The sequence below is a fragment of the Zingiber officinale genome, chromosome 5A (assembly GCF_018446385.1).
Source record: "Zingiber officinale cultivar Zhangliang chromosome 5A, Zo_v1.1, whole genome shotgun sequence".
NCBI lineage: Eukaryota > Viridiplantae > Streptophyta > Magnoliopsida > Zingiberales > Zingiberaceae > Zingiber > Zingiber officinale.
Genome location: NC_055994.1, coordinates 68,596,884 through 68,741,062, shown reverse-complemented (window position 1 = coordinate 68,741,062; position 144,179 = coordinate 68,596,884). Strand labels below are relative to the sequence as shown.

Below are 144,179 nucleotides of genomic sequence, written 5' to 3'. Positions count from 1 at the left end.
CAGCAATTCTCAATATGCTTAACATCTCAGGTAATGGCTTGTCAATTTCATTCATGTTGTAGTTCATGACAAATTGACTATAGCTCTCAAGTAATGACTGCAGAATAAGATCAGTGACCAATTCTTTGTTGGAGCAATTCTGATGGTCCATGCGACCATGTGTTTTGGTGTTTCAGTAAATGGTTTAAGTTAGGTTTACCCTTGTATTTGATATATGTATTTGAGTTGTGCAGGTTTGCGGGATATACATATGACTCAGGTTGATGGCTTCGGGTCCGGTGAAGGATGGAGCATCCGAGGGACCGTAGACAAGGTAGCAAGGACAAGGGTTGAGGGAAGTGACTTCGAGGATACACAAAGGATGACATTGGGATGAGCCGCGGGCTTGGGTGCATCCAAGGGACAAGAGTCAAAGGAAGTACGCTTGAAGACAAAAGGTCAAGAGTGCAACGAAGAGTCAAGTGAGTCGTAAGGGTGAGGGTCCGAGTGCTAAGAGATTGTACTCGGGTACCAATCGATTGGTGGTTTCATCAGTTGACTGGTGTTGTAGACTGGGCAGTCGACTAGGAGCGAACAGAATGCTTCTGTTAGCTTGGCCAGTGTGGAGCAGTCGACTGGTATCGAGTCGTTCGGATATAACGGTCGAATCTCCACATAGGGCAGTCGACTGGTACTTTCACCAGTCGACTAGTAGGTGGGGTTTTCCAACCCATGGCTTATATAACCAAGCCTTGGGAGCTTGGTTAAGGTTGACAAAATTAGTGGTGGTTAACCCTAATTAGTAGTCAACTAGTGCCCTAGCAATTCGAGTGCTCTTGGTCGAGTAGTGGCGAGGTTTCTTCACTGACAAGGAGGATTGTCCTAGCCTGAGTTTTCAGGGATTAATCCACCGACGAATAGGGATCGTCCACCTCAAGGACAAGTCGTGGAGTAGGAGCTCTAATCTCTGAACCACGAAAATCATCGTGTTAGCTGTTTGCTTGTTTTTCTTTGTCTTTAGCCTCCTTTGTATTTATATTAGTTTGTATTTCCGCTGTGCAAACTAACAAGTGTAGGAAGCTATCGATTTAGGGGTGACGTCCATTCAACCCCCCTTCTAGCCGGCCAGCCGATCCTCTAATAAGTGGTATCAGAGCGAGGCCGCTCTCCGTCGAACTAACCGCCAAGGAAGCAAAGATGACCAGCTTGATAGATTCGCCAAAGTTTGAAGGAGGAAGTTTATGGGGCATCACCTTTTGGATGGTGAAGATGAAGAACTTCTTCGAGATGGATTGGGATACAATGATGGTGGTGGAAGAACCATTCGAAGTCCCTAAAGACAAGAAAGGGAAGAAGCTCCGACCATGATATTGGATGGAGGAGAAAAACACACGATCGGAGTCCAATTCAAAGGTAATATCAATTTTGGTAAATATTTTGCCTTCTAACGTGATAAGTTGTGTAGGAGAATACAAGAACACTCACAAGTTGTGGAGTAAAGTGAAAATGGTTCTAGGAAAAGAACTCATACCTACACAAGAAGAAGAAAAATCTGAATAAACGGATGAAGAAGATCAAGTAGAGAAGTAGCAACCGGAAGTTGAGCAATGTTCAACATCCGAGGAGGAGAAGGAAGTGTTGGTCCCCATGGGTGTTTTGATGTGATCAACCAAGTTGGTTAGGACCTGCTTTGTGTTTGATCCCTATGTCTGAGTGTGCAGGAGCTTAGAAGCGCAGGAAGTCGAGCGGAAGACACAGCTAGCGAGAAGGACGACACGGGAAGGGAGCTGACGGGCTCGGTGCGTCCAAAGGACGAGAGAGCTGCGGAAGAGTACTCCGGTGGACGAGAAGAACATGTGCGGCGTTCGAGGGACGAGAAGCCAGATGGAAGCCTACTCGAGGAGAAGGCTGGAAATTAGGTTCGGGTGAGCCCTATTTCGGTTGGTCGGAATCACCCAAAAGAACGAAACTTCGGAAGACGAAGCAAAGAAGCAAGCAAGATGGAAAAGCTTCCAGCCAGCTTGGAGGCACCTTCATCAGGCTTAGAGGCGCCTTCATCAGGCTTAGAGGCGCCTCCAGCTTGAGGGCGCCTTCAACCCCTGTTGAAGGCGCCTCGAACCTGGCAGAATTGAACGTTGAGCTGTTTGGATAAAGTTTTATCCCCTCTCTCGTTGGAGGCACCTTGGACCTTGTTGGAGGCGCCTTGGACCCTCGAGATAGACTTTCCAGGAGCTATATAAAGGCCCCTGGAGCTAGGAAATAAACAACAACTCAAGCAATCAACTCTGTAGTCATTCCTAGCAACTAGTGAGCGTTCTAAGTGTGTAAAAAGGCCTCTCCGCCTACAGTGAAGGAGACTCTGCTAGTGCGATCTTTGACTACCTTGCATTAACAATCGTCTTGGTTGTAACCAAGTTAAAATTTTGTCTCTTTTTATTTCTACTTTTAATTTTATTATAGTTTCTTTATTTTTGAGTTGAAAGATCCAAGGAGGGTAGTTTTATTTTTCAGAAGCAATTCACCCATCTCTTGCCGGCCTCCACTGCACCTACAATTTAAAAACTAATGCATGCTTAAATAGATTTCCAAAATCAAAAATTAGAATTTATGGAAAACTGAATTGGTACATTAGAAACCATCAGGGTCAACTTAGAAGAGTGCCCAAGAACTATGTACCCACTAAATTTTTGAATAACCCTGTAGGAAGGAACCTCTATTGGGTTCCGAAATCTGTGCTAAATTAATTTATTTAATTGAAATCTTACAGTGAGAAAATTAAACTTTGAGTTTCTTTATGGAAGTTTTGTCTAAGGAAGTGGTTGTTGCTCCAATAACCAAGAAGGCTTAGTGTCTCGCCACGACCTGGAAGCCGAAATATCGAAATAAAAATGTTTAATTAACTTTCTGATAAAGCATTCAAATTAAAATTAAATAATTCTTTGAAAAGTTGTTAAACATTTCCTTAAAAATTGATTTTTTAATTATCTAGAAAAATGTCTCTTGAAAGTTTTACTTAGAAATTTTTAAATTCTAAAAGTAAATTTTTTTTACTTAGAAATTATTTTGAAAAATTCAAACAAATCATTTTAGTTAGAATTCTTTTGTCACTTATAAATTTTACTTATATTTTTTTAAAAAAAAATTATTTTACTTAGAATTTTTTTTCTATTTTTGAGAATTCTATAAATTCAGTTTACTTAGACATTTTTTCATCTTAAATTAGAAATTTTTCTAACTTAAAAAAAATTTGCTAAAATGTTTTCTGTTACCCCGTTTTTGCTGTGATCAAAGGGGGAGAGAAAGGTACAAGTTTAGAGAAGTACATGTTTAGGGGGAGAGAATTTTTTAAAATTAAAAATATTTTTTCTGATTAACTCTTAATTTAGTAGTTGCAATTTTATTTATTGCAAACTGATGCTTAACATGTTAGTTTAGTAATTTTCTTTTAAAATTACTTTTCTGTCTATTTTAACCCTAACTTGAACTTGGGTCGATGCACATCAAAAAGAGAGAGATTGTTGGTCCCCGTGGGTGTTTTGATGTGATCAACCAAATTGGTTAGGTCCTGCTTTATGTTTGATCCCTGTGTCTGAGTGTGCAGGAGCTTAGAAGCGCAGGAAGTCGAGCGGAAGACGCAGCTAGCGAGAAGGATGACACGGGAAGGGAGCTGACGGGCTCGGTGCGTCCGAAGGACGAGAGAGCTGCGGAAGAGTACTCCGGTGGACTAGAAGAATGTGCGCGACATTCGAGGGACGAGAAGCCGAACCGAAGCCTTCTCGAGGAGAAGGCTGGAAATTGGGTCCGGGTGAGCCCTATTTCGGTTGGCCAGAATCACCCAAAAGAACGGAACTTCAAAAGACGAAGCAAAGAAGCAAGCAAGCTGGAAAAGCTGCCAGCCAGCTTGGAGGCGCCTACATCAGGCTTGGAGGCGCCTCCAGCTTGAGGGCACCTTCAACCCCTGTTGAAGGCGCCTCGGACCTGGCAGAAGTGAACGTTGAGCTGTTTGGATAAAGTTTTATCCCCTCTCTCATTGGAGGCGCCTTGACCTTGTTGGAGGTGCCTTGAACCCTTGGGATAGACTTTCCAAGAGCTATATAAAGACCCCTGGAGCTAGGAAATAAACAACAACTCAAGCAATCAACTCTGTAGTCATTCCTAGCAACTAGTGAGCATTCTAAGTGTGTAAAAAGGCTTCTCTGCCTACAGTAAAGGAGACTCTGCTAGTGCGATCTTCGACTGCCTTGGATTAACAATCGTCTTGGTTGTAACCAAGTTAAAATTCCGTCTCTTTTTATTTCTGCTTTTAATTTTATTATAGTTGCTTTATTTTTGAGTTTAAAGATCCGAGGAGGGCAGTTTTATTTTTCAGAAGCAATTCACCCTCCTCTTGTCAGCCTCCGCTACACCTACAGGAAGATGAGGTATCATCAACATCCTCAAAGGTTGAAGAAGAAGCCAAGACAGAAGAAGAAGTCTTGAAAGTCAACCTAGTGAGCACCTCCACTGAAGCAAAGTCAAAGGACCACATTGTGTGCTTCAGGTGCAATAAGAAGGGACACTACAAGAGTAGGTGTCCAATGGGCACAAAAGAGGTAAATCCTAAACCTACTCAAATTATTTAAACACTAACAAGAGTTGTAGGAATGAAGAAGCCCAAAGGAGGAGATTGTGCATCATATGCTTCATGTGTTGAGAGAAGTGCCACTACCATACCAAATATCCCAAGAAGGAAAAGATCAAGAAGTTAGCACAATTGAAGAAATGGGAGAAAGATAAGAAGAGGAGCTCAAGTCTAGGGGGAGCTTCAAGGATAAGGGAGGTATACCCTAACTTGAATTGTAATTCAAATTCTTATTCTCCCATACATGCTAGAAATAATTTCCATTATTTACCCATGCAAAATTTTAGATTTAGATATCATGATAGGAATAGGGTAAATGTAGATCATAACCTTAGGAGACTCATTCATGATAAATCTAGAAATTGTAGACCTATGGAGAACCAAGACATCAATCCCAAGAAGGGGAGACACATGCCTAGGAAGGGAAGGTCTAGCAATGTCCAATGTGGACAAGTCAATTCTAGGTTTAGGAACCTAGAAAGGAAAAAATCAAGCTTTAAATGCAAAGCTTGATAGTTTGGAGAAAACCCTAGCTAGATTCACTGTTGGATCTAGAGGGTTGAGCATGGTGTTGGGTAGTCAAAGACCCAATAATGATAGATCAAGTTTGGGATACCGATCTAATGTCTTCAATGCTAAGGGAAAGTCTTATGCTAGGGTTGCATATGACTATAGCAAGGAGAAGTCAATAAATGTTAAGGGAAAGTCATTTAATGGTAAAAAGAAATTATCCAAGGACAAGGTGTCCAAAATTAAGAAGGTTAGGTTTGTAGGCAAGTGTCACCGGAGGTGCACCGATGTGGCCTAGCAATTATAGATGAGTCACTTAGGGATGTGACCAAGGTTAAGAGCTCTAGGGGGAGCTCAAAGAGCCAATTTGGGATCCATGGCCAATGGATCTCAAGTGGGATTTACTTGGGAGTCTAGAGGAGCCATGGAGTGTGTCAAATGATTTGGAGACGGACTTGAGTCTCAAACCTAGAGAATTGACACACATGGGATGTGTTTCATGCTTAGAAATATGACATTGGGGTCATATAGTATGATAATTGGTTTTGGATGTATAGATGTCATATAAACCAAATGCTAGGAATGCATTGTGGTTTAGTATGAGCAAATATATCAAGAGGAAACCAAAACTAGGACTTTAGGTCAAGGTTCAATTGAACCATTTAGCTAGTTTTGGATTTTGTGTCAATCTTGGGATTGGTGATAGATATATTTTTTAATGTATTTTTTCTCAAGTAGACATGGGTAAAACAGATCTCTCCACAAAATTTGGAGATTTTTTGATGTCTGTGAAATTTTTTGTGCATTTTTAAAATTGGGTTCAAAATATTATTTGGGTTGAAAATAGTGTATCAGTCAATTGGTGCAGTTACCAGTCAACTGGTAACAGTATTTGTCAAACACAGAATGATTCTGTGAGTTTGTTTCGATAAGGGCAGTCGATTAGTACTTCTGTCAGTCAACTGATACCAACCTGAAACTATTTTTCAACGTTGGATTTGACCAAGTCAGCTCGTATATGTGTATGAGATCCATGAGGGATAAATACACAAGTTTAGGGACAGGTTGATGATCAAGTTTCAACAATTGGGATATTGTTGAAGCTTTTTAATGTTAGGCAAAGGGGGAGAAATAAGGTTTAGTTAGGAAAACCTAAAAATACCTTTGTGGTGGTGAAAATCCTAGCTTGGAAGCTTAGGTGTAGGGAGTCTTGTGATAGGTTCTTAAATAGCCCTGTGGGAAATTTCTAGCTCAATGGGGAGCATTGGTGTAGGGGGAGCCTTGTGATATGTTCCAATGCATGTTGTATTATTTTTGTTTCAGCAGTGTAAGTCTAAGTGTGTAGCCTAGGCGGTGTAAGTCCAAGTGTATAGCTTTGGCAACGTAAGTTCATTCGGCAGTGTAAGTCCAAGTGTGTAGCCTTGGCTACGTAAGTCCATTCGGCGGTGTAAGTCTAAGTGTGTAGCCTTGCCAACGTAAGTCTATTCGGCGGTGTAAGTCCAAGTGTGTAGCCTTAGCAATGTAAGTCCATTCGGCGGTGTAAGTCCAAGTGTGTAGCCTTGACATCATAAGTTCATTGTTTTTAGTATATTGTTTTGCTATTATGTTTTCCCTAACTTAAACGTATTGTCAAACATCAAAAAGAGAGAGATTGTTGGAGTAATCCCGATGGTCTGTGCGTCCATGTGTTTTGGTGTTTCGGCAATTGGTTTAAGTTAGGTTCACCCTTGTATTTGAGTTGTGCAGGTTTGTAGGATACACATATAACTCAGTTTGATAGCTTCGGGTCTGGTGAAGGATGGAGCATCCGAGGGACCGTGGACAAGGCAGCAAGGACAAGGGCTGAGGGAAGCGACTTCGAGGCATACGCAAAAGATGGCCTTGGAATGAGCAGCGGGCTTGGGTGCATCCAAGGGACGAGAGCCAAAGGAAGTAAGCTTGAAGGCAAGAGGTCAAGGTTATAATGAAGAGTCAAGTGAGTCGTAAGGGTGAGGGTCCGAGTGCTGAGAGATTGTACTCTGGTACCAGTCGACTGGTGGTTTCATCAATCGACTAGTGTAGTCGACTAGGCAATCAACTGGGAGCGAATAGAATTCTTCTGTTCATTTAGGCAGTGTAGAGCAATCGACTGCTACTTTCACCAGTCGACTGATTGTTATACTCCGCAAGTGTACGGAAATGTCGCAAGTAATATAAAAGATTATCGTATCCACAGGGACTGGAATAAGCACTAGAAATGTCTCAATGCGAATTAGCTAAACAACTATCCAATCGTTTCAAATGCAAAGTGAGGGTAAACAAATCTAATATTAAAGATCAACAAACAAGAGTTTAGTGTTTTGGGTTATGATAAAGGGAGATTCTAGGAGTTTCGGTTTCTTTGTAAGATTTCTTGAATGTAAATGGTTCACCAATTCTTTTCCCTCAATTGTCAAACACTTGTAGAAAGTTGTCGGTTCTCTCTTGCAATAGATAATCGGCTAAGGACTGAGAAATGTATCTAAATATGATCAATTAGATGTGAACCTACGTTGTCCTTACACAGAAGCGCACCTATTACTATGCCTTCCTCGGATATCAACATAGAAGCCCACAACTTATTAATCTATCAAGATACAAGGAACTAATCACAAAATCCATCCTACTCTCTTGAATATTCCTATTTCCTCTTCAAGATTATCTCTCAAACGTCCTTACACGGGCTTGCACCTGTCACGTGGATCCCTCGGATGATCGAGTGAGAGTTTATCTCTACAAAGTCCACAAGAAATCCAAACAATCAATCAAGAATGAGAATTAAGCACAAATCACCATTAATCATTCGAGATCTAATTGATACAAGCAAGACAATGTCATTGAAACAAGAAAATGGCAAATCCATAAGAAATTACATCAATCCATCATACAAATACTCCCTTAATCCTAGAATACAAGATCTACTCCATGAATCAAGGAAGAAAACCCGAAGAAATAAAGATTACAAGCATTTCTTAAATCCCCAATCCAAGAAACCAAGAAGAGGGGGAAAGAGCAAACTTATCTACGAAGAAGCCTCGTCTTCGGATCCAATCCTCGCTCCGGAGTCGAAATCGTTAAGATCTCCCTTAGAATCGCCCAGAAATCCTCCCAAGAATGGGAGGAAACCCCCAAATCTTGCCTTCTTCCAAAGGGGAAGAGATCCCCTTTCAATTCATGAAGGAAGGTTTAAATAGAGGTGGAAATCGGGCGCCACACGGCCCCACGACACGGCCGTGTGAGATTCACACGGCCATGTCCAATTCCTTCTCTACCAAAGTTGCACGGCCGTGTGACTCCTCACGGCCAGGACCCTTCTGCTCTCTGGAAATGCTACACGGGCGTGTGGTGCACACGGCCACCACCTGCTTGGTCTCTGGAAACTTCACACGGCAGTGTGATGCACACGACCACCACCTGCTTAGTCTCTGGAAACCTCACACGACCACCACCTGCTTGGCCTCTGGAAACCTCACATGGCCGTGTAGATGCACACGGCCATGTAAGGCATCTGCTCTGATTTCTTCAAATCAAGACACGGCCGTGTGAGATTCACACGGCCATGTCCTCTTCCCTTCCTGTTAAGACTACACGGCCATGTGTGGTACACGACCTGATGCTCTCTCCCTTCAATTACCTCCAAGCTTGCCCGAGGACGCATAATCTTCACCAATTTCGACTCCTGTGTACAGAAAATGCACAAAAAGTAAATCTCCGAACCAAAAGAGTAAATATGCTAAAAGGAAAGCTGGAAGTATAAAAATGCATAGATCAAGCATGCTCAAAGTATGTAAATGTGCGTAAAAACATGCATAAAAGAGTATATAATCTACGCACATCACACCCCCAGACTTAAACCTTTGCTTGTCCTCAAGCAAAATGCTGCAGTCTAAATGCATATGTTCTACAACACATTCATAAAACCTAGTGCACTTTCCTAATTCTATCAAAAAGTTTCATTAACAAGCATGATCATGGAAACAAGTAAAGTATGGTTCAAGCATAAGAATCTTGTGCACAGTGTAAAAGTAACTCAACACCCTTCAAGTTTCAATCCATGTCCTAGTCAAGTCGTCATCAAATTTGAATTCCTAATGTTTTCAGTGAAAGACAAGTAACCAGTGATAGGCACTTACTCACCATTCACTTGGTTCATATTTCTCAACTAACCCAAGGTCTCAAAGGTGTGCTCAATCTCAAGGGAAGCTAAGCAGTCATTTCCCCAGTAACCTAACTCGGTCTCAAAGGGGTGACTTGCTAGATTCCACTCATGACAACTGTTTTTTATATCCCTTTTTTTTTTTTTTATAAGTGTTTGCATTGTGCAAAACTTATTCACAAATGTACTTTTAACACACATGTTGGGATATTTTGATTTTTCCAAATGAGCTTTAATGATTTGAGCCTCATCCAGTAACCAAAATGAAAGTTGAGAAATCACCATGGAAACCAAGTACTAAGCAAACAAGATGAATCATGACTATTTCAATGACATCAACTATTCAAGCATCAAGCACAAGTGTAGTGAAGATAAAATCCTTAAGGTTGAACCAAAACTAAAACTCATCACCATAAGATTCTTAGCTTATTAATGCTTCCCAAGATAGAAAAAAGAACTACACAAAGTTTACTACTAGCATCATTCGAATATCATGAATCAAGACAATAATCGTGCTAACATTTTACTTGAATCCAAGAAAGCATATAAGTGAAGATTTGATGTTCTCAAAAAATTTTTTGCCATGATTATTTCAAAAACAAGCAAAATAAAGCAACAAGCAATGAAAATAAGAACCAACATGAAAAACTAACAAAAACTAAAAACTGAAAACCAAACTAAACAGTACATGACACCCCCCCAGACTTAAACTTTTCATCGTCCCGATGAAATCAATATGGTGGAGGAGGTGGAGGTGGACGAGGAAAAGGGGGTCTACGACGTGGTTGGCCAATAGGAAAACTAGGAAAACCTGGAATCTCACCCAAGGATCTATGATACTCATATAAAGCATCTACTTGTTGGCTAGTAAGTGTCATGCTCTGCATAAAATCTCTCATCCTAGCCTGATCAGTATCATAGTCTTGCACAAACTCAGCCACTTGACCTTGAAAATTCCTCGTAAACTGAAAATGATTTTGTACCTCCCTAAACTGATCATCAGATAAAGAGAAGCGACCCTCCAACATTTTTCGTTGGGCATCTTGCTTCTCATGAAGTGATTCTAGAGACGTACGAAAATCTGAAAAATCAAACCTAGACGATCCCGTGCCATATGCAAAAGAATGCCTAGCCGGCTCCATAAAACTAGAAGGTTGCGGGCGTCCAAATGACGAGGGCTCATGATGTGGCTCAGTGTCTCCAGGTATAGAAGGGTTATCCTCAAAATCTAACTCAGAAATTACCCAATTAGTTGGGTTACGAATAGTAGTTCGTTCAGGAAAAGGAAGGGGTAAAGGAGAACCACTCCTCCTAGGAAACGCGAAACCATTCTCATCCCGAACGATCATTTTCATAGCAAGACATGCATCAATGTCAATCATGTCATTACCATGAATTATTTCCAACCCATCAACATCAAGATCTAAATTATAAGCTATTCGAGTAATCAAACCATCAAAAACAATTGATCCCAATGATGCCCTAGCAGTTCTTAATAAGGTTTGAACAAAATGAAATCCAGAATCAAATTCAACCTTATAAAGCATAGCCCAAAAAGCATAAAGCTCTATCTTTTTAACTACCCCATCACTCTCTCCCCTACCAAAAATAGTTTTACTCATGACTCTATGTAGATACCTAAAGATGGGGTTTTGCATATTGGAAGCCTTAGCTCTTGAAGGCTCATAAGGTTGATCTAACCCAGTTATTGCATTCCAAAAATGATTCCAATTAAACCTTGGATCAAACCTACGAGGGCTCCCGGTGGTTAATCCAAAACAAGAATTAAAGTCACTAAATGTCCATAGAAATTCTTGATTCATTAGTCTAAATGAGATTTTTCCAAAATAATCATCTTCATTAGTAAAATGGACATCCAATGAACTTAAAAATTCTAAAACAAGACGAGGATATGTAGGCAAATGTGTGTACATAATATCACTCCACTCCAAAAACTCAATCATCAAATCTACATCTTCCCTAATTCCAAGCATATCAAGAACAGTTGGGTCCATATATCTAGTACACACTATCTTTCTATTGACAAGAATTGCAAATCTAGTTACTTGATCATCATTTCTAAACACAATATTGAATTCATTGTCATTACCTTCGTTGCGTGAAGTCCTTTTGCCTTTTCCTTTCACTGGTTGTTTTCCTTTGTCCCTTGATGGCTCTTCCTCTTTGTCCCCACTGGATCCACCACCTCTTTTGCGAAGTTTCTTCAAAATGTTGGACATCTTGATGAGTTTAGATAGGGGAAGAATTATCTAGGGTTGGAAGAATGAAACACAAAGACCAAAACTTCAAAGAGCAAAGATCTTAGGTTAGGAGAATGAAAAGTGAGAAGGAGAATCCGGATCTAAGAGATCTTGAGAGATTAGAGAGGAGTTTTTAAGAGATTGGGAGAGAAAAAGATGTTTTGGAGAGTTGGGGGTGTGCAGGACACGGCCAAGATCTGGTCGTGTGAGGTAGAAGGAAGACTTTAATAGCTCCCCTACACGGGCCGTGCAGATCCACACGGGCCTCCCCCTCTTCTTTCACTGGTTTCCTCGCACGGCTGTGTCTGGTACACGACCTCTCCATCTTTCTTCTCGGGACTCTTTGCACGGCCGTGTTTGAGACACGGCCTAGACCTTTTTCTCCTCGGGATATCCTACACGGCCGTGTCTGGATGACACGGCCCAAGCACTTCCCTTCTCTGCAACTTTTGCCCGGCCGTGTATAGCACACGGCCGAGCTCTGTTTTGCACCTAACCTGAAAACAAAATCAAAAGAATGTATCAAACTAAAAGAAATTAAAACATAAATCCAAACTAACTAAAAGAACCCTTGGGTTGCCTCCCAAGAAGCGCTTGTTTAAGGTCTTTAGCTCGACCAAACTTGATCATTCACTTCTTTTCCTCGCCCTTGGAGGACAGATATACTTTTCGTTTTTGTTGGGAGATCTTCTCCCAACATCTTCCACCACATTGTGTCCTTCATTTGGTGGCCTTCCATGAGGATGAAAATTCCATTCCTCAAGTTTATAAATGCTTGTCCTGCTACAAGCATTTAAAAGAGACGAGACATGGTTAGAGATATTAGATAAATCATATTCCAACCTTTCCTTACCAATTACCAAAGAAAGCTTATGATTTTTGACATCAATTATAGCTCCAGCTGTAGCAAGGAAAGGTCTTCATAATATGATAGGAATCCTAGGGTCCTCTTCCATGTCCAACACAACAAAATCTGTGGGAATAACATTCTCATCCACCTCTACTAGCACATCTTCTATAATACCTAAAGGGTACCTGCAGGAATGATCGACAAGTTGAAGTGCCATAGTAGTAAGTTTAATGTTTTTGAGACCTAATTTATTACAAATTGAATAGGGAATGAGGCTAACACTTGCCCCCAAATCACAAAAAGCTTTTTCAAAAAATTCTTTTCCTATGCTGCAAGGAATATAAAAGCTCCCTGGGTCCTTTAGTTTTGGGGAAGTGTTCTTCTCAAAAATAGCGCTACATTCCTCACTAAGCGCAATGGTCTCAACCTCTCCTCTTCTTCTCTTGTTTGACATGAGATCCTTCAGGAATTTGGCAAATCTAGGCATTTGAAGAATAGCATCAATAAGAGGTACCTCTACACAAATTTCCTTAACCTTTTCTAAAAACTTGCCAAATTCTTCATCTTTCTTGAGCATTGTAAGTCTCTAAGGAAAAGGGACAGCTTTGCTCTGATGGTTCAGTGGAAGAGTCTCTTCAACCTCAATGGTACTCTCCTCATTAACTTGAATCTGATTTGGTATAAGAGGAGAGAGCTCTTCTTCTTTTTGTATCCCTTTTGGAGCAGTTACTTGGAGGTCTCCCAAGGTCCGTCCGCTCCTAAGCTCAATTCTATTGCAATGCTCCATAGGATTCACATCAGGTTTTCCTGGAAGTTGTCCTGGTGCTCTGGATGATGAGGAGGCTAGTTGGGCAATTTGACTATCCTGGATCTTTTGATGTTTTTCAGAATTATCCATTCTCTGAATGAGCTTTGCTAAATCTTGCTTCATTTCATTCTGACTTGAGATAATTTCTTCAAGCATCTTTTCAATATTTGACTTTGGTAAGCCTTGAGAAGATAGATGTTGAAAATTTTGTTGCCCAGCTTGAAAATTTGGTCTTGCCTCCATAGATGGTACTTGATCTTGATTATTTCTGTAAGAAAAATTGGGATGGCTCTTCCATCCAGGGTTATAAGTATTTGAGTATGGGTTGTTCTGCCTTTGATTGTAACTCATGATTGCATCACATTGTTCCAGTTGATTGATTTGTGCAGTGATAGCTCCCAATGGACATGAGTCATTTGAATGCTCTGAACTCCCACATACTTCACAAGATGTACTAATAGCATTGACCATATTAGCACTAGTCCCCATATTCTCAAATTTCTTTGTAAGAGCGTCCAATTTTGCAGACAAAAGAGTGACTGCTTTCACATCAAACTTCCCTGATGCTTTAATTGTTGGGTTTACAGAGGAATAGCCACCACTTCTTTCATTTGCCCATTGATGATGATTTTGTTCTACACTTTCAATGATTTCTTCGGCTTCATCTAAGCTTTTGTTCATAAGTGCCCCTCCAGCAGCTGAATCAAGGGACACTTTGGTATGATAGTTGATACCATTATAAAAAGTGTGCAACACTAACCATCTTTCCAACCCATGATGTGGGCATTGTCTGAGCATACTATTATATCTATCACATGCTTCAAAAAGAGATTCTGAGTCAGTCTGCTTGAAGCTTGCAATTAAATTCCTCATATGAGCTGTTTTGCTTGGTGGATAGAATTTATCAAGAAATTGTTGCTCACACTGCTCCCAAGTGGTGATGCTATTAGGGGCTAAAGAATTCAGCCATTGCTTTGCCCTATCTCTTAGAGAAAACCCAAATAATAATAATCTAACTGCATCAGAAGGAACTCCATTCATTTTCATGGTACCACATATTTCATAAAAGACCTCTAAGTGTTGATTGGGGTCTTCATGAGGTCCTCCACCAAATTGGTTCTGCTGCACCATAGATATAATTACGGGTTTGATCTCAAAGTTATTAACTTCCACTGAAGGTCTTGAAATACTAGATCGAAAACCTCTTGCATAAGGTGCTGCATAATCCTTGAGTGGTCTATTCGCCATGTTCAAATGTTCCTGTTCTTCAATTTGCCTTTGCAGAATTCTTCTTTTATGGAAAGTTCTGTCAATCTCAGGGTCAAAAGGAAAGAATTCCCCTGCAAAGTTAGATCTTCGCATACACAAGAACAAGATGGCAAATGACAATTCAACAGAAAAAGAAAAATAAAAGAATCAAAAATGCAGAATTGAATTTGTAAAAAGAATTAACAAGAAGTAAAAGTTATACAAGAAAGTAAAAACAGAAATCTAATGATTAGTTACAACTATGCAATATGAAAGGAAAACAAATGTTATGTTTAGTCTAACTCAATTGATAATTCCTAATGTTATAGCGCAGTCCCCGGCAACGGCGCCAAAAACTTGTTACGCTCCGCAAGTGTACGGAAATGTCGCAAGTAATATAAAAGATTATCGTATCCACAGGGACTGGAATAAGCACTAGAAATGTCTCAATGCGAATTAGCTAAACAACTATCCAATCGTTTCAAATGCAAAGTGAGGGTAAACAAATCTAATATTAAAGATCAACAAACAAGAGTTTAGTGTTTTGGGTTATGATAAAGGGAGATTCTAGGAGTTTCGGTTTCTTTGTAAGATTTCTTGAATGTAAATGGTTCACCAATTCTTTTCCCTCAATTGTCAAACACTTGTAGAAAGTTGTCGGTTCTCTCTTGCAATAGATAACCGGCTAAGGACTGAGAAATGTATCTAAATATGATCAATTAGATATGAACCTACATTGTCCTTACACAGAAGCGCACCTATTACTATGCCTTCCTCGGATATCAACATAGAAGCCCACAACTTATTAATCTATCAAGATACAAGGAACTAATCACAAAATCCATCCTACTCTCTTGAATATTCCTATTTCCTCTTCAAGATTATCTCTCAAACGTCCTTACACGGGCTTGCACCTGTCACGTGGATCCCTCGGATGATCGAGTGAGAGTTTATCTCTACAAAGTCCACAAGAAATCCAAACAATCAATCAAGAATGAGAATTAAGCACAAATCACCATTAATCATTCGAGATCTAATTGATACAAGCAAGACAATGTCATTGAAACAAGAAAATGGCAAATCCATAAGAAATTACATCAATCCATCATACAAATACTCCCTTAATCCTAGAATACAAGATCTACTCCATGAATCGAGGAAGAAAACCCGAAGAAATAAAGATTACAAGCATTTCTTAAATCCCCAATCCAAGAAACCAAGAAGAGGGGGAAAGAAAAAACTTATCTACGAAGAAGCCTCGTCTTCGGATCCAATCCTCGCTCCGGAGTCGAAATCGTCAAGATCTCCCTTAGAATCGCCCAGAAATCCTCCCAAGAATGGGAGGAAACCCCCAAATCTTGCCTTCTCCCAAAGGGGGAGAGATCCCCTTTCAATTCATGAAGGAAGATTTAAATAGAGGAGGAAATCGGGCGCCACACGGCCCCACGACACGGCCGTGTGAGATTCACACGGCCATGTCCAGTTCCTTCTCTGCCAAAGCTGCACGGCCGTGTGACTCCTCACGGCCAGGACCCTTCTGCTCTCTGGAAATGCTACACGACCGTGTGGTGCACACGGCCACCACCTGCTTGGTCTCTAGAAACCTCACACGACCACCACCTGCTTGGCCTCTGGAAACCTCACATGGCCGTGTAGATGCACACGGCCATGTAAGGCATCTGCTCTGATTTTTTCAAATCAAGACACGGCCGTGTGAGATTCACATGGCCATGTCCTCTTCCCTTCCTGTTAAGACTACACGGCCATGTGTGGTACACGGCCTGATGCTCTCTCCCTTCAATTACCTCCAAGTTTGCCCGAGGACGCATAATCTTCACCAATTTCGACTCCTGTGTACAGAAAATGCACAAAAAGCAGATCTCCAAACCAAAAGAGTAAATATGCTAAAAGGAAAGCTGGAAGTATAAAAATGCATAGATCAAGCATGCTCAAAGTATGTTAATGTGCGTAAAAACATGCATAAAAGAGTATATAATCTACGCACATCACTGATATCGAGACGTTGGGATGTAACAGTCAAATCTCCACAGAGGGCAGTCGACTAGCACTTTCACCAGTTGATTGGTAAGCGGGATTTTCCAACTCGTGGCCTATATAACCAAGCCTTGGGGGTTTGGTTAAGGTTGATGAAATTAGTGGTGGTTAACCCTAATTAGTAGTCAACTAGTGCCCTAGCAATCCGAGTGCTCTTGGTCAAGTAGTGACGAGGTTTCTCCACCGTCAAGGAGGATTGTGCTAGCCAGAGTTTTCAGGGATTAATCCACCGACGGATAGGGATCATCCACCTAAAGGACAAGCCGTGGAGTAGGAGCCCTAATCTCCGAACCACGTAAATCATCGTGTAAGCAGTTTGCTTGTTTTTCTTTATCTTTAGCCTTCTTTTAGTTTGTATTTTTGCTGCACAAACTAACAAGTGTAGGAAGCTATCGATTTGGGGGTATCATCCATTCAACCCCCCTTCTAGCCAGCCGTCTGATCCTCCAATATTCTTGACCCAAAGAAAATCCTAATCTTTCAAAGTTCTCAACATACCCAATTATTTTAAATATATGAGTTCCTACGGGACTTCCCTCATGCATCTTGCATTGAAATAAGGCTATGGATATCTCAAACCTCTCATGCCTTACTTGCCCCTAATAATTTTGTCTAAGATGTTCAACCATATCATGAGCATCCATGTTCTCATATTGCTTCTGAATCTCAGAGTTCATGGTTGCATGCATAAGATATGACACATCTAATGTAAAATACCGAAAAATGATGAATAGTGATAAGGGAATTTTTCGAAATTTTTAGAAATTTTTTTGGAATTTTTCAGAGATCGTATGGACGAGATTACGGGGATAAAAATGGGGTCGGGGAAAACCTATTTAGGCTACCCCATTTAAGCGAGGAAAAGTTTATTTATTTTTATTCTTTTCCTTTTCTTTTCTTTCTCCCCAACGTCGTTTCCTTCTTCCTCCCCACGCGCCCGACGCCGAAGCCCTAACCGATGACAGTTTCCTTTCTGCTCACGATTAAAGCCGAAACCCGATCCTCTCCTTATCTCCCTCGTGCGCACGCCCTCAACCCTCTGCCGCCGGCGACGAGAGCCCGATTCCCCTCATCTGGCCGACGTGACACCGACCCCGATCTGCCGGCATCCGAGCCCTAGCCCCGGCCGACCCGCGACTCCCTCACCCTCCCGAGACATCGTCGGCCACAAGAACCCTAGCGTCGATCGCCCTTTTCCTTTGCGACGCCTCTGCCCTATCAACGCCGACACCGCAAGGGAGCTGATCACCGACGACTAATCATCCTTTCTCCTCCAGTGATTGCCTTTGTTCGTCTGATTGTCTTCTTCCCGAGTTGATGCCATGTGCGGGCAGACCTTCAAGCAAAGGAAAGGGGGGATTCGAAGCCCTAGCTCCGGTTCCTTATCACAAGCCATAGCGTTGATCCACATCTCGCAATAGGTACAAGCCGATGATCCTCCTCTGATCTGTGAATCTCTTGTGTTGACTCTCAGCTTGCGGATCCAAGAAGGGAAGTGGCTGCAGCACCTTCTATTTGGTCTCTAGCAAAGGGGAAAGCTGCCAGGACAGAATTGGGATTTGGCCATAGGATTCTGGCTACCATAGCACTGAATGCCTGGTTGTTTCCATGATATCCATCTTTGATCCGATCAGTGTAAGTGTTTTCAGCAAGTGAGCATCTGTTTTGTAGATCTGGTATATATATTGAATTAGGTATGAATTTGGATTATATGTTGGATGATGGAATTATCCTTGCTGTAGTATCACCTAAAATGGAATTTGGAATAATTAGGGTTCCTGGTAAATAAGGATTTTGGGTTAGCTATTTTATTTACAATAAAACTTAGCTAAACCATACGATTTATTACAGGATTTAGATTCAGGATGAGCACTTCGACATAGAGGTTGATTAGCTCGATCTACATTTGAGGCGGGTACCTTAACTTATCTTTGATAATGTCATGTAGATATGTTTAGTAGGTTATAACCTTTAGTAATGATTATGTTTTGTCTTTGCTTCGGTTGGTCACTACCTGATACCTGTTACATGCTTGTTTCGTTTACTTATTATGCACTTCATGATAGTACCTACTTGGTTATACATGCTTGTTGGGGTAGTGATATGATCATGTGTTTATTGTGTTCAGGATCTAGGTTTTTGATACCTTATCTGATCTATGTACCTTAGATTTGGTTTATTGTCCTATGATACACATTTTACATTTATATATGGATATTGCTATGTTGTTCAGGATATTGCCATGTTTATTGTCATGCATCATCTCGCATGATTGCATGCTATGCGATAGTCTGCTCCATTATCTGCATACACCACCACTCATGTGTTAGTGGTATATCAGACAGGTATGTGGCAGTTCTGCTGTTTGGCTCCGTTGGTATGGTGACTCAGCGTGGTAGCCAGCAGACAGTTCTGCTCTGTTTGGCTCTGCTAGATTAGTGTAGCAGCGTGGTAGCCGACAGGCGGTTGGACTTTATTTAGTTCTGTTGGTCCGCTCATGGGTAGTGTGACGCAGCGTGATATCTGGCAGAGATTCCTCCCCGTCATCGTGTACCGGGAGATGAGAGCATTGAGCTCCCCCATTATGATTTGGGGTAGGAGGATAGGTGTACTCCGACAGCATCCCGTCCACTCGGTCACTCATCAGGAGTAGTGACGGCAGAGTGCACGGTTGTCATAGCCCTACCCACTCGGTCTCACCATTGTGTGTGAGATGGCTGACTGGCGTTAGGGGTGACCATGTCATTGGCATCATATGCATTTATACATTTACTTATTGTGTTTGTTGCACGTATATGCTGCATTTGGATGGATGCATATGTTTGACATGCATATAGGATTTATGATACTCTCGGTCTGATGACCTGACTATTCTGATAGGAGGCCTTAGTGAATACAGTTCTCTTCAGTCCTTTTCTATTGTGCATTCTAGCTTTTGTTCAGGAGACTATACTCCATAGTTATTACTGTTTGTTATAGCTTACTATACATGTCAACTGGTATCTGCTGAGTTGTTGAACTGACCCCCGTGGACACTATTTTTTTCAGGTACCAGGTTGTTTATGGAGTCGCTTGAAGTATCCTACCTGTCGGTCCCCACGTCACGTTAGAAGAATAGTCTCCGTATTTTTGTTTATTTTTATCTTGGTATATGATATGTGTATATTTAGCTTTGTGTTCCGATTTTGTTTCCAGAGTGTTGTGTGGTGTAAGCCTAGACGGCTAGCAGTCTTGTATTTTGGTTTGTATTTGGTTTTCTATTGTATTCTGCTGTGTTTGGTTTGGTACATCCGAGTGGGCTGTTAGATCTACATATAACTGCGTGGTTGTGTTTTTATTGTATCAACCGAGTAGGCTGCATATAAACTGCGTGGTTATGTGTATGTTCCAGCCGCCTGTGGCTGATGTATACTATGTTTGTAGAAATGTTTCAGATTGTCACACGTACAGGGGGGTGCTGCCGAAATTTCTTCAGACAGGGACTTTCCCGGGGGCGTGACAATTTAGTGGTATCAGAGCAGGTATACGATACTTGCTATGTGTTCTGGATTTTTGAGATTTATCTGATACCAATTTATTTGGTATCAGAGCACGGTTTACGAGTCTTATACCCCGTGTTTCGAAGTTCATGTTTTAGTTTTCTCGATGTGACTTTTCGGATTTTGGGACTTGGCAGCGGCAGGACATCTCCAAGCTATAGGAGGTATGTTGGTATACTGTTATCCTACCTTTCTGTTAGTGTATGCATTGTTGGCTGTGATAGTTATGACATGTATTAGCACTTTTTATTTAGTACCTGTCTGGTTGTTGTAGCACTATTATATGTGATGGGTTAGCCACTGATCTTGGTCGACCTTAATAGAGATTAAGGGTTATAGTCTCTGGTGATTTTTTATATTATACCACCAGTAGTTTTAGCTTCTGTTATTACTAGTTGGTTAGGAGATGGAGGCACATACCAGCCTTTGTTATTATTAGCTGTGTAGTGGATGGTACCTACATATTCATGATGATTTAGCTAGTAGTGTACTATTTTATCTTAGTTAATTTCATCAGTAGAAAATTGATTTACTCTTGTTAGATCGGTCAATGGAAGATTGATTTACGTTTGTCGATTTGGGTAGTCGTGGATATCATACCTTAGTTGCTTGTGGAGGATTACTTGTGGGTTATTTGTTCTTAGTTAGGTATCTAGAGCACATTTGAGTGCATTGCTTGTACTGACGTGGAAAGGACTGAAATAACCATATATCATTGTCGGCTCGACTAGTTTTAGAGGATCGATGTATCCTATTCCATGAAGACTTTGACCATAGACTGTATGTACCGGGTTGGATAACTTAGAAGGTAGCATAAGGAATGTCAGGTTGGTTGGGTTAAATATGCTGATTATGCATATCTATGTGGTGTGTACATATGATTATTATGTGTTGTAGGAGTATTATGATGGACAGTCTAATTGCATGTAGTGAGTGTATACTTTTCCAATTATGATGGTTGTGGGTTTCTAGTAGATTATACCCGAGTGGTCTGATTGGTTTATTGGAGGTATTTTGTCGATTAAATCTATGTTGTGAAATGTGCACATGTGTTTGAGTGTTTTATTGGAGGTATCTTATCGATTTAATCTGAGTTGTGATATGTGCAGATGTGTTTGGTGTAATATTCGAGGTATCTTGTTCATTATATTTGTTATGTGTGTACACTCGTGTCGATTATGATTTGTTGAAAGTATTACGTTGATTATACTCTTGGCATAGGTGTATATATGTCATGTGAGTGTTGTTTGAGGTGTATTGTCAATTATACCTATGTTGATATATGCACACGGGTTCGGTATGCATTGTTGGAGGTATCACGATGATTTATACCTATGTTGTGAGTATGTTTGGTGTGTACTAATTGGAGGATTATGTCGATCATACATGTGTTGTGTGTGCACATATGTCAGGTGTATGGTTGGTAGCATCATGATGATTCTACCTATGTTGAATGTAGAATGTTGAGTGTCTACATTATGTTATTGGTTGTATTACCCTGTCAACTAATTCTCCTATTAGTGGGTGACCGACCCACTAGGATGATGATAGAGTTGACTATGGATTTGATTTGCTTACTAGGTTGTTATACCCTAGGCTAACCACAGTGATCTATGGTAGAGAGATCTTGTGCAGTCTCTAGCTGGATAGTTAGGTGCCTTGGGCACTTATGGATTGTTTGTGGTGGAGCGCTGCTCCCACATATCTTGGATTGTTGTGGTGGAGCGTTGCTCCCACATGTTATGGATCATTTGTGGTGGAGCGTTGCTTCCACATATTGCGGGTTGCTTGTAGCAGAGCATTGCTCCCATATTTATTGCAGATACATATTTCAGATTATTTGTGGTGGAGCGTTGCTCCCACATATGGAGGATTTCTTGTGGTAGAGCGTTGCTCCCATATATGTGGTATTTCGTATGATGGAGTGTTGTGTTGCTCTCACACTGGAGGATCTATTCTTTGGTGACTTATATCGTTGGTGATCAAATTCCTGACTTGTTGTCGGGGATCTTATGGTTAGGAATGTCTGTGATACGGACATTATGAGTTCTTGGTCTTACTATATAGGCTTACAGTGCCTTAGATGTTTTCAGGGACTCGATGATTTCTGGTATTTCTAGGATGTTTGGATCGATTTCCATTGTCTTTGTTGATGATGTTGTGATCTATTCCGGATCTGAGGTGAGTCGCATACACCATCTTCACATAGTTCTAGAGATGTTACGACGAGAACATCTATATGTGAAGATCAGTAGTACGTATTTTGGTTGTCTTCTGTGAGATGTTTGAGACACACGGTCACCAGTAGGAGTATACCGTGGTTCCACAGGAGATAGGGGTTGTTACCGTTGGGAGTAGACGGAGTCTATAGAGGAGGCTCGCAACTTCCTTTGTTTGGCTCGATATTTCCGGAGATACGTTGAGGGTTTCTCTCGGATTGCTATGCCACTTACACGCCTGACCAGGGAAGGCGTGAAGTTCACTTGGACTGAGGATTACGAGACTAGCTTCCAGGAGCTGAAGCGGAGACTAGTGTCGGCTCTGATTTTGGTTTTACCTTCTGGAGAGGACGGATTCATGCTCTATACCGACGCATCTCTACAGGGTTTGGGCATTGTTTTGATGCAGCACGGCAGGGTAGTCTCCTACTTCTTGGCAGTTGAAGGAGCATGAGGAGAACTACCCAGTACATGACTTGTGGCTGACCGCCATTATCTTTACTTTGAAGATTTGGCAGCATCATCTGTACGGTATTACATTTGAGATTCTCACTCATCATAAGAGTCTCAAATATATTTTTACTCAGAAGGAACTTAATATCCGACAGAGGAGATGGATGGAGTTCCTGAAGGATTGTGACTGCACCATTAGCTATCATCTGGGAAAAGCTAATGTGGTTGCCAATGCGCTCAGCAGGAAGTCCAAAGGGACTTTGGCTTGCCACCGAGTTTCAATCATAGACTTGATTGAGGGTTTCTCCAAGTTAGGCCTTGAGGAGCAGGGACGGACAGAGCAGGGTATTCTGGTTACCATGGTTGCTCAATCGTCGATCAGGATGAGGATTCAGGAGGCCCAGAATGGAGATCAGTATTTATAGTCCATAGGCCGCCAGATAGCTTTCGAGTAGAAGACCGAGTTTACTCTAGATGAAGCGAGTATTATATATTTTCGAGACAGATTATGCGTACCTTAGTCTCACCCGGACTTGCATGAGTTACTTCAGGAGGCTCATCGCTGACGATTTGCCATCCACCCAGGCGGGACCTGTATGTACCGAGATTTGAGGTGTTCCTATTGGTGGAACGGAAGGAAGAAAGACATCGCGGGTTTTGTAGCTAGATGTCTTGTCTGTCAGCAGTTGAAGGCTGAGCACTAGAGACCTGTCGAATTACTTCAGGGGATTCCTATTCCTGAGTGGAAATGAGAACATATTACCATGGACTTTGTGGTGGGTTTGCATGGGACACGTCGAGGCCATGACACGATTTGGGTAATCATTGATCGATTAACCAAATTGGTGCACTTCTTAGCGATCCGGAAGACTGATTCCCTGGATCGATTGGCAAATCTGTATTGCCAGGAGATCATCAGATTTCATGGTGTCCCTTTGGCTATTATTTCGGATAGAGACCCCCGGTTCACGTCTCGTTTCTAGCAGAGTCTACAATAGGCTTTGGGCACTCAGCTCCGTTTCAGTACAGCTTTCCATCCGCAGACAGATGGACAGTCATAGCGGACTATTCAGACTCTAGAGGACTTATTGAGGTAATGTGTATTGGATTTTGGAGACAGTTGGGAGGACCAATTGCCATTGGTAGAGTTCGCCTACAACAACAACTTTCATTCGGCTGTCCAGATGGCACCGTTTGAAGCATTGTATGTTAGGTCTTATCGGACACCCACCCTCTGAGAATAGGATTGGGGAGGCCCAGTTGTTGGGACCTCATAGAGCTCAGCATGAGGTAGAGTTGGTCCATACTATCAGACGGAGGATGTCAGAGGGGCAGGACCGCCAGAAGAGTTATGCTGAATGGAGTCGGTGACCCTTAGAGTTATCTATTAGCGACCATGCATTTCTGTGAGTCTCACCCACGAAAGGGGTGAAAAGATTTGGCCTCAGAGGTAAGCTAGCTCCGCGATACATTGGACCTTTCCAGATCTCGGAAAGGATTGGAGCGGTAGCTTACCGGATGGCACTACCACCGTCTCTGGCAGGCGTTCATGATGTATTCCACGTATCTATGCTCAGGAGATACATACCCGACCCGACACATGTGCTGACAGATATCTCAGTTTTCGTTCAGCCTGACGTCACTTATGAGGATGTTCCGGTATGGATTCTGGACCGGAAATAGCGTCAGTTGCGGAACAAGACTATCTGGCTGGTTAAAGTCGGATGGCAGTATCATATGGATGAGGAGGCTACCTGCGAATTCGTAGATACGATCCGAGCTCGATACCCCCATCTTTTCACTTGAGGTATGTGATTTAATTTACCGTTCAACATTTATACTCTTTACCTGTTGTTAGAATTTGCTGATGGTAGATAACAAAATTTGGGGACCAAATTTTTATTAGTGGAGGAGAATGTAAAATACCAAAAAATGACGAATAGTGATAAGGGAATTTCTGAAATTTTTAGAAATTTTTCTAGAATTTTTCAGAGATCGTATAGACGAGATTACGGGGATAAAAACGGGGCTGGGGAAAGCCTGTTTAGGCTACCCCATTTATGCGAGGAAAAGTTTATTTTTTTTATTCTTTTCCTTTTCTTTTCTTTCTCCCCAACGTCGTTTCCTTCTTCCTCCCCACGCGCCCGACACCGAAGCCCTAACCGACGACAGTTTCCCTTCTGCTCACGATTAAAGCCGAAACCTGATCCTCTCCTTATCTCCCTCGTGTGCACGCCCTCAACCCTCTGCCGCCGGCGACGAGAGCCCGATTCCCCTCATCTGGCCGACGTGACACCGATCCCGATCTGCCGGCATCCGAGCCCTAGCCCCGGCCGACCCGCGACTCCCTCACCCTCCCGAGACATCGTCGGCCACAAGAACCCTAGCGTCGATCGCCCTTTTCCTTTGCAACGCTTCTGCCCTATCAACGCCGACACCGCAAGGGAGCTGATCACCGACGACTAATCATTTTCCCTCTCCCATTGCCTGTTCGTTCTGTCTGATTGTCTTCTTCCCGAGTTGATGCCATGTGCGGGCAGACCTTCAAGCAAAGGAAAGGGGGGATTCAAAGCCCTAGCTTCGGGTCCTTGTCACAAGCCATAGCGTTGATCCACATCTCGCAGTAGGTACAAGCCGATGATCCTTCTCTGATCTGTCAATCTCTTGTGTTGACTCTCTAGCTTGCGGATCCAAGAAGGGAAGTGGCTGCAGCACCTTCTATTTGGTTTCTAGCAAAGGGGAAAGCTGCCAGGACAGAATTGGGATTTGGCCACAGGATTCTGGCTACCATAGTACTGAATGCCTGGTTGTTTCCATGATATCCATCTTTGATCCTATCAGTGTAAGTGTTTTTAGCAAGTGATCATCTGTTTTGTAGATCTGGTATATATATTGAATTAGGTATGAATTTGGATTATATGCTGGATGATGGAATTATCCTTGCTGTAGTATCACCTAAAATGGAATTTGGAATAATTAGGGTTCCTGGTAAATAAGGATTTTGGGTTAGCTATTTTATTTACAATAAAACTTAGCTAAACCGTACAATTTATTACAAGATTTGGATTCGGGACGAGCACTTCGACATAGAGGTTGATTAGCTCGATCTACATTTAAGGCGGGTACCTTGACTTATCTTTGATAATGTCATGTTGATATGTTTAGTAGGTTATAACCTTTAGTAATGATTATGTTTTGTCTTTGCTTCGGTTGGCCACTACCCGATACCTGTTACATGCTTGTTTCGTTTACTTATTATGCACTTCATGATAGTACCTACTTGGTTATACATGCTTGTTGGGGTAGTGACATGATCATGTGTTTATTGTGTTCAGGATCTAGGTTTTTGATACCTTATCTGATCTGTGTACCTTAGATTTGGTTTATTGTCCTATGGTACACATTTTACATTTATATATAGATATTGCTATGCTGTTCAGGATATCGTCATGTTTAGTATGCATCATCTCGCATGATTGCATGCTGTGCGATAGTCTGCTCCATTATTGTCGAGCACATCGCCAGTTACATATATCTGCACACACCACCACTCATGTGTTAGTGGTATATCAAACAAGTATGTGGCAGTTCTGCTGTTTGGCTCCGTTGGTATGGTGACTCAGCGTAGTAGCCAGCAGACAGTTCTGCTCTATTTGGCTCTGCTGGATTAGTGTAGCAGCGTGATAGCCGGCAGGCGGTTGGACTTTGTTTGGCTCCGTTGGTCCACTCATGGGTAGTGTGACGCAGCGTGGTAGCCAGCAAAGATTCCTCCCCGTCGTCGTGTATCGGGAGATGAGAGCAATGAGCTCCTCCATTTATGATTTGGGGTAAGAGGATAGGTGTACTCCGACAGCATCCCATCCACTCGGTCACTCATCAGGAGCAGTGACGGCAGAGTTCACGGTTGTCATAGCCCTACCTACTCAGTCTCACCATTGTGTGTGAGATGGCTGACTGGCGTCAAGGGTGACCATGTCATTGGCATCATATGCATTTATGCATTTACTGATTGTGTTTGCTGCACTTATATGTTGCATTTGGATGGATGCATATGTTTGACATGCATACAGGATTTATGATACTCTCGGTCTGATGACCTGACTATTCTGATAGGAGGCCCTGGTGAGTACAGTTCTCTTCAGCCCTTTTCTATTGTGCATTCCAGCTTTTGTTCAGGAGACTATACTCCATAGTTATTACTGTTTGTTATAGCTTACTATACATGTCAACTGGTATCTGCTGAGTTGTTGAACTCACCCCCGTGGACACTATTTTTTTCAGGTACCAGGTTATTTATGGAGTCGCTTGGAGTAACATACCTGCCGGTCCCCATGTCACGTTAGAAGACTAGTCTTCGTATTTTTGTTTATTTTTATCTTGGTATATGATATGTGTATATTTGGCTTTATGTTTCGGTTTTGTTTCCATAGTGTTGTGTTGTTGTGTGGTGTAAGCCTAGCCGGCTAGCAGTCTTATATTTTGGTTTGTATTTGGTTTTCTATTGTATTCCACTGTGTTTGGTTTGGTACAGCCGAGTGGGTTGTTAGATCTACATATAACTGCATGGTTGTGTTTTTATTGTATCAGCCGAGTAGGCTGCATATAAACTGCGTGGTTGTGTGTATGTTCCAGCCACCTGTGGCTGATGTATACTGTGTTTGTAGAAATGTTTCAGATTGTCACACGTACAGGGGAGGTGCTGCCGAAATTTCTTCGGACAGGGATTTTCCCGGGGCGTGACATCTAATGCATCATCTTGATGACTTGCTCAAGGGCGTACAGTTTTCATTCTTGTTTGAGGATAATTCTCAAGTTTCTATATCAATCCAAGAAATTAGCTTCATTGAACTTGTCTTTATCAAGAATAGATCAAAGAGAGAGAGAGTATTTAATGTACTAGATGACATGGTTATCTCAATAATAAAATATAGAAATAAGTATTATATTCAGATCATTTAATTAGGCCTTAAATTAAATGATTCTCCCACTGAATTGTAAAGCTTGGTAGGAGCAAGTCATGGATATGATTTTACCCACACTACTAGTTCCAAACCCAAAAGCAATGACATTCAAGTGGGACAAGATCCATATTATACCTAATCTTGAGTTAGCTTTGGCTAATCGCCCAAGACTTGTATAAGTTAGGTAGGCAACATGTACCAATTGAACAAGATCCATGTTATACCTCATCTTGAGTTAACTTTAACTAATTGCCCAAGACTTGTATAATTTAGGTAGACAATGTTTACCAATTATATCATATGTAACTCTTGTATAGTTAGGTGAACAAGACTATTTGTTTGTTTTTCCATCTCATGAAATATATATTATAACTCATCTTGAGTTACCTTTGGCTAATTGCCCAAGACTAGTATAATTAAATTACATCGTATGGGATATGCCTCTAAGTTCTCAATCCAATTAAGGTAACTTAGTTAAGTCATACCTAAAGTTCAATAGTCGGACACCACAATTATCCTATCACACTCTACCATGATAAATCGAGTCACTTTGCTTTGGCCAAATCTGACTATAATTAATCGAGCTAGTAGTAAGTACCAAACTTTGGTAGGCATATGAAAGAACCTAATTACGATTAAACTACACGTGCATTGCATACAATCATGGAATATCATGGCATACATCAACATATATGCTAAAATAAAATGTGACATGGTTATGGCCCCATCTATTATTATCTTCTCAAGCCAATGAAAAGATAGAAAGGTCAACCTAGGTAAAATCATCTCCTCCAAGTACTTCCTTGGTTGTCGTGTGTTGTTGTCCTTCTTCCTTTTTCACCATCGTCTAGTACACTAGCTCTTTTAAAATTTATACATTATAAAATCTAAAAAAACCTCAAGTTACATTCGAGGGTAATCTAAATTTATAATAGGAATGAAAAAGATGAAAAGCACAACACGTAAGTCATATTATGAATTACAACAAACACACATATATCCAATCACATTAGGGTAAAGGGTCATAACCATGCACTATGTCATATAACATTCACAATAGATCTATGGCATATACTTTACTATAATTTCAACAATGAAGTATGAGCTGCAACGTCCCCAAAGTAAACTTATTTTGCAAACTCATTTGAATGAATTGCTGCTATACCTAAAACCACCACATTCCTGAGACTAACAAAACTATTCACAACAGTTTGCGTGTTTTACACAATCTGTTCTCAACCTATGCCAACCCGAGATCATCCATAGCCATGTATGTTTCTATCGAAAGAAATCGGACTAGAGCACACGTTCATGAAGATGTTATATCCTTTAGTTTTCGTTCAACATAAAGAAAACACTCATAACATAATGCAAATTATAATAAAAGCTTCATGAAATTTTTATATCACATATCGAAATATTACTACAGCTTAATATACGTCTTCACAAGCGGCTCTGATACCACTATAAGGATCTTAAGTGCAAAACAACACAAGCACAGCGGAATAAATAATTTCAAGATCCTTTCCAGAAGATCAATGTGAAGGAAACCGTATATTAATTGCGATGAGAGTTATACCTTTGATATGTAAATACAAACTCCCGATAGTAACTTTGTCCTCAGTGGATCTTAGCACGATCAAGTGGTCGTGCCTCTACGGTATCTACACGAACACGTTTCGTCCATCTCACGAACTCACGATTTGGAGAAGAACCAACTTTTATGGTGTTAGCCACTTACAAGGTTCGACCAAAGAGGAAGGAGGAAGAAGATAAGAAGATCAAGAGTCTCTCATGAAAGAATAAACTCAAAAGGTCTTTTATATTCTTCAAAGAATACCAAGAGTCTGAAAGAATACCAAGATTCTTTGCCTTTTGGTATTCTTCCAATAATGATACTAATTAATCTTCATTAATCTATATTATCCTCTTAATGAGTTGGATTTAATATATTAGATTAATCATTAGTCCAATAAATTATTAACCTAATAAACTTAATTATCTCATAATTGATTCTTAAGGTTAATACTAATATTCACCCCATGTGATGACTATTCCAAGGAGCACCCTCTAGTGACCAGTTAAGGGAAATTAGAGAGCTACTTAAATGACAATGGTGACGACTATTTGTGGGGTCCCTTTTGAGGCTTACTAGATGGTTAATTAGAAAGTTCAAGTGTCGTTAAGTCATCTACCACACTGTGGTTCTATGCAATGACGTGATCAATAAGAAGGCGGCCAAATAAAGGAGGGATTCGAGTTTTTAACATTTTCTTTAATTAGCATGAGCTATTCAGCTTGTATCGACTAAGCTTAAGATAATTAATTTAATCCTATAAAAATTTTCTGCCCACTGTCAAAATAAATTGAAAAGTTCTCGTAATAAATGGCCTATCAATTTAATATTCTTAGGTCAATTATCTCCAGAAAAAATTATCCGTTTATTCGTTAAAAATAAGACTTGATACCCAAAAAAAATTAAAAATGTACTCTGCCACCGTACCATTGCCCCCAAGGGCATTTGAGTTTTTAACATGTGGCAAAAGACGATTCGCTCGCCCCCAGCACCCCCGCCAACCCATCCCTAGGTCAACACGGAGGAGGTAAATCACGGATAGCTACTAATCATTAGTGCAAATGATCAAGACATGGAGGAGGTCATTTGAGTTTTTAACATGTTACACATTGTGGTTGATTTACTAATGATTATTATCGAACGATGCCTATTTGTAATAGGTTAGTATCTTTGATCACCTTGGAGCATTGGCTGGCGATCTAATTTTGTAGCAACGCCACTTCATTAGATATTATGGCAAGGTTGTTGCACCGTTTGCATCTTCTTTATAAGTTCAATTGAAGGTGTCTATTTTAGCCTTTTAAGGCGAACATGGAACCAAAGGTATAAAGCTCTTTGAGAGCTTTTAGACACTTAGAACTCACTAAATAACTCTAAATTTCTATGCTCATTAAGATCAAATGCTCAAAGCTCTTGTTGAATTCTACATTTTGGTCCAAGTCATTAATAAAATTTAAGAGACTAATAATAGTTGTGTTGCACCACAACAAAAGTTCATAAAACAAATATTTTCGCAAGAGTTACTATCATCAAAAGGAAATACTATCTTTCACCATCGAGCAAATGCATCAAATGATAATTACAAAAGTGACTTGGATTTTCCCAAGAATAAAAAACTACATAAACAAGAAAGATCATCTGTAGAGAGTTTCTGCAAGATTTTACAATCCACGAAACTAAGAAATTACTATTTCCTTGCAGAATGGTAAAGCTCCAAGTAGTCCAGTGCAGGTCGATTCCACGACCAATCTTGCTCCATCACACGCTTGCATAATGAGGAGTACCACTCCCGGGCCTCAAACCAAGCAGAGAATGCTCTGGAACATCACATTATAAGATGCAATAATTTGGTTGTTAGTTGCAAAACATAGCGGTTTCTCTTTACCAATGGAAGAATAAATAAACTATCAGTATCAAGCACAAATTAAACAACAAACATACATTTTCTAAGACAAAAGTTGCTAGAACAGGTAGCACAACATCAGAATAATAGTATACAAATCAAACAAAAATGTCATAAATGTGAAATGTGATCTACCTGATTGCTTGGTAAACAAAATCAACAGCTCTGGCCCTACACTTAGCTTTGTAGTAATGATAATTTCAAGTTAGATAAAAATTTACTAAATTATAGTTGATCTGCTAAAATAGCATCTAGTTCCTTTTTCAAAGAAAGCACAGCATTTAGTTGAATCAAGCAAATCTTATCAATGTCACGGAACCTTAAGTATATACCAATCACACTTCTGGCTTGAGAAATAATCAATGGAAAATCAGGAAGCTGGACTAGTGTAACATGCCTGTTGAGAGCATAGTCGACTGCACCAGCATCAGTTCCATCAAAGCTGAATCCATTTGGTTCAAGGCCTTGTGCTTGAGCTCTCTCTTTATCATTGTCAACGTCAAAAACAGTATCATAAAGTCCTGTAGAAGACAATACCTTGACGTACAATATTTGAAGAATATAAACAGGTTTCCTTATCAAAAATAAATAGAAACAAACCACAGAAATTATAGCCAACCAATTTACAAGTCACACATTACGTTTGAACTATTCTGCTATTAGGAAATTGCATCAATGAAAAACACCAAACACTACAATCCCTTTTGGCCTTTTGGGATCCATGCAAGATTATTTATAACAAATAATCTACAATTTGACCAGATTAAGTTTCTATCTCTTGCCTATTTAACTCATTATCATAAAGCCACGTGTCTTCAAGGGGTCAGCTATCCTTGCCTCCATATTCAGTTGCTTGCTGAATTTTACCATTAAGCTCTTGCCTATTTAACTATCTATAAGTTTTATAGATCAACTATTCACATGTAATTGTGCAGTGTTAAAGCAAACACTAACATGGCCACTAGATTATTTTTTAGCTTCCATATTACTCTTATCTGGAATTCATGACTTAATACTGTTGTTTTAACAAAAATCAATAACTGGGACTTTTAGAGAACTAACCTCCTGTTTTGCGAACTACAGGAATGGAGCCATATCTCATAGCTATAAGTTGGGTCAATCCACAAGGTTCAAAAAGAGATGGAACGAGAATAAAGTCGGCACCAGCATAAATCTGAAGGACAATGCATTAGATCTCTTATATCAACGCGGGTGAGCACCTCCTAATAGCAGTTAAACATCTTACCAGATGTGAAAGAGGTTCATCATAGGTTAAGCAAAAGCGTGCACGATCAGCATGTGAACTGTGCAACTGGTTTGCCAAGTTAACAAAATCATCCTGAATACGAGGATCTGGAGCTGAACCAAGAAGAACAACCTGCAACAAGGTCACTAGACACAATAAGAGAATTAACTTGAATATATGGAAATATAAGATGTGGTGATAGGAAAACCATAAAAACATTGCTCTAAGCAGAGAAATCCCTGCCTGTCCATTTCTCTCAAGTGTTCGATGAACAGCATGTTTGATGAGGTGAATTCCCTTCTGAACTGTTAAGCGGGAAATAATACCTATTAAAGGAAGGTCCGATCTCTTCAATCCAAGTCTTTCCTGCAATGCATTTTTAGCAGCCTTCTTACCTTCCACCACATTCTCTGCTGTGTATGACACCTAAAATTCCATGAAATAAACAAAGATGTAGATATATTAGAAATTTTTTTTGACAGATCAGTAATTTTTAAAAAAAAAAAAAAGTGAAAGTTTTTGTATACTTCGACCAAGAGCTTCACAAGACAACGACTCTCCTAGCCCAACTGGAAATTAATGATATAACCATGTTCTAAGTTGGTAATACTAATTCTTCAGTCTTTTCAGTTCATTCATGGAAAGATAAATATGTTTCAAGGTACTTGTAAAAGAGACATTGCACAACAAGCCCTAGCATCCAAGGACATGAGAATCAAATGTTTTCAGAAGAATCTCTTCTATCATGAGTTTATGGCTGCTTCAGTCTGAAAGAATATAAAACTCCCTGCTCTAACTTGATACTCCCCAACCAAGCTTTAGAGAAGCAGTGAAACTAGTCATAATTGGCTCTTCGCTAGATATTGTTCTACAGCTAGAGCCAAAGTCCCAACAGACTATGCCAAAGGAATTAGCTGGTCATTTGGAACCAGATCATATGCATTAGCTGAACATTTAAAGTCAGCAGACTACCATTTAAAACCAGCAGTTTATATGCATTAGCTGGCCATTTAATGCCAGCAAATTGTATGCGTTAGCTGGTCATTTAAAGCCAGCAGATTTTATGCATTAGCTGCCATTTAAAGCCAGCAAATTATTGTACAACTTTTATTATTAATTAGGATATATAGGCTATCTTTTGCATATTTGTATACAATAGTTTAGCTATTTTATGGGCTAAAAATCAGGTATAATGGATGATCCGTCTGAAAGCGAAGAAGATGGCTGGCTGGGAAAGGTGGCTCGGATGTTGAGGAAAGACTTTGACTCAGCATGTTGACGAAAGACTTTGACTCAACAAAAGATGGCTCCAAGCGGTCCTGCGTGTCAAAAAAGCGTTAGCACCCGAGCCAGGGAAGCACTCCGACGCTTAAGTCAGTTACAGTCGAGTAGAGTGAACAATAATATGAATGAACAATGGCTATGAGCGTGTGTAATCACGTAGCATCGCATACTTGCACCTGTAGATGGAGACTTTTTTTATAGTGTTACTGTTTATGCATAAATCTCAAAGTGTTTCCAAAAAAGGACAAACCATGAAGATGCTCTGACACCTTTCCCAAAATGGACCCGCAATCCCTGCGATTGACAGGATCGAAGCTTCTAGTGTACAGCTTGCAAATAGAATATTCTCTATCCTCCATGGCATAAAATACCAAAAAGGAATATAAGACCATTGAGTTGAGGGGCCCACAATATGATTATATGACCAGCCGGACTACTCGACCGAGCTGGTTAGTCATGTTATCTTTGAGTGGCTAAGAAGTCTTGGCTCTAGAGAGTGTTGACTTGTCTTGAGTAATTCATCAATGTCGAGGGCCTCAACGTCCGACCAACCCAGCAATCCAGTCGGATGAACTCTTAGCTGTGATGATCAGCCATGCTGTCCTTGAACGTTGACCCTTCCTTGACTTTGACCGTCATGTCATCTAACCCTCTTGACTTTGACCTGACTCGGAGGCTCCACATCATCCGTCGTATCACAAGTCTCCCCCTCCAGTCTAGTCGGAAAAAGTTACAAGTGCGACTGACTAGACAATTGTGTTATTTGTGCTCCTTATCCTCTGATCATACGCTCATTCTTTGTCCCGCCACTCGGCTTACGTTGAGGCTACACTTAGTTTTTCCCGCTTTAAACGACCTCTGTTTCCCGTCCAAGCGCTCATTCTTTGTGCCGCCGCTCAGCTCGAGCAAACATCACTCTGATACCTTAAAAACAATGCACGTCACTTATCATTAATGCTTAACATAATGAGCACACATTTTTCATTATAAGCCTGCTATCATTATTACCTCTCGTCCCTCATAAATGTCGTCGGTGTCTGGTTGACACGTGTCACACACCTATACCAAAGAATATCCGATGTGATAGACAACTGTTAAGATTCGATGTGACCGCTAGCAATTTAAATTCAACGATCTAGATTAAATCTCTCTTTTCGATGTATTTAATTGCACGTCTCTCAGGGATCTTCAGTAGGGTTTTTAAGGTTTGCTCTTCCACCCCACTTCATCGTTTTCACGTTCCTATCTTCATCTTCTTCTTCCTCGTTTCCTGCTCACTGCCGCCGACGATTGTTCGCACCTCTTGTGTAAAATACCAGAAAATAGGCGAATATTAATAGGGGATTTTTCCGGAATTTTTGGAAATTTTTCGGGAATTTTTCGGAGCTAGTACGGACAAGTTAACGGGGATAAAAATGGGGTCCGGAAAAGCCTGTTTAGGCTACCCTATTTAAGCGAGGAAAAGTTGATTTTCCTTTTCCTTTTTATTTTTTTTATTTCTTTTCTTTATTCTCTTTTTCTCCTCCGTTTTCCTTTCCTCCTCGCGTGCCAGAGCCTCACCCGACGTTGCCGATTTGCCCTAACCGCAAGCAGCGGTTTTCCCTTCTCCTTCTCCACCTCGCGGCGACTCCTTGCATCGCCTTGCCTCTTCCTTTGCTGTCGCCGAAGGTATGCCTTTGCCGGATCCCTCTGCCGAAGCTTCTTCCTCTCCCTCTCACTCTCACAGCGAGGAGCGCCTCTCCCCTCTACCGATCTCTGGTTCTTCTCCGATTGACGACACCGTCGGTTATCGCCGGAGCTGCAGAGCCCCTCTATCGCGGAGGTCATGCCCTAGCCCCTCTGCTGTGATTTGACAGCACAACTGCCACCTTCCTTCCGTGCCCTAGCAGCGATTCTTGAAGGCAAGGTACATTTCGTGCCCTAGATTTCCTCTTGTTGCTGGACTAGGTATGATTCAGCCACCACTAGATTATGTTCTGCAGGATTGTGTACTGTGGAACAACAATCAAGGCTGTGAGGTAGAGGTATTTTGTTGCTGTGGTGTTGGAATTGAGATCGTGAGGTGAAGTAAGACTTGCTGTGGAGTTATTCTTAGTTTCCAGCAGCGATTTCTCTATCCGGCAGTATACTCCCTGCTGTGGATCAACAGTCACGGCTGTGAATTGAGGTGAGTTTTATTCAGTTTTAGGGTTGGTGCAGAGTGATGACATTTCAGTAGTTAAATTGTTCTAATTTGATGAGGAGAAGGGGATGTGTAAGGTGTTAGCATATGATTTTTGATAGAATGAAATCATATCTTATTGTATTGCGTTGGTAGGTCATTCATGATGGTTATATGATTTAATGATTGTTATTCGGATCATAGAAATGATTATCAGATGAGGGAGTTTGATTGAGGAGTTAGATAATCCAATTAGGGTTTATAATTGGATTTGGATTTATGTTAGCTTCTCGAGGATTTGATTTAGCTAATTTGTTTATATGTGATTAGCTAAATCTAGATATCATGTACTACAGGACTTTGACGTGAGACGAGCATCTCAACGTTGGATTTGACTGGACTGGACCTGCTATTTGAGGCGGGTACCTCTTGACTTATCTTTTATGATATCGTCATTTGGATATGCATAGTACTTTATAGCTGCAAGCAATGAACATGTTTGTCTTTGGTATGTCACTGTTTGATATCATAGCATGTTAGGTTTGTCGCTTGTTATGTATCCGTGCTTATATCTTGTGATTTGTTACCATGAGTATCTTATTGCCATGAGTACTTTATTACCATGAGTACCTTAGTTCCTAGAGTAAGTGACATACCATGCTCTACTGAGGTTAGGACTAGGTTCTGGATTTTATTTCTGGCAGGTATATCTAGATTATCTGATACCTAGGTTTTTATACCATACCTGACTTGTGTACCTCTATTTGTATTCGTGTATCTAGACTCCGATTCTTTGATCCGTGTATATTGTTGGTACATATGTTATGGAAGGAGGATATGTTTAGGATCTAGGTTGTAATACCATAGAGGATCCGTATACCCTAGATTCGTGGATTTGACTCACGTCTTGTGGTACCATATTATACGTATATGGATATGGTTATCTTGATCGGTTTATGACTATGCTTAGTGTCGTACATCGTGATTGCATCTTTATGATTGTCGGCTCACTGTAGTTGAAACGCCGCCCGATTACATATCTTCTGCACACCACCATCGTGGATTAGTGGTATATCGAGACGGATGTGTGGCGGTTATTTAGCTCCGTTAGTGCGAGGACTCGGCGTGGTGGCCGTGATCGATTCCGCTCTGTTTAGCTCGGTGGCATTTAGTGTAGCGGTGGTAGCCGGAGATGGTGGACTCTGTTTGGCTCCGTTGGTCGGGTGACTCGGTGATATTTGGCGAGATGTCCTCCGTCGTGATGTCTGGAGATGAGGCGTTGAGCTCCCCGTTTATGATTTGGGGTCACAGGACGATACAGCGTCCCGTCCACTCGGTCACTCATCAGGAGTAGTGGCGACAGAGTGTTAGCCCTACCCACTCGGTCTCACCATTTGTGTGTTAGATGATTGATTGGGGTCAGGGGCGCATTATTAGCATCATATGCGTTGATGCATTTATATTTTATGATTGTGTTTCTGCGTTTAGTTCTTTGCGTTTTGGTTGAATCATACTTTTGACTGCATCGGGATTATTGACACTTCGGTTTGTGACCCTTTTATGCGGATAGGGTTCTTTGCATTTTGGTTGGATCGTACTGACTGCATCTGAGGATTATTGACACTTTCGGTTTGTGACCCTTTTATGCGGATAGGGTTCTGGTGATCTGACTTCCTCGATTACCTTCGGTTTCGTATTCCTATATATGATTAGGAGTGTATTCCGTGTTTGTTGTTGTTAGATATATCTTACTACTCGTATCCATTGGTATTATTGAGTTGTTGAACTCACCCGTTGATTTATTATCTTTTCAGGTTGGTTTTGGTGTCGCTTAGAATATCATGTCTGCTGGTCCCCGTGTCATCGAAAACTTATCGGTTTCACGTATGTTTTGTTTGATTATGTATCGATTTGTTTAGCTCTGTACTCGGTTTTGTTTTGGAGTGTTGATGTTGTTATGTGGTATTTTGTATTTGTTGTTGGTTGTGTAAGCCTACCAACTAGCAGTTTTGTGTTTGGTTTGTATATGGTTTACATCGTTTTGTTGTGTTTTTATTGTATCGGTAGAGTAGGCTGTATCATACTCTTCGATGGTTGTGTGTATATTCCGGCCCTTTGTGGCTGATGTATATGTGTATGTAGAAAGTTTGATTGTCAGTCGTCTGGGGGGTCTTTGCAAATTTCTTGGACGGGCACTCCTCTGGGCGTGACAATTTAGTGGTATCGAGAGTTTGATATTTGTGTTACGGATTTTGAGATTTATCGATACCAATTTATGTATCAGAGATCGACTTACGAGTTTTATTTCTCGTGTTTGGATTTCGTGTTTTAGTCTTCTCGATGTGACTTTTTGGATTTTGGGACTTGGCAGAAGCAGGACATCTCCAAGTTATAGGAGGTATGTTGGTATATGTTATCCTACCTTTTTGATTAGTTTATGCCCTGTTCATTATTACAGTATATGACATGTATTAGCACTCTTTACTAGTACCTGTCTGGTTGTTGTAGCATATATTATATGTGATGGGTTAGCCACTGATCTTGATTGACCTTAATAGAGATTAAGGATTATAGGCTTTGGTGATTTTACATATCATACCCCTAATACCCCTAGTAGCTTTAGCTTCTGTTACTACTATTTGGTTAGCAAATTGAGGCACATACCAGCCTCTTTATTAGCTATGTAGTGGATAGTATTTACCTATTTATGTTGACCTAGCCAGTAGTATGTCATGTTATCTTAGTTAATTTCATCAGTAAATATTGATTTACTCTTGTTAGATCAGTCAGTAGGAGTCTGATTTACACTTATTGATTTGGGTAGTCGTATATTGATATACCTTAGTTGCTTGTGGAGGATTAAGGTATTCTTGATTAGTTAGAAGATGATTGATTTAGTTTTGTTGGTTTGATCAGTAGAGGACAATCATACTCTATTTTTAGAGGTTCGAATCTTTTGATTTTTCGTGCTTAGTTGGATATTATGAGCACATTGGAGTACATGTTTTGTACTGACGTGGAAAAGACTGAGTTGATCGTATATCATTGTCAATTTTGGTCAGTCTTTAGAGGATTGATTTATCCTATTCCGTGGGTACCTTAAATTTTGACGGTATGTATCTTGTAGGATAACTTAGAAGGTGGCGTAGGGTTTGTGTGGTAGATTGGGTTTAAAATATGTTGATTATGCATATTTATGTGGTGTGTAGATATGATTGTTATGAGTTGAAGGAATTCTATGATGGATAGTACATTTGCAGTTAGTGTGGGTATTCCCATCTTGATGTGGTTATTGTAGGTTCCTTGTGGATTATAGCTATTTAGTTAGCTGTACGTGCCTGATTGACATGTTGGAGGTATCTTATCGATTTAAATCTGTGTCGTGGTATGTGTACATGGGTGTGAGTGTCATGTTGGAAGTATCTTGTCGATTACATCGGTGTTGTGATATGTACATATGTGTTTGGTGTGGTATCTGAGGTATCTTGTTGATTATGTGTGATTTGTGAGTGCACCTGGGTTTAGTATGCCTTATTGGAAGTATATGTTGATTATACTCTTGGCATATGTGTATATTTGTCATGTGAGTGTTGTTTGAGGGTATTATTGATTTTACCTACGATGATATGTGCACACGGGTTCGGTATACATTGTTGGAGGTATCATGGTGAATTATACCTCTGATGTGAGTATTTTTTGTGTGTACTAATTGAAGGATTATGTCGATCATACATATGTTGTGTGTGCACGTGTGTCAGATGTATGGTTGGTAGCATCATGATGATTCTACCTATGTTAAAAGTAGAATGTTAAATGTCTACATTATGATATTGGTTGTTTTACCCTGTCAACTAATTCTTCCATTAGTGGGTGACCGACCCACTAGGAGGATGATAGAGTTGATTATGGATTTGATTTGCTTACTGGGTGGTTTTACCCTAGGCTACCCACAGTGATCTGTGGTAGAGAGATCTCGTGCAGTTTCTAGCTAGATAGTTAGGTGCTTTGGGCACTTATGTATTGTTGTGGTAGAGCGTAGCTCCCACATGTTATGGATCGTTTGTGGTAGAGCGTAGCTCCCACATATTCTGGATTGTTGGGGTAGAGCGTAGTTCCCACATATTTCGGATTATTTGTAGTGGAGTGTTACTCCTACATATTGAGGATTTCTGTTGCTCCCACATATGTGGTATTTTCTGTGATGGACCGTTGCTCTCACACTGAGGATCTATTCTTTAGTGATTTATATCGTTGGTGATCAGATCTAGGATCTATTCTTTGGCGATTTATATTGTTGGTGATTAGATTTCGGACTTATTATCAGAGATCTTATGGTTAGAAATGTCTGTGATACGGACATTTTGTGTCTTGATTTTACCATTAGGGCTTGGGAAGCCTTAGATGTTTTAGAGACTGGATGATTTTAGTATTCCCAGAATGTTTGGATCGGTTTCCATTGTCTTTGTTGTCGATGTTGTGATTTATTACGGATCTGAGTTGAGTCACGTACACTACCTTTGCATAGATCTAAAGATGTTTCGACGAGAACATGTATATGTGATTATCAGTAGTGCTGATTTGGATTGTCTGTTGTGATGATGTTTGGAACACACGGTCACTGGTAGGAGTATACCGTGGTTCCACAGGAGATCGAGGTTGTTACTGTGGGGAGTAGACGGAGTCTATAGAAGAGGCTCGCAACTTCCTTTGTTTGGCTCTATATTTCCGGAGATACGTTGAGGGTTTCTCACGGATTGTTATGTTACTTACACGTCTGACCAGGAAAGGCGTGAAGTTCACGTGGTTTGAGGATTACAAGACCAGCTTTCAGGAGCTGAAGCGGAGACTAGTATCGGCTCCGATTTTTGGTTTTATCTTTTAGGAAGGACGGATTCGTGCTCTATACCGACGCATCTCTATCGGGTTTGGACGCTGTTCTGATGCAGCACGATAGAGTAGTCTCTTATGCTTCTCGACAGTTGTAGGAGCATGAGTAGAACTACCCAGTATATGACTTGTGGCTGGCTGTCATTATTTTGTGTCTTGAAGATTTGGCAGCCTTATCTATACGGTGTTACATTTGAGATTCTCATGGACTAGAAGAGTCTCAAATATTTGTTCACTTAGAAAGGAATGAAATCTCCCACAGGGAAGATGGATGGAGTTCCTGAAGGATTTTGATTGTACCATTAGCTATCACCCAGGAAAAAGCTAATGTAGTTGTCGACGCACTTAGCCGGAAGTCTAGAGTGACTTTGGCTTGCCACTGAGTTGTGGCTACAGACAGAGCAGGGTATTCTTGTTACCATGGCTGCTTAGTCGTCGATCAGGACAAGGATCCGAGAACCCTAGGCTGCTGATCAGTATTTGCAGTTTATTTGCAGCTAGATAGCTTCCGGGCAGCAGACCGAGTTCACACGAGACGAGGAGGGTGTTATACACTTTCGAGACAGATTTGGCATATTTCAGTCTCATCCGGTCTTATAGAAGTTACTTCCGGAGGCTTATCGCTCATGATTTGCTGTCCACCTAGCCGTATGTACCAAATTTAAGATGTTTCTATTGGTGGAGCGACATGAAGGGAGACATCGCGGATTTTGTAGCTAGATGTCTTGTGCATCGTGACAAGTGAAGGTGAGCACTCGAGACTGATTACTTGCGATTCCTATTCCCGGTGAAAATTAGAACACATTACTATGGACTTTGTGGTGGATTTGCGAGACACGGCGAGGTCGTGGCGATTGGGTAATCGTTGATCGATTAACGATCCGCGCACTAGTTAGCGATTAAGACCGATTTCTGGATCGATTGGTAGATTTGTTTTGTCGGAGATCATCAGATCACGTGGTGCTCCGTTGACTATTATTTCGGATAGAGACCCGGATCACGTCTCATTTTGTGAGTGCGGCGGGCCTTGGCACGCGGCTGTTTCGATCTGACTTTCCATCCTCGAGACGGATGGGCGGTCGAAATGGACCATTCAGACTCTAGAGGATTTGCTGAGATCGTGTGTATTGGATTTTAGAGGCAGTTGGGAGGACCATCTGCCATTGGTAGAGAGTTCGCCTACAACAACGGTTTGCATTTGGCTATCCAGATGACACCGTTTGAAGCGTTGTATGGTAGGTCTTGTCGGACACCCACCCTCTGGGATGAGGTTGGGGAGGCCCAGTTGTTGGGACCTCATAGAGCTCAGCATGACGCAGAGTTGGTCCGTACTATCAGACGGAGAATGTTAGAGGCGCAGGACCGCCAAAAGAGTTATGCTGATCGGAGACGCAGACCCCTAGCGTTCTCTATTGGCGACCATGTATTTCTGTGAGTTTCACCCACGAAAAGGGGTGAAGAGATTTGGTTTCAGAGGTAAGCTAGCTCCGCGATACATTAGACTTTTCCAGATCTTGGAAAGGATTGGAGTAGTAGCTTACTGGCTAGCACTACCACCGTCCCTAGCAGGCGTTCATGACGTATCCATGCTTGAAGATATGTAACCGACCCAGCTCATGTACTATCTGATATACCAGTTCCCTTTCAGCCTGACGTTACCTACGAGGAGATTCCGGTACAGATTCTGGACTAGAAAGAGTGTCAGCTGCGGAACAAGACAACCCGACTAGTTAAAGTCGGATGACAGCATTATTCAGACAAGGAGGCTACCTGGGAGCTCGAGGATACGATCCGAGCTTGATACCCCATCTTTTCACTTGAGGTATGTGGGTTATCTTCCGTTCAACATTTATGCTCTATATCTATTGTTAGTACTTGCTGATGGTAGATAGCGAAATTTGGGGACCAAATTTTTATTAGTGGGTGAGAATGTGAAATACCAGAAAATAGGCGAATATTAATAGGGGATTTTTCCGGAATTTTTGGAAATTTTTCGGGAATTTTTCGGAGCTAGTACGGACAAGTTAACGGGGATAAAAATGGGACCCGGAAAAGCCTGTTTAGGCTACCCTATTTAAGCGAGGAAAAGTTGATTTTCCTTTTCCTTTTTATTTTTTTTATTTCTTTTCTTTATTCTCTTTTTCTCCTCCGTTTTCCTTTCCTCCTCGCGTGCCAGAGCCTCACCCGACGTTGCCGATTTGCCCTAACCGCAAGCAGCGGTTTTCCCTTCTCCTTCTCCACCTCGCGGCGACTCCTTGCATCGCCTTGCCTCTTCCTTTGCTGTCGCCGAAGGTGTGCCCTTGCCGGATCCCTCTGCCGAAGCTTCTTCCTCTCCCTCTCACTCTCACAGCGAGGAGCGCCTCTCCCCTCTACCGATCTCTGGTTCTTCTCCGATTGACGACGCCGTCGGCTATCGCCTGAGCTGCAGAGCCCCTCTATCGCGGAGGTCATGCCCTAGCCCCTCTGCTGTGATTTGGCAGCACAACTGCCACCTTCCTTCCGTGCCCTAGCAGCGATTCTTGAAGGTAAGGTACATTTCGTGCCCTAGATTTCCTCTTGTTGCTGGACTAGGTATGATTTAGCCACCACTAGATTATGTTCTGCAGGATTGTGTACTGTGGAACAGCAATCAAGGCTGTGAGGTAGAGGTATTTTGTTGCTGTGGTGTTGGAATTGAGATCGTGAGGTGAAGTAAGACTTGCTGTGGAGTTGTTCTTAGTTTCCAGCAGCGATTTCTCTGTCCGGCAGTATACTTCCCTGCTGTGGATCAACAGTCACAGTTGTGAATTGAGGTGAGTTTTATTCAGTTTTAGGGTTGGTGCAGAGTGATGACATTTCAGTAGTTAAATTGTTCTAATTTGATGAGGAGAAGGGGATGTGTAAGGTGTTAGCATATGATTTTTGATAGAATGAAATCATATCTTATTGTATTGCGTTGGTAGGTCATTCATGATGGTTATATGATTTAATGATTGTTATTCGGATCATAGAAATGATTATCAGATGAGGGAGTTTGATTGAGGAGTTAGATAATCCAATTAGGGTTTATAATTGGATTTGGATTTATGTTAGCTTCTCGAGGATTTGATTTAGCTAATTTGTTTATATGTGATTAGCTAAATCTAGATATCATGTACTACAGGACTTTGACGTGAGACGAGCATCTCAACGTTGGATTTGACTGGACTGGACCTGCTATTTGAGGCGGGTACCTCTTGACTTATCTTTTATGATATCGTCATTTGGATATGCATAGTACTTTATAGCTGCAAGCAATGAACATGTTTGTCTTTGGTATGTCACTGTTTGATATCATAGCATGTTAGGTTTGTCGCTTGTTATGTATCCGTGCTTATATCTTGTGATTTGTTACCATGAGTATCTTATTGCCATGAGTACTTTATTACCATGAGTACCTTAGTTCCTAGAGTAAGTGACATACCATGCTCTACTGAGGTTAGGACTAGGTTCTGGATTTTATTTCTGGCAGGTATATCTAGATTATCTGATACCTAGGTTTTTATACCATACCTGACTTGTGTACCTCTATTTGTATATCATATATGATTCGTGTATCTAGACTCTGATTCTTTGATCTGTGTATATTGTTGATACATATGTTATGGAAGGAGGATATGTTTAGGATCTAGGTTGTAATACCATAGAGGATCTGTATACCCTAGATTCGTGGATTTGACTCACTGATACTGTGGTACCCATATTATACATATATGGATATGGTTATGCTGATCAGTTTATGACTATGCTTAGTGTCATGCATCATGATTGCATCTTTCGTGATGATCGGCTCATCTGTAGTTGAGCACATCGCGATTCGTATCTGCACACACCACCACTCATGGATTAGTGGTATATCGAGACAGATGTGTGGCGGTTCTGTTGTTTAGCTCCGTTGGTCGAGGACTCGGCGTGGTAGCGTGATCGATTCGCTTCTGTTTAGCTCGTGCATTTAGTGTAGCGTGGTGGCCGGCGGATGGTGGACTCTGTTGGCTCCGTTGGTCGGTGACTCGGCGTGGTGGCCGTGAGAGATGTCCTCCGTCATCGTGTCTAGGGAGATGAGGCATTAGCTCCCCATTTATGATTTGGGGTCACAGGACAGGAGTACTCCGACAGCCATCCCGTCCACTCGGTCACTCATCGGGAGTAGTGACGACAGAGTGCACTGTCCTACCCACTCGGTCTCACCATTTGTGTGTGAGATGGTAGTGGCGTCGGGGGTGACGAGAGCGTCATTAGCATCGTATCATTGATGCATTTATATTTATGATTGTGTTTTTGCGTTTGGTTCTGCGTTTTAGTTGAATCATACTTGACTGCATACGATTATTGACACTTCGGTTTGGCGACCCTTTTGTAGATAGGGTTCTGGTGATCTGACTTCCTCGACCTTTCGGTTTCGTATTCCTATATATGATTAGGAAGCTGTATTCCATGTTTGTTGTTGTTAGATATATCTTACTACTCATGTCCATTGGTATTCGCTGAGTTGTTGAACTCACCCCCGTTGATACTATCTTTTTCAGGTACCAGGTTGGTTTTGGTGTCGCTTGGAATATCCTGTCTGCTGGTCTCCACGTCACATCAGAAAACTTATCGGTTTCACGTATGTTTTGTTTGATTATGTATCAGTTTTGTTTAGCTCTGTACTCCGGTTTTGTTTTTGGAGTGTTGATGTTGTTATGTGGTATTTTGTATTTGTTGTTGGTTGTGTAAGTCTAGCCGGCTAGCAGTTTTGTGTTTGGTTTGTATATGGTTTCTGTCGTTTTCTGTTGTGTTTTTTTATTGTATCAGCCGAGTAGGCTGTATCATATAACTGCGTGGTTGTGTGTATATTCCAGCCGCCTGTGGCTGATGTATATTGTGTATGTAGAAAGTTTCAGATTGTCCGTCGTACAGGGGAGGTGCTGCTGAAATTTCTTCGGACAGGCACTCCTCTGGGGCGTGACATCTTGCTCCTCTATTTTCTTGTAAGTTCCATTTCCTTCCTTCTCCCAATCGTCCTTGTGCTCCTTTCATAGCTTCCGGTCCTCCTATTGCCATCCACAGGCTCTAGTACACCTTTACTACTTCCGATTTTAATGGTGAGGAGGTGGACAAGATGCGTCTTTCGTATCACATTCCTCCCGACCATCGTATTGTCATCCCCTCTGGTTATGATCGCCCCCATCTTCCGCCGGCCAATTTCATTGCCTTTTTCAAAGACCGGTTTATGGTCGGCCTCCACTTTCCCAGCATCCTTTTCTTTCTGAAGTTTGTTCTTATTTCCACATCCCTGTTCAACAATTAGCACCTAATTCTAGTAGGTTGCTGTGCGGGGTTATAGTGTTATTCTGTTTGTACCGAGTCCCCTACATCTTCGCATCTTCCACTACTTCTACTATCCCAAAAAATCTAAGCCGGGCGTATTCATCTTTCAGGCCCGCGTGGGCACTGTATTTTTTGATAAAATGCCCTCTTATAATAAAGATTAGAAGTCTTATTACTTCTACCTCTGATCGACCCATCCAATAACCTTCCTGACTGGGTGACAAATGGAATTGCCCAACCCTCCCGAGTTAAGTATAAATGGTTGTTGGTCTACCTAACGGCCTCTGCTCAGCTAGCCGGTCTGAAGTAGCGCATTCACAAGTTGCTAACTGAGGGAGTGTTGTACATATTTAGCTTGAGTCCCATACAAACCCAACTACCCGATAGCTTTGGTGAGTCATTCATCCTCCTGTTGCTATTGCTGAGTGACTCCACCAAGTTAGCAGATGAAGAGATGTAGAGTTGGAGGGAAGCCGAGCTAGAGAGTCATGGGATTTTATGGATCGGACTATCCGAGGAGTCGACCGACGAAGAGGGAGCGAGCCAAGTCGCGTGGAGTGATGCGGTTGCCAACACCGAGGAGTTACCCCCTCCACAACCCTCCTTGTTATCGGTGGTTGTCTCCTTCGAGCCCACAACCTTAGTCGAACCCCTGATCCTTCGTCATCGCCGTAAAAGACACTGCTCGGCAACACCTACCCAATCGGCTGCATCTCTACCGCAAGCCTCCGCTGAAGCATCGACCTCACGAGCACCTTCTGAGCAAGGGGAGAGTTCTACATCCGCTGTTCATGAAGTGGCAGCCGGTCGACAAATTCCTGCTTCTTCCGATCGGACGCCATCACTCTCTAAACTACCGATCGGAGCCATTCCCGCACAACCTGTTGGTGCAATCGACCTATGCTTGATCGGTATGATCATGGTTTTGATGTGTGTGTCAAAAAGTTTAAGTTAGGCTTTCATATGTTTTTAATATGTGTGTTTAGGTCTTGCAGGACTTGGTGAAACACACATGAGAAGCTTGGTGCAGCTAAGCTTGGAAAGCTCATCCTAGGGCTCAGATCCTTGAGTCGGTGAAAGATGGTGTGGAAGACATCCGAGGGACCGTCGAACGAGGAGCAACGGAGTGGAGCAGAGGGAAGCGGACTTCAAGGCAACGTGAAGGATGGCAAGGAGAGGAGCCGCGGGCTCGGGTGCATCTGAGGGACGAAAGCCAAGGAAGAGGACTTCAAGGGCGACTCCGGAAAGGATGAGTGTGTGTGTAACAAGGTGTAGTCCAGTCGGTTGCAACTTTTAGCAGTCGATTGGTACAGTTGACTACATGTTTTAGCAATCGACTGCACCAGCCGATTACATGTTTTAAGAGTCGACTGGCAGCGAACAGAAGCGTTCTGTTCGCTCATTCGGCAGCGACCAGTCGACTGCTAAAACTAGCATGGTAAATGATCGTTGGTCAACCGTTGGTGCTACGAAGTAGCCGTTGGCTACCTCCAACGGTAACACCAGTCGACTGATGGTTTTGCCAATCGACTGGTGCCGAGATGAGTTGATATGATGATCAACTCTCTCCTCTTATTTATAGGAAGCTTTGGGGCTTGAAGGAGGTTACTCATGCTTGTTGAATAACTCCTTAGCAATTGTCCAAAGCTTCCAAGTCATTTTCTTCCTCCTAATCTAAGTCTTCATCTTGTAAAAGGAATAGAGCTTTGTGAGAGGTTGTACTCTACCGAGAAGGAGTAAGAGCTAGCCGAAGATTGTCGGGGATTGATCCACCGAAGGGTCAAGGGTTCGTCCACCTCAAGGACACGCCGTGGAGTAGGAGCAAGCAATCTCTGAACCACGTAAAGGAATCATGTTAGCGTTTGTATTCTTGTTTATATTCATTGTTTTAGTTTTCGTATTTCCGCTACGCACTAACGTCTTGTAGAGAAGAAAGGAATTGGGGGTGGCCTAGCTATCCAACCCCCCTTCAAGCCGGCCACCGATCCCTTACACAACCCATCTCCTTTATGCTACCACCCCCAACTACGCCGATGGCGCCTCATTCGACGATACACTCAGCTGCCCTCTCCAAATCAAAGACCAGATCCAAATCCAGTTCGGAGCCAAGTGATCAAGGTAAGCATAAGTGGATCAGGGCCACCCTCAGATTGCCATCTCATGAATGGCTCTGCACTCACCTGACCTCGACCTGGCTCCCAAGCATGTGATAAAGATACTAGGCCCTCTGGCCCAAACTTGGGCTGATTCCCATGCTCGAGCGACCTCGAGTTCACCTGAAGAGCTAGTCGACCATTTTAGTCAAGATATCATAGGGGTAAGCCTTCTTTGTACTTATACGTTCTTCTTTCTTGTACTTCAACTAACCTTCTCTTCGCTTTGATAGTTTTGGGAGGATGGCCTGGCTTTATGGCAAAAATTTGCTAAGTTGAGCTATGAGCACAAAATTTTGCAAAGCTCAGTCGGGGGAGCAAGCACATCACAAGGCTAGGCCAAACGTCTATCATCAAAGGTGACTCAACTAAAGAAAGAGTTGGATAGCCAGTCGGAGCTACTGTTGGGGGGCCGAGTGGACCCTCACCGTGGAAAAAGATAAGACTCATGACCAAGTTGTCCAACTCGAGAAGCTGTAAAAACAAGCTCAAACATTTGAGTCGTGCCTCCACTCGGCCAACGCTAGGAAGCTAAGGGTCATAAATGATTTGGATATCAAAAACAAAGAGGTTGGCTAGAAGAAATAGAAGCCACGCTCCTCTCAGAACAAGCCAGCCGAACGGCGGAGCAAGCAGTCCAGGAACTTCAGCTCAAGGAGAAACAACAAGCTATTAATGCCAAAGACGCCGAGCTGGAGGCCTCAAAGGCCGAATTTGCTAAATACAAGGAAGGAGAGTCTGGTCGGCTAGAGAGCCTTAGAGTAGAGTATCTGGGCTCTAAGCACTTCAACCAAATGCTTGCCGATTGGACTTACCAAAATGTTCAGCTATGGAGCGGAGGGGGCCATCAAACAACTAAGGGAGGAAGGCTATCTGATAGCCCATATCCCTAGAAATTTCATCAAGCGTCAAAAGATTATAGAGAACATCCTGGACGACGCTTTTCCTGATTTTGCATAATATTTTCTATAAAAATTTTCTATGGCTTTGTAAAAACTAACCACTATATGGCTCTGTATAAATTCTCTAGGGATATTTTCCTTGCCATCCAGGCTCTTAACGCTTTCTCTGCCTTAGCATTTTGCCGTGCCTTTTACTTTCCTTAGACTTTATCCTCTAATTTATTCAAATGCTATTTTTTAAACATTGCATAACGACTAATCCTTAAAAGTTATAACTATGTTGCCTTCAAGCATGTAAGCGAGTGTCTCTGTAATGTGGTTGAATAGCATGAGAATCAGAGATTTAGTCGTGAGAGCAAGCTCACTTATAACTCGATCGATCGGCGTGAGAGTCTGTGACTTAGTCGTGAGAATAAGCTCACTTATAACTCAGTCGAGCGGCGCGAAAGTCTGGGACTTGGGCATAAGAGCAAACTCACTTATAACTCGATCGAACAGCGCGAGAGTTTGGGACTTGGTTATGAGAGCAATCTCACTTATAACTCGGTCAAGTGGTACGAGAGTCTAGAACTTGGTCGTGAGAGCAAGCTCACTTATAACTCAGCCGAACGACTCGACAATCTGGGACTTGGTCGTAAGATAAAACTCACTTGTAACTCGGCTAAGCAGCGCGAGAGTCTGAGACTTAGTCGTGAGAGCAAACTTACTTACAACTCAGCCGAGTGATGCGAGTCTTAAGTTGGTTGTGTTAATTACATAAGTTTTTAAAAGCTACACCATTTAGTACAAACGTACTCTCAAGCCCGACAGGGCTGTAGATGATTTGCGCTCCAGGGTTGGTCTAAGTTTTTTCCATTCGAGTCTTGAAGGTATTAGGAATAGAGCCGAGCTTTTGCACCACCTTGTATGGTCCACCTCACTATGGCTTCAATTTGCTGACATCGTCGATCGGCTTAACTTTCTTCCATACTAGGTCGTCAACCTAAAAAAATCTTAGGATGACCCTCCGATTATAGTTCTGCTTTATTCGCTATCGATAGGCCATCAGCCGCGCGACCACTTTGTCTCTGATTTTTTCTATAAGATCAAGATCCATAAGACGCCGATTGGAATTATCTTTATCGTATAATTGCCTCTGATCAGACTCTATTCCAACCTCAACTGGTACAATTGCTTCTCCCTCGTACACCAGATAAAAAAGGCTTATACCCGTGGCTTTCCGAGGTGTAGTGCAGTAAGCCTACAATACACTGGATAATTCATCGACCCAACTCCCTCCAATATGATCAAGCTTGGTCTTGAGCCCTTTGATGATTTCTCTATTGGTGATTTCCGCCTGGCCGCTACTTTGAGAATAAGCTACGAAAGTACACGCTTGTAGAATGTCATAACTTGAACATCATTCTTGGATCTTTCGCCCTTGGAATTGCCTTCTATTATCCGAGGCAAGCTTTTAAGGAATGTCGAACCGTCAAATGATGTTTTGCCATAAGAACTAGATGACCATCTGCTTAGTTATCTTGGTGGCTCGACTTCCACCCATTTCGAAAAATAATCCACAACTACTAGGAGGAACTTTATCTGACCGAACGTCGTTAGAAAGGGCCCTATAATATTCATTCCCCATTGGTCGAATGGGCAAGAGACAATTGAGATCTTCAATAATTCCGTGGGTTGGTGTGAAATGTTCTGGTGTCTTTGACATGATAAACAAGTGGCTACAAGCCGAGCCGAGTCTGCTTGCAAAGTGGGTCAAAAATATCCAACTAATAGAATCTTCCGAACGAGTGACCAACCGCCCAGATGACTCGCGCATGAACCTTGATGCACTTGTAAAATATACTGTATATTGTCCGATCCAACACACTTGAGAAATGGACAAGAAAAAGCTCTCTTGTATAAATAATCTCCCACTAATATGAGTCGATCGACTCTCTTTTTTATCATGCGTGCTTGCTCCCAGTCGACAGACAAATTTCCCTATTGAAGGAACGAAACCAAAAGCACCCGTCAATCACTTTGTATTTATTCTACAGCTTGCCGCTCAATGTGAGCTATTAAAGTCTCCTCAACCGGCTTATCCAATGTTTAGGGGCTCAGGGAACTTGGTAACTTGACCAACTCGTCTATATACTGATTTTCTGAGCAGAGAATTTTCTATAGCACCGCCTCTTGAAATCCCGCTTTTAGCTTCTCAAATAACTCTGCATACAACTTCAACCGCTCATTATTTATTTCGAAATTACCAGATAGCTGCTCAGCTGTTAGTTGGGAATCCAAGTAAATCATAACCCGGGAAGCTCCCACATGTTTTGCCGCCTGCAAACCAACTATCAAAGCTTCATATTCTACTTTATTGTTTATAGCCCAATACTCGAACAATTGCATTCTATCTTCACGAGGCGAAATCATAAAATCCCGACTCCACTACATTGTCAAGTGGATGATCTGTCCACATAAATCCTCCAAGTTTCTTTCGGATCAAGACTTTGTATTTCAGTTACAAAATCAGCTAAGGCTTGAGTTTTGATAGTCGATCGGAGTTGATACTATATATCATATTCACTTAGCTCCGTGGTCCACTTGATCAACCTTCCCAACGCCTCTGGATTGATATGCACCCGACCCAAGCTACTATTAGTTAAAACAATTATAGGATGAGAAAGGAAGAACGTAATCTCCAGACCAGCCTGTACGTAAACTTCTCGAGAGCAGTGTAGCGGCATTTAACGTCTTTTAATAAATGACTTAAAAAATACATAGATTGTTGTTCATTATCATCTACCAACACTGATCTGATAGCCCTTTCATTGGCCAACAAGTATACCCAAAGCGGCTCACCAACTGTGAGCTTTGCAAGTATAGGTAAAGAAGATAAATAATCCTTAAGCTCTTTCAGCGCTTTGTCACACTCGGTATCCCACTGGAATTTTATGGTTCAGTAAAGAATCTTGAAGAACGGTAGACTCCGATCAAATGATCTCGAGATGAATCGAGATAACGCTGTGATTCGTCCGGTTTGACATTGTGCTTCCTTCAAATTGCGTGACGGGGGCATGTCTTAGAGAGACTTCACCTTACTCGATTAGCTTCAATTCCTCGCTCTGACATGATATAGTCGAGGAAGCATCCACTCTTGGCCCCAAATAAGCATTTATTAGGGTTCAGCTTGAGTCCGTACTTCCTCAGAGTCTGACACATCTCCTCTATATCTGCACAAGTCAGCAGCTCAGAGGGATTTGATTAATATATCATATACATATACCTCCATATTTCTGCCGATCTGCCTACGGTACACCTTGTTCATAAGCTGTTAGTATGTTTCTCCTGCATTCTTTACTCCGAACGGCATAACATTATAACAGTATGTTCCTTCAGTAGTGATAAAGCTAACATTTTCTTGATCTTCTTTTGCCCAGGGACTTGATGATAGCCCTAATATGCATCTAGCATGTATATTAACTCGTAGCTAGCGGTCGAGTCCATCACTTGATCAATGCGTGGTAGAGGGTAATAATCTTTTGGGCACGCTTTATTTAAGTCTCTGAAATCAATGTAGACTGGCCACTTGTTCCCGAGCTTGTACACCAACACTACATTTACTAGCCAGCTTGGGAATTGAACTTCACGAATATGCCCCGCTTCAAGTAATTTGTCCACCCTCGCTCAAATAATTTAATTCTGATCGGTTCTGAAATCTCTCTTCCGTTGTTTGACCGGCCGAGGGTCCGAGCGGGCGTGTAATGCATGCTCCATTACTGCTGGTGAGATACCCGTGAGTTCATGAGGCATCCAAGCAAAGACGTCCTTATTACACGTCAAGCAGGCAATCAACTCTACTTTATTCTTGGGGCTTAGATCGGTAACTATTTGGGTGATGGCCTTCGGTCAGGATAAATTCGCACTTCCTCTTTTTCTTCATAAATTAAAGTTGAGGCTTAAAGTTGGGGGAGCTTCCTGAGTAGCATTAACCTCCACCTATTAATTTTTCCGAGCGGCACAAGCTTCGGCCCTTATCACTTCTATATAGCACTTATGGTCCACTAACTAATCTCCTTTTTAGCTCGTCGACCGAGTCATCAATCGGGAATTTGATCTTTTGGCAGAATGTGGAGATGACTGCTCAGAACTCGTTCAACACCAGTCGACTCAAAATCACATTATAAGCCAAAAGTACGTCCACCACGATGAAGTTTGACCGACGAGTTCTCATGAGCGACTCTTCTCCAGAGAGATAGCCAATCAGACTTGTCTGATCGACTACACTTCATTTCTAGTAAACCCGTAAAAAGACATCGGTTGAAGCTCACTCTGATCTATCTGAAGTTGCTCCAATGTCTTCTTAAAACTGATGTTGACCGAGCTACCTGTCAATAAAAGTGCAATGAATATTATAATTAACTATCATGACTTTAATAATTAAAACATCATCATGGGGTATCCCCACCCCTTCCAAGTCTTTGGGATCAAAACTAATTTCTAACCCTTGTGCTTTCTCCTTGCTGTAACCGACCGTATGAATCTTTGATCAGCGTGCATGTGACTTTTTGGCCTGATTGGAATCACCATCAGTCGGGCTGCCCACTATCATACCAATGTCACCTCGAGCGGCATTGCTACTATTTTCTTCTTCTCAAGTTAACTAGTGAGGCTGTTCTGACCAAAACCGATGCTTGGTTGTTTCTTTGTTGGGGCCTTTGCTGGTTCCAATCGACCCTTGCAGGGCTCCGGCTTGGGGGTTCGTTCAATAGGTGATGACGCTGATGATTAGGAGAAGGGGATCGTTGGCGAAATCCTCGATCGGTCGATCTGTGCAACTCTTGATTATAATGGTAGCAAGTTTCTGTCTTATGAGTTCCCAATCGATGATAGGTACAAAACCTATGAGCCCACTATCGGGCTCATGGAACCGTGCCCGCTCGGATTCCACATCTTGAACTATATGCGGCCTTGGCTCATGGTGGTGCGGCGAATAACCCAATTGGGGCCCTTTAGGCGACAAAGCAGGAGGAGACATCAACGCTCGGGAGCGGCGACGAGAGCAGGAGTCACCTCTTTCTTCCCAGCGGACTAAGCTTCTGCAATGTTGATGTACTTTGTGGCTCGTCCGAGTAAATGATCGAAGTCCCTCGGAGGCTTCTTGATGAGGGATCGGAAAAAATCACTATTTGTGAGAAAAGACACTCACAATCTCTTGGGTGACCGAGGGGATGTCAATGGCCACTTGATTGAATTTTTTGGTGTAAGCCCTCAATGTCTTCTTCGGCCCTTGCTTGAACGAAAACAGACTCAACGTCGTCTTATGATAGCGACGACTGCTGACAAAATGATGAAAGAACACCTAGCGAAAATCTTTGAAACAACATATAGATTCGGATGAGAGTCTGTTAAACCAGCTCTGTGCCGAGCCAGAGAGGGTGGTGAGGAACACTCGGCACTTGACTCCGTCCGTGTATTGATGGAGGATCGATGCGTTCTCAAATTTAAGCAGGTGATCCACATGGTCAGTTGCCCCTCTATATTCCCCGATCGATAGGGGTTGAAAATGGGCCAATAATTTGTCTTCCAAGATCTCTTGGAAGAACGGCATGCTTGCCCGCTCAGGAAGATTGTTGATCACTGGGGCTTTACCTTTACACTGGTCACGAGCTGGTGCATTTTCAGAAGATGATCCTTGGGGCATTTCCGCTCGACCCATATCATCAAGGGGTGTTCAGAACAATGCCAGGTAACATGCAATCGGCGATGGAGGCATGGGCGTAAGGCTAGTCGACTGCACTGGTGATTGCGAGAAGGCGGTCGGGGAGGGTGTATATGTTGGAGCCTGGTCGAGTCCCGCGTTCGGTGTACTGGCTAGTCGTAGATACAGCCGGGTCGTTCGGCAAAGGGCACTCAATCGTCGCTTGTTGTTGCACCATTCTTGCTGCTCGAGCGGCTATCAATAGCTCTAAATCCTCTTGCAACATGGTGAATTGTCCGATCTTGTCTATCTTTACATTTTAAATGTAGGTGATGTTCTCACAGACGGCGTCAAATATGATCCTGTCTAAAAGTGGAGAAGATGACGGACTGGAAAAGGTGGCTCGGATGTTGACTGCGGGAAGATTGACTCAGCAAAAGATGGCTTCAAGTGGTCCTGCGTGTCAAAAAGAGTGTCAGCACCGGAGCCAGGGAAGAGGTCCCCGACGTAGGCACTCCAATGCTCAAGTCAGTGACCTAGTCGAGTAGAGTGAACAATAGTATGACTAAACAGTGACTAAGAGCATGTGTAATCACGTAGCATTGCATACCTGTGCCTGTAGATGAAGACTCCTTTTTATAGTGTTACTGTTTACGTATGAATCTCAAAGCGTTTCCTAAAGAGGACATATCATGAATATGTTCTGACACCTTTCCCAAAATGATGTTCTGACACCTTTCCCAAAATGGACCCGCAATCTTTGTGATTGACAAGGTGGAAGCTTCTAGTGTACAGTTTGCAGATAAAATATTCTCTGTCCTCTGTGGTATAAAATGTCAAAAAGGAATATAAGACCGTTAAGTTGAGGGGCCCACAATATGCTTACTGACCAACCGATCGAGTTCTTTCTATGACCTAATCGGCCATCGCTTGCATGGGCGGCCGATCGGATTTACAGAGTGTCGGAGACTCATCCCTCACTCAGCTTATCTATTTTAGCCAAAGAGCTCAATCTAACCGGGCGTCCAGTCTGTCCAATCGGACCATAGTTTCAATCGGCTGGACTACTCGACCGAGCTAGTTAGTTATGTCATCTTCGAGTGGCTAAGAAGTCTTGGCTCTAGAGAGTGCCAACTCATCTTGAGTAATTCATCAATGTCAAGGGCCTCGACGTCCGACCGACCCATCAATCTGGTTGGATGAACTCTCGACTGTGATGATCGACCGCACTGGCCTTGGATGTTGACCCTTCCTTGACTTGGACCGCTGTGTCATTTGGCCCTCTTGACTTTGACCCGACTCGAAGGCTCCACATCATCCACCATATCAATGGGGATACAAGGAGAGATTTTTTCTCCTAAAGCTCTCTAAGTTTTTCATCTGTTTCTGCTCAAAGCCGGCTAAATGTTTTCAGCCTAACCCAATACTAACAGCTAGAGCCAAAGTTATGCAACTTTTGGGCATTGTGTTGAACAAAGGCTGACTGAAATCACTGCACTTGCATATTTATAGTTATGCAAATTCTGCAAGCATCGTTCACGTAATGGGAGTCTAAATGTCAACTAAATGATTGCATGGTTGACTAAGGAAAGTTCTGATGAAAATTCACTTATCCAGTGGGTTAATTTATCATGCTGCCCTAGTTATACTACATTTCAGAGATGGAATCATTGACATCTACTAAGCAGTAACTAGTAACCACTATTACACTTTACATCTGGATATCCTAACTTTAATCATGTTCTCAATAAGAGTATTACAACCAAAATTAGAAAGAAATTGCACATATAGAAAGATAAATGTAGAAAAATTATGTAGCAGACACGTTGAAAGAGTCAAAGGTGTTACTGGGATGAAGTGATCATTGTATGGGTCCCAGATATCTGGATCAATGCCATTTACAATGCCATGGAACTTGAAGAGATGAGGAGATATTGCAGGATTTCCAGAAATCTCTCTCGAGTATGTTTGTGACACCTGCATTGACGTCCAACAAGGATAGGAAAAGAACAAATTGCAGTAAAACCTTATTTTTCTTATTCTATTCAAAGTAGAATTCATACAAGTGCAATTAAGTAAGATTTTGAATGTTTAAACCTGAATCCATAAATTAAAACCAAACATGTAACATAATAATAGAAGAACATCATTGTTTACATTATATAGTTTACATATATGATACCAAGATGCAATTAGTAGTGGTGTTCAGACCATCTAATTTAATAGGTATGGGTCCACAATGCAAGATATAATCTGAATTAATGAGGACATCAAAGATTGAAGCCAGAGATACTGAATATACCCAGTATCTTTGATCAGTCCCACATTGCTCATGGCGTTAATGAAAAAACAATTCAGTCATGCTTGAGTTTGAGGCCTACCCTTTTAAAGGCATAGGGGATTGTTTCTGGATTGAGTAATGACAATTTAAGTAATATTTGACATTTATCTATCATAATACACTTTGACAACCATTTCCCTAATATAAAAAAAAAGTATTCAAAAGAGCAGACAGATCCATCGATGAACTATCATATTGCAACAAACATCTGGAAGAAAATAAGATATAAACATGTTAAATGTACAATAAATTAACAAGACAATTTCCAGAATTAAAAGTGAAAAGGAAACTATAGGAAGGGTAACAAAAATTTTGTATAAAATTTTAAAACTATAGGGAAAAGGACAATTATGATAAATTCCATAAATACTATAACCAAGAGAGCTAGATACTAACAGTAGTAGCCTTGTCAGCAAATTTCATCGCTCTACCAATGTTCTGTATCCCAAACTCTAGATTATGAATTGTAAAGACAACTCGAGAATTACTCAGTCCACAGTGAATGTAGTGTTCTTTAAATAACCATGCTACAGGAGCACTGGACCAATCATGGCAATGTAAAATATCCTGTCCAAGCAACAAACAAAAGCTTAAGATTTGTAAAGTAAAAATAAGATCCCGCAAAGCATATAATATAGGATAAGATCAGTTCGAAAGTAAAGGAAGCTTACATGAGAGGTAAACTTGTAATATACCTGGATCATTGAGTCCCAGTTGACACAAGAAGTATAGCAGTCCAAAGAAAATCAGAATGTAAACTATTCTATGCAGTTGTTGTTGGATGAAATCTCTTGAAGTCGATCTAAGTGGTTTGGGTTTTGGTCAGTCAGCTCATTGGTACGTCAACAGCTCAAACTGGTGGGATGCTGGTATGACAATACAAACCATGTCCTTTTAAATAATCAACACACCTTTCCAATTGTCAACACACAGCTTTGGATGGATTGACATGATTTACATACCCTTAAGGCTAAAACCTTTCATCTCAAAAGTGTTACACATAGGCTAATACCTCTACATGAACAACCACGAGAACCTCATGTGGTACTAACAAGCTAACACACAAGCACCTACCGTGATTCTAACGAGTTTGATTGCATTTGTCTTGCAAGAAAGTTTTAACTTGAAAACTTCGTTGATTCACCACTCCCCCATCTCGTAATGTAACTCGTATTTGAATCGACTATCCGCTCCTGACAAAAGCCACCATACCAACCCCGATGCCAAAAAGGAAACTCTTGCAAATTTGCTCATTGATGCTCAAAACAAAAAACTCATAGACATGTCATATATTCTTTTTTTTTTTGGGTAATCAAGGTGTCTGGGCTCAAGTAATCCTAGATGTGGGTGGCCTTCCCCCCATTGGCACACCAGGTAAATCCAGAAGCACAAGCGGATCCATGCTAGTAGCCAACTTCCTAGAAAAATGCCCTGCAATGCGCCATTGTTGGAATTAGAACCATGAGTGATTAGGAGTCTGCTGAACGCTTTGCTACTACACCATGCCGGGGGGTTGTGTCATATATTCTTTCAAGAATAGGACTTGAAAGAATAGGACCAAAGGCTATTAGGAATAATCATTTTCCAATACTAATGTATAGAAACCTTTATCAACGCTACCCATTGGTGCATGGCCCTAGAAAGGAAGAGCTAGGGGGGACTGGTTGAAAATTCTTAATTTGTTGATGCCCAAGCTCTTGAACAATTACAAACCATGTCTAATGATTCTACATTGTACGAAGGGGAGAGCATACATATTTGTCATTGGCATGCCTTCTAATCTTATCCAACTCCTTCAAAACCCATGTGGAAAAAATACCAGAGGACAATATATCATTGATGAGAAGCTATCAAACCCCAGTAGATAGAAACACTTTTTGCCTTTGTTGAAGAGGTTTACCACTTGTGAGATAAGATTTCCAATATCCTTAATTTGGTGTTCCGTCCTCAGTTGAAACCCTAAGTACTTGATAGACATAGGTGTGATAGGGAAAGTAAGCATGCAATTAATTTTACATCTCAGTTGTTGCCAGTATTAGAAAGGTCGATTTTTATCAAGATCAATTTTGAGTTTTCTGAATGACAAGAAAGCTTCTAAGGTAATTCATAAATTGCAAACTGCTTGATGATTCACCAATGGAAACTGATACAATGTCATTGGTTAACTGAAGTATTAGAAACCTTAGCGTTTAACACTCCCAGAGAACCCACCAAGATAGTTAAGTGAGTGCTCACAGTTCAGGACTAAAATTAAATAAGGTGACAGTGAATCACCCTAACGAAGCCCCTTACCATAGGAAACCATTCATTTATTTGATAGCTGGTAGTCACTGCTCCCCCTGGTACTACAAACAATACCAAAATTTAAAAACTCCATTGTCGAAGGAATTTCATAATCTATCTCGACGACCACTATCACTTCATGTATTGTTTTGTGCTACTTGATAAGTTCTGAAGGATATATAACACAATCAACAAAGCCCCTCCCTTCTAAGAAAGAAAACTCATGCCCCCAGATTAAATTTGAGATGAAAGATTTTAGCCTAAGTGTAACACTTTGAGCAAATTTACATACTCTTTGGGTAGCATGTTCTGATGTTGACTCGCCCCTTTGGATATCAACATACCTAGGCTAAGTTTATTGGTTCAGATACGAGATTCATGGTCAAGGCAAGGATTATAGTCTCTCTCTCTAAGATATTGTTGCCACATCTAAATAATTATGATTTATCAGCATAGATTTTGATAGTGTCACACTATTCCCACAATTCCATTTGGCACCGTGCAAGTAAGCGTCCAACAACATTGCTTCGATGTGATTGGAACTAACATTCTTTTATGTGCAATTAATGCTCGTCTTAGAATTTTCTTGATTTTAGTCAAACACAAACAAACATTAATGCACACTCGAATTAATGTTCATGTGCCTGCAACCATAGACCACACTCGTGTACAAGTTCATGTCCTTGTCAAATCAAGCTAAACCAAAACAATGAATATTATAGTTTCCTCCATCACTGAATAGTTTGGGACATTAATTTCTCATTTACCCTAGCAATTGGTTTACAATAGTTTGCTCGCGAATTACCTATCCATGTCCCTATTCAACCAATTGATTACAAAAAATAATTATTTCCAACTGTTGTTATACCCAATGTTATGCGGAGCATATTTGTTAGATCACTTATTATTACTGATCAACACAAAATGGACATGAATGAAGGGGAGTATTGGCGCAACGGTAAAGTTGTTATTTTGTGACCAAAAGGTCACGGGTTCGAATCCTGAAAACAGTCTCTTGCAAAAAGCAGGATAAGGTTGCGTACAATGGATCCTTCCCCGAGACCCCGCATGGCAGGAGCTTCATGCACCGAGCTACCCTTTTACAAAATGGACATGAATGTTATAATCACACTAGCATTGCACAGGAAGGAGACATTGATGAAATGACTTGAATTCACCCCAATGGAGAAACACAAGAGAAGGTGTGATTTAACCACCAATATCTGAGCCAACACAATACCAAAAAAAAACAAGTGTGAGGCTTTTGAGCATATAATTTGAGACTGAATTTTGGAAATCTCAATGACATGCAGGCTCCCACGTCCCATGGATCAAGTGTCCTGATTTTCTCATCAGAGCTGCAAGATTTAGGCAAGTTACTGTGGCAGCAGATGCAAGTTACCACAATTCCTCAAAGAGTTACTTGAAGCTGATCAGTAACTGTCATATTTAACAAAGTCAATATTTGTCATGTTTTCTATTTGACTCACCGGGAAATCAAGTGCACTCTTGTATAGGGACAGTATGCTATTTCGCGTTATCAAAATTCTTAATTCCATGAAACTAATCATAAATGTTTACATTTGTAGACAGCTATTATAGAGGATGTGCTATCGTTCAAAATATCAAAAAGCGGAATAGAAATTTTCTATGCAAACATGATCTACAAGTGTCTAGGGTGCATTTTGTTTTTTTATAAAAAAAATGAAAATTTTGACTTTCAATCAATTCCCTGAGCTTTCTAGTTTCATATAAAGTGACAGTAATAATTGTCTGTCAGAACTGTTGGCTCATCAGTTACAAGCAGTAGTTTATGGAACTGCTGTTCGATTGCTAAAGCCATAAGTGTTCAATCTTACAAAAGCCTACTAAATAGCAGTTTGCCTTGTGACGCCATTTGATCCTTCATGAAACAGTGAATTATCTCCTAATTATATCCCCAGAGAATCTCTTGTGATGACATTTTTTTTGCATGGAGGAAGCATTAGAAAACAATTTGAGGCTTGGCACAGTGCAGTAGACATAGGTGGATAACTGATTTTGCTGAGTGCTCAATCCCTTTGTGGAGTTGATCTATGGCCAAGGGCTGTGTGTTTTTTGTACCAACAAGTTTTGCGTAGGGTAGCAACATCACTGGATATGAGGCACTCAATTAAAGAAGGGTGGCAGCCAGGAGGATGATATATTTGCTTAGTGGTCTAGGTGTTGAATAACTTAACCACGAAGTAGATGCATGCAAGTGATATGATGGCAGTATAACTTCCAATCAGGTATAAAATGCATACAGCAACATACATCAGAAAAAGATGCAGATTCATTAAGCTACCTTTAACCATCATTTCAAGTACGATATTTATGAGAAACTCTATATAGTTCTCTACTAAGAGATTCTTAATTTGGTCAGCTAAATTGATGTCTCTTATCTATGAATATAGCTATGACATGTGTTGAGTTTAATACTAATTGTTAAGAAATTTTAGAAAAAAAATTATATTATTAATTTTATTCATCAATCTCATACATATATAGAAAGTATCTAGACTTAATCAAATCCCTACAATTAAGATAAATCGTATCCCTATATTTCCTATTTTTATTTATATAATATGTAACACTCCCCCTCAAGCTGGGGCATAAATATTGATCATGCTCAGCTTGTTACAAAGATAATCGACCCGAACCTAGACCCGGCCTAGACACGTAACTGGGTCAACGGACCAGTTACCCATTGACCCGGTTAAACAGGCCAAAACCAGAAGCCGCCAGGCTAGGGCTGGGCTGATACCGGTTCAAGCATGAAAATAGCCATGAATTGGCAATTTGAACCACCGATTCAAACCGTGTGTGTACTTTTTCTAATTTTACCTAGGCAAAAATAAAAAGGAGAGTGAAATGGAGTAATAATTAATTCCGAGAAGAAGGGGAAGTAAAGAGAAGGGTGGGAAAGTTTTATTTATAGGAAAGAAATTTTTTTTAACTCCCCTTTTAAAAGGTGACAGCATGGAAGGGATGCTCCCATTTCATTCTTCATCATTAAAGACCATGGAAGCGATCCGAGCATTGAAAGGTGAGTGCTTTTATGATAATGAGCCTTTGACTTTTACAGGTTCATAATGATAAAACCAAATATCTTCCCACTTAGAACCGAAAGAATACTAGCAGAAGAAATTTTTATTTCTAATTTTGATAGCTCTACTGTAAGCATGAAAATTGGTGTATGAATTGTATCATCAAATTTAATTACATCGGTAATAGAGTAATAGAAGAAGACGTACTATTAAAAAATGAAGGCTATTTCAACGGTTGAAATTGCCGATTTCGATTGTTACAAAAAAAAAATTAAATAGGTGAGATTATTTGATTCCCAAGATAACGAGAGTTGAGAAGTAAGTCATAACACCACTTTCTAAGGTAATAAGGTAAAAAAATAAATAATGTGGGTTTTGATTTCTCTATATCCTGAAGAAGTACAAGCTCTTTTTTATATTTTAAATTTTTATAAATTTATATTTTTTTAATTAACAAATAATAATTTTAAATTGTCGTGAACCATGAATCGAATTATAATTGGTGGTTCCGAACTATGAATTATAACCGTCTTAAATGGTTAAGGTTAAGGGTCGACATTCCTAGAACTATTGAACCGTCGGTTCTGAACCATCTACCCAAACCTCATTTAAAACTTTTGTGAAAAATATCTCTGATCTTATATCTTCACATACCCTGTAAAGATCACACTTTGCTGAATTTTTTCACGGCCAAAATCATAATTAATTTCAACATCATGAAATAAGAGATTGGAAGCAATATGTAGAGTCGCTTGGCAATTACACCACAATTTAGTTGGTACTAAAATTTTAAGACCTACTTCAGTTAGAAGCTAATGTATCCATATTATCTCACACACATTTGTCATATCTCTATATCCTAATTCTGCAGTGAAATGTGAGACAGCATTCTATTTCTTACTTTTTCATGAAACTATATTTCTCCCAACCAAGATACAATAAGGAGATGTGGATCTCTGATCATCTTTGGATCTTGCCCAGTCAGCATTTGAAAAACACTCAACCTTAGTATGGTCATGATTGTCATACAAGACATCTCGTCCAAGTGCTCCTTTCTAATAAAACAAAATTTATTCTACAACTGCCCAATAATTAGTTGTTGGAGAAATCAAATATTGATTTATAATACTGGTTAAATATGCAATATCTAGACGAGTCACAATAAGATAATTTAACTTTCCAACCAATCTTTTATACCTCTCGGGATTCTCAAATAATTCACTATCTTTTGTGAGTTGTAGATTAGGAGTCATTGGAATACTACATGGTTTAGCCCTTAATCTTCCTATCTCATAGGATAAGTCAAGTATATATTTCTTCTGAGATAAGAAATTCATTTCTTCTTGTTACCTCAACACCCAAGAAGTACTTTAAAATCCCTATATCCTTCATATGAAATTGACTATAAAGAAAGGATTTAAGAAACAAAATATCTGCAATATCATTCCCAATAATAAAAATATCATCCACGTATACAACCAATAAGATGTGCGGGTGCCCACTGCACTATCTATAGAACACATAATGATCAAACATATATTTCTTCATTCCAAACTTCTCAATCGCCTAACTAAATTTGTCGACTAAATTTGTCAAACCAGACACAGTGACTTTGTTTTAAAATATATAAGGCTTTACAAAAACAGTAGTTACCATTCTCCCCCGAGCAATAAAGCCTAGCAATTGCTCCATATAGTCTTCCTCTTAAAGGTCACCATGAAGAAAAGTATTTTTGATGTCTAACTCATGTAAGATCCAATTAAGAGTGGCCGCCATGGAAATAAATAACCGAACAAAAGTAAGTTTAGCAAGGAGAAAAAGTATTAGAATAATCCACTCCATAAGTTTGAACATAGCCTTTAGCAATAAGACGAGCTTTCAGTCGAGCAATAGACCTATCAAGATTGACTTTAGCCATAAACACTCATTTGCATCCAATTGCCTTTTTTGCTGTAGGTAATTTGACTAAGGTTCGAGTGTCAATGTCATCCAAAGTATTTATCTCTTCGATCATAGTGTTACGCCAACCAAGATAAGATAGAGCTTCATGAACAATTTTAGGAAGGAATGTAGAATCGAGAGATGCAATAAAGGAACAAGTAGATGATGATAAGTGGTTATAAGACAGAAAAGAAGACATTGAATAAGTACATTAACATTTACCTTTACGAAGGACAATTGGTAGATCATCACTTGAAACTGGATTAGCTAATGAAGAAGCTAGAGCAAGATATGGATCAGGAGGAATATGTTGCCAAAATAAACCTCCTATATGAGAGGTTTAACAAGAATAGATTCAGTAGGATTAGAAATAGAAGATGTGACAAGGCGATCGGTAGAGGAAAAGAAAGGTGTGGTCTCAAGAAAAGCGATATTAGTGGACACTAAATACTTGTTAAGATTAGGAGAGTAACATCTACACCCTTTTTAAACCTAAGAATACCCAAGAAAAACACACTTCAAAGATTTGGAATAAGCAGTTACAATCAAATGTTCTAGGTTCAATACAATGACTTATTTAGAAAAAGAACATGATAAGGAGTTTCACAGAACAGACAATAGCATACGATTAATTAGAAAGAAAACTGCATGTGCCCAAAATTGTTTAGGAACTTGCAATTGAAATAATAAAGCTCTTGTAGTTTCAAGAAGGTGTCTATTCTTTGTAAAATACCAGAAAAATGACGAATAAAGATAAGGGAATTTTCCGGATTTTTTGAAATTTTTTTGGGAATTTTTCGGAGTTCGTATGGACGACTTAACGGGGATAAAAACGGGGCTCGGAAAAGCCTGTTTAGGTTACCCCGTTTTAGCGAGGAAATGTGGATTTTCTTTATTTCCTTTTCTTTTTATTTCTTCGTTTCTTCCCTTTCATCGCCGAACCCCCCCTCCCCCGCGCGCCTCCCTTCCTTTCCTAGCCGAAGCCCTCTCGAGCCCTAACCGTCGGCGGTTACTCCTCTCCCTCGCGTGCATAAGGTCGGGACCAAGAGAAGCCGACATTTTTCTTCTCCCTCTCCGCAGCAGAGCTACCTCGCGTGTGCCCTAGCACCGCCGGGTGCCGATCCTCCTAAGCCCTAGCGCCGACATTCAGTCCATCTTCGCTGCGAGCCACACACTCGACGCCTTCTTCTTCCTTTTCCCCCAAGCTCCGGCGATGAATCTGCCTCCGCCGACCCACTGTCGCCCTTGTGTGCCGACGCCACCGCCGACTCTTGACCCGAGTAACACCGACCACCTCCTCTCTGCCCTCTCCTGATCATGAGGGTTTCTGTCGTGCCGCCACAGTGAACCCTGCTCTGATTTCTACAGCCAACGCCCTCTCCACAATCCTCTGCCATTGTTGACCTAGGGTTCCGGCGGCCAGTATTGAGGTAGGTTTTTCTCTTAAACCTAGATTTAGGTTTGGGTGTGCTGATAAGGTGGCTAATCAAAAACAGATTAGGCAACGAGGTGTTTTCCAGATCAAAGCTTGGATCTTCTCCTCTGTTCTTGATTATTTCCTTCCTTGTGGTGGATTTAGGTCATGGTTGAGGTAAGTTTTGGATCTTCTATTCTTGATCCGAACGGTGTAGTTTGTTCCCAGCTATGAGTTGTTATTGTTTGTGATCTGGAATCTGTGCTTGTTTTCTAGCAGCAAAGCTTTAAACTCCAGCAGCAAAACTTTAATCAGTAGCTGCTCATACTCGGTCCAGCAGCAACGATCCTTGCTATTGAGCCACAGCGACTGGGGTTGAGGTATAGTGTAGGAATTGAACATCGTTGTAGATGATTGCTAGTTTTGTTAGCAATAGTTGTTAACTTAGATTTAGAATTAATCTAAGTGGTGTAAGTAGGGTTAATGAAGCTAACCCTAGATGGTTGGTGGATTAGGAAGTTGTTTAGCTATTTGTTTATAGTTAACTTAGCTAAACTGTACGATTTACTATAGGACTTTGACGCGAGACGAGTATCTCGACGTCAAATTTGGACCAGATTGGATCCTTTCTTATTGGAGGCGGGTACTTCTGACTTTATATCGTTTGATATGCATAGTAGTGAATTTAACAAATTGCAATAATTATGTTTCTTATCTGTTTCGGTTAATCATTACCCGATACTTGTTACATGCTTGGTTGATACTTGTTTTGCATATCATGTTATTTCTTACCTGCTTATACATGCTTATAGGGGGTAGTGATATATCATGCTTCACCATGTTCAGGACCTAGGTTTTTATACCTTATCTTATCTGTGTACCTTTGATTTGATTCATTGACTTAAGGTGCACTTTCTATATATATATATGGTTTAGCTTAGGATATTTACATGGTTAATGCCATGCACCATTCGCATGATTGCATGTTGTGCGATAGTCCGCTCCATTATTGTTGAGCACATCGCCAGTTACATGGATCTGCACACACCACCCGGGTTAAGGGTCGATTCAGCAGAGTGTTACGAGGACTCTGTTTCGCTTGGTCCGCCATGGGTAGTGACGCAATGCAGTGCCGGCAGATTCCCCCGCCATCGTATCGAGTCGAGATATCAAGCGCCTCCCATTTATGATTTGAGTAAGAGGATAGGTGTACTCCGACAAGATCCCGTTCACTCGGTCACCATCGTGAGCATGATGATAGAGTGCATTGTCACAATCTACCCACTGCTCACTACATTGTGTGTGATGGTTAACCGCGTCGGGGTGACCGGGACGATCATACGATTTATTTCTTGTGATTGTTTCACGATTTATTCTTCGCATTTGTTGGATGCCGCTATGCATATCATGATTTCTATACCTCTCGAATGCTTATCCTTGTACGAATCTCGTTAGTATGCTTTCTCCTATTTACTACAACAGATTTACCTTTATTACGTCGAGATCAGACGCATGATTAGTGCTAGATGTTATTTCCTTACTATGTATATCAGTTGTTACCCGCTGAGGAGTTGACTCACCCCGTGGATATTTACTATTGATGATGTCAGGAGAGAATTCCAGTTGCTAGTCCCCTGCAGTCCACGAGGATGAGCGTCGATCTTGTGGTTTTCTTTATTAGACTGTGTTTAGACTTGTTACGTTTTGATACTTGGATCTTGTGTATGGATTGTTTTACTTATCGATGGGTTTGAATTTGAATTTGTTTTACTACATGCCTGCTAGACGGCAGAAGAGGTAAGTTGATCTTATCATCGGATTTGAGTTTTATGAGTGTAGTTGAGTAGGGTGGCTTTTGAGTCATATTATCATTTGTTCAGTTTGTTTACTATTAAACTGCGTAGTTGTGTCAGCCAGAAGCTGAAATTGATATAAACTGCGTGGATGTCTATGTTATTGTTTTGTTTATTATTGTTATTAATCCAGCCGCATGTGGCTGAGGTATTTGGTGATGTAGTAAAGTTTCAGATTGTCCGCCGTACAGGGGAGATGCTGTCGAAATTTCTTCGGACAGGGACTCCTCTGGGGCGTGACATTCTTTCTCTTAGCAAACCCATGTTGAGATGGTGTGTTTATACAAGAGGTCTGACGGAGAATGACAAATTGAGTCATGTAAATTTGAAACTATTCCAATAAGTACTCGTTAGCATTATCACGTTAACATTAAATTGAGTTTTATTCTTAGCAAAAAATGCAGAGAAATGAAAGAATAACTCAGAACGAATTTTCATCAAATAAACCATGTCATACGAGAATAATCATCAACAAAAGTACCAAAACACTTAAACCTAAGTTGAGACATAATACGATAAGCTCTCTAAATATCTGAATGAACTAATTCAAAAGGAGCACTAGCTCGTTTATTGACTCTTGGACTTGAACTAAGACAATGATGTTTAGCAAATTGATATGACTCCTAATCTAATGAGGACAAACTATAAAATTGGTGACAATTTCTTCAATACTGGGAGAGAAGGCTAACTCAATCAACAATGTGCTTTGAATGGAATGATTATTCTAGAACAAGCAATGAACTTCAATACTTGTCCATCAAGGATGTAAAGGCCCCCAGCCTTTACTAATAATCTTCTTCGTCATAAGATCTTAAAAAAAACAATAATCAAGTAAAAATGAGACATGACAATCAAGAATACGAGTGAGTTTGCTTACAAAATTCAATTAAAAGACCACTAAGGTAAGCTTAAGATAGAGTGTAAGGAATTGGAGTAATTGTGTCCCAACAACAAAAGAGGCTGACTCCTCTACTAAAGTAATAGTAGAAGTAAAGGTATGTGACTGAAATGTAAAAAACAAAATAGAATTACCTATCATATAATATGAGGCATCTGAATCAATGACATATTCGAGGATGAGGAAATAAGACATGTATTTGCCTTACTAGACTTGGCAATGATAGTAATTGGTGTAGATGAAGACTTTTACGGTTCTTAGTAGATTGAGAGAATTTGACAGACAGACTTCTTCTCAGTTATATCTGTTGGACATGTGCAATGATTGCACACGTTAATGAGGGAATGGGTGTTACTTGCCCATTCCTTTTCCTCTATAATGAGCAATTATTGCACACGTTACGATCGCTCTTCCTATATAAGCGTCCAAGGCAATCAAAGGAAAGGTGTGCAAAGAGAACATAAAAAACGAAAGGGATTTGGTTTATGAACAGTGAAGGGTTGTTCGTTCGTTCATAATCGCTCTTCGACAGCAAGTTCTTCTCAGATTTCTTCTCCTAGAGCAGTCAGTTTTTGTTTCGTACAAATTCTCTTATAATAACAATGGTATCAGAGCGAGTAATGCTCGGCAAAGGAGAAATCCCTTCGGCGACCACAACAGAGCAAAGGTTGCATAGTCGTGCCGAGAAAAAGCAACAGTGTATCATTTTCTCCGTTGCCTGGACTGTCGCAATAGAAATTGACTGTTGCGGGCGTCGGTGACCATGCTAGGTGGCTGACAATCGACTTCCGTGGCTGGATAGAACCAGCGACCGCATTAGGAGGTCGGCGATTAGTGACCATGGCTAGCAACCGTGATTGTCGCGGATGTGAAAGGTTGTCGAGGCCGACGATTAGCGGCTGTGGTCGGCAACCACATCACGGCGTGGGTATGGGCGTTGTGCAGACAAGTGCGGCGAAGAAGTGAGAAAAAGTTTGATTTAAAAAAAATAAAAAAAAGTAAAAGAATCGATTTGGTTCATTTGAACCAAACCAGGTTGGTCCAATTGGATCCCGATCTGGTTCAAACCATTAGTTGATTTAACCAGATTAGTTTGGTCCAAACCAAAACCGGTCTGATTCAAATTGACTTGTTTATTCAGATCAGTTTGATCCAATCAGACCAGATTGAATCTAATTGGGATGGTATAATTAAATTGGTCTGGGCTAATTAAAATTAGGTCAGTTTGATTTATTGGGCTGGATCATTCCAGATTTGATCACATGAGCCAGATTTTTTCTAATGGGCCAGATTGTCCAATGAGCTAGAATTGATCAAATGAACCTCAATTTGATCAATATGTCTAAATTAAATGGGCTTAGGTCAATTAGATCAGTTCTAATAAGGACAAGGGACTAAGCTAATGCTTAAGATCCAATTTCCCAATCGACCGATCCAGTGTGTAGGTCAACTGAAGCTCCTCAAATAAAGAAAAATTATTTTTCATATTGCTTAATTATTCTGTGTATTGGATCCATGCATATGTGTGAATTAAATTTAATTGGTTTTGTTACTAGTTTGTCAGTTTTGTACTGACATTATTATTTTCAATTCTAGATGCCACGGATGATATATACGATGACTTGTCACAACGTACAACGAAATGAGCTGAGAGAGGCAATTCAGGAGATAGAGTATAACCCGATTTACGGAGTCAGAGGGTATATTGAACAACTCGATTGATTATTCTGAAAACTCAAGCGAGAAAAGTTTTCAATCCTGGACAATTATAGAATCTGGGCTTTGATTCAATCACTGTCGAGGCATCCTTGTATGGGGGAGCTATGAAGGTCGCATCTCATATTCAAAGTTGTGTATAGAGCTACTTCACATTGTGAATCAAGAGGATTCTGAAGAATTTGAAAAGGATTCAGAAGAAGATCCAAATATGGACTAACTTGAGAATCCTGAAGTTGGCCTACCTAAGATCGCTCCAATTGAGTCCAGGATAAAAAGGATAGTGTTGACCACTGCACTAGTATTTGTCTGAGAGTGGTATTCGCTTATCTAGCTTATTAGAGTTATGTTGTTATTACTGTCGTTATATACGAACAGTATTAGCTCATTTAGTTTATAAAAGTCATATAGTAGAAACTAGTGTTATGTTTGAACAATTATGTTTTATGAAAAAGTTATGTTATATGTTAAGAAACTTGAAATGATTAGTTCATGTTTTTTTGTAAATGATTAGTTCATTTGATGAGATGTGTGTAATACAATTGATCAATATTGATTAGATTGGATCATACAAATGATGAATGGAAACATAATTACCACTTAATTTTGCAAGCTAACTCAAATATACATTGAGTCAATCATAAATTATATACATATAAAATACACTAAATTACTGAATAATATATTTATTTATGTTAGATCATGGCTACTAAGAACATCATCGATGGACTCAATAAGGGAGAGAAATTATATGAGGATAACTATAAAATATAACATCTCAAGATACAATATGTTCTTGAGGAATAAAAAGCTCTAGAGGTTGTAAATCAGTTTATGAAAGAACCTGCTACCGTAAGGCATGATTCTACAATATAAACATAATCTTGATGCCTATAAAGTATGAAAGAAAAATGACTTCACTGCTAAGGAAAATATTGATTAGTTCAATGGTAGATGACCTAGTATTCGAGTATGAGCCACTACCATCAGCTCACACTATTTGGGTTGCCCTAAGAGAAAAATACAGTGGAGTTAGCTTAAGCAAGCTTCGTCAGCTGACAAGTTTGACAAATGTAAAAAGCGTCCGAATATATCCATGGCCCAACATATAAGGGAAATGGCGAATATAATTCGAGATTTAAAGGCTATTAATCATGAGTTGACTAATGAACAACAAGTTTAGGCAGTAATCCGATCCCTTATTAATTCTTAGGAAACGATGAAATAGAACCTTGCACACAGTGAAAGTATCAAGACTTTCATTGATGTCTCACGCCATGTTGACCTTAAGGCTGAGAGAATTGAATTCGTAAGAATACTTTCATTGATGTCTCACGCCATGTTGACCTTAAGGCTGAGAGAATTGAATTCGTAAGAATATTTGGACAAGTTTTTGTAGCTGAAGGTTTTGTTGGAGTATTTGGATCCAAGAATAAGAAAAAATGGTTCAAGAAAGGAAAGGGAAAGGGAAAAGAAGTGAGTGTTGCTGATGGGCAAGACTCAATTAAGAAGAAAAGAAAGAAGTGTTGGTGCAATATCTGACCAGTTTGACTAAGATTGAGTTGGCTCAAGTTTGAGTCTTAATGTTTGACAATATATGGAAATTGCAGGTGCAATTGTCCGTTTGGAGAAATTGTTGGTGTAATTCTCCTCTAGCCAATGTTTGACCAGTTTGAGGTAAAGAAGAGTCAAGCAGGTTAAGATTAACCGGATACTTAACTGGGAAGTCCTAACTGAAGGTTAGGCAAGGGCAAGACCAACAGGAGGGTTGGCAGAAGGTGAAAATCCAAGTGGGTCAATGTTGACCGAACACTTGTGTAAAAGTTTTGGTGAGTGAAACCAAACAGTTGAAACGGACACTTGACACGGGGAGAAAAGTCCAAGTGGATCAAAGGTTGATCAGACACTTGGCACGAGGAGAAAAGTCCAAGTGGGACAAAGTTTTAATCGAACACTTGGTGACGAAGTCCCAGCAGGCATAAAGAAGTCCCGACAGGTCACGGTTGACCAGATGTTGGGCAAGGGAACCTAGACTTAAATGGAGCAAGTTAGGGTTGCTCAATCGATCAAGTAATCGATTGAGCTAGAGTCCAATCGATCAGTGGATCAATTGGGCAGTACTTTTTGATGCAGGGAGCTCAATCGATCAGCCAATCAATTGAGAGGAAGTCGCGTGAGCACAAAAGGCTTCCCAATCGACCATCTAATCGATTGGGCTACTCCAATCGATCAGGCAATCGATTGTGGTTCGATTTCTCGCAGTAACGCGAGGAAAGCCGGAAACGATTGGTCAATCGATTCCGGGGATTTATGTGACAGCACAAAAGCATTCTGGATCGATCAGCCGATCGATCCAACAGCTCCCAATTGATCAACCGATCGATTGGGAGATGACCATTGCGCAAGTTGTAAGATTTGGACGGTTGGGATCACGCAGATCTTACGTGGCAATCGATTGGAAGCAGACTCAATCGATTGGGAACCCTAGAAGGACAGATATAAAGGCGACCGCGAGTTCAAACGCAGTATCTCTTCTCACATCTTCTTTCTGAGTCTCACCGCCAGTTCTTGAAGGTTCTTGGAGGAAAGTGCTGCTGCATTACCAAGCATCAAGAGGTGTTTCCAAACAAGAAGAGAGCAAGCTAGGGTTTCATTATTGTAAATCTTGTAAGATTTCATTTGTTTAGCTTCTCAGTTTCTTCTTATTGTGTTGAGAACTTGTACAAGGTTTCTCCACCTCCGGAGTGTTTCCGAGGAGTGTTTTGATAGTTGATGTGTGAAAGAGGGTCGGATCCTTGGATTAGTCACCTCAGTATTGAAGAAAATATCAAGTAAATTCACGTTAGCGTTTGCTTGAGTGTTTTCCGCTGCAACAACTCATCAACCAAGCGAACGGAGCTAATCACCCCCCCCCCCCTCTAGCTCCTGAAGTGTCCAGCAAATGGTATCAGAGCAAGGTCGCTCTTCACCAGACTCATCGCCGAAAAGGGCAAAGAGCTAGAGAAAGAAGAAGAAATTGAAGTCCCAAATTTTTACAAGTCAAAGATTATCATCAAAGGAGCTCAACTTGAAGATGGATTTCCGAGATGGACTCGGATATAACACAAGGATGCCTCCACCATTCACATCTACAAGCTTTGATTCTTGGAAATCAAAATCAAAAACTTCTTTATGATGGAGATAGAGTAATGATTTGCTCTAATGGAGGGATTTGAGGCTCTAACGGATAGCAAAGGAAAAATCCTTAAGAAAAGCAAATGGAGCAAAGAACAAATCAAAAAAGCAAGGTCAATGACAAAGTGACCAAATTGTTAGTCAATCTATTACCCAGCAACATTTTGATTCAAATTAGGGACTATCAAAATGCCAAGGAGCTTTGAAGCAAATTAGCAAGATCTATGAAGAATCCTCCACTACACGAAATCATAAAGAATCCAAAGAGGACAACTCATTGGATCAAGAGGAAGAGAATTCGGAGGTTAAGAGGTGCTCAACATCCAAGGAGGAAATTGAGGAAGAGCCATCCTCATTAGAGTGCCAAGACAAAGGTAAAGGGGTGTACTCTTTGTTTCATGTACATGAGGATGAAGATGAAGAGGTCTCTACATCTAGGATTGAGGGGGAGCGTCATTCATTGATACCGGAGCAAGAAGAGGCTTCTACTTCCGAGCCAAATGGAGAGGAAGATGATGTCATCTCTATAAGTCAAGCAAAATCAAATGGAGGATCAAGTGTCATCCCTACATGTGAAGGTATAAAAATTTAAAATTGTAATAATAAAAATCATATTATATGCTTTGAGTGTAGGGAAAATGGATATTACAAGAGCAAGTGTCCAAAATTGACCAAGAAGAAAGGTCAAGTGACACTAAAGGCTAAGGAGAAGCCAAGGAAAGTTGGCCTCATAGTACGTCAAGGCAAGGAACACATTGTGTGTTTCTTGTACAAGAAAAAGGGGCACTGTCGGAGTCAATGCCCAAGGGGGAAGATTCCGGTCAAGAGCCAAGGGGGAAGCTCAACTCAGGGGAGCTCTAAAGAGCAAACTCAAGGTATCATTTATTGATGCAATTCCCTTAAGTCATGATAAAAAGCATGCTAGAAGTAATCTTTATCATTTTAATGCAATTTATCATGAAAATAGGAAGCATGACAGAATTAAGGAAAAATATGTGACATATCATGCTAAAACCAGTACCTAAGGATAGGAAGGTAGAAAATGGTCTTTGCAAAAATTCTAAGAATTATATATATAAGCCTAGAAATAAAAATGCTGAAAGAGTTAATGAAATTAAGGATGTATGCCATAAATCATCATGCATTACTTTAAATTCTTTGTAATTAAGGACAATACATTAATCAACAAGTGACATCCTAGATATGCATGATATGCATAAACACTTAGATTAGGGAAAACCAATATCTACATCTCACAAAGACCACAAGTTAACTTATATGTGTTTTAGTGCACATTAGATACAAATGAGATGTTAGGAGGATGAACAAAACTCAAGATGTTGATTAAGTGTATATATTTGAGTTTTAGCTTCATCAAAACACATAGATTATGTGTTATCCAATCATTGGGAAAACTACTGTGCAAGTCATGTGCATTTAGCCCAAAAAATATGGTTGAAAATTGGTTTTGAAAATCATTTCAAAATACTCTTGGAAAACCTTAGTGAAGACTATCTTTTAATAGGAATCACCACTGTAGAGTTAGACATAAACTAGAGCAAAACATTAAAGTTTTCAATAGTTTCAAGTTTTGTATCAATCATTCTTAACCCTATGAACCTCATTTACAAACATTCCAGGGTAATTTTTATTTTATAATAACAAGAATGGAATGGTTAAGGAGACTAATTTGAAGTTTAGGATGAGGTTTGCATTCAATATTGATTCTTGAACCTCAAAACTTCAAATTTGGGATTTCCTAAAAATTTAGGAACTTAAGTCATTGTTGGTGCAATGACAGAAGTTTATAACATGTTTTAAGGGAGAGCTAGTCCTTAAAGACATGAATTTATTTTTAACAAAACCATGGAAGGTTGTAAATTTCATTGTTGTGAATGCTCAAGGTTGAGCATTGGATGGTGGAAATATGCTCTAGGATGAGTATATAAGTACAATGAAGGGAATGGACTTTCATTGTGATGTTGTGAATAACAAGTACGGTTGCGAATAACATGTAGATAACTCTTCAAGGGGAGAGTTTTTGATGTGTGTCAAAGGAGGAAAATGTAGGGTTTAAGTTATAAAACCTTTATTACCCAAAGGGGGAGGTTACCCTTTTGGAAAAAGGGAGAATAAAGGAAACCCTCATTCATGCTTTGGCATGAAAAAGAAGTTGAGGCAATGAGATTAGCCTAACTTAAACGTATTGTCAAACATCAAAAAGGGAGAGATTGTTAGTGCAATATCTCCTGGGTCAAGTTAACCAGTTTGACTAAGCTTAAGTTGGCTCAAGCTTGAGTCTTGATGTTTGAGTTTTGATATTTGATAATATAAAGAGATTGCAGGTGCAATTGTCCGTTTGGGGAGATTGATGGTGTAATTCTCCTCTGTTCAAGGTTTGACCAATTTGAGGTAAAGAAGAGTCAAGTAAGTCAAAGTTGACCAGATACTTGATTGGGAAGTCCTAACTGGAGGTTAGGCAAGGACAAGACTAACGGGAGGGTTGGCAGAAGGTGAAAATCCAAGTAGGTCGATGTTGACCGGACACTTGGTGTGAAAGTTCTAGTGAGTAAAGCAGACAGTTGAAAAACCTAGTGAATAAAGCTAGGCAGATGGAAAATCCTAGTGAGTGAAGCTAGGTGATGGAAAGTCCTAGTAAGTGAAGCTAGGTGGATGGAAGTCCTAGTAAGTAAAACCAGACAGTTGGAAAAGTCCTAGTGAGTGAAGCTAGACAATGAGAAAATCTTGGTGAGTGAAGCCAGATGAAAAGCCCTAGTGAGTGAAGTTAGGCAGAAGAAAAACTCTGGTGAGTGAAGCCAGGCGTGTGGAAATCTAAGTGGATCAAGGTGACCGGATACCTGGTGTGTGAAAGTCCAAATGGGATATGAAGGACCGAACACTCGGCATGAGACGGTAAGTCCAAATAGGTCAATGTTGACCAAACACTTGGCATGAGATAAAAGTCCAAGTGGCTCAAAAGTTGACCGAACATTAGGCATGAGGAGAAAAGTCCAAGTGGTTCAAAGGTTTGACCGGACACTTGGTAATGAAGTCTCAGCAAGTCAAAATTGACTGGATGCTAGCATAAAGAAGTCCCAACAGGTCACGGTTGATCGGATGTTGGGCAAGGGAACCCTAGACTTGAATGGAGCAAATTAGGGTTGCGCAATTGATCAGGTGATCTCAATTGAGCCAAAGTTCAATCGATCAGTGGATCGATTGGGCAGTGCTTTTTTGATGCAAGGAGTTCAATCGATCAGCCGATCGATTGAGAGGAAGTCGCATGAGCACATAAGGCTTCCTAATTGATCATCTGATCGATTGGGCTACTCCAATCGATTAGGCGATTGATTGGGGTTCGATTTCTCATAGTAATGCAAGAAAAGCCAGAATCGATTGGTCAATTGATTCCGAGCACTTCTGTGACAGCACAGAAGCATTTTGGATCGATCAGCTAATCGATCCAGCAGCTCCCAATCGATCAGCCGATCGATTGGGAGATGACCGTTGCGCAGGTTGTGAGGTTTATTGGGAACTCTAGAAGCGCAGATATAAAGGCGGTCGCAAGTTCAAATATAGTATCTCTTCTCACATCTTCTTTTCAAGTCTCACCGCTGGTTCTTGGAGGAAAGTGCTATCACATTTTTAAGCATCAAGAGGCATTTCCAAATAAGAAGAGAGCAAGCTAGGGTTTCATTGTTAGAAATCTTAAAAGATTTCATATGTTTAGCTTCTCAATTTCTTCTTATTGTGTTGAAAATTTATACGAGGTTTCTCCACCTCCAGAGTATTTCCGAGAAGGAGTGTTTTGATAATTAGATCCTTGAATTAATGACCTCATCTTGAGGTGAATACCAAGTAAATCTTCGCGTTAGCGTTTGCTTGAGTGTTTTCCATCGACCAAGCAAACAAAGCTAATCACCCCCCTCTAGCTCCCAAAATGTCCCAACAAGAAGTATGAAAAGAAATCTCAAAACAAGTTGACTTGTTATAACTGTAGGCCACTTTACTCGAAAATATACTTAGCCGAAAAAGGTAGATTCATGTTTATCTTCTTTCATGAGCATTATGTTGCTAGCGGATTCTTATCCTTTGTGAATTATACATTCAGGAGCAACGAAGCATGTAATTCGTGATTGAGCTACATATGTGGAGTACTGCCGGGAAACTGCCGGCAACAAATGGATATGTGGGAAACAATGCAAAGATTGTTAAAGGAGTTGGCACTTGCAAACTTAACCTACGTGGTGGACGTACCTTGTTTCTACATGATGTCTTATATGCTCCTGAGATTCGACGGAATTTTATTTTCATTACTAGTCTTCTTGTTTTGGGTTATTATATAAATTTTTACAGTCGTTGTGCGAAACTAAGTATTAACTCTGTGTTAATAGGATATGGTTATATATCAAATGGTTTCATAATTTTTAATGTAGAACCAGATATTAATTATAGCAATAATGGTTATTTTTCAAACATTGCTCTTACTAGCAATGTTGATATAAATGATGAAGTTTATGCTAGATTAAGACATATAGAACAAAAACGAATGAATATATTAGCTAAAGAGGGTCTGCTCGGCACTCATGCTAAAGTTAACTTATCTATATGTGAGCATTATCATGCTGGAAAAGCAACTAAGAAACCATTTGGTAAGGCTATTAGGGCTGAATCACCATTGCAATTAATTCATTCGGACATTTGTAGCCCAATGAATGTACACACTAGACATGGAAGTTCTTATTTCATTACATTTATTAATGACTTCACATGTTTTGGTCATGTGTATTTGATCTCTCATAAATTTGAAGCATTAGATTAATTCAATCGTTATTTGAACGAAATTGAGAATCAATTGGAACGTAAGGTTAAAACCTTATGTACTAACTGTAGAGGTGAATATTTATCTTATCAATTCAAGATAATATGTAATGAGAAAGAGATTATTAGACAGCTATCCCTAGAACTCCATAGCAAAATGGGGGTGCTGAACTAAGAAATCAAACTCTACTAGATATTGTTAGGTCTATGCTAGCTCAAGCTAATTTGCCAATTTTCTATTGAGGAGATGCGTTATTAGCTACAACCTATATATTTAACCGAGTGCCTTCTAAATCTACTCAATCTTCTCCATATAACCGTTAGACAGACAGAAAATCAGATTTGAGTAATCTTAGGCATTAGGGGTCAACTAACGCACAAATATGGAAAATTAAGAATCAAAGGTAAGAAGTGTATCTTTGTAAGGTATTATGATATTTCTAAGGATTATGTTTTCATTGATGAATAACAAGATGGAAACATCTCTGAAATAGAATCTAGAGATGCTACTTTTCTCGAAACTAAGTTCCAATAAGAGAGAATTTAATAAGATAATTCCTTTATTTACAATAGAAGAGAAGGATAGTGTTCCTTTATCAACAAATCAGGTATCACAAAAGATGTCTGAATCTAGTTAACCTAATGGGAGTGATTTACCGATGAATGAGTTATTTCTCAATAGTTCAACCTACGAAGTAGTCATCAAATTATTGCTTGAAGAAGGTTTGACATTAAAAAAGAGACATTACTAATTCTCCCAAGATGAGAAACCTCGGACAGTTGAGAAAGCATTGAGATGCTCAATTAGAGAAAAATGAAAAGTTGTAATGAATAAGGAAATAGAGCCTATGAGAAAGAATCAAGTTTGGGATTTAGAAACAATCAAAGTTTGGGATTTAGTCGATCTTCCTTTAGGCCGAAAGGCTATTAAGAATAAGTGAATTCTCAAAATTAAGAGGAAAATAGATAGATCAATTAATCAATACAAATCTCAACTAGTTGTAAAAGGATAGGTTCAAATGGAGGGTATTGATTTTGAAGGAACATTCTCTGTGAAATTTGTGTCAATACATGTCATCCTAGTTATAGTAGCACATTTTGACTTGGAAATACATCAAATGGATGTAAAAATAGTTTTCCTTAATAGTAATCTTGACGAGGAAATCTATATGGCATAACAAAAGGTTACATTTTGAAGGTCAAAAGAATAGAGTATGTAGACTTAAAAAGTCTATATATGGGCTAAAGCAAGCATCAAAATAATGAAACATAAGATATAATGAAATCATTTTATATTATAATTTCGAAATGATCAAGGATCATTGTATTTACCTAAGAAAAAAAAAAAGAAAAGTTTATCATCTTATCATTGTATGTTGATAATATGCTAATAGCTAGAAGTGATATAAAGTTTGTGATAGAAGTCAAATCATAACTTTCATCACAATTTGACATAATAGATATACGAGAAGTTGAGTACATCTTAGGAGTAAAGATCATAAGAGATCGATCAAAAAGACTTTAATTTCTCTGAAGAGGTTTATATCAATAAAATGCAACACCACATTAAACAAATACCTACAATAAAAGATACTATTATGAACAAAAGCATATATCTCAACTCCTGAAGAAATAGCCAAAATGAAGAGATAACCATATGTCAGCGTCATTGGTAGTTTAATGTACACTATGGTGTATACTCGCCCTGATATAAGTTATATTATTAGCTTAGTTAGCTGTTTCCGGTCAAACCCAGGATCGAGACACTGGAAAGCGGCGAAGAGGATATTTAGATATCTCAAAGGGACAACGGATTATCTCTGTTTCAAGGATCATATATGAGCCTAAAGGATTACAAATCTGGCTATACCTTCTTAATGGATGGAGGCGTCATCTCATGGAATAGCCAAAAACAGGCTTGTGTAGCACTGTTGACAATGGAAGATAAGTATGTGGCTTACGCAGCGGCTATGCAAGAAGCTGTCTGATTGAAAAGATTCCTAAAACATCTAATGATTGTTGAGGATAGTGGGAGTCTTGTTATAGTATACTATGACAATCAATGTGTTATAACTTTTTCCAAGGATCGCAAATATCTCAATAAACACAAGCATACAGAAATTAAGTATAATTTTATAAAGAAAATTGTTGACAAAAAAGATAGTTTTTAGTATATCCCCACACGTGTTATGCTTACAGATCATTTTACTAAACCATTGACTAAAGAGTCATTTTAAGGACATGTGAAGTTTTGGGACTTCGAAAAATATAACATATTGTAAAGACAATCAAATATATGAAAATATCATGATCTATTGTATATGTTGTTGTTACATTTTGAATAAAAGTCTCGATGAGCATGTTAGCAAGTTGAGATTGGTCCGCTTAACAAGGATAATCATCTTTATTTGTTAAGTATAAATAGAGGTAAGATCATTACTTATGAAACAACTTATGTACTTGTGAATAGAGATATACCCATAAGTTGGGGTCGCCTTGATAATTGTATCAAGATGAGATCATTTATGTATTAATAATAATAGAGTAAATGAACCCACTATTTACTAGATCTGCTAAAGGTCATATTTGAATTCATAAGTTGAATTTAGGATTAGACATTAGGTATGTCTATATCAAAATATATACGATATTAAATTTTGAGAAAAACATGCACTCTTTATTGGTAAAGAAAAAAATATATCGTAGTAAGTGATTCATACCACATGTGATATAGCGACAATAAGGGTAGTAGGAGAATGGATCTCTGCTTCTCTACTATATGAGACCTTTGAGATTATAAGTTAATCTTAATTTTACCCTAAGTGACTATTTAACTATTTACTTAAAGTTCTAATCAGTGTCTACTACTTTAGCATGTATCTATGGATGATTCGGTCTATGAAGCATAACTAGGAAAATGACTAATTAGAATAAATAGATTCTAACTAAAAAGGAAGATTAAAATAGATTTACATCTTTGCCATTTATTCACTGGTGGACCAATTATATTTTTTTTTTAGTACATAAAATATAATTGTGAATAATTATATTGAATAAAAATACTAAACTTGCTCTCGACATATTAGTCATTATGAGATATTAAAGATGTTCATATTAATGTAAATGATTTAATAGGCAAAGGCAAGATATTGATGTCTTTGATTTGTTTGACATAGTAGCTAAATTAAGTGTAACAACTTTCTTAATAGTAATTGTTGTGTTTGCTATCACACGAACCATTTTCCCTTAAGTATGAATTGAATGTTCTTACATGATCTTTGTGACTAGATGACCTTTATGGATTTAGTTGGACGAGTGGGAGATGTGTGCACGCGTTAATGAGAGAATGAGCATTAGTTGCTCATTCCTCGTCCTCTATAATGATCGATTATTACACACGTTATGATCGCTCTTCCTATATAAGCGTCCAAGGCAATCAGAGGAAAGGTGTGAGAAGAGAACATCAAGAAGACGAAGGGTATTTGGTTTGTGAACGGTGAAGGGTTGTTCGTTTATTTGTAGTCGCTCTTCGATGGCAAGTTCTTCTTCAATTTCTTCTCCTAGAGCACGGTAAGTTTTTGTTTTGTACAAATTCTTTAATAGTAATAATATCAATAAAAGCAGCAAGAACAAAAGAAAACATATAACTAAATCTAGAATATCAAAGAAACTCTTAATCGGTTGGCCAAAAAAGTCTCACACCCGAACAGATGCTCACTCAATCAAATATATGAAGATGCTGCATGGAGCAGGGCAAACAAAATAGTGACAACCAAAGAGATTTCCAATAACGAATGTGCTTTCACACAGCGACTCATGGGACTGGACCAGAAACTCAAAACGACACGTGCAGCTCACGCGTAGAGATTCCGATGACTAGAATTTGGGTGATGACATACCAGCGATTGATGATTCCTCCTATGCCAGCGGCAGCTAATGCAAGAGAATAGTTCTCGTCATCGATCAATAATGGAAGAGAAGAGGAGGCTAAGATTTGGACTGACGACTAGGGTTTGAGATGCGGCTAGGGTTTGCTCCGATACCACGTCAAAAAATTTGAGAAGAAAAAAAATGTTATTAATTTTATTCATCAATTTCATACATATACAAAGAGAGTATCTAGACTTAATCAAATCTCTATCATCAAGGTAAATCATATCCTACAATTAAGATAAATCATATCCATATATTCCCTATTTTTATTTATATAATCTATAACACTAGTAGAAATGACCCTTAAAGAGAAGGAATATTTTCTCAAAGAAAATGACCATATATGCAAAGTCAATAAAAGTGTGCAAGGTTATAACTTCTAGAAGAAAATAAAAGAAAAAGAAAGTGTGTCATCATTTTAACTCACAGGTTTAAATCCACTTTGAAGGAGAAACTCCAGGGCAGCATGACAAAAGAAACTAAATCTGTGTCCATCATCATTTCTACCATATATGCAGCCTACCGAGAACATCCTGCATAAGATTGTAACATAATGAACTACTACCACCCACCTTATCAATGAGAATGTATAAGAGAATACAACACTCCACAAATTATCAGTCAACAATAACGCATCCAAGAAATGGTACATTCAAGCAAGATCTATCAGAGAAAGTCAGCAAATGCAGTTATATCCGATTAACTAAAATCAATCTAATCCCATCACCTAATATTTAACATTGAGCTAGTTAGGTTAAATCAAAATCCTGATCCAACACTTAATTCCTTAACCCAAGTTCCCCAACCTGAGATCGCAATGGAATCTCTGTTACATTAACCAAGGAAGTATAAGCTAAACTGACATAGGGGTGACTAGGGATGTTGATAGATCGAATTAATCGCAAGCAAACTACATTCAGTCCGGATGCTTGAAGTAGCATATTATTTTTGAAGATTATTTATTCCAATTCTTCTAATAATCACAATTTCATAAAACTGTTGCAATTAGGTCCATCACCCTAGCATAGGGCCATAGGCAGATCAGCTTCAGAAATCAAGAAGCAGTTGTAGCTCAGATTAATGACTCGATAGCTTAAAAAGTCATAACCAGCTTGTCCTGGGCCATGAAGAACAAATGTGCAAGTTCACTGATTAGATACTTCTGCAATATTTTACAATAATTGCAATCCCTAGCTCCTAAGGAGGAGTAGATTTACTATTGAGTTGGACAGAATATGGGCAACAATTTGTTCTGTTGCTAACCAGCCAATTCCTTCCCTCTCCCATCGTTCCCACCAAAAAAAAAGAAGAAAAAATGAAAAAAAAAAAAAAAAGTCTGAGGATAGCATGTTGTTGGAAGGAAAACATAATATGAAGTTTCCACATCACATATATCATCAAAGGCCAGTATAACCATGGTAATGAACAATGGAATCCATAAGAAAGAATTACTACACACCCATTTTGTGGCTCTAAAAAATATACAGAAAGGCCCTCAACCTTTCCAACCATGACTTTTATTTCTGCCCCATCCCAAGCAAAGCTGTTATGGTAATGGAAGTCTTTCACCTGAATCATGATATAAATAATTAAATATCAAAGAAATTCAGGGAACTTAGGCAAATTTAAAATTCAAAAATGATGGTTAATACAGCCTATTGGAGGGGGGGAAATAAGCTTATGTTTGACAAATTTATAATTCAAACTTAAAAATCATGAGGACATAGCAAAACAAAACAAGAAACAATAAGCTTGCCAGTAGAGAATGAAAGAGAATGTCCTTTACAAAACAAGAAAGGAAACAGGATCTACAAAAACATCTGACAAAATATGAACTTGAACTGGACACTATTAAGCTGAGAGCTGCTCATAAATTTGTAATATTTAAAAAAAAACAATCCACAATATAAGAAAGAAAACTCCATGGGCAGCAAAACACCGGGTCAATTCAAAAACTAATGGTATTGGCACAAGAAACTTTCCTAGGAAAAAACAGAGGAAGTACTCTTCTTGTAAAATATCTATCCATGTATTCTTACTGGTTTCTACCTTGTTCTCCAATTTTACTTTACCTAGTGTAAGATATATAAGAATAAACCACCACTAACTTCTCCATGTTATTTCAAAGACTATTCCCACATTGTCAATTGAGATTTGAGACCTACGTAATCGACTTCTCTAGCACCAATACCATTCAGATGTGCTAAACCAACAAACTATGAAAAACAAAAACTAATTGCCACTTGTAAAAACATTTGAAACCTACAAAACAACACACAGAAAACCATCCTCCATCAGTTTCTGTATTTATTACCAAACTTTATAGCTAATGCAACTGCAATTCTTAAATCAATCAGATGGGATCAACATAGTAGAAAGGATCAGATGGAAAATATCAAGATAACCTTACATTGTTAAGCTTCATACAGTTATAATTTGGAAGAATAATATCAACTTTATGGCCCAAATCTTGGACTGCTCGAGAAAGACTGGTAACAACATCCCCAAGACCACCAACCTGCAAAAGGATAGCATATATATATATATATATAATTGACCATCAAGTAATATAGCCAAAAAAATTAGGTCTGCACATCCAAACTTAATCATGATGCAATAAACTGATAAACACCTAAAACACACCATAGTCACTTAAACAATGAAATAGAAAACCATGGTCACTCTAAATTATTTAACATCTACTCTTGAGCTTCAAAAGTAACATAAAAATGTATAAGACCTTAAACAAAGCATAAGCCACAAGGTCAACTACATTTTCTATGTATCAAAAAAGCATCTCATTACACAAAATAAAAGTCCTTGCAAGCATGGCTCAACAAGATAAATTTTGTTGGTTGTGAAAATAGAATCTTTGTAAAACATTTTTGTCATAGAATAGTCAGAATTTTAGGAGTTGTTTCTTGACTCTTTTTGTTGGTGCAATTATGCCCAAGTGGTTGAGTCCAATCAGCTTGTTTTCGGCAGTGTCGTTTATTTTTCTATTTCATAGTATTTCTCTTCGAATTAACAAATTGTAGAAGATTACTTCTGGTATTCATGCGCGAATCAATAGATTCAATAGCCCGCGGGATAATCTCTATCCCACTTAGCGTCAAAAGGAGTATAGGCAGTAGGACAACCTCTTCAAGATCATCCTCATTAGCATAGAACTCTACAATAGCTAAATCCAACTTGTTTTCTAGGTTTCACCATCAGAGTCGAGTTCCAAACCAAAACCTTCAACATGAACAGAATAAGTTTAGGACACCTATAGAGTAAGAGCCATTCAAGGCCAGCAACATCGCATATTATCATGGCACTGTCATGGATATGCTAAACTATGCTGCCAAAGGAGAATTCCACTAAGCGAGCTCGTGTTTGTGTGCAAGAACATAGTAGGCGCATTCAGTTTGTTCATAGCAACGCTGCCAATGGAGCAGATTAGAACAGTTTCTCATGTAATATTCACAAGTTAAAAAAGATAAGAAAGTAATTTTATTATGCAAACCAAAGCCTTTCCCTTTCTCCAACCCAGTTTTAGGCCGAAGAGATTACGCCCAAAAGGTCCATTCCTACAGAAGTGAGATGAAATAATTTGATTCCAAGTAAGCAGCAAAAGGAGCAAAAAACTCAACGCCTTCCACTCAGATTTCCTTTCTTGTGAACGCCCTTCTTTCCAAGTAGATAGGACATTAATATTAAAGCATACTAAACCTTAGGCACCATGAGATGTTGGAAAATGTTGTTTGCATGATGGTATAAGTACCATTAGCCTCACATGTGGCCTATTAAGGTTATTTCTATATTGAGCTAGATTTTAGGTCTACACGAGATAGAGCCATCAATTTGAGTTGGGTCGGTCAAGTTGGCCTGCCCTGCCAAACAATAAGTATGTTGGGTTGAAATTTTATCAACTAATTTAAAAGCGAGACTAGTCCGCGTGGATTGCGGATCCAGGTGGGCTCAAGTTGGCTCACGGGTTGAGAAGGAAAAAAAATTCCAAAACTTAAAATGGCCTTCAAGTCAAAGTCCTTGTTTTTCGCTTGGTTGTTCAATTATTCTTCTCTCAAGACTCAAATGCTCCAAGCCCTAATTCTTTTCTCTTCTCTGCAACTAGCCAATTCTATCTCTCTTCTCACTTCTCTACCGTCTGCACCACAGCACACCAGCCACCACATGTCGCCACTGCCCACTAGTGGTTGGTCTCAGCATCACCAGCTTACACTTTAATTCGATATGTATTATTCTGATTTTTGACCATCCCCTTCTACACTAGTTACCACCATGAATCTCAAATTTCAAGACAAGAGCCTTCCCTAAAACCCATAAAATTAAATGTAATGTTGCATCTTGAAGCATAAGAGAGTTCCAATAAAGCTAAAGTAAAAAGTATTTACAAGATTTATGTTATGGTCCTTTATTCAATAATTGGTATATGTGAAAGAGCAGCTCTTAATGTTGTCATTACTAGATGCATAACAAAACCTTTTGACATTTTTATGGTCCTTTATTCAATCATTGTTTGTGTTTGATTGATTTTGTCTGAAAGTGAAACCTATTTATTCTTTTTTTTATAACCGATTGATTTTGAAATGAACTCTGCTTCTCAAAATCAAGCCATTGATTTAAATGTTGATGAATTGGGTCAACTAAAAGGTCTAGAGAATCTTCTGATATTTGGATGTATATTAAGAAAATCAAAGAGATTGATAAACATAGTATAGATAAAGTTGAATGTAATGGAGGTAAAAAATAGTACAAATGTGGGGGTAAACATTATGGGACTTCTACGTTGTGGCGTAATCTTAAAACTTGCAACAATTGAAATTCATAATGTACGACAAATGATTCTTAATCAAGATAAGAAGTGAGGTCTAAGAAAATAAACCAAAAGATTTCACGTGAGTTACTAGCTTGTGCAATCATTAGACATGATTTATCATATTCATTTGTTCAGTACGATGGTATTAGAGCTTGGATGAAGGACGTAAATTGTAAAGTTGCTTGTATTTCTAAAAATACTCTTGTTGCAAATATTAACTAAATTTGCTTGAGGGAGAAAGAGAAACTTAAGTATGTTTTGGCTACTATTCAGAATAGAGTTTGTTTAACTCAAATTCATGAACAGCGTGCACTAGTGAGGGTTTTTGTAAAATACAGTACCCAAATAATATTTAAATAATAAGGTTATTTGACAAATAATTTTAACGGAACTTTTAGAAAATTTTAGGAATTTTTTGGGATTTAATTGGAGCTCGTATGACGTACTTAGAGGGGATGCACTAATGGGCCCGAGAAAAAGTCTGTTTGGAATACCTGGAAGTGGGAGTTGATTGAGAAACAGATCTAGGGTTTAATCAAAATTTCCCTAAGTTATAAAAACATCACTGTGCCCTAATCTCCTTCCCACGCCGACCTCTCCTTATTTCTTCCCCGACGCCGCCGATCCCTTCCTCGCGACACCGCCCTTCTCTGCTCTCCCGAAGCCTTAGCTCCTCTCCTTTTCCTTTCCGAGCCACACCGCTGAGCTTTCCATCTTCTCATTGCCGACTGTTTTCTTCCCTTCACATCCGACTCCTCTCAACCTTCCTCGCGTGTTCGTCGCCGCCACACGGAGCAGCCTGTCGTCTTCCCGGTGGTTGCCCCTCCTTCCCCGATTAGTCGGTCGAGCCTCTTCTCTCCTCTCCTGGTCGCGGACACTGGAGCTCGCCGGGAATTGAGCATCCAAGTCTCCACCGCACCTGTGCCCTAGCTTGTTCGACGCCACTGGAATCGAGCCAGGGATCCGAGGGCTTTAAATTGCTGTGGCAATCTTGCTTCAGCTGAGGTTTTGGAAGGAAGGTAGTTGTAAAGGTTAGTTTTCTTGTTAAGCATTGATTCCCAAACAATGAGAATTTAGGAGGTGATTTAGAATGTGTTTATCATGTAGGAAAGGTTAGTAATGAATTGTTCTTAATTTGATTTAAAGTTAGGTTTAAGTTTTAATCTAATTGATTAGTGGAACAATTAGGGTATAACGAAGTAAACCATAGTTGATCAATGGATTAGATTTTTGCTGGGGATTTGTTTTAGCTAATTACAGGGATTTGTTTTAGCTAATTAATTTATGTAATTAGCTAAATCTCTATATTATGCGTTACAGGACTTTGATTCGAGACGAGCGTCTCAACGGAGGATTTCTAGATTCGATTTTCTATTGAGGCAGGTACTTCTTACTTTGATTCTTTAGTTCTTTGAACTTAGTGCATGAGCTATTTTGGATAAGAACTACTTTGTTTTGACTTCACTCGTAATTTTTCCTATGCTTGATACTTCCACTCGAAACCTTTGAGATATTCATTTGTATATCCATACAGTCTCTTGTTGCTATCAATGATATTTAGCAAATACTATATACCAACTTTGTGTGTTTTGTTTGTTGTTTACTTATGTACCGTATTTAGCATGCTGGCTTCATGTAGCATACCTTATACCCGATTTTAGCTTATGTTTATATGATAACCGATGCATTGTACGCATCATGTCATTGCATGCATGCAAGCGACCACTTCTTCCTTGTGGGGGAGTAAGCCGTCGGGCCGCGCCGCACACTCGGCCACTCATGGGTAGTGGTAGCTGGAGGAGATATCGCTTGTCCTGTCATGCCGCACTCGGCCACTCATGGGTAGTGATAGCTGGAGTTGTGAGCAGCAGGGATCCCTTCGCTTGGTAGCTAGATAGCTACTTAACACATGTCCATCCGGTCACTCGAGAGGAGTGGCGGCCTTTGGGTGGTACAGTTGTCATCGATCCGGCCTCTCAATCATACAGGGGTCGTGGTGCAGAGAGGTGGGTGGGGTGACCATCCGTGCATATGCTGTTATTATACTTGTTTTGGCTGCTGCTGTTTACATATGTTGTTATTGCTTACTTATGCTGTTGTGGTATGTTTATGCTGTCGTTGCTTCTTGCTGTTGTTCACTTATGCTGATAGGCTGTCTTATGTTGAGATATGCTCTCGTTGTAGGTGATTAGACCTTGGTTTATTTGTTGGAAATGTTTATATACCTTACACATTACTTCTGTAGTTATGAGCAGTACTGTAGCAAATTAGTATCATTTCTGACCTTCTATACCTAGCCTAGGATATGGTTTCAGGTATAAGCATCTATTATGGTTCTGTTTTAGTATCTGCTATTTCTTTTATGAGACTGTATACTCTTGGCTCACTTTCTAGTGGTATGTTATGTTCATGCACTATCTTTCTTTACCCGCTGAGTTCCAATACTCACCACCCCATAAAATGGTTTTCTTTCGCCAGGTAACAGGTAGATGATTGAGAAGTTGCTTGGAGAGATGTCGGCTGCCAGTCCCACGTCATGCTCGAGGACAGTTACTTTTCGATCCTATTTCTATTTGATAGTATAGTGATTTTGCGCATTTTGTTTTTCAATAAGTCGATGTGGATTTTGGGGTCTAGTGTGGTGGTTGCATGTATTTTTGTTTGAGTCGTTGTTGGTCTTATGTTCGTATTATTTTGTGTTTTCCGCTGTGCATGTTTACCTCCAACCGAGTGGGCTGATAATATTAAACTGCGTAGTTGTGTTTATTTTGTTCCAGCAGTGTGGGTTGATGGTTATATAGATGTATTGTATGTATTTATTGCTTCATATTTTCACCGGTACAGGGGAGATGCTACCAGATTTTTGTCTGGCAGAGACTCCTCTGGGGCGTGACAATTTTATGGTATCAGAGCCAAGTTGCGAAGCCTATTTTTATGTTTCAAATTTTGCAATTTATTTTTCGTATTATGGATTTTCAAGTTAATCTGATACCAATTTAGTGGTATCAGGAATGGTTCGAGTCAAATGCTGTGTTTTGTGTTTTGAAATTTCGATCTTATTTCGATTTATGATTTTCAACGTTCCGATTGTTTTGTTCCCTCGATGTGACTCTCTAGTTATGGGACCAGGCAGCGGCAGGAATCTCCAAACTATAGGAGGTATGTGGTATACCGTTATCATACACTTTTGTTAGTACTTGGTTAGTTGTTTATACCATGTGTACTTGTTTAGTTGTTTGTACCATGTGTTTATACCATGTATGATTTGTGGGGGCAATCATTGGTTAGATCAGATATGGTGATATGTTGTCTTGTGATGATCTATTAGTGGATATTAGACTTGATGGTCTATTATTTAGCCTTTGATGTTGATAGTAACTTAAAGAGTATAATGCCTTGATATTTATGGAGTTGGGTGATTTTAGTTGAAGATTAGATTACAGACTTTGTGTCAGTGATCTTATTTTTGGGTATGTTTGTTGTACGGACATGAGGAGTCCTTGTTATTGCTATTTAGGTTTACAGTGCCTAGATATTTTTATGGACCCGATGTATAGAGTATCGATTTACTCGTGTTGGTTTGGTTGGTAGAGGACTGATTTACTCTTATTAGCTTGATCAGTAGGAGACCAATTTACTCTTTCATAGGTCTAAGGCTCCCTGTATATATAACAATTATAAAAAGGGGAAATGTAGAGGACGATATTGTGAACTTTGAAGTCTGATTCTCTGGGTGTCAACAAGTGAAGGCAGAATATCAGAGTGGCGCAGTGGAAGCAAGATGAGTCCATAACCCACAGAAGCATCCTTTTCGGTTAAGGATTTGATCATGACACTATGATGGACTAGTATATGAATATGTTGCTTGGTTATTACCTTTAGGTGAAGATCCCTTAGTTGAGCAGTAAATTTGGGGACTAAATTTTTATTAGTGGGGGAGAATGTAAAATACGGTACCCAAATAATATTTAAATAATAAGGTTATTTGACAAATAATTTTAACGAAATTTTTAGAAAATTTTAGGAATTTTTTGGAATTTAATTGGAGCTCGTATGACGCACTTAGAGGGGATGCACTAATGGGCCCGAGAAAAAGTCTTTTTGGAATACCCGAAAGTGGGAGTTGATTGAGAAATAGATCTAGGGTTTAATCAAAATTTCCCTAAGTTATAAAAACATCACCGTACCCTAATCTCCTTCCCACGCCGACCTCTCCTTATGTCTTCCTCGACGCCGCCAATCCCTTCCTCGCGACGCCGCCCTTCTCTGCTCTCCCGAAGCCTTAGCTCCTCTCCTTTTCCTTTCCGAGCCACACCGCTGAGCTTTCCCTCTTCTCATTGCCGACTGTTTTCTTCCCTTCACATCCGACTCCTCTCAACCTTCCTCGTGTGTTCGTCGCCGCCACACGGAGCAGCCTGTCGTCTTCCCGGTGGTTGCCCCTCCTTCCCCGATTAGTCGGCCGAGCCTCTTCTCTCCTCTCCTAGTCGCGGACACTGGAGCACGCCGGGAATTGAGCATCCAAGTCTCCACGGCACCTGTGCCCTAGCTTGTTCGGCGCCACTGGAATCGAGCCAAGGATATGAGGGCTTTGAATTGCTGTGGCGATCTTGCTTCAACTGAGGTTTTGGAAGGATGGTAGTTGTAAAGGTTAGTTTTCTTGTTAAGCATTGATTCCCAAACAATGAGAATTTAGGAGGTGATTTAGAATGTGTTTATCATGTAGGAAAGGTTAGTAATGAATTGTTCTTAATTTGATTTAAGGTTAGGTTTAAGTTTTAATCTAATTGATTAGTGGAACGATTAGGGTATAACGAAGTAAACCCTAGTTGATCAATGGATTAGATTTTTGCCGGGGATTTGTTTTAGCTAATTAATTTATGTAATTAGCTAAATCTCTATATTATGCGTTACAGGACTTTGATTCGAGACGAGCGTCTCGATGGAGGATTTCTAGATTCGATTTTCTATTGAGGCAGGTACTTCTTACTTTGATTCTTTAGTTCTTTGAACTTAGTGCATGAACTATTTTGGATAAGAACTACTTTGCCTTGACTCCACTCGTAATTTTTCCTATGCTTGATACTTCCACTCAAAACCTTTGAGATATTCATTTGTATATCCATACAGTCTCTTGTTGCTATCAATGATATTTAGCAGATACTATATACCAACTTTCTGTGTCTTGTTTGCTGTTTACTTATGTACCGTATTTAGCATGTTGGCTTCATGTAGCATACCTTATACCCGATTTTAGCTTATGTTTATATGATGACCGCTGCATTGTACACATCATGTCATTGCATGCATGCGGCGACCACTTCTTCCTTGTGAGGGAGTGAGCCGTCGGGCCGCGCCGCACACTTGGCCACTCATGGGTAGTGGTAGCTGGAGGAGATGCCGCTTGTCCTTTCGTGCCGCACTCGGCCACTCATGGGTAGTGGTAGCTGGAGTTGTGAGCAGCAGGGATCCCTTCGCTTGGTAGCTAGATAGCTACTTAGCACCTGTTCATCCGGTCACTCGAGAGGAGTGGCGGCCTTTGGGTGGTACAATTGTCATCGATCCGGCCTCTCGACGTTATTATACTTGCTTTGGCTGCTGTTGTTTACATATGTTGTTATTGCTTACTTATGCTGTTGTGGTATGTTTATGCTGTCGTTGCTTCTTGCTGTTGTTCACTTATGCTGATAGGCTGTCTTATGTTGAGATATGCTCTCGTTGTAGGTGATTAGACCTTGGTTTATTTGTTGGAAATGTTTATATACCTTACACATTACTTCTGTAGTTATGAGCAGTACTGTAGCAAATTAGTATCATTTCTGACCTTCTATACCTAGCCTAGGATATGGTTTCAGGTATAAGCATCTATTATGATTCTGTTTTAGTATCTGCTATTTCTTTTATGAGACTGTATACTCTTGGCTCACTTTCTAGTGGTATGTTATGTTCATGCACTATCTTTCTTTACCCGCTGAGTTCCAATACTCACCACCCCATAAAATGGTTTTCTTTCGCCAGGTAACAGGTAGATGATTGAGAAGTTGCTTGGAGAGATGTCGGCTGCCAGTCCCACGTCATGCTCGAGGACAGTTACTTTTCGATCCTATTTCTATTTGATAGTATAGTGATTTTGCGCATTTTGTTTTTCAATAAGTCGATGTGGATTTTGGGGTCTAGTGTGGTGGTTGCATGTATTTTTGTTTGTGTCGTTGTTGGTCTTATGTTCGTATTATTTTGTGTTTTCCGCTGTGCATGTTTACCTCCAGCCGAGTGGACTGATGATATTAAACTGCGTGGTTGTGTTTATTTTATTCCAGCCGTGTGGGTTGATGGTTATATAGATGTATTGTGTGTATTTATTGCTTCATATTGTCACCGGTACAGGGGAGATGCTGCCGGATTTTTGTCTGACAGAGACTCCTCTGGGGCGTGACAGTTATATTTACTTGACTGCCCATTTTGTTGAAAATGATTGGAAATTGAATAGTAAAAATACTTAGTTTTTCTTATATGCCTCCTTCACACTCAGGAGTTGAATTACATTTTTCAAGAAATGGGGGATTGAGAAAAAGGTTTGACATTGGATAATGTATCTAGTAATACGACAAGGAAGTTCATTTGAAAGCACAACTCTCTTTGCATTATAGTTTCTTGTGTGACGGTGAGTTTTTTCATGTTCATTGTTCTATTCATATTTTGAACATAATTGTCCAAGAAAGTTTGAAAGTCACTACTGTAGCTTCGAATAAAATTAAAGAATCAGTCAAGTATGTTAAAGGTTCAAAGACTAGGACGAAGAAGTTTGAAGAATGTATACAAGCAGTTGATAATATTGATATTAGTATTGACTTGCGATTGGATGTGTCTACTCATTTGAACTCAACATATTTAATACTAGATAGTGACATCAAATATAAAAAGTTTTTGTTTCTCTTCAATTCTGACAAGAATTATAAATATTGTCCTTTAAGTGGAGAGTGGAAAAGAGGAGAGAAAATATATGAGTTCCTTGAGCCATTTTATTACACTACCAATTTGATCTATGGTTTTTCCTATCCTACATCAAATTTGTATTTTTTTTTCAAGTCTGAAAGATTTTAAAGTTTTTTAAAGGAAAACTTATTGATTGAAGCTGAGGTGATAAGTTATATGTGTAAAAGAATGATGGAGAAGTTTAACAAGTACGGGACTCAATATAGCATGGTGCTTGTATTTGAGGCTATTCTTGACCCACGAATAAAGCTTTCGATGTTGGAGTTCTTTTATTCTAAGGTTGAGAGTAATTGTGTTAAATGCCAAGAGAAGATGAAACTTGTGAAGATAAAATTGTATAAGCTTGTTGACCAATATTCTAATACTAGTAAGACAAGTTCTTCACGACCACAATCTTCTTCTACCTCATACACCTCCACAAAGAGTAGGAGTTAAAGAAAAGAACAAAAGAATCGTTGATGTAAGTCCTCTATTTTTTTTCTTGTATTCTCTAATTGGTTTATATTTTCATGTCACTATTATTCCAATTAATGTAGGAAATGATGACATTTGAGATCTAAACAATTATAAGTGCTGAAAAATCTCAATTGGATCTCTATTTGGAGGAGCCAAAACATAAATTTGTATATTATCAAGATTTGGATGTTTCGGAGCATTGGAAGAATCAAAAGCATCAGTACCCAACCCTTGCACTAATGACATGTGATGTTTTGGTTATTCCTATAACTACTCTTGCATCTAAATTAGTTTTTTTTCACTGGTGCTCATGTGCTTACCAAGTATAGAAGTTGCACCCTTCCTGAAAAAGTGCAAGCTCTTATTTGCACTCACAATTGGTTAGTTACAAATGTTTAGTTATGTTCTTGACTTAGTTGATATATTAGGTTATTGTGGTTTTATTTTTAACTATCTTCATCTTTGTGTATTTTATATGTAGATAAAGTTAAAGAAGATAATGGAAGTATTAAAAAACGTTGTCCAAGTAGGGATCAAATGATGAAGAGAAAGAGAAAGAGAGAGAGAGAGAAAGGAGATGGAGGAAAAATTTTTGATATGGATGCCATGATTGATGAAATTTAAAAACCATTGTATTATTTGTTTATTTTCATATACTTATTGAACTTTCTGCTTTATGAATTCTTTTAAGTTTTTAATTATTTTGTTGAACTATTTGGTTATATAATAAATGATATATGTACTATTGGTGTGGATTATGATTGTGGTGATATATGTACTTTTGTAGTGAAAGTTGTGAATTTTTTGTGTTAATTGCTTTGGTTAATATGTGTAAGTGTGAAATCAAGAATTGGGGATTTTTCTAGAAATGTCTATTTATGAAATATTCAAATTCAATGAATTGTAGGATTTTTCTATATTTTTTAATTTTTTTGGTGAACTAACCCGCAATCCATCTTAGGTTGGATTGGGAGTTTCCCGGCCCGCCCCACCAGATGAAGGGTTTTTGGTGGGACGGTCCGTCCCGTCACATGCAGCTCGTCTGATAGTTCTAAACCAGCTTAAATGAATTAGCTATTAGTAAGTGGCTTTAAATTTTGAGTTAGTAGTTGGGCCTAACAAGTTACTAGTTAATAGGTTAATTTTCTCATCTAAGTGAGTCCTAACAAAATACACTTAAGCAAATTAACAGTAAGTTCTGAGCATAACAATGTTTTGTAACAGCATGCCAATATAGAATTAGTTAGAGTTTATCTGATTGAACCTGTTTCCCTGATTGATTTTCATGTTCTTGTATCTAGCTTCCCTAATTATATTCAAAACCTAGATTTAAGTCAACAAGCATTCAGCAAGTGACTTTACCTTCGCAATAGGTGCCATTTCAACAGCAATATGGACAATATGCATAGGTGGTTCCTTTGCAATGCTTCCAGTGACAGGGATATGATAATCCATCTGGTTTCTATTATCATAGAGTCCACCATCTTCCCTCTCCGAGAAAACAAAATCCATCATATACGCATCAATTGGGACCTTAACTGCAATAATAAACAATAAAAATTTAAATTTCAGAGGCTGTCAGCCATCAAACTTTAACATAAACACTACTACAAATCTACATGAATTAATGTACCATCATCATAGTAATCTAGAAATGATTAAATGAAGCACTTTAATGAGAGAATATTCACATTTTTTATTACAAATGTGACTTAGTACTTGAAAGGACTTGCAACTATAGGCTCTTTAACATACAGAATCAATAGCTAGCCTAAGATAGACTAGGTCAGACCAAACAAAGAAACATGGGCCAATGTAAACCAGATTGAATCCACCAGCGTATCAACATTCCTTGAGATAAACAGTGTAGCTATTGACTGGATACAATGAAATTAGGATGATTAATAGATTAAGGGTCTACTCTAATGCCCAAGTTAATCACCTGGTTAGACTCAAATAAGACTTCCTATCATTTACTCTTGTGGTTGGCTAGAATCCAACTTGGCTGCTTTGATGAATAAGCACAATATGGGTCGTAAGATGGAGATAGAGAGGTTGATGCAAATTGGGTTGGCCCCCTCAATTAACATAAAAGAAATTAAAATATTTTTTTATTAGAGTGCAAAGTTAGGGCATACATGGTTCTGTACTACTGCTTGTAACATAAATATTAGAAAAAGCAAGTGATAAGGATCACAAGGCCAATGTATAATGTCACACTGAATTGTTTGTCATTTGCATGGACCGACTGTGTTCATACAAGAGAACATCCACATTACATACCCAACTTGTGTTCTCTGCCTCAATCTGCATCAGGTTCAGATCAAGACAATCTCATTTATTATTTTTTTATGGCATGGCTGTGATATGGTGATCCTTGTTGAGGAAATTATTTTATCCCTCATGATCAGACTCTTCTGATGGACAAACTTAGTATCCATCGTTTCAAACAACCTATTTGCGGTATCTACTTGAACATGCCTATATGAGATTTGGCCATGTTTGTTTTTGTATGCCTTATATAACAGGGAACAAGGTAGTCTGTACTCGTGCTCAAAGTAAAGTGTGCTAATCCTAAAATTTCCTATGGAATGATAGCATCACATCAATAATTTAACCAAACAAATAAAAAGGGTGCGGTATCCCGGGAAAAGTTCACAAACCAATCATTAAAGAAATTTATCTTATCAATAAAGATCTAATTATTAAGCAAATAATGCAAAAAAAAAAAATTGAAAATAAATGAATTGAACTAAACTTCATTCGACAAGCTGAGAAAAGAATTTGATTCAACATAGATGAGAACGCATCAGAGATAAATAGCATGATGTCATAGTTCTTGTGTTAGCAGAAAGATGCGTACTAAAGCAAACATCAAATACTAGCAATTTTGAAGAAACATTGAGAAAGAATCCTTTAAGAGTATTTGATAGTATATTGACATTAAGGGATTAAAAATAGTAAAAAATAAAAGGATATTCAAGAAATTCTTTGAATGGAGAAATCTAACCAGTTGCTTTAAGGTGTGAACCGTTCTCTGCCAGAACCATTTTTTGAGGTGGTAGAGGACCATTAGGGTGAGTCCAACGATTGAATGAACATCTAAACCAAACTTCAGGTTTGCCATTTAGAATAGTGTTAGATGGATTATAAAAAATGGTGACCATGTTTCCAGCTCGCACGTCGATTGGTTCAGTGTATACTATATGCTTTTGAGACAACAAAAACATTTTCATTGTCCTTTCCTTTGTTTCAGCCTTCATATGTTCAGTTTTCTCAATCTGTAAAAATAAACATCATTCAAATTAAGCTAGGTCTTATTTTTATGTTGTCCAAGGATGTTAACAAAAAAAGGAACTGAAGACAACAAAGTTTCTTCGTTCACTCAGATATCAAATATAATTATTTACAGTAAGCATTTCTCATCTTCTTGCTAAAAACATAAATTAGCAATACTAAAATGATACCTAACCTTTTTACGAAGAGCCTCTTCCCTAGCTTTTCTGTCTTCTTGAACCTTTCTGAAGATTCGGTGCTCTTCTTCAACCCAGAAAAGTTCTTCAGGAATGCTCTTTGGCACAGTAGCATGAAAGTCCTTCAAGTTGTTGTTGTCATAACCAACTGCCTTTCCGGGTGGTCCATCAGCAAAAACCCAATCCAGAACCAATGCTCGACCAGGCACAACAACTGTGAAAAAAAAAATAATCACTAAGAATAATGGCATATGTAGTATTTTAATGTTCTACTAAGCAACAAGGAAAAATGGCTAAAGGTTTCGGCAAAAACTAAATCATTTTTTATCAGATAACAGTTGGCTATTATTGCTTATAGTCGTCAACAACAAATGAATTGCCAAGTAACCAAACAAACCACCAACCCTCCAAAATGAAGACAGCTAAGCATATACTAGATTGTGTCAACATCACAAGAGTTATTCTCCTAACTGGGAACAATTTAAGATATTATTTGTATGAGAGAAAGAACTTATTTTAGAACATAAATGTTTACAGAGATTCCACATCTTGACCAATTTAAAATAAACTCCTTTTTAACCTTTGATCCAAATAAGGATTGAAAGAAGCTTTTGGAATTGGAATTGGAATTGGAATTGCTCAAAATCACTACTTTATTTTTTGAAAAAATGATAGGCTCAAAAACACTGCTGATGACAGAATTTTCCATGATAAAAGACAGAGATGTTCAAAAATGATAGACATCCATGCACAATGTACATGCAAAGATAACAACAACTCAGCACTATCTTCAAAAACAAACTGTGATTAAGATGTGCAAACAATTTGTATTAGAGTGACTGGACCAGGCATCTGTGGAATGTAAAGATCTAAAAAACAATGCTCACTTCACATGAAGTTCTTGGTCATTCTTGCACTATGTCAAGCAAAATGGAAGCTGAAATAAATTGATATTGTATAAAGAATTAGGGAGAATGTCAAGGGTAGCAACAAATGGACTCCATGATCACAATATATGGGCTAACATGCAAACATAGTAAAAGCCTAACCTGATTATTTGGAAAAGGATAACTGGGGAATCAACGTGGAATCATGCTTATTTGGAAAAGGAAATTGTGTGTAGTTGCATAGTTAAAGAGGGTGCAAGAAGACCAAATATTCAGGACATAAAAGAATGCTAAAAGTGACTATGTATTATACCATCAGCACACCACCAATCACCATCAACTTTCTCGGAACGGGAAAGTTTCTCGACAATAGACAATCCTTCACTCCAGTTGTTGTGACCTCCATGAATCCAAATCTCTGAAGCATGAGCAAGTGGGCGTGAACTTCTGTTATAATAAAGTTTAATCCTGTCACCTCCTTCAAATAAAGTAGGCTCCATTTGCCATACATCATGAGCTGATTGTGAAGCCAATTTCATCACATGATGCAAACCCTGCCTCCTTTTTTCTACTTGTGCCTTTGCTTGTACTCTTTCAGCTTCAATTGCAGCTTTTTCTGCTTCCATCTGGCGTTGCTCTTCTGCCAACCTTTTCTTTTCATTTTCCTCAGCAGCGAGTCTTTCAAGTTCCTTCTTCTTTTCTTCAAGCAAGAATTCTTCAAATTTAGTTTCATCCATACCACCTTTCACAGATACAGAGAAATCTTTATAATCATTATTCTCATATATGTTGGTGCCATTGAAAAACACAAAATCCACTCTATATGCCTCCTTAGGCACATGGAGTTCACAGGACCACCAGTCTCCTTCAAGATTGGTTTTCTTCATTTTCTCTGTAAAAAATTTCCATCTCCAACCATTGTAAGCGCCCATGATTAAAACATCAGGTTCAGTTGCCAATGCAGATAAACTTCGGTTCAAGAAAACTTTGATAGCTTGGTCTGGGGTCACCACTTCTGGAATAACAAATATTTTATTACCTCTTGAAAAATTTTGATCAGCAAGATTCTCCAATCGTTTCCTTTGTTCCTGTGCATCAATTTCTTCTCTCTGTTTGAGTAATGAGTCCTCAGTTTCAATCATTGTGTTTTTTGCATTAAGAACTTCAACTGATTCATCAATGTCATCTTTATCCAGATTATTTTCAGTCGTACCTGAATTTTCCTCCTGTTCGCCAACTGTTGATGCCTTTTCTGCTATTGTCGTTCTGCCTATTTGATCATTACCAAAGGCCACTTGCCTTCCCACTTCATTGAACTGGTCAGTCTTTGCCACATTTTCTATAATTTCGTCACTATGATCAACTTTTACATGCTGAGATCTCAGATCGTGTTGATATTCTTCATTCCCAGTCCTCATTTCTTTTATATTGTATTCAGTGTCAACAGTAGTAGCAAAAGACATGCTTTCAGCTTCAGCCGTTTGTGATTCCGTAGTAAATATTTTAGCAGTTAATCTGCTTCTCGAAACTGTATCTTTGCCTGAGCTTGAAGTTTCCACTGCTTCTTTTTCTTTGGTGTCATTTTGATCTTCCTTTTCAGTGCTTATTCCAACTTCTTTTTCTTTGGTGTCACTTTGATCTTTCTTTTGAGTGCTTGTTCCAACCAGTGGTCTAGGAGCAAAGCCTCTTGGAGTAGAAGTCTTTGACTTTGGAATCAAGCTCTTTTTGTGGCGCCTCTTCAAATAGTCTGAAATGCAAATCAAAACCTGAAGAATGTAACATGATTGTGGAAAAAGTATTTGATTTCAAACAACATATGAATCGTTTACCTGAACTTGCCTGGATGCAAGGTACAAATTTGATTCTAACTTCTTGATGCCAAAGTGATGACTGTGGAAAGTACATGAAACGAGAGAGACGAAACATGAGATTTTTTTTTCACGGTATTAGGATTTTAGAAAATCATATGTAATCCTCATAGTAAACAAATAGTGTATAATGCAGCAACTTCTACTCAGGAGGAAAAAAAGAAAAGTTAGTATCTTCTTCAGGAACTGCAATCAAGATGTAGAAAAAATAAAATCCAAAATAATCAACTATATAAGAAAATAGCATCAAAATGAATTACAAGACTAAAAAGAAAGAACATCGAAAAGGATAGAGCTAATGAATAAAAATAGCAATTTGATCCAAAAATTGGATCAAAATCACTAGAAACCATTTTTTATTAAAAAAACAATTTTTCGAAGTGTAACCCAGCTCATAATTGCCACCAAAGGAGGCATTCTTACAAATACCCAAATCGGGCAACTACTGAAAATAGAGAGATCACTCCAACTCAATGAATCAAACCCCCAATGGCAGCACCTTTCAGACTCTCACCCATGAAAGCAAACCTCGTCAAAAAACCAAGCCACACTAAGAACTAAAAAAAGGAACGAGAGCTGGAAACTTACACGAGAGAAGAGCCCAAGATGCGGCTTTACCCTGAACTGGGTGTTCCGCAAGGTCGTTGTTCGACAACAAACCGGCCACTGCGGTTGTAGAGCCATAGCCACCGTCGCCGCCCCAAGATCGCCCACGCCGCCTCTTTGCAGACTCCAGAACCCAAATGAAGGTAGAACAGTCCCGTCGCAGGGAGTGATAAGGATTTACAATCACAGAGGCCCGTCGGGGGATGAGCCAAAACTGACGAATTCAAAAATGAAAAATAAATTTAAACAATGGAGCATGTTTCTGAATTTAGATTTGGAGCGGAATTTGAGGGAAGAAAATTTACGGTGTTTTTTCGAATTATCGGCGATCTGAAGATGTCGTGGACAACGTCGGCGAAGCATTTGCAGCCGTGAATAAATGTGCAAGAAAGCTCAGGATAGTATTTAAATTATTATCTAGACGTGTTTTCTGGGGGAATATTTCAATTCAAGAAATAGGGAAAAGGCAACGTCCTTTTCGGCAAAACAGGTGGCGATAGAATGGGCGATCGGGCGAGAAGGGTGAAGGGACCACGTTTGTCACGCGGTAATCCCGTGACATGTTTTCATGGACGTTTGCTTGCTCAAACGGACTCCGGTGAGACTAGCGAAAGTTTGGTTAAATTAATCCATCAATCAAATTTAAAATTTTAATTCAATTATTTTTAATTTTTTTAATTTTTTTAATATTAATTTTAGAATTTAAATCTTAAAATTTTTAATTCGATTGAACTAAATAACACGACACGGTGTCGTGCCAAGTAACATGACCTAATAGTTTTGTAGCTTGGGACACGATTATATTTAGGTAGGGATGTAAATGAATCAAACGGTTCGTGAATTATTCGAAGTTCGATTCGGTAAAAAGTTTATTTGAGTTCATTCGTTTATCTTATCGAGCCAAGCTCGAACTTGACTTCGAGCTCGACAGTTTTATCGAACCGAGCTCGAGCTTAAGGATATTCGGCTCGTGAGCTCACGAACATGTTCGTTTATAGGCTCGCGAGCTAAAAAAATGAGTCTTAAAACGAGCCAAAAAAACGAGCTCTAAAACAAGTCAAAAAAACGAGCCGTAAAACGAGCCTTAAAATGAATTTTAAAATGAATCAAAAAAATGAGCTCTAAAACGAGCCAAAAACGAGTCCAAAAATGAGCCCGAGCTCGTTTAACGAGTTAGACTCGTTAACTTTGATAATCGAACTAATAACGAGCCGAGCTCGAACTGTTCGCGAGCTTGATAATTCTAAAACAAGCCGAGCTCGAACCTTGTGATAAAAGTTCGAGCCGAGCTCGAACCTTGTGATAAAAGTTCGAGCCGAGCTCGAGTCGAATACTGTTCGACTCGGTTCGGCTCGTTTACATCCTTATGTTTAGGGACGAAATCAAGAATTTTATATCGACGGGATGAAATATATGTGTTTATGTTTAGTGAAAGTGATCATGTCGTTATTTCTTATTTGTCTCTCTTTCACTCTCTATTTGTGTACCTCGGACATTTTATATATTTAAAAATTAAGGGGATTAGCCGTCGCCATCACCTCCCCTTTGGCTCCGTCCTAAACTATGTCAAATGATATGACCCATCTATGTTCCTTGCTAGATCTCCAAGAATATCATTATTGAAAAGTTTGGTTTATTTAATTTTTAACTGTATTAATTAATATTTTATTAATTCTTTATTTAATTTTTATTTAAAAATTTAATCGATTTAATTAGTTTAAATTTTTTTGATTTATTTAATTTTAATTAAATAGGTTCGAATGGATTCGATTTTAAATCAGCCCTATTTTAAACGACTTCAAACTTCGTTGATGACCTCACCCAAATGCGTCAAAAATCTATATAATAAACAGCTCTAATTTAGTAATTTCCGGCTAATTAAGAAAGAAAAAACTTTCAGTGAATTAATGGTCAAATATTATGGTTAGAAACCAACAATTATATTGATAATTGTATTGATTGAATTATATTTTACTTCCAAATAGATGTTACGTACTCAAATAACTTTATTTTATTCCTGAACACTTGTATTTAATTGATTATACAATCAACTAATATTCACTTGATTTATAACCTTTATAAGCTTATAGAAATATCCAACACAAGCTAGTTGGTGAATTATAACGCAAAATAAATAATCCTTTGATCGAAGGTTTTGCAATCAAAACATAAGAATATCTGCACCTACCTAGCTATCACATTATTTATCATGTATAACTAGGGCTGTAAATGAATTAAATATTTGTGAATAAGTTTGGTATTCAATTTGGTAAGAGCTTGTTTATGTTCATTCAATATACATAAGATCAATTAAATAAACAAACTTGAACATGCATTTTGTTAAATTAAACAAACAAGATTAAACACACGTGTGTTCAAATTGTTAATATTCATGAACAATGTTCGTGAACAATGTTCACGAATAATGTTTATTAATAAAATTCTTATCAATATTCTAAATAAATAAAATAAACAAATAAGTTTGAATTATCAAGTTTAATAACTAATCAAACAAGTAAAAGTTTTAAACAATCAAATGAAATTAAAATGAGAGCTCGATAATATCTAAACGAATCAAACTCAAGCCAAACTGGAATTGAGAACTCGATAACATCTAAACAAGTCAAGCTTAAGCCAAGCTTAAAGCAAACTCAAGCTCATAAAAATTAAACCAAGTCAAGCTTGAACAATCATTTCAAAAGTTTAGTCCATTTTAAGCTCGACTTAGCTTGGTTCGATTATCTTATCAAAAAAGTTTGAATACCCTGAAGTTCGGCTTGACTTAACTTGTTTACAACCCTATGTGTAACCTAAAGACCAATAATAATAATAATAATAATAATAATAATACATTTGCTCTTATAATTTTTCATAGCTATCATGCTCACATGTCTTCAACTTCTCCATCTAGATCACTGAACCATCAAATGCACCAAATGTTCCCTCTTCTATTCACTTCGTATCGTATAATTAAGTCGACGAATCCACCTCATTCCAAGGTACTACTGGAATTTATTGAATGAATTAATGGTGTTGATTCAACAATTAGGTCTGGTCAATCAGCTCAATGATGAGTCATCAACTCAAATCGATGGAACTCATATGACGACATGGACATTATCTCTTTTATACTCTCGATACACCCTTTTGGTTATCAAGGTACCTCTTCAGTTAATAAATATATCCTTGGTTTCCCAAAGAAAGTGATCAACGATTGCTGGCCTTGGAGTAGGAGTCGTTACAAGCTCTGAACCAAGTAAATCCTTGGTGTCCTTATTCTTTGTTTCTTACTTTTCGCTGTCTATTCTATGTTTTGTGAAATGCGTAAAAAAACTACGAGCGCTATTCACCCCCCCCCCCAGCGCTTTCGATCCTACATGTTATGGATATAGGAGTCATTTTTATAGAAGAAAAACTCATCTAGTAGGAGTCTATATTTATTTTATTGCTCTGATTAATGAAGACAAACATTTATTTTGATTATTGTACATACTTAAAGTTCAAAATATTAATGTAAATTTATATGTTTGTTTGACACTCTAACTATGATATCATAATTTACTGCTGTTGTTTAGCATTTGGTATTTGTAAATATAATACAGGTTAAATTTAGAATCATAAAGTTTGGATCATGATTTGCTATTGTAGTTTAGTATAAAGTATTTTGCAAATATGATCAAACCTCTTTTGAGGTCATCTTAGGACAGTTGGAAATTGACATTTTGTGTAGTTTTCACTCTACATATCCACATCTTAATATATGTCATTAATGATATTAATATTGTGATTTATTGTTGGAGATTGTTATGATCATATACAATAGCTATGACATCTTTAATCATATACTAATTAAGTTAATATACCAGATTATTTATAGGGGTATCTTGTACCCATAAAGTTTGATATCAATTAAAGTTACATTCACGTAGTGTCTATAATCATATATAGCCCAAGTGAGAAATTGTTGGATTTAATATCCCTTAAGATGGGCTCACATATGATTTAAGAAACTTGTAATATCGAACCTCATTAAGTGGTCTAACTTAAGATTATTGGGTTTCAAGTTATTTGATGTGGATTTAATATGTAGAACCCTTCCCTTTAGCCTAATCTATTATTATCTATGAGCTAATAACGGATTGAATTCCTATATAAAGGGGAGGTCCCCAAGGGTTTACGTATCAAATCTTGACCTAGTTTGTTGTTTCCTATTGACAAGAAACTTTTCGGTGCCTTCATTCCCTAAGCTCCTTAGAAGATCCTCCTTATTTGCTTCCGCTTCTTCTTTCTTAGGATCTTCTAGATGACGCTAAAGGACAAAGACACGACTCTTCAATTAGGTTCTTTGTCTATTATGCTTATATATTTAATTCTTATGTCATATTCTCAATGAAAGGAAGATTCATGCTCATATGTTTTTGTCTTTTCTCTATTTGAGTTCTTATTTTTGTCCTAGAATTCATGAGGTCAAGAGAAAACACATGTTTTATTAGAAAAGACCTATCAATTCAATTAATCAATATACATTAATTAATTAAATTAATATTATAGTTATGATTAAACTATCATAAATAATAATAAATCAATTAATTAATATTATGATCAATCCATTAATTAAATGATAATCAATTAATTAATTTTATAACTACACCCCTTAATGGTTCCATACAGATTAACATTTATGCATATTCGAGTTAGCGTTCATGTAATTCATCTATGAGCACAACTCAACTGCTAGTCAAAATTTCCGTCCCATCATATTAAATCAACCCTTCATTAAATATTAATTTATCATTCTCTCAAGAAATTAGTTTACGATGGTCTATTTGTAAAATAGTTATTTTATCCCTATTCAATTAATTGGTTATAAAAACTAATTTTTTCAATAATCTGCCACATAAATGGAAATTATAGATAAGTTTCAAGCCTCAAATAAGAGTTTCAATGGAAGACTATCATATTTGGAGAGATAGCTTGTGGTTTTAAACCTTTTGTAATGAAATATAATCGGATTTACTTGGATATCTAATAAACTATGTCTTGAATTGTTTAGTTGTTGGTGTAAACTAAGATAATCATACCCACATAATAGCCCCTAGGCTTCTACTAGTTCTTTGTCGTATCTGTTTTAACCATGGACAACACTTGGGATTCATAAGTGTTTCATTGAAGTGGTCAATCTTTATAAAAATGTGGAATCGCCACATCAGTGCAGGTACACAGGTGGAAAGTGCATGGCGGAGACGTTAACCCCAGGCAGTGACACCCCGGGGATCGACCCCTGGACCTTTCAGCCACAAAACCATGCACTCCCCATCTATGCTACGCCCTGGGGACAAAGTGGTCAATCTTTATACTTATATAAGTGATCTCCTATTAAGAGTATCCTACAATGCCCATTATACCCTTTTGTCATAAAATATAGGAATTATTAAGAACTTTGATTATCCTTTACTCATTTTACAAGTTGCACTTTTTATTCCCAGGAATGAATTGGAGTGATTACTCCTAGGTGTCTCAAATCTTATAACTTAGTTGTCCCTTTCGAACCATAATCTTGGGATCTCCGGTTAGAATAGTTGGGTTACTACTACTTAATTCAAATTCTGGATTTTAGACTTATTCTCCTAGATATGCAGTATATTTGATCTCTCAATAAACTACAAATCCAGTGAGATAGAAATGAAAATTTCCTATAAGTCATTGAAAGGTCACGAACCTTCCAATGGAGCTAATAAATATAGGGGTGAACTAATGTGGGAATATTTGGGTAAGGTATAGTACCCAAATAGGGGGTCAATGACTTGACTACCGACAATATTAAGTCGGTAATGACGATACCAAGAAGGGTATATCTATTACTCGAAGGGGTGCCTCGATAACCGAAAGAGTATATCGGGAGTATAAAAGGGGCCAGACCCACAATGTTATACCGAGTTTCACTAGTTTGAGTTGATGACTCATCATTGAGCTAACTCATCAGACCCAATTGTTAGATCAACACTGCCAATCCATCCAATAAATTTCAACAATCTTAAGACTATATTGCCTTGCCCAGATGCTCATAATTTATCAATATTCGTCTCTCAAGATATAACAACTTATGTCTCAAAATATGAACACTCACAGATTTTGAGCCCTGGCATACTTTTAAAGTCTTAAAACTCTTAAGAGAGGAGAGAGAAGGTAGTTAAAAGGAGATTTTAAATTTGAAAATTGAGTGATTTTGATTCAAATTGAATTATTTGAATCAAAGAAGTGGAGTTCCTTATATAGGGATGAAAGGTTACTTCATAAGGGTCCAGAGTTTATTCCAAAAGATGAAAAGACATGAGGTGTAACTTTTCACTTAAATCATTATCAATTCAATTAATCAATATGTATTAATTAAATTAATATTATAACAATGATTAATCTATCATAAATATTAATTAATTAATTAATTAATACTATAGCCATCCATTAATCTTTTGATTAACCAATTAATCTTTATCAAGTAATTAATTCATTAATTAATTGATAATCAATTGATTAATTTTATAGCTACACTCCTCAATGGTTCCATATAGATTAACATTCGCAAATACTTGAGTTAGTGTTTATATAATCTCATTCATGAATTCAGCTCACGTTTAAGTCAAAACTTATGTTTGATCATAATGATTAACTTTTCATTAGATATTAATTTCTTATTCACTTAAGAAATTAATTTATGACGGTCTATTAATTGGTTAAGGAAACTAATTTTCCAACAAGTACTAGCCATTGAATGCATCAAGACTCAAGAACGCATCAAGCTCCTTGAGTTTGTTATTTGTCGTCTAATCCTCCGTGCTTATGAGTCACCACTCAATGTTTCATGCCACAAAGTCCTCCTAGCTCCTCTCAATTTTTGTCACTAGTTCCAAGCCGCCAAGTCATTGTGCAAAGTTTAATTCAATCTCGTCAAGTAAATAAGCTTCACAAGATTCATGTATAAACACACTTATGTACGTATTAAAAACATAGATAAAACTTAACTTAAACTATATTATCAACATATTAGAATAATATTGTCAAACTTGATGTTAAGAAAGTATTGAAATTTCCCATAACATGGGGTGGGAAAAAATATTGAATTTTAAGTATACCATACTTACCATACCGGAATATTCTAAAATATATTGATATTATCGGTATATCAAAAATTTGAGTATGATATTATACTATATCAAATTTTTTTGATATTGATATCGATATGAGATTTAGTATTTCGGTATGGTATATATCGTATCAATACCGAAATTTTAAGATAACTAGCACGAAATTTATACCATATCAAAATTTCAGTATATCAAAAATTCAATACGGTATCGGTATGAATTTTCTCATACCAATTTTTTTGGTGCAATATACGGTATACGATTTTGATATTGATATACTGTATCAAATCACCCTTAGTTATGTGCACAAGGTACTTGTTAGAAAATGGTTTCTTCTTGTGGTTAGAATTTAACCATGACATTTTGATAGTTTTGTAATAAGACTAAGGAGTGTATTTGATATTGGTGGGTACAAACTTTGTCATGTTAATTGAAGCCTAGGAATTTAGGTGATGATGTTAAGGGGAAGTAAGTAGATCAAGAAGGACATGGGAGTAGGTATATAGTTTGGATCAAGAGGATTAGACTAAAGGAAAAAATTATCAAGATTAAGAGAACTCAAGGGTAGGTAATTTAGAACAAAAAGATTGAACATGATGGCAAATAATCCAAATCAAGAGAATTGGATTCGATTAGAGGTAACTCGAATGATTAGATGAAGAAAATTTCAAGGTAAGTTGTCTAAATTGAGAAGACAAGACTTGAGCAAAGATAGATCAAATTGAGAAGATTAGAGTCAAAGGTAAATAACCCAAATTAAGATAACACAAGGGTAGTAGCTTTATGGAGGAGCTTAGATGATGGATATCACAGATTGAGTAGAGTACCAAAGTTAAGCTGAGGACTCAAGGATTGTCTTCAAGATTAGAGGAAGACCTAAGGAACATTAGAACCAATGTTGTGATAATGTGTTGTAATTTTGTGCTACTAATTCTAAGCATTATATGATGATATGGTTATGAATTATCTATTTTTGACCATATTGCTATAAAAAAAATCATGGGAGCAAAAATGTGATAATGCTCATCTCAGACAGTCTAGTATCGTTGACCCCCTGCTAGATATATGAAGGTAAATCACACGAATATTTTGCCCTAACACATTAACTCTTTATATAGGGGAGGTCATGCATCCAATGAGCTATTTTTAATCAATTGAAAATTAACTTCAAGATCTATTGGAGCAATCACCTAAAAAAAATGGCTCATATAATGTTTTATATGTAGTTCTTGCACACATGAGATATCTTAATGGATCTATATTACATTTGAAAATGAGTGCCAAAATTATAATTTTTCAAGGTTCTATCATATAAACCTATTTTTTATTTATTATGAATTAATTATTAACCATATTATTTTGAATTGACTATAGTACATAAGGAAATACACTAGTCATTCTTATTATTGCTCATGTTTGTATATTTTTTTATGAGCATAAATCAAAACAACACTCAAAATTAAGAAAAACATCAAATTAAAGCTTTTTTTAAAAAATAAAATAAAATAAAATGGGCATCTGATAAGATATGAATTGATACATTACTTTTGGGTCAATTTGTGATGATTTTTATATATTTGCACACTTTAATTTCCAATTTTGATCATATTTCCCAAACAAGGTTTTGTATGAGCTTTAGGATGTTTTTCTTGTTAATGCATGATTTATTCCTCATTATTTGAATTTGATTGTGTAGGGTACTAAAAGGGTTCATTATTCAAATGAAGACTTGGTCTATTTAACCAAATGAAGCTGTGCAAATTCACATGTGGGTTTAACCGAACCTAGACCTCAATTGAGCCAAACCCTAGGTATTTAATAAAAAATTTGGCACAGTGAACAGTGAGCTTGCGCTACTGTTCATCGTGTCATTTCCTCAACGCGCAGCCGCGGCTCCTCTCTACTCCCAGATCTCGGAATCAACTTGTTTTCATCATTGTGGAGGTTCGCAGCTTCCGGCGGCCAATTTCTGATCACCGTTCGTCTTCATCGAGTGGATTTGGAAGGCGGAGCACTATAGCTGTGGATCATGACTTTCTCCTCAATTCGGCAGCGTTACTCCGGTTTGAGCTTCCACCCCTCTATAGAATTATCAACGGCGTTCCTCCGGTGATCCTGGACCATTTCCGAGAGCAATCCAACCTTCGTAGCTCACCTTCCAGCTCGCGATTCCAGCGCCAGTGAATCCAGTGTGCAATAGTGAACAATATCAACATCCTAAAATTGCTGAAGATTTGTGAGGAGATACAGGTGAATCTGAGCTCATCTTGAAGCTCGAGAACACCATTCCGACACCGGTTGGAGCGTTCTCTATTGGTTCCTTGTGCGACGGCAAGGAGACGATGATTTGGTTTGAGATTTGGGTTGTAGGGATGTTTAGTTTCTTTGAAGTTTGATTCTTAGCGTAGACTTTCTTGTGTCTGCACTTTTGTTTCTGAATTTATTAGTTCATAGCTTAGATTTGTTTGTCGTTTCATTTTCTGCACGAATATGTTCTTTTTAGTTCTGTTCTTGTGTGTTCTGGTTCGTATTCTATTTGGTTCGATAATTTTTGCTGCAACTTTGTTTAAATTATTCATTAGCTGATAAGTTAATTAGTTTAATTGAGTACTTAATCTCTAATGTGACTAGTTTGATGTCTTGATAAGATTTTGTTAAATTCTGTTCTGCAATACATTGAGCCAAAATTCTGCATTTTTGTTGGAAGTAGGTAAATGCAAGTAGTTTAGTAGATTTAGTTCTACATTAATTTCAGGTATCTTTAGATTAGAACTTTAGTTTGCTTCAGTTACATTTAGTATTTTTAAGGTTGATTGTCGTACAGGGTTGAGCATTATTCTGTGCAAACATGGATTGAGGTATTTGATTTCTAGGTTTTACTTCTGCAGTAGGTAGTTGAAGTGTTGCAAATTATTTCTAGTTTATATTTAATTTTAATACCAAATCCAATTTCATGACTTGAAAACCCAAAAATAGAGTGTTCTTAATCCAAGACAAGCATGTATCTAACATAATCCTTGAAAATTCGACTCGGCCCTTATACTAAAACATTTCCTTGTATAGTTGTGAGTTTTCGATCATAACATTAATTTGAGAGTTTATTTGTGACATACATTTGGATAGCTACCAACATCCCTCCCATAATTTTATCCTGATAATATCTCTGAATTTAGCATTGTTATAGAAGCTACTCGATAGCTTCTACAGCATGTACAAGCTATCAACTAACTTCTACAATGTGTAAAAGATAGTAGGTAGATGTTACATATTGTAAAAGTTACATGCTAGCTTTTACATACTCTATTTTGATTAGATTATGTTCATTTGAAAAGTAATGAGGGTCATGGAGTCTACATGTTTTGTTTTGCTCGTTGAAATGTTGTTTTAATCAAGTTATCCCTCAGAGAAGAAAAATTAAAATGATATAAAGTTATATATCATTGTAGAAACTAGCAACTAACTTCTTCATGGTCGATCATGATTAAATAATATTTATTTAAAATGTAATTTGTGTCATGGAGTCTCCATCATTTATTTTGCTAGTTGAAATATTATTTTAAATAGGCTATCACTCAGAGAAGCAAAATCAAAATATATAAAGTCACTATTGTAGAAGCTAGAGTTTCTACATGGCTGAATGATCAGATAATGTAAAGGTATTTTGGATAGTTCATGTTAAATGGATCGTCACTACAAAAATTCCTGCAAATAACGACAGGATTGCCGACTGAATTTAATTCAGTCAGAAATTACCAACTGAATTTAATTTAGTCAGTAATTACCGACTAAATTTAATTCAGTTGGAGACTACCGACGGAATAACCAATTCCGTCGGTAAATACTGACTGATTTTTTAAATCGGTCAGTAATTTTCGACTGAATTAAATTTAGTCGAAAATCGCCCTAGGGTCAACGGATTTACAAGTTTCAGGTTAGTGGGTTTCTGATATTACCGACAGAATTAGTAATTCTATCAGTAAATGTGTCTGGTTAACGAATATAAGTTAACGGGTTTTAATTTAACGGGCGTGGGCAATAAAGTTATTGACGAAATTAAATTTCCATTAGCAGTTACCGACAGAATTAAGGTTCCATCGGAATACACTGACGGAAGATTGATTCCGTCGGTAACGTAGATTAAAATTAGGGCACGGGAGCTCCCTTTCCTCTCCACGCGACCCCATGCTTTTCCTCTTTTGGCGATTTTCCGGTGGCTTCGGCGATCTCCTCTCCGCGTCCAACAACCCCTCGTGCCCTCTCCCTCTCACCATGATCCGCAAGCGACTCAGGTATGCTCCTCTCCTCTCTCGTCTCTTCCTTTTCACACCCACGGTGGCCGTCGCGACCTGCTCGCGACCGACGAGCCTGTAACACCTCAAATTTCATGATTTGGAGTCCTAAAAGACCTTATTAAAATTTAGAAATACTTTAGAAAAATTCTAGAGATTTTTAGAAATTTTTAGAGTATTTTTACGTAATTTTTGGAGTTCGTTTGGTATTTTTACCAAGAGAAAGAAGTTTAAAAAATATATATATATAAAAGTGTTAAAGCTGGGTTTTGAACCCAAGACCTCGGACCCGAACCAGGTTTTAACCGAACTCAGCCAACCAACCGATCTGCGAGTGTTTTGTTAATAAAATATGGAATAAAATGTATATAAGCAGTTTTTGGGAACAGAAATACCCAAAATAAAAGGGAGCCGAGCAAAGTTCGAACACGCGACCTTTAACTCGCGCTAAACCTCTGCTGACCAAGTATTCAGGCCGTCGGTTCTGTTTAGAATTGATAGCAAATTTATCAATTGAAGTTAACCGAATATTGAAGTTATAAAAGAGGAGAACTTAGGGCTTGATTGATTACCCGTGACCTAACTTCCTCCCCTTTCTCTCACGCGCGACGCGTCGACACTCCTCTTCTCGGGCGAAGATGCAGCAGGGAGTTGGGGCTTCTCCGGCGGCCGACCAAAGAGGATTTCCGCGAGCTCTTCTCGGACCCGAGTCCCTCTCGTCAAGGAGAGCTCGTGGGTGCAAGGAAGAGCTGGGATCTCGAGCTCGCCGAAACCCTAGAAGTTATTCCGATTGTGAGTCAAGAAACAAGAGGTAAGTCGCTTACTCACCTGCGGTAAGAGTGGTTTCGATTTTGTTTTGGTGTTTCCTTGTTTGGTTTCGAGTTTTGCTGTGGAGATTGTGGTTTGAATTTGTTGTCGTGTGCTTCAAAAAAATAGAGAATAAGGTTTTGTTGTTTAGCTTGTGCTTAATTGCTTTGGACCTTGTTTCCTTTTTGTTACTGCCGGTTTCTGAGTCACGCCATGAAGATGAAAGAATTTGGGGGTTTTGGATGCTTTCTGCCGTGGCCTTCATGAAGGAAAGGGAGAAGGAAACACTTTGTTTTGGTTAGGGTACTCCGCTGGTATCTAGAGCAGTTGCCTTAGCTTGGTTAATCCTTTGCTACCTTGCTGGTTAAATTCCCTATTCTGTCTTAGCTTGGTTGATTTCCTCTGCTGCTTTAGCTTGGTTATCAATTCCTTTGCTGCCGTATATTTGTATTCTTGAATATAAGGCTTGTGAGTTAGATTCTTTAGTCTTATGATTTAGCATGTTGTTGGACTTTCCTATTTGTTATTAGTTAAGCATGTGTAGTTTCTTTATTACTAGAAGAGCATGAGCAGTATTGAATTATAATGTTTCTCCTTGCTACTAGAATAACATGAACAGACTTAGGTTTGGGTTATCTTGAAGCTTGCTGCCATAAAACCAGATTTAGTTGTTTAGGAGAGCATGAAACATCCTAGTATTTGATTTTCTTCTTTGCTGCCATGTGTAGGAATAGGCCTTTTAACGAGCATGCAGTATAGTGGTTTTGTGCTGTTAGCAATTCCATTGCTTAGTTTTGATACAGATCCTTCCTTATTAGTTTTATGCATGCAGATTTCAAGTTTATGTAGCTCCAATGAGTAGGAACAGCTATGTCAGTTCACGTTGCAGTTTTGGGTTTCCTTTGCATTCATTTTAGCATGCTTAAAGATTTCAGAATTATATTGTTTCCTTTGTTTTAAATCTGTTGTAGCATGTTTGAAGAAGTTAGATATGCTTTCTTTTGATTTGTCTCTAATATAGCATGCTTATAGAAGTCAGATTTTCTTTCCTTTGATTTAATTCTGTTGTAGCATGCCTATATTCTTCTTAAGAGTTTAAGAAAAATATAAGAAAGATAAAGAAAAGAAAGAAAAAGGCCAAGACCTTAAGTAGATTCCAAAGTCAAAACTTTAGGGATTTTGGCACACAAGGTGCTAAAGAAAATGCCGAGGCATTATATAGAAGTATTAAAAGATAACAAGTATTTTACTTTTATCAGTGGCACTGTGCTGGACTCTCTGTCCTTGGGCTGGGCTCTCATAGTCGTCCCTAGGTTTAGATAACCTAGTAGTAACGGCTCGGCCGACGGTCGACGGTCGACGGTCGACGACCATAGGGTCGCCAAATGGGCCGCCAAATGGGTCGGGTCGTTACAAAAGTAAAAACACAGTTGCCGGGCCCAAGAAGAAGTTGATTATTATTTTGAAGTATTATAAGTATAAGTTTTTGAACAAGTAAAACGAGTTTTACATAAACATAAAGTATCAAAGGTTAAGTTAGAACAAATGAAATAAGTTTCATATAGTTCTAAAAATCAGTAAGTTTAGTTTTTTATTCTACCATGTTTATCTAGTGGATGAGTAGTTTTCATGTTTACCTATTAGATGTGTAGCATGGTTAGCTATTAGAATTACATGAGTAGATTTCTTAGCTTTTCTTTGCTATTAGTTTGACATGAGTAGTTATGTTTATGCTTTATTTCTTCTTAGAGTATATAGTTTCTAGTTCTTTTCGTATACATGCACATTCGTGATTTTGTGAGTTAGATAGCGCTTACTAAGCAAATTTTGCTTATAGATTGCACTTCCTCTTACTGCAGATATAGGAAAGGAAAAGATATAACAAGGAAGGCGACAAGGTGGCGTGGATGGTGTGTGATGTTTGGACTATGGAGTAGACTAAGAGATTGAACCAGAACTTCTTTAGAATGTTTTGGTTTAAGTGTTTAACGTATTTAGAACTTGTGCATGTTATTATTTGGTTTGTTTTGTCGTGTATTTGTTAGAGTTGATTTTTCCTTGGTATTGTACTTCTTTTTGATATATATAAACTGCATGGTTGATTGATATGTGTTCCAGCCGCTTGTGGCTGTGTATATTATGTCATGTATTAATGATTATGGTCACCGGTACAGGGGAGATTCTGCCGAAATTTTTCGGTAGGGTTTCTTCGAGTATTTTAATTATACCGGTTAAGTAGAGTTAGTAGATAAGTAACGGTCATCCTTAGAGTGTAATAGTATAGTTAAGAAGGGTGGTTGTTACAGGGCCGGCGGGCCACAGCTAGTGGCTTCTCGCGATAGGCCAGCCGCCACAGGTGTCTGCTCGCGGCAGCCCAGCCGCCGCAGGTGCTTGTCTGCGGCATGCCGGCCGCCACAGGTCGGCTGCTAGAGGCTGGCCGCTGCAGGCGCCTGCAGCGGTCGGCTTGCGGCGCCTGTTCGCTGCCTAATCGCGACCAGCCGTGGGGACCTGCTCGCGGCCCCTGCAAAGTCCTATTGGCGGCTGACCGCTTTAAGCGCCTGCTCGTGGCTGGATGTAAGGGTTGCTTGCAGCCTACTCTCGGCTAGCCATAGGGGCTGCTCACGTCTATGCCGGTTACCGCAGGAGTGCATATCGTGGCCATTGTTTGATGCATGTTCATCATTCTATATATTAGATTTGTTTTACTTTTATATATGTATGGTTATTTTATTTAATGACGCTCTAAGCAACAACATGTGTATATTAGTTTTATTTATTTGCTTTAGTGTAGAGGAGATTTTCAGTAATATGATACGAAGATCGTGAGATGAAATTGTGCATATAATACTTTATTTAAGCTTATTTCAAGTGATACAAGTTTAATAATGTTTCAAATTATAATCTCATTAGGTAACAATGTATATGAACAAAATTTGGATGTATAATCGATTAGACAATGATTTTATCAGAGATGATTTTATTGCTGAAGTTGAACAATTTATGAACTTTGCTAAAAGTCATCCAGAATGTATGAATGTTGCTAAGTTATGGTGTCCATGCAATCATGAAAAATGTCAAAATAGAGCTTTTTGTGATGATGATACTGTAAAAATGCACATATGTAGAAATGATTTTGTGTCAAATTACTACAATTGGTACTGTCACGGAGATCTTTATTTATATAAACCAATTGGGCTTTCTGGTGGTTTATCTTCTGGGACTACTATTATCGCTCCTGAAGAATCAAATAATATGGATATTTCAATGCAATCAATGGTTCAAGATGTGATGAATGCAGTTGATTATTCGAATATAGATGAAATACCAACTCCTGAATATCAGCAACTATATGAAATGTTAAAGGCTAGTGAAAAACAAGTGTGGGAAGACATTCCTTCTGGTCATTCTCAACTATCAGCTACTGCAAAGTTATTGAATATAAAAGCAGAACATCATTTTTCTGAAAGATGTTACGATGACATTTGTCAATTGATGTCAGAGTTGTTCCTTGCTGATAACATAATGACTGATAGCTTCTATGAAACAAAGAAATTGATCAGAGGTTTAGGTTTACCTGTAGAAAAGACTGATTGTTGTATAAACAACTGCATGATATTTTGGAATGAAGATAGTGATCTAAATGAATGTAAAATCTGTACTCACCCTCGCTTTAAGCATCGTACTCGCATACCAGGGAAGAAGAGGAAAACTATTGCTTGGAAAGTGATGTATTATTTTCGTTAACTGATAGACTTTAACGCTTGTATGCATCTGCAGCTACAGCTGGCCACATGATGTGGCATCATGAGCATGAGCATGAGCACGAAGAAGGTATAATGTGTCATCCTTGTGATTCTCCTTCATGGAAACATCTTGATACTGTGTTTCCCTCCTTTACAATAGAACCACATAATGTGAGATTGAGATTTTCTACAGATGGATTTTAACCATTTGGTCAGTCGGGATAACAATATTCATCTTGACCAGTTATATTAACACCGTACAACTTACCGCCATGGATGTGCATGAAAGATGAATTTATGTTTCTTACGATGCTTATTCCTGATCCAACCAATCCCAAAGATAAGATAAATGTTTTCTTACAACCTCTAATTACCGAGCTGAATGAATTATGGAATGTAGGGTCGGTGACTTATGATGTTTCAAGTAAAACTAATTTTACATTACATGCTGCCTTATTATGGGCGATCAGTGATTTTCAAGCATGCTTAATGTTGTCGGGATGGAGCACGACCGGTAAATTAGCATGCCCATATTACATGACAGAGTCTGATGCATTTTCATTACCTTGCAGTGGGAAGGTATCTTGGTTTGATAATCATCGTAAATTTTTACCATTAGATCACCCTTTTAGGCGAAATAAGAAAAATTTTCTAAAAAATGTTATAGTCAGAATACCTCCCCCAACAGTCCATGCTTCAGGTGAAGAAATCATTGAACAAATAGATAGTTATGGATTTATCCCAGTATCTCAATCTAATTCTGATGAGATAAATAAATATATTGTTAGGATGTGCAAGTATGGTTGGAAGAAAAAGAACATATTCTGGGAGTTGCCTTATTGGAAGTATCTACTCATTCGATATAATATAGATATGATGCATGTTAAGAAAAATTTCTTGATAATATCTTCAACACTGTGATGAATGTACCTAGAAGAACTAAGGACATTGCAAAATCACGTGAGGAATTAAAGGAACTAGTCAACAGACCAGAGTTGCATCAGAATGAAACAACCAATAAGTTTCCAAAAGTTTATTATGCATTGGACAAAGATGGTAAACAAGCTTTATGTAGTTGGTTAAAAGAAATCAAATTCCCAAATGGATATGCTTTGAATATGGCTCGATGCGTTGACATAAATAAATTAAAGATGTTTAGAATGAAAAGTCATGACTGTCATGTGTTCATGCAAAGAACCAATAGCTTTTCATGATTTACTTCCCACTAATGTTTGGCAAGCACTTACAAAGTTGAGTTTTTTTTCAGAGATTTGATAGTGAGGTGTATTATGACGGTCGATATGCTTCAGTTAGAAACTAACATTCCTCTCATACTTTGTAAGCTGGAGCGCATATTTCCACCTAGTTTTTTTGATTCAATGGAACATCTACCGATACATTTACCATATGAGGCACGAATAGCTGGTCCTATACAGTACAGATGGATGTATCCATTTAAAAGGTTTTTAAGAAAATTAAAAAATAATGTTCGTAATAAAGCAAGAGTTGAAGGTCAATATGTAATGCTTATCTGGTTAAAGAAGCATCTTTTTTCTGCTCTTATTATTTTGCTGATAATGTTAAAATCAGACATCATAAATGTCCTAAAAATTCTGATGATACTCAAAATATAGACCCATCGATGCTTTCTATTTCAAATTTTCTGATAAACCAATGGGTGCATCTGTTTCTAGATGGTTAACTCAACAAGAATACCATGCTGTAAGAACATACATACTCTTAAACTGTGATGAGGTCAAACCATACCTAAAGTAAGTTAACTTCTCTAATGAAGCTTTTATTTCGTTGTACTTATTTGATTGATATCCTAATTTTCTTATAATTACCTTCTTTCAAAGTTTGTATGAACAACAATTATATCTACAAAATCCATTAATGAATGCAAGTGAGGTTGCTAAAAAGTTAGAGACCGAATTTCCATTATGGTTTCAAATATATGTAAGTTATAGAAATTTTCATAATTCTTTATTAAATTAAGTTCGGTCCTAATTTTTCTCATAATTATTTTGATAGGTGAAAGACCGCAGAATATTAAATGTGCAAGATGATAGAATATTGAATCTTGCATCTGGACCCCTTCGCCAAATAATGGTCTATTTGAGTTACTATGTTAATGGTCTCAAATTCCATGTGACACAACAAGATTCACAGAGATTAATTTTTAATTCTGGTGCTTGCATTAAAGGATCTATCGACACCAATAACATTGAGTTTGATTACTATAGTAGACTTGAGGAAATTATAAAGGTTAAATATCCTGCATTATCGATAAAAAGTTGTGTGTTGTTTAAATGTTCATGGTATGATCCGACCCCAAGAACAGGTATCAGAATACATCTAAATTATAATCTAGTTGAGGTTAATGCAACCAGAATGTTCAATAAGTTTGAACCTTTCATTTTTGTAATACAAGCGGGTCAAGTTTTTTATCTTGAATATCCTACGAAGAGAAGAAGAGCTAGTGAATGATTATCTGTTTGTCAAATGAAGCCTTGCTCGACCATAGAAATGCCGAACACCATTACTGCGCAAAACTATGATGCATTTCAGAATGACAAAGTAGAGAGACATTCGGTTGATTCATAACTTCAATCTACATCACAATTACTTGTAGATGGTAATGCCACTGACGAGAAGATAGATGATGGAGAGATATCCAGCAATGAGGATTTTCCTGATCTAACAGAGTCTAGCGACGACAACTTGCAAACTTTTATTGTTGAGTAGAAATGCTTCCAGAGTCTAGCATTGATTAAATTTTAGCATTATTGTTCATCTAGTAAGTTATGCTTCAATCATATTTTGTTGTTTATTTATCATGTTATTAAATTTTATTATGATGTGCTGTAATATTTTTTTGTAGATATCATATATCATGGCAGATCTTCCAGCACCACTCCGTGGATCCACCGTCCTTAGGGTTGTTGGAGAGTCGTAAGTATTTTTTTATTATTAGTAATTCAAATTCTTTATTTATAACATATATCTTATGTTTTAATATTGTTTATATGTAGGTTTACTCCTGACGGCCATCAAGTATCGACATATATTACACGAAAATTTAAGAAAAGAGTCTGTATATTTGGTACTACATGGAGACATGTAGATGCTGAAACTAAGGATTTTTATTATCAAGAATTTGTGGTAAGTAAATTGAATATATACAATATATTTATCCTTTAATATACTAAAATTTTAATTTTTAATTGCAGAAAAAATATACGTGGGAGGATGGGCACGAGGTAGAATTTGCAGCAACTTGGAATATTTATTGTGTCAAGTTGTACAAAGACCTATTATACTATGTGAGAAAGGATGACACACGACCAACTTATGTATTTGACGAGATATGGGGTGCATGGACGACCACTTGGTCTGCAGAAAGATGGCAGACAAAGGCTCTAAAAGCTCGAGCTAATAGAAATACAGAGCCAGGTGGCCCGAGTACCGGATCTGCTCGGCATACATCAGGATCTCGATCCATTATTGAGCATGCTATGGATCTGGTGACATTAATTTAAAGTTATATAAATCAAATTTTTATTTATTAATAAACTTGTATAATTTTATCCAAACTTATTTGTGCATGCAGGAACGTTCTTTAGAAAGACAACCCACTTGCCTGGAGATCTTTCTCAAGACTCACTAGAGAAAGGATGACACATATGTTGATCTTCGATCTAAGAACATTAGTGTTTGAATTATTAACTTGAAATTTATATTTAATCTTTAATAATGATTAATTAGCTTTAATAATTATGCATAAGATATAAATTGTATATTTTTTCTACATAAGAGAAAATGACAAGTAGGGTTGCTCAGGCATCTCAGCCACCAGTAGAGGGAGGGGAGTCACAGGATCTATCCACCCAACAAATAAATGAAATTTATTATGATGTTGTGGGTGGAAGGACAAAGAACTTCTCCCTCTACGGCCTTGGCTCCCAGGCCAAGGTGGTATTTGATCGCTTGAGGACTCCTAGGGGTCATGCGAGTTCCTCTTCTTCTTCTTCTTCTTTTGAGGTGGAGTCATTAAGAAAAGAAAATCAAGAATTGAAGACTCAAATGACTACGATGGATCAGAGGTGGGAGGAGAGGTGGGCTGCTCAGGAGCAGACATTGGTCGAGATGAAAGCAATTATTGCTAGATGGGACCCATCACAGCAGCCCCATTCACAGCAGCCCCAGTTAGAGGAGACCCGAGACCCATCAGACCCTGTTGATGATTAATTTTTTTGAGGTATGTTCAACTATAACTTGATTTTTTTTAGAGTTTATTAGAAATTAATTAAGTTAAATATATTTATTCTATTAGGATATTATTAGATATTTATCTTAAAGTATTTTACATTTTTCAGGAGTTCATATTAATACATTCACCATCACCACTATTATTGAATATCCAAAATATAATCCAGGTTTTTTTTTACATGTAAAATTAGTTATATATTACAATGTTTGAGTTATATTACATTTGCATCGATTCATTCTAATCATAATCATGTTTGAGTTATATTACATATACATCAATTCATTCTAATCATAATCTCTTGTATTTGACTTTTACAGGATTATATTTGGATATATGTATAGGTGATATATCATGGTAAGTATTTTGGATATTTTATATTTGTCGTTCACTTATTTACTTTTAGATACTTATGATTGTGAGCACTTGACACTTGGATTGTATTGTATTTTGGAGATTTTCTATTTGTCGTTCACTTATGTTTATGTATTATATTGTATGTTGTATTTTGGAGATTTTGGATTGTTTTATATTGTGATCTTGTTGTATGTTGTGAGTATATTGTGTGGATTGTGATATATGTATGAATTGTGTTTGTGATGCCATCGCTTGTGATGACTTGTATTTATATTAAAATTATATATGGGAAATGAGTAAAATTAGAGTAGATTTTTAATGTTTTTTTTCAATTTTTTACCGACGAAATTGTGGTTTCCGTCAGTAACAAATTGAAAAAAATATTGAAAGCTCTGTATTGCTATTTCTCATATACAATTTTAATATGAATTCAAGTCAAATTGCTTTTTCCGTTAGGAATTCCCGACAAAATTACAAATTTTGTCGGGAATTCCTGACGGAATCTGGGGTTTCATCGCGAATATTCCGACTGAATAAATTTCAGTCGGAAATTTCCGTTAACTACCGTTTACTTTTTTATCGACGGGACAAATTTTCAGTCGTTAAATTTATCGATGGAAACTGCAATTTCGTCGGTACTTACCGACGGAATTGTATTTCTTTCAATAAATTGCATTACCAACCAAATGACTCCCGATGCCATAAATTCCATCGGTATTCCGTCGGCAATCTCAAATATCGACGAAATACCGACGGAATATTCAGTCGTTATTAATAATTATTTTTGTAGTGTGTCCATCTGATGATTTTACAAATGATATATACCCTTTTGATTTTTGCCCTATTTTTATTTATAATTTTGGTCCATTTACATGCATCATAGTTAACACCATGGATCAATACATCAATCTAAAATATATCTCCCTATTAGGGTGCTCAGTTAGCTAAAGAGTGACAGGTTTGCTACAAGAGGACATGGATCAATTCCTAGTAGGTGCATGCCCTAAAGGAAAAATCTCTTCCCACCCCCTAGCACTTAGTGGCCAACTATAAGTTTATCCTGTGATTTAGCTCTCTTCGCATAACCTAGGGATGGACTGTGAGGAGTGTTTGAGGTGAGCATAATCACCTTTGCGACAATAGATCAATATATCAACTTATCATCTCTTGTTTTTATCTTAAAGCTAACACACCATTAAATTTATAGGACATGAAAAGTCAATTCTTAATTGCTAATTAGAGTAAGGTCAATAACTTGAAATATACATAAAATAACCCCCCCCTATGGTGCAATGATAGGGTGCCTATGTAGTCTCCCAAGCACCAATAGTTTAATTTAATTCCCAACTATGGGGCACTATAGGGTATTTTCCTCCAGTGGGATGACAAATTTGGGATGTTGGACTGCTAGGTCATCCTTTGCAAGCACTTTCAAATTTACTATCAAAGATAATAAGAAACTTTGGTAGGGTTGGGCAGGTCATCCCAGGATTAATTAGCCCGAAGTACTTGATATCTAGTGCTAGTTTCCAAAAAAAAGCCAAACATGTATTACACTAATGTCTACCATATAATTACAATAATTTTATGCATATAGGAACTTTAATCATACAATGACATATAAACTTACCATTTAACACTTCATAACAATACTTAAGCCCTTCGGGGTGCAATGGTAAGAGGTAGGACATGCTCCCATGTAACAAGGGTTCTAATCTCTCGCAAGGCATATCATATGCCCACAGTGTTCGAACTACTCATGATGCTAGGCTATTTGCCAAACCCATCTGTGCTCCCCAGATTTATCTTGGTAGTTAGTAGAAAACTTTCGTGGGGCCTACATAATCATCTCTAAGATTAATTGGTGCAAATAGCTGGATACCTAGATTAATAAAAAAAAATACTTAGCATTTCTTTTCTGTTCTTTTTCTTCTTGCACTTGAGTATTCTCCTTATATTATTTGAACCCAAAGTTTTATTCTCTCTCATAATTCTCTTTACCAAGTGCATCGCCATATTGTAAATAAATAATCAAATCATGGATAGTCATCTATGAAACTAATAAAGTATACTTGATCATTCCAAGAAACCTTGGAGAATGACCCATATATGTATGCATGAGTGCTAAGATATCATTAATCAATTTGCACCCTTATTCCTTTTGTTAGTAATTTTTTCCTTTAATACATTCAATGCAGACTCAAAGTCAAACATATCAAGGGAATCAAGAATTCTCTATGGCATTAGCCTTTGTATGTATTGTTTGGATATAAGTCATAAATGCTTATGTCACAACATTGACAAATTCTCATTAGTCAAATTTTACTTTATACCACTTATATGTATTATTTCATTATCAATAGGAGTTATGATATTTAGTCTATCTAATTTATCAATTAAGCAATTAGCACCAATCAAAACTATTTTTTTAAAAAAATAAAATACTAAACATTTTATTTTTAAATGAACAAGAATATAACCCGATTTATTCAAATAATAAATGGAGATCAAATTTCATCTAAAAGACAGTATTATAAATATATTTTTCAAATCAAAAAATACATTAGTTCCTAAATAAAGCCTAAAAATACTTATCGCTTCCTCTTTAGTATTTTTGTCATTTCCAGTGTAGATGTGTCTTTTACTATCAATTGCTAGCAATCGGCTTATAAGACAAATCTTATATGACAATACTTATGTGGATAGTAGCATTAATATCTATCCACCAAATATTATTAGGTATAATAACCTAATTGACTTCTTAACAAATTTGAGACATATACCCTTTTTAATACTCAAGTTAGCGTACTTGGAGAAATCCTTCTTCAGATGACCTTTCTTATTATAAAAGAAACAAGTAGGTTCTTGATCTTGTTTCTTTTGCACTTCCCTGATGCCTCAAACATTTCAGTTTATTTATCTTAACCCTTATTATAGGACCCTTTTGATTTCTTAAAATTGTTACCAATTAACAAAAACATGTTATTGGTTTTGGTAATTACAAACTACACTGAAAAATGAAAGAGAGCACAATAAAAGTTCATGTTATTGCCAAGAATATAGATAGATTGTAATAGACAATACATTTAATATGTATTTATAATTATGTATGAGCATTATATGAGATATCAAGTACAACATCACATTTAGTCTTTGGACTAGAATGTAGTTGTTAGTGGTCCTCTCAAGTTATAGCTCAATTTTTGTTAGCCACATAAAGTGTCCTCCTTTGGGTCAATACATTATGCACATAACTCATAAACCCACCCTTTATATGAGCTACCTCTATTTGAGTCTATAGCTTACAAATCTTAATCTATCACACAACATATCTTCTTTTGGACAAATATCTTGTGCGCATGATCAACAAAATCATTTCTTTATATGTAAGCCACCTTTAAACATATATCAAGCCTAATAAATAATTTTTCTTCGGTTCAATTATTTTTAGCATAAATATATATCGATCCACATGAAATGCACTAAATCTACGTAAAATATTTTCCTTTGAGCTGACATATTAGTTTAATTTAGTAATATGTGTATAGATATATTCACAAGAAAACTTAGAAATACTAATCTCTTAGTTGCAATTGATTGTTCCCTAATAATAATCAATTGCTATGATGAACAATTGAGTGACCAATTGAATCGAACAGAAAATCTTCTATGCTCAAGTTTTCCTACAACAGTCGATTGGCACTGATAGCAATCGATTATAGATAATAGTCAAGTGCCCGAGTCGATCCATAAACTTTCTATTTGCAAACCCTATTTTAACAATCCTTTATAGCAATTGACTGATAAGAGATCAGTCAAGTGTTGTAATCGATATGCAATCTTTCTATTTGCATACCTTAGTTTAGCAATCAGTTGATCCTTATAGTAATCGACTGATAAGTGGTTAGTCGAGGGTCATAGTCGATGTGCAACCTTTCTATTTGCAAACTTAGGCATAAAAATCGACTATAACTTATGGCAGTCGACTGATGTGAAATCAGTTGAGTGTTGTAGTTGAGTTGCAAACTTTCTATTCGTGATTTTAGGCATAATAGTCGATTGCGACTCAACATGATTTTTTCCGATCAAACACAATTGTTTCTACCACGAATAATGATGATTATGATTGTTCTTCATGTTTCCTTCTAATCGTAACAATAACTAAGTGCATGAAGAAAAGGTACTTTCTTACTTGGAAGCTGCAGGAACAATGTTTGATGTGTGTGTGGCGGAAGGATGGAACTGCTCTAATACCATACTATAACGACCGCACTTCTTAACCCTGACTCAAGACACGGATGTTACTCCTATTTTAGTTACCTTCTAAAGGCTTCGTTATATGCACATAGCTCGATCCAGAGATCTACTCTGAACTTGTTTCGACTGTTGAGTCATGTTTTGAAACGATGCAGAGCTGAGGTGAAGTCTAGAGCTGCTAAAGGGTCCGGACAGTGTGGTGATGGCCAGCCATGTAGGCTTACTAACCCGAAACTGGGCACGACCGTGTATGACACACGGTCGTGTAAGGTCCTTCCTGCCGGAGTAGGGCACGACCGTGTGGCTCACACGGTTGTGTTACCTTGACAGAGAGGGAGAGGGGCACGACCGTGTGGCTCACACGGTCGTGTCACCTCGGCCGAGACAAAGGGGTGCACGGCCGTGTCACTTCAACCAATAGGAAGGGGTGCACGGTCGTGTATGCCACACGACCGTGTCACCTGAGCCGAGGAGGAGAATGGCGAGGCAGTGTGACTCCACACGGCCGTGTCATGGGCCGTGTGGAGGTCACCCCCTGCTCCATAAAAGACTCATTCTCTCCTTTTTACTCGACCTTGGCTACTACACTATCCCCTCACTTGAGGGAGAGTTTTTGACACACTAATTACCATCAACTGACAATTCGTCATAAAAAATTCTTAGTGGTATTACTTGCATAGTCAAAAGGTAGGAAGGTACACTAAAACCCAGTTTAACACATTTCCTTGCACCAACAAGTTCCAGGATCTTCTTCCACGGTTCTGTCACACACACACCACCAAGCACTGCCCCTGCCGCCTCCACTTACTCGAGCTTTCCTTTACCTTTATCTATAGTATTAGGAAATGCAAACTATAAGCAAACGCTTAGTAAGCACCATCTACTCACAAAGAATATCAAGCATTAAAACGAGAACATGCTTTTCAAATCTGCTTGCGGAAAAACACAAAGCTCATACTAAAACATATAGTTCAAAAATCTGAACATAACATGCATTTTAAATAGGTTTATTGTGCAAGAACCTCAACTTGAAAACCATGCTAGAAATATAAACATGCAAAAGCAACATAAGTCTTGTTGTATTAACTACTCTTTAAACTCAAGTTTTTCAAACTTAGGAATGCTTCCCACTTAAGCGAATAATGTGTTTTGAAAACTTTATATTACATAACTAGTGAACATAATATTCAACTTGCTTTGGGCCCGACAATGTACCACTTTACGCGCATCCTTAATAAGATCCGAGGTAGTTAATCCCGAGCCTATTAAGGTACTACTAGGCGATCTAGGGGCCTAGGGGAACTTTGGGAGCCCACCCATGGACCTTGTGTCCAGTACATGCTAATTAAAAGTAAAATACTTTCTTTAAATATCGCTTTCTTATACTTTGCACATACTTGTCATTTAAACAAACACTTTATGTGCGCTAAATCCCCCTCACTTATAGGGAAGCACCTTAAGGCACCTGAATTTGCTTCTTAGTCCCAAAACTTCATGGGAAGCAGTTCAAGGTACTCACATGCTCTTAATCCCAAACTTAGAGGGCATTTTACATCTCATTACCTGTAACTTTTAAACATGTTTACTTCTCTAACATGTGTACATGCTTACTTCTTAACTATGCATATAACTATCCCAACTACAACAAGGAAGTTCTTATATGCACAAACGAAACAACTTATACTACAGGTGAGAGGTACTTATATCCTTTCGCTAAGTCTTACAATTATAGAGTGTAGGGAAGACAAATCCTCTCTTGAACGCTGAAATCTCCAAGACACCTTCCCCCCACGTACTACCTCCTTGGAAGGAACCCTCTCCTTAGATCCCTCCCTTGGAAAGCTTCAAGATTTTGAGCCTTAGGTTTCTTGGCCAAAAATTCAAAGAGAGGAAGAAGAAATTCGGCTAGGGAAAGAAGAGGAGAAAGGGAGATGAAAAGTTAGGTTTTCATCTCTTCCTTTCCCATTTATACTAAGTGGAAGTTGAAGCATCTCCTAAAACAAAATCTGCTTATAATCAATTGTTTCCTACTTCTAATGTGATGCTTTACCACCATCTTAATGGAAACTTTACCAATCATATATAAGAGGTATTGGGTTCAATCCTGCCTAAGGTCATTTTTAAATCTATTTTTATTTCTTTTTCTCTTCTTCTAGTTCTTTTTTGCCCTTTTTGAATAGAGAAAATTTACGGGTGTTACATCAGTTGACCGAACTGAGTATAAGCAGTGATGTGGTCGAGATGAGTTGATCAAACTAGATGAGCTGGAGATCGGTCGACCGAACAGTGGTATCAGTCGATCAAACAAAGAAACTCTATCCTAGCAGCAGAACCGGTATTGGAAGGCTGACCGATTCAGGTGGGATCGGTCAACCAAACTTAGGGATTGGTCGATCGATCTGGGTTAAGTCAAGACTTGATCCTGAGATTAGGGGATTTGGATGAAGTTTGAGGAGGCTATAAAAAGGGGTCTCGTCCAACACTTCAAAGTAATTGAAAATCAGACTAGTTGTGCTCCTGTGTGTTATGGCGAAACGCTTCAACAATGCTCAACTGCTACGCCGACAATTGACGTTCCTTTCCAATATCTTTGTTTTGTCGGCAACTTAGTTTTAATATTGCAATTGTAATTGAAATTATAAAGATTTCTCGAGCTTATAGTGATTTCCCATCGAAAGCACTCTCACGTGCAGGCTTTGGAGTAAAAGTTACCATAGGCTCCGAACAAAGTAACTCTTGGTGTTTACGATTGTGCTCTTTGTCTCTTTACTTTCCACTGCAACTCTTACTCTGTGTTTCCTGAAACAAACGTGAAAGTCATGCGTGTTATTCACCGCCCCCCAACATGTCTTTGATCCTACATATAGGAACTTGGGAACACAAGAAGTCTATTGGCAGATACAACTAATGAGAAGGATGAAATGGGAAGCAAGTCAATGGCTTGGTATGTCTGAGGGACAAAGTGCTATAGAAGAGTGCATCGGTGGACGAGAAGGTCATGCGTGCAGCGTTCGAGGGATGAGAAGTCGGGAGGAAGCCTGCTTGAGAAGAAAGTCAGAGTTGGGTTTAGGTGAGCTCAACTATGAATAACTGGAGAATCACCCACGCGAAGAAAGTTAACTCCAAAGATAACTTTGGAATCTACATCAGTTGGAGGCGCCCTCGTGCCTAGCTTGGAGGCACCTTTATGGAACCTGGAGGTAGCCTCACGCTTCTTCAAGGAGGCACCCTACTGGAGTTTGGAGGCACCCTCGCGCCTCCCTTAGAGGCATCCTAGAGCAACCGAGGCATCTCCATTCATGCAGAGTCGTTGACCGACCGTTGGAGTTTGGATAAATATTTATCCACACTAGAGGCGCCTTAGACCTCTTTGGAGGCACCTTTAAGTGACGAATACCAACAGCTACTTCATCTCATGAGGCTATAAACTGATACTAGGAAAAAAAATAACTCTTGTATTCAATTTCTAGTCTTTTCTTGAGCTATCAAAGTGTGTAAGAAGCTTCTCCACTTTCAATGAAGGAGAACTTTTAATGCTTTCAACTACCTTGGACTAACAACTACTTAGATTGTAACCAAGTAAGCCTTAGCCTTCTTACTTATTGTTTTTTAATTATTATTCTTTTAAATGTTAATTGTTTATGACTAACTAATCTTGTGTCCTTGCCTAGTTTAAAAAAATAAAAGAGTTTCTTTAACTTATTTTCAGGGCTATTCACCTCCTCTAGTTAATATCACCTAGTCGTACAGCAGCTAGTCAATAGTAGCTACTACACTGTGTACCAACTGTTGGATCGTGATCGTTCGATAGAGGGGGATGAATATCGATTTAAAATTTTATCGAAAAGAGTTAAGCACAACAAAAAAAGAAATGAGCCAAAGACGACACAGAGATTTACTTGGTTCAGAGACTTTGACGACTCCTACTCCAAGGCCAGCACACAAGGGTGTTTTCGGTGGACAATTTCTAATAATTCGAATAGTAATTATAGAATTGAGCTGCAGGAATTAATTAGTAAAATAAAAACCGACAATTAGAAAAGGAAAAAAAACAAACTATAACTTTGTCGGAGAGCTTTCGCAGCATCGCAGGAGTACTAGAGATCGAATTGAGAGTTGATGTTCTAACTCTAACCTTGACCCTCCTTATATATGAGGTTTGGGGCACCTGTAACCTTCAGGGCGCCCTGGTTGTGACGTAGTCGAGCCAACCAGCGAACTTCAAGTGGCACAGCGACGTTGGGGATAGAATTTGACTCTGGGCGCCCTGGTACCTCCCGAGTGTCTGGACCTTGTTTTCCAGCGGTTCCCTGCATGCAAGAAAATGTTAGTCCGAGGCAAATATATCCTACAAAATAAAGTGTTAGTACAGTTTATCATTAAATAAAATATTAATTAGATTCCGTCTCTCCGAGACCGGAATCTAGTCAAGATCTCGACTTAGAGTTCCAAAATGGTTCTAAGTCGGATCGGCACCTAAGTTCCCTTCCCGGGAATGCGTCCTCACAGTCACTCCCTTCCAGTGACTTACCTGCCAGCTATCCGGTCAGCTCGTCGACCTAGCTGGACTTCGTGCCAAATGTCCGGTTAGTCCGTCGACCCGTTTGGACTTCGTGCCAACTATTCGGTCATCCCATCGACCTAGCTGGGCTTCGTGCCAGACAACAGGTCAGCTCGTCGACCTGTCTTGGCTTCTCTCGCACACTCGGTCAGAGTGTTAGATCAACAACAAGACTAACTTAACCTATTTTGTCATTCATCAAAACCTGGGTTAGACCGTTAGTGCTAACCGCACCAACAATCTCTCCCTTTTTGATAGAATGATAACTTGGTTAAGTTAGTGTAAAATGCAAGTAAAACAAGTATTAACAGATTTTTTAAGTTAGTTTTTTATTTTCAATTTGTTTTAGCTAACTTAACCACCTAACCCTCCCCCTTTGACATTCATCAAATATAAACATGGATCAAATAATCATAAATACAAAAAATATTACAAGAAGAGTGCAAACACAAATCAGATCGACTTAGGGGAGTTAAATAATTAGAAATTTTACTTTAAAAAGTATCTCTTATCCTTTTCAAAAATAGCTAAGAAAGATAACTTAAAAAGAGTAATTTTTAATAACTTTTCCAAACTAGCTAAGTTTTGAAAAATGACTAAGTTAGAAAGAGAACTAATTTAGCAATATATCTTAGTAGTAAGTTTGCCGATTAATTTTCAAAAGATAATTATTACAATCATAAATTTATGCAAGATAATTTTTCAAGTATAAGTTTAAAGTTTAACCAAAACAAATCCAAAACTTCTAAACATAAGTTTATATGTTCCATAATAAACTTGAACTTGAAATATTTTTCAAACATAAAAGATAATTTTAAAAAAGCAAATTTTCAAAAACTAGGTAAAATTCAATGTTCAACATCTAATTTTTCAAAGTTAAGTTTGTGAAATCTAATTTGCAAAACTAAGTTTGTAACATTCGATTCTCAAAATCGGTTTGCATACAATTTCCAAAACCAAAGAGAATTTGACATAAAACTTAGTTTTACAAAGGTTAGGTCTCATAAACACATTTCTAAAACATTTTTAGAAGAATATTTTCCAAAACCTTATTTCAAAAATATTTTTAATAAAAAATAGATGTGAAAGTGATTGTTGCTCCCCCTGAACCTGACATTACAAAATCTTTCTAACCAGTTAGCTACTTACTGACTATTCAGAGGATAACAACTTTTACTTAGTTAGTCAAGTTAAGTCTAAGCATTAGTTAGTGTTTGACTAAACCGAATGACTTAGCTTGATTACTATTTGTTTGGTATTTAACGCCTAGGCTTATATTGATGCACTAACATAAGCATCTTAAGTCCAGGCAATTTGTCTATGCATCTCACCCCTTTCTATGTTTGGCAATCACAACCAAGGGAATTCTAGGGTGTTGGTGAGATGCTCAAGTACTAGCCCTAGGGGAACATGATTTCTAAGGAATTATTCTAGTCTAAGGCTAAAACTATTTTGAAATTCTAAAAATAGGAAAATTTGAAAGCATTTTACTTAGAATTTGAAAATACATATTTTTTAACACAATTTTAAAATTCCTAATCTATTAGGCACATCCCTAATTTTCTACGTAGATTGCTAAATTCATTTTTAGGGAGGGGTTTAGTAAATATGTCAGCTAAATTAGACTTTGACTCAATGTACTTGAGTTCAATATCTCCTTTAGTGACATGATCCCTAATAAAGTGATGCTTAATTTCAATGTGTTTGGTTCTGGAATGATACACTGGATTTTTTGTTAAATTAATTGAACTAATATTGTCAATTAATACTTTTACATTTGTAAGGTTTAAGTTGAAATCTTTTAAAGTGTGCATCATCCATAATAGTTGTGCAACGCATTCTCCTATGACTATATATTCTAACTCAGTTGTAGATAGAGCAACACAGTGTTGCTTTCTACTGAACTAGCTCACAAGTGATGGACCTAGTAGTTGACAACCACCACTTGTACTTTTACGGTCTAATTTGCATCCAACATAGTCTGAGTCAGAATACCCTATTAATTCAAAATTATTAGTTCTAGGATACCAAATACCTACATTTGTTGTTCCTTTAAGGTATCTAAAGATTCTTTTGACTTGAGTCAAATGTGATTCTTTAGCATAGGATTGGTATCTAGCACACATATTAACTGCAAATAAGATATCGGGTCGACTTGTAGTTAAGTACAGTAGGCTACCTATGACACTTCTATAGTGTATTAAGTCAGTTGGTTTTCCATTTGCATCTTCATCTAGGATTGTGTTTACTGCTATAGGTGTTTTTATTTCTTTAGTGTTTTCCATTCCAAATTTTTTTAAGTAATTCTTTAGTGTATTTTTGTTGATAAATATAATTACCTTCATTTGTTTGTTTGATTTGTAATCCTAAAAAGTAAGTTAATTTTTCAACTAGACTCATTTCAAATTCTTATTCCATTAAGTTTGTGAATTCTTCTAAAAATTTTGAATTAGTTGATCCAAAGATTATATCATCTACATAAATTTAGGCTATAAATATGTCCTCTTTTATTAATTTAACGAATAGGGTCGGGTCAATTTGACCCTGGTTAAACCCTTTGGATATGAGGTAAGAGGTTAACCTTTCATATCATGCCCTAGGTGCTTGTTTAAGTCCATATAAGGCTTTCTTTAATTTAAACACATACTCAGGGTGTTCTAGACTTTCAAACTCAGGTGGTTGTCATACATAGACTTCTTCTTTTATTAATCCATTTAGAAATGCTGACTTGACGTCCATTTGGTATAGTCTAAATCCTTTATGGACTGCATAGCTGAGTAACATTCTGATGGACTCTAGTCTAGCTACTGGGACATAGGTTTCATCATAGTCAAGTCCTTCAACTTGACTAAACCCCTTGGCGACTAGCCTAGCCTTATTTCTAGTGATTTCCCTAGTTTCACTTAGTTTATTTCTAAATACCCATTTTGTCTCTATTACCTTTTTGTTTTTGGATGGTGGTACTAAGTCCCAGACTTCATTTTGCTTAAATTGAGCTAATTCTTCCTTCATAGCTATGACCCAGTCTACATCAAGTAAGGATTCAGCTATGGTTTTAGGTTCGATTTTTGAAATTAAAGAAATTTGACTTAGGTTCCTAAAGGATGACCTAGTCTGAACCCTTAGATCTGGATCACCAATTATCTAGTCAGTTGGGTGATTTACGTTGACTCTAATAGTTCTAGGAGGTTGACTTTCTTAAGGTTCTTCTTCTTCTTCGTGATTTAGGAATTAATTGGTTCTTTCAGAATTATTATTTTCTTGAACAAATTCAATTGGTTGAAGTTGAGTTTGTTCTTGGTTTAGTTTGGATTCTTCAAATTTTACGTTAGTGGGTTCTTCAATTCTTAAGGTAACCTTATTATAAACTCTGTAACCTCTACTATTTAGGGAGTATCCTACAAAAATTCCATTCTCTACTTTAGATGTGAATTTTCCTAAGTGTTCTCTTGTATTTAAGATGAAGACTGGCACCCAAATATTTTAAAGTATTTTATATTGGGTTGTTTATTATAATAAAGTTCGAAACATGTTTTATTATGTGTTTTATTTAATGTTGTTCTATTTTGCACATAGCAGGTTATGCTCACAGCTTCTGCCCAGAAATATTTGGGAAGATTATATTCATTTAACATAGTTCTAGAGGCTTCAAGTAAAGTTCTATTTTTTCTTTCTACAATCCTATTTTGTTGAGGGGTTTTAGGGCATGAAAATTCGTGATGATAACCATTTTCAAGATATAATTTATTGAAGTTATGATTTTTAAATTCTCACCCATTATCACTTCTAATTCTTTTAATTTTAAGATCTTTTTCATTTTCAACTTGTTTACAAAAGTTTGTAAAAATTTCAAAGGTTTCATCCTTATTTTTTTAAGAATTTCACCAAAGTGAACCTAAAGTAGTCATCTATTATTACTAGATAATATAAACTACCATTTATAGACTTGACTCCATGGGAGTCAAACAGGTCTAGATGTAGAAGTTCAAGTATTGAATTAGTCTGAGATTGGTTAATTGGTTTGTGGGTAGATTTTGTTTGTTTGCCTTATTGACAATCATTACATATGGTTGAGTCTAAGTTAGGTAATTTTGGTAAGCCTCTAACTAATCCATTTAATTTACTTATATTTCTGAAATTAGTGTGTGACATTTTTCTATGCCATAACTATGTTTCTTCTTTTTGTGTTAAATAACACTTAAGTGAAGAAGTGGTTAGGTTAATTGCATAGATATTATCTTTTGATCTAAACCCTTTTAGACTTATTTTAGGGTTATCTAGGTGCTTGATTAGACATTCTGAAAATAGGAACTTAACTTTATACCTAGTGTCACACAATTGACTGATACTTAGAAGATTATATTTGAAATTTTCGACAAGTAAGACTGTCATGCCCCGAGAGTAAGGTTGTCCGATGAAAATCGGACAACACCTCCCCTATAGCAGTGACAAATGAACCAGTATACATAGCTAACAGATATATATATGCAAAATATAGCCAACTCGGCTAGAACTAAACACATCCACGCATATAATAAGCAGCCCACTCAGCTGGTAAATCAAACACAGCGGAAAACGAAACAACAAGAACCAAAATAGCAAAACTACTCACTGCGGGCCGGCCCGACTTGACTCCTCAACAAAGCAAAACCAAAACACAAAATAACATCAAGTCCACAAAAGGGTTATTACAATACCAAGTTCACAAGTTCAACTCACAACCAAAATGATAAACAAAATCAGAAATCCATCCTCGGTAGCGACGTGGGGCCGACAGTCAGGATCCTCCTCCAAGTGTACTGGCATCCTCTACCAGCTACCTGGTGAAATTACCAATGTACGGGGTGGTGAGTATAAAAACTCAGCGGGTAATAGATAGACAGTACATGAGTAAAATAACGAGCCAAGAATACAACAGGATACAGTCTCAGAAAGATAAATAGCAGATACTACTGTGTAAACATGGCAGATATCCATACCTGAAAACCATGTCCTAGGCTAGTAAGGTTGGAAATAATTCAGACCTGCTACAATACTGCTCATAACTACCAGGGTATCATGTGAGGTATACTACCAATAAGTAAATCAATGTCTAAACACATACCTCGGGTATATATCTTAACCTATGTGAGCATATCAACATAAGCAACAGTAACATAAGTAAGTCATAGCAGCATAAGTAAATAATAACAACATAAGTAAATAACCAGCAGGTATAAGAATAACAGCATATGCATGGATGGTCACCCCACCCACCTCTCTGCACCACGACCCCTGTATGGTTGAGAGGTCGGATCAATGACAACTGTACCACCCAAAGGCCACCACTACTCTCGAGTGACCAGATGGACAGGTGCTAGGTAGCTATCTAGCTACAAAGCGAAGGGGGTCCCTGCTGCTTGCAACTCCAACCACCACTACCCATGAGTGGCCGAGTACGGCACAACAGGACAAGTGGCATCTCCTCCAGCTACCACTACCCATGAGTGGCCGAGTGTGTGGCGCGGCCCGACGACTCACTCCCCCACAAGGAAGATGTGGTCGCCAGCATGCATGCAAAGACATGATGCGTATATATATATATATATATATATATATATGTAAACAGAAACAAGTATGCTACATGAAGCCATCATGCTCAATAAGAAACACGAATAGATAGCAGTCAAAGCAAGTAAACATGGTATATGGTACCTATCTAGAATTAATATCTACTATCTGGTGTCCAGTATTTGCTAAATATCATGGATAGCAACGAGAGACTATATAGATACAGAAATGAGTATCTTAAAGATTGAGTGGATAAAGTATGAAGCACAAGAGGTAATACGAGTGGAGTCAAGATAAGCATCTACTCAAATCCATAATAACTCATGCACTAAGGTTGATAACTAATGAAACAAGTTAAGAAGTACCCGCCTTTATACATAGATCGTGTCAAGTAGTCCCACGTCGAGACGCTCATCTCGAATCAGAGTCCTGCAAATCACATGATGTGCAGTTAGGCTAATCTCATAAGCAGCAACAAACTAAACTCAAAGATCCACATCCATAGGAATAACCCTATTCAAACCGATCATTATTAGTCTCAATTATTCCCATCCATGAATTCTTTAACCTTTCCAATCATACTCTTCAATCCATCCATCATAATCTAATCAACTCGCAATCTATCATGAATCAAAACCAAAACCAATCATTTATATTCCAAAATCAATCACTACTTTCATTCCACCATATGAAAATCAACATTTCCAATTATCAGCTCATCTTCAACTTACTACCAAATATACCCACCACCACAGGAAATCTGAAATCAAACCTCTATCAACCACACATGAACAAATTGGTTACAATATTCAACTCTATCCATGATTTACAGCTAACCACAGCTTAATCAACTCAAATTCAAATTCCAAACACATACCTCTCTATTGATTCACAGCTGAAACAAATGGTTGCCAAATCACTACCAAGAAGAATGGTTGTCAGATCTCTACCACTAGAATTCAGTTGCCGACACTGCCAAGGAGCCCTTGCCAAGATGTTTCATTCCCAGTAAACACCACATCAGTATTCTCAAACCTCTACAACTCAAGACTCCAAATCACAATCCCTTACCTATGTGTCGACAGCTTCTTTCCCAAGCAGAAGTCACCGTAAGGGTTGTTGAGGTCGGCAGACAAGCGCTCGTCGGTGGTCACTCGACTTGCTCACATCGACGGAGAAACAGCAGCGGCATCAACAAAGTATCAGCATCACTACTGGAACTTAAAGCCCCTCCGACCGCAGTTGGATTGGGCCCCATGAAGGGCGCTCATTTGGCTACCAGGATTCATAAACTCTAGTACTTAGCCTGGAGATGTAGAGTTCGAATCCTGGGGAAGGCAAAAATCTACTGGCTAGGGGTGGGAAGTCCTAGTGAGTAACGACACGACCGAGGGTCGTCAATCGATGACATAAGGGGTCGCCAGTTGAGCCGCCAGTTGGGTCGCCCAAGGGACCGCCAAATGGGCCGCTAGTTGAGCCGCCCAAGGGGTCGAGGGGCTGGGTTGTTACAATAAAAAGGCACCTTTTTATTGTAACGACCCGACCCCTTGGCCCCTTGGGCAACCCAATTGGCTGCCCCTTGGCGGTCCCTTGGGCGGCCCAATTGGCGACCCAACTTAACAACCCCTTATGACGTCGACCGACGATCCTCAGCCGTGTCGTTACTCACTAGGTCTTTCCACCCCTAGCTAGTGGATTTTTGCCGTCCCCAGGATTCGAACTCTAGACCTCCAGGCTAAGTACTAGAGTTTATGAATCTTGGTAGCCAAGTGAGCGCCACTCACTTGGCTACCAGGATTCATAAACTCTAGTACTTAGCCTGGAGGTCTAGAGTTCGAATCCTGGGGAAGGCAAAAATCCAATGGTCAGGGGTGGAAAGACCTAGTGAGTAACGACACGGCCGAGGGTCGTCGGTCAACGACATAAGGGGTTGCCAAATAGGCCGTCCAAGGGGCCAAGGGGCCGGGTCATTACAAAGACATTTGTAATAATGAAGTCAGATTTTAGCTCAATGTTACATATACCAATTACCTTGAGTTTACCATTGTTTTCAAAGGCAACTGTCCCTAAGTTTTTGTAAGTAAGTTGGGTGAATTTGGTGTGATCTCCAGTCATATGTTTGGAGCAACTACTATCCAAGATCCACTTGGTTTCCTACAATAGGTATGAACTAGAATTAGTCTAAGTTCAGGTTGAGAAAATCTTGAGGTTAGTTTTAACATAAACCTTAAGTTAAAAAAAATAATTTTTTTTTTGAAAGTTTTTTTAAAATAAAAAAATTAAAATATTTTTAAAGGAGTTTTTTAAATAATTTTTTAAAAGATTTTTTTAAAAGAGTTTTTTAAAATAATTTTTAAAAGATTTTTAAAAGAGTTTTTAAATAATTTTTTAAAAGATTTTTAAAAGAGTTTTTAAAATAAATTTTAAAAATAATTTTTAAAGATTTTTTTAAATAATTTTTTAAAAGATTTTTAAAATAATTTTTTAAAAAGAATTAATGTAATTATAATTTTAATTGAGTTCTTAGTCATCTCACCCGATCTACGTTTTCAATCAGGGAATCCTATAATTTTGTGAGATGAATTAGGTTCAATTTAGGGTTTGGTTTAACTTTGTGTTAGATTCAGGTTTAGCTTTGGGTTCAACAAATAGACATTCTTTGGATAAACTTCTGGGCTATGGTGAGTCATTTGAACATCATTAAAGTAACCATGCTTTTGAGGTTTTCCAAATAGTCCTATCCACTGAACTTAATATAAAACCTTGGTCTAATTGGTTAGGATCCATAGAGGGTAGCTTCGGTCAGTTCCACTTAGTCAAATGCACCAGGCCGAAGTCATATCTTCCTAGACATGCATAGACTAAGCTTCCCTAACGTACTATCATTCAAAATTTCACCAGTACCATGGGTCGAGTTAAACTTGGTCCCTTTCTAGTTAGTCCTTATTACCCTGCCAGGTAGGTTGGTTGGGTTACCCTGTCGGGTAGGTTAGTTTTGGAGGTGCCAGCTATTCCAAAGTCTCCCCCTTAATCATTGGCCTTTAATTTCTAGTTCTTGGTTTATGTCTGTTCTTTTTGTAGTTGTAATTTACTTGATGATATTCTAAGTCTTGGTGTGGCTTAAAATATTTAGATTTTGAATTTGTTGGTCTAGGTTTGAATTTTAATTTTTGATTTGGTTTTATGTAATGTATTTTTTCTTTGGGTATGTAGTATTGGTTAAGTCCTACTTGCGTGGTTAAACACGCTTTCGGAACCCAAGTTTTACTTGTTGGTTTATGTTGGGTTATTAATGATTTAAATGTTTTACTTGAACTTGACTTATAGCCAAGTCCGGTTTTGTTGTAAGTTGCTTTTTGATTATTTAAGATTAAATCTAAATTTTTAGATCTTGCTGTAAATTTTTCTAACATTTCTTTTAATTTATTAATTTCTATTTTTAGTGATAAATTCTCCTCCTCAAGTGTTAAATCTCGAGTTGAATTATTTTTTGTAATTTGTTCCTTGAGGTTTTGGTTTCCCTCAAGGAGTAATGTGTTTTCATCTTCTAATTTAACTAATTTCCTATTTAAACAAGAAATAATTTTAAAGAACTTTCTATTTAAATTTGGGTATACCTCTTCGGGACCTTCGAAAACGAGTATGGACTCGTGGCTCAATTCGGGTTCGGACCCGTCTTCCGATTTGTCTTCCGACTCTGCTTCACATACCATTAGCGCGAGGTGACTCTGGTGCTTCTGATCTTCGACCTCCGATTTGTCTGAGGAAGAGTTGTCCTACGTCGCTTTGAGGGCCTTCTTTTTGGTCGTTTTCGGTTTGTCGATCTTCAATCTCAGGCACTCGTTCTTGTAGTGGCCCTTCTTGTTGCACCCGAAGCACGTCACATTTCTTAGTTCGGTTGGAGAGTTGATGTTCTGCAAGTCCTTCTTGCTGAAGCTCTTCTTCCTCTTGGTGAATATTTTCCTTACCAGGTTCACCGGGTTCTCTTCGTCTTCAGAATCCTAGTCAGAATCTTCTTCAAGTTCAGGCTTGTTCTTCTTTTCTTTGGAGGAACCTACAAACAAAGCAATACCTTTCTCGGTCTTGGCGTTAGTTTGCTCGTGTAATTCTAATTCGCAAAATAGTTCGTCTAATTTTAATTTAGATAGATTTTTTGAAATTTTGTAGGCATCCACGATAGATGCGCACAAATTATTGCGTCGAAATGTGTTTAACGCGTACCTTATCAGATCTCTATTTTCCATCTGGTGGCATATCACGTGGAGCCCGTTGAGGATGTCCTTGATCCTCGCGTGAAGCTGACTCACCGTTTCTCCAACCTGTATTTTTATATTAAATATTCTATTTAATAACAAATCGCGTTTCGTTACCTTAGCGTCACTGGTTCCTTCATGCAGCTCGATCAACTTGTCCCAAAGTGTAACGACCACCCTTCTTACTACTACTCTCTAAAGGTGACCGTTACATAACTACTATAGATTCTTACTTAACTAATATAGCAAACTGTACATTAAAACTTTTTCCAGAAAACTTAAAATTTTGGCAGAATATATGCAGTTCAGCAGGACTAAAATAAAATACAATACTGACATGCACATATAACTCATAATAGCATAAAACATATGAAAATATATCTCAATGCAAACACAAAAGTACCTACTTACTAAACTGAACTCATCTTAGCATGCAATCTAAAACAAGAATAATCTCAAATGACATGGAATATAAAGTACAATCTCAAATGTTTCTTATCCACTAAAACACGAAAACTTAATAATGTCCCAAGTCTCTCCCGTAGTCCTGGCATCACACACATCATCGAACACCTCCTTATCGCCTTCCTTTACTATGGCTTTTCCTTTCCTTTATCTGCAGTAAGAGGAAATGCAAACTATAAGCGAATGCTTAGTAAGCGCTGTCTAACTCACAAAAACTCGAATGTGCATATAAATACAGCAACGCTAAAACTGAATCTGTAAAAAGAGAACTACTCATGCTCATCTAATAGCAAAGCACTAAAATTTGTATACTCATGATATACAAGAATAAAACTGCATGCTAGAAGACAAGGCTAATCATGCTCAATAAACTAATCAGGAAACAAATAAAACTAATACTGCATGCTTTGAATTAAAAGAAACTAACTTGCTGAATTTTAAACTTAAGTGAAACTTGTTTTACTTGTTTAAAAACTTATACTTTAATACTTCAAAATAATAATCAATTTCTTCTTGAGCCCAGGCGTAGTACCAAAGCGCGCTCCCTAATAAAAACCGGGGTAGCGAGCCACCAGTCCTATAAGGGTAAAGACCTCGGTCTTACCAGGGCCGAGACCTCGGAAACAGTCACCTAGATTTGTTTAACGACAACCTCGGAAGTCGGGTACTAGCCTCTTAAAAATAAAATACTTGTTATCTTTTATTACTTCTAATATATAATGCCTCGGCATTTTAACAAACACCTTGTATGCCAAAATCCCTAAAGTCTTGACTTTGTGATCTACTTAAGGCCTTGGTCTTTTTCTTTCTTTTCTTTATCTTTCTTATACTTTTCTTAAACTCAAAATACTGTAATACTTAACAAAATCTGCACTATTAGCTTACAAAAATCTGCACTATGAATGAAATTCTGCATACAAGCTTATTCGAAAATCTGCATTCAAGCTTAATAGAAATCTGCATTCATTGTTAGGACCTTCGGATGGCTAGAGAGGGGGGGGGTGTGAATAGCCTCCTCTAAAACTCAATCAATTTCCTCACAAAGATTTGTTAGCACAGCGGAAATAAGCAAAAGGAAACTGATGCAAGGAAAAGAAACAACCCACCACTAACAAAACGATGTACGAGGTTCGGGGATAACTTGCCCCTACTCCTCGGCGTGTCCGTAAGGTGAACGATCCCTTGATCTTTCGGTAGATCACACCCCGGACAAAGTCTGGCTAAGTATTTCTCCTTCTCGGTGGAGTAACCTCTCCACAAAGTCACAGAAAAGATTTGAAATGAAGCACAAGACTTACAGAGTTTTGTGGCTAAAGGAATGAACAAATGAACTTACAGCCACGAAGCAGAATGCAAAGACAGAAGGGATTCCTCAGCCAAGAGCTCAACAACACACCGCTCTTGCTTGATCGACAGAGAGTTTTTCAAAATCCTTACCAACCCTCTCTTCTTCCTTAGTTCTTATTCTGCTTTCTCACTGTCTTCAGCCAGAGCCGAATCACTGTCACCTGTATCGAATCACTGCGACCAACTCAGGCGTCGCCAATCACTCTTCCTCCTCATCTGGTTCTCTGAACTCACACCAATACCATCCATGGTCTTCACTGGTGTCTCTGAGCTCGAACCAATAAGCAAGAGTCAAGCCGTTGCCAACTGATCGCAGCCAGTAAATGTTGACGCTCCAATTGTACCATTTGCAGCGAAACACAGCAGAAAGAGCACTTGGTCTTATTCTTCTGATGGAGCTTAAATTGAAATTAAGAACTGGCACGACACCTGCAACCTGTAACTCAAAAATCTCACAGCAGATGATTTAATCAGGTGAATCAGAAATCGCAGAGAAACAGCAGAAGACAAACGACATCGTTGTGGATCGGTCAACAGACCGATCCATAGCCTTCCGAACCAATCAGGACACATCCTGATCGATCTGGGATGATGTTGATCGGTCTGTGGACCAATCAGCCTATGGGTGGATCGGTCCACAAACCGATCCCCTCTATTGCTCTGAATCCCATCGCTACTTATTGATCGGTCACCAGACTGATCAGATAATCCACAGAATACTTCTGTGTAGTTACTGATCGGTCACGAGACCGATCAGATAACTAAGGTATCACTGGATCAGTCGACAGACCGATCCAGATAGCCAAAGTATCATTGGATCGGTCAACGGACCGATCCAATGTCTCTGTTGGTTTTAGAGCTTCCCAGCCCTAAACCCTAATGTCTTCCTGGTCCAGAGAACGAGCTACCAAGCCCTCTCTGACCTAGTCTGGAGAACAAGCTACCGAGCCCTCTCCGACTTCCATGTCCGGGTCAGAGAACGAGCTACCGAGCCCTCTCTGACCTAGTCTGGAGAACAAGCTGCCGAGCCCTCTCCGACTTCGTTCGGTCCAGAGAACGAGCTACCGAGCCCTCTCTGACCTAGTCCGGAGAATGAGCTACCGAGCCCTCTCCGATTTAGTCCGGTCCAGAGAACGAGCTACCGAGCCCTCTCTGACCTAGTCCGGAGAACGAGCTACCGAACCCTCTCCGACTTTGCGTGCCAAGTATCCGTACTTGGACTTTTCCTCTCCACATGATCAACCTTGATCATTAATCAGTCTGAGTTTAATTAATATCAGATACAAACTTAAATCAGTGTCAACATCAAAACAACAACCAGGTTAGACTGTATTAACAATCTCCCCCTTTTTGTTGTTTGACAACATGATTTAAGATTAGATCAGAAATGTTCATATTTTCCTAATTTTAGGGGAATCTAGATCCTCCCCCTAAGACAGATACAACACCATGTAAGTATAGGGGAATCAAGATCCTTCCCCTAAGACAGATACAACACCATGTAAGGATAGGGGAATCAAGATCCTTCCCCTAAAGCCAAACTTTCATTTATCTCTAAACTTAGTTATCTTCTCCCCATTTGTCGAACACCGAAAAGGTGCGAATTAAGTAAGAAAACGTTAAAGGACTCCCCCGTAACCCATACTGTCTTTTTCTCAATCCTCCTAGAATGCCCTCTAAGTGTATTATAAGACAGTAATAAAGAAATAAGAGACATACAAGACATGACATATGAACAGCAAATTAATAGCCAATAGGAAGTGAAACATGAGCAGCATAAATATATGAAATCAGCA

General features: G+C 38.5%; 1 protein-coding gene and 1 non-coding gene across 4 annotated transcripts; one reads left to right on the top strand and one right to left on the bottom strand.

The window, feature by feature from the left end:
* The first annotated feature begins 13,972 nt into the window (after positions 1–13,972).
* On the top strand, positions 13,973–14,078 carry LOC121983606. The gene has a single exon (XR_006112636.1). It is a non-coding gene; the product is annotated as a small nucleolar RNA R71 (small nucleolar RNA).
* A 16,696-nt stretch (positions 14,079–30,774) lies between these two features.
* Positions 30,775–101,767, bottom strand: LOC121980554 (starch synthase 3, chloroplastic/amyloplastic-like). Of its 3 annotated transcripts, none has more exons than XM_042532639.1 (17): positions 101,648–101,767; positions 101,325–101,556; positions 100,698–100,758; positions 99,182–100,615; positions 97,981–98,195; positions 97,519–97,789; positions 95,871–96,046; positions 84,651–84,758; positions 83,700–83,809; positions 82,668–82,773; positions 57,536–57,706; positions 56,647–56,775; positions 32,647–32,829; positions 32,404–32,535; positions 32,220–32,331; positions 31,555–31,678; positions 30,775–31,071 (listed from the first exon to the last, which is right to left on the bottom strand). In XM_042532639.1, exons 2-17 carry the CDS (start codon positions 101,418–101,420, stop codon positions 30,942–30,944), a joined length of 3,558 nt encoding a protein of 1,185 aa, XP_042388573.1. In that variant the 5' UTR covers positions 101,421–101,556; positions 101,648–101,767; the 3' UTR covers positions 30,775–30,941. The 3 variants fall into 3 exon arrangements, 2 of the variants coding, with proteins under 2 accessions (XP_042388573.1, XP_042388575.1); XM_042532641.1 differs by having other exon boundaries at positions 32,404–32,549; positions 32,730–32,829; XR_006111586.1 differs by lacking the exons at positions 30,775–31,071; positions 31,555–31,678 and having other exon boundaries at positions 32,730–32,829.
* Positions 101,768–144,179: the final 42,412 nt, after the last annotated feature.

What these genes read in the sequence shown, in the direction of transcription:
- LOC121980554 (XM_042532639.1), bottom strand. Translation starts at nt 101,420, where the DNA reads ATGGCTCTACAACCGCAGTGGCCGGTTTGTTGTCGAACAACGACCTTG. An exon ending in TTGCTGACAAGGCTACTACT is followed by an intron (nt 56,776 to 57,535) that starts GTTAGTATCTAG and finishes ACGTCAATGCAG; the next exon opens with GTGTCACAAACATACTCGAG. An exon ending in TGTAGTTCGCAAAACAGGAG is followed by an intron (nt 31,679 to 32,219) that starts GTTAGTTCTCTA and finishes TGTCTTCTACAG; the next exon opens with GACTTTATGATACTGTTTTT.